The sequence below is a fragment of the Toxorhynchites rutilus genome, chromosome 3 (genome assembly GCF_029784135.1).
Source record: "Toxorhynchites rutilus septentrionalis strain SRP chromosome 3, ASM2978413v1, whole genome shotgun sequence".
Classification (NCBI taxonomy): domain Eukaryota; kingdom Metazoa; phylum Arthropoda; class Insecta; order Diptera; family Culicidae; genus Toxorhynchites; species Toxorhynchites rutilus.
In genome coordinates this window covers 192515664-192641873 of record NC_073746.1, presented here as the reverse complement: position 1 = coordinate 192641873, position 126210 = coordinate 192515664, and the positions used below count along the sequence as shown (strand labels likewise).

The window sequence follows — 126210 nt, the reverse complement described above, 5'->3', positions numbered from 1 at the left end:
ACTTGCACTGTGGTCACGCGTATTCTAGAGCTTGCCCCTCGGAATACATTCAAGGCGTGTTATTTGGCTTAGGAAATCTCAACTAAGTATTAATAAATGACGCTTGTTAATGCATACGTTGCGACGTCATTCAAGAAGAAGAAGATATTTGATCAGTTCACTTTGATCAAATTTGTTTTGTCAAAATGTGTCAGATAATTGGCTACGGTCAAGCAGTATGTGAGAATCCTTGTTCACTGAGGTTTTCTTTTGTCAAACTATTTCCTTTAAACTTACATTGGCAAGGAGAAATAGAAAAGAAAAACTATATTTGGAATAAATATTGCTTATTTTTTAGTCACTTTTAAAAATATATTGTTGTTAGAGGATATGAAATAAATTATTTTCAATAAATCTGAACACTATGGTCCCCATACCCGTCTGGAATGTGTCGATAAAAAACCATCTGTTCAGTATCTTGATGAAATGAACAAATAGCCAGTAACGATCAGGAATATCAGGTGATTTCTTCAAATATCATCCAATATTTTCTAAACATACGGATTTTTTAAAATTGTGTGATAAATGAATGAAAGTGTTCGAGCGTTTTAAAGAACTGCAATGAATTGTATTGTAAATTATTCCTTTTCATAACCATTGTTTTATCTAATGCGTTCCGGATTACCGAAGGAAATCCGAGGGAAACTACTAAATGATACTTTGTCAAATTCTTCGGAGTATAATAAAAAGACGTGTGACTTGTTTGGGAGTCGAAGTCGGAAAAGAACTTTATTTCAACAACTACTTTGACAGCAGTATGTTTATCCCGCCGAATGCTGAATACACGAATAATTGAAGTTATCTAAAGTGTGTATACAATATACTCATTCGATAGATGTTCGAATACACTCTAAAATTCAACTAATCTAAATTGTAATTCAATATACAATAGCTCTTCCCCCTTCCCCCTAATCAATATACAATAGCTCTTCCCCGACGGCCTGGGCTGACCCGATGTTCCTTGTGTATCCCTAACGACTCTGACCTGGATTGGATGAACGGTAGTCGTCGTCTCGTTTCCAACCGTAATCTGTAATAACTTTTTAGAGAATCGTTTTGAAAATGTTGCTTTAAAACATTTTTCACGTAAATGTAGAATGTTATACTTGTCCCCACGATATACTTGTACCCCAGACATCTGCGTATCGAAAGGATCATGTTGATAATTTTTATTATTAGATTTAGAAGCATCATCGAGCGAATGTGGTACCAGCGTTTGCTTATAATTCTTCTCTGGGTTGATCAAATCGATCAACATATTTGGTGTATAACTAAATATCCTTTCAGAAGGGAAACTACCCTCTGATGCCATGTTATTATTTCTATACTTTAATAAAAAAGGATTACTCTGATTCTCTAAGCTAAAAATCAGCATACCAGGCCTTAGCAAAAACTTTTTGAGTATTGGAACGATTGCCATGCTTGCACAACCATCACAAGCAGCAACAAGATTTTCAATGTCATACAAAACTTGATCCATTTCTTGCTGGAAGATAGCACTAGAGGAAGCGCCCTGTAGCAGTCTATTATATGTAAAATGTTCTTTAATTGCGATAAACACCATAAATTTTCGTGAGTGTTCAGACATTGATAGGTGTGTGTACGTTCCCTCTAAATCCAACGCACAAAACAGGTTACTTCTAGCTAATCTAGCAAAGAGATCCTGAGCAAATTGCAATGGATAGGCATTCGGTATAATTACCTTGTTAATAGAAACTTTGTAGTTAATTACTATTTTTAAACATTGTTTTTCTTGACAACTTCAACCACAGGGTATGCCCACTCACTAGTTAGAATAGGAGTTATAACGTTATCTTTCCCTAATTTATCTAAACAATTTTAAACCTTCTCCTCTGTAAGATAGGGAACGTCATTTGCCTTCTTAAAGATAGGGATGTCCCTTTTCATAACCAAATCGGCTTCAAAATGATTTATTTGAGTAGAAAAATCCCTGAAAAAAACATCAGAAAACTTTAATTTTATTTCAGCAATAAGTGCGTTATTTTGTTTTTCTGTAATATAATTGATTGGTATTGAACCACCAAAAAAAAAAATTCTCCAGTTGGGAAAAAAATCATCCAACCAAGGTCTACCCAGCAAAGGAACGAACTGGTAATCACAGTCAATAACCAAAAGATTCAATTTCACTTTCTTACCTTTATTTTCAACAATAAGTTCAACTTTCTCAGAAAACTTTAACCTGGAACCTAATTGTTTTTAACTTTTCACCAATGGAATGTTGAATTTTGAAACACACAAATTTTCACTCATCACCGATACAAAAGAAAATCTTATAGAAGAAAAATTCATGCACTCCAAGTCAGTCAATCAGTCAAAATAAGCTGCTTGCTCGAAAATGCTCGAATGTCTGTTTTGAACTTCTCTTAGTTGTCTATAAATCAAATGATACAACTCACCAAACCAACTGCCACAAACATCCGATGCCAAAAGCGAGCATCAACTGATTTTCAGAAAATTTCCTCCACGATGTCAATGGCAAACTTCTAGTCGATAAAAACGATTGTCGCCGGGTAATTTCCCGATTGTTCACGAACGCTTCCAAACTCAGAAGAAAAACAAAACCCACTTTTAAAAATTTAAACAATGAAAACTTTTTCTTTAAAAGCACTGTCTAAAAGAACAAAAGGTTTTGTTGTGTTAATTGTATTCCTTTGTTAGAAATACGTCCGCTAAAAACATAGGGGGAATTGGTTTACAAAAGGGTTTGTCACCACTGAACAATGGTCGCACAATACCTTAACAAAAATTTATTTGGCTGACTGTTCTTTATAAACTTTAACCGTGTTTATTTTCCCGGATAGAACTGGTCACCAAACTGCCGCTCCTTCTTCCAAACGGTTGCTGATCGTATCTTGTTTATCCTCGTCGCCACTAATGCGTTCCGGATTACCGAAGGAAATCCGAGGGAAACTACTAAATAATACTTTGTCAAATTCTTCGGAGTATAATAAAAAGACGTGTTACTTGTTTGGGAGTCGAAGTCGGAAAAGAACATTATTTCAACAACTACTTTGACAGCAGTATGTTTATCCTGCCGAATGCTGAATACACGAATAATTGAAGTTATCTAAAGTGTCTATACAATATACTCATTCGATAGATGTTCGAATACACTCTAAAATTCAACTAATCTAAATTGTAATTAAAAAAAACAATATTATCCTTATGAAATTTTTTTTCCCTTATCATGCTTCAATCAACTACCAACCAACATCTGCAAACAGATTTTGTTCGACGTGAAATCTGGGAACGAAAATGATTCGGATGGTCGATAGTGAGACATAGAGATATCACATCGCAGTGCAATTTTGATCTTTATGAAAACTTTCTGTTCACAACTCTGGTGGAGATTCAATGAAAATATGTAACGCGTCGGATTTCATACAGAGAGTTTGTGTATGATTGCATACACAAACGCATAAGTAAAGTGACCAGATGGTCAGAGGTCTAACGCGGGACACAAAAAAACAAAACGTTATGTATATACGTTATGTGAACATAAATCATAGTTTAGCGAGTCTCATTTTTTCGTGAAACTCTTAACATGTGTCCTTGCAATTAAACCTGGGATGGCATTGCGCATTTCGAAACGAATAACTCGTTTCGAGAAAATTCGAACTCAAATCGAAATGGTTTTAGTATTATGTATATTTTTCAAGTTCATGTTTTCGGTGTACTAGATTTAGAGCCCAATTTGTCTCGTAGAGAAATGTAAAATATTTGGGTTCGTAAACAAAGCTGGTCAAAGGCATGTCAAAATGGTCGAAACGAACAAAAATCACTCGTTTCGAAATGCGCAATGTCACCCCTGATCTGTATTATTTCTTTCACGATTCAAATTCTATAATTTTCATCAAATTACCGAATGGAAAGCTCGAAAATTCCAATCCATTTTTCATAGATTTTAGTGCTAACGTATGCATTAAAAAAAAGGACTAATTTCGGATGGCGATTAAGAAAACTACAAAAGATAATTTAACCCTTTGCAGTTGTATTAAATTTGGGCATGAGTATCGTACTGGTCGGAATTATTTTTCCTTGGAAAAGCAAAGATACATGCAAGATTATGAAGCATAACTTTTTTTTGTATTATAGTAGCAATGGATGTATGGATTTTTTTTTTGAAATTTGACATGACCATTTTCGCTGCCACCCTATTGTATTAGCATAACAATGTATTTTAATGTAATGTTTTGTATAAAACATATATTTTATAATTCGTTTTCATGTGAAATCCTTCGAAACAGTCTCCAAGAGTAAATCATATGAAGTATAATCAATACATAATTATATTTTCATTATCCGTTGGATATGAAACACTTTTGCCATGATTGCAATAAATAAGTAATTAATGCCAGCTATGTGTATCCGAAACGATCAACACTTTTCACTTCTAACAAACAAAGATTGTTTTACATGAGATTACTCTGATGACATAAGATACTTATGCAAACAATTATTCTACTTTAAAAAAAACTACTTCAGCATAATTTAAACCAGTAATTAATGATTAATAATGATTTCTGCATCCGTAATTGTCAGAACTTTTCACTTTAGATGAGCAAAGATTTTATCGCTTGAGACACTTAGCGATTATTAAAATATCATGACAAATTTATGCAAACAGTAGTTCTGATACTTATGAACAATCTTTTCCATCACACCAAAGTGTTACAATAGCTAGATTCTGCTGTTATGATTTTTGTCCCATAATCCTATGCATTCAACGCACTGTGCGTTGTCTTGTGTGGGTGACTACTTTATTTGATACTGAGTACTGTTATCTATTACTCATAGGAGCACCGTATTAATTCGTGAACAGGTTCACTAGCCATCAAGCTTCGTTTAGGAATATCATAAACTGATACTTGGTTGAGTAAAATATAAGATTAGCATGGTTTCTTGCTATGGCGACTGAGAGCAAACAAAACGACCACAAAGAGTTAATGCAACAAATTTTCCTTGAATCTTACGTTTATTAAGCCTACAACAAAAATGATTCAAAGCTGTTGATTCGCTGCCTTGCACTGTCTAGCAACTTGATGATTTTTTCTTACTGCCAGCTCCACCCCACAGCGAAGGAGTTGAATTCTGAGGCACTTTGTGTCCGCCAGATATAGTCGATCTGGTATTTACAACATCCTCTCCCTGCCGCTCCTTAAACCGGGAGATCGAAGCAACTGGCCAAACGGTGAAGGAGAATCTGGCCAAAATTGACATTTTCATGTGGAAAGGTCAGACGAGACCGGCCGTATCTGAGCAGCAGGCAATCACCCAGGAGGAGTAGCTTGAGGTGCTGGTAAAAAACTTCTTTCCGGCGAAAGAAGTGAAAAACAGCCAATGGCGAGGACCGGGTACTTTATGTTCCCCAGGAAAACGAAGACGTCGAATATATCATCCACATCAAGTTCTCGAAGAAGGTCCATCTCTGACAAATGAGAAATCCACCAAACCCACAAAAAGGTAAAAGAACACGCCGACGTTTAGTTTTTCATCAGCCATGGTTTAGGTTCCAGCCAACTTCCGTAAGGCCGCCCAGTGCTTCATTTACGATACTTCATCAAACAATCCTGCCTCTTCCTGTCCAGTATACACTAGTTCTGCCGGCTTATTTAACACGGTAAGCTCTGACCGAGCTAGGGGACCAAAGATGACTCACGTTGGTCCCTGCGGATCAATAGGAGACTTTTATAAAAATCATTTTTGAGGTTCATCCATTTAAGACAATCAACATGATCAAATCGTAATATTGAAATATATTGATATCGCGGGACATTTTCGCTTCTTTTGCCAAATGCGGGACGTTTCGCGGGACGCAATCTTACGCGAGACATTTTGTTGAAATGCGGGACTGTCCCGCGTAACGCGGGACGTCTGGTCAGTTTACGCATAAGGATTGTTGATTTTATACGTTATCAAAAGTCAAAGGTGCGTTTTCAATGGCGCTGGTGGAACAAATAAAGAACAAGAAGATGCAAATTGAGTACCAGGTGCATTCGCAATAAGAGCCCAAATATTGACGTATGACCATCTTGTATATTGTTCTCGCGAGAATAATAATGAACGTTCAACAGCTCTGCAGAGAGGTTGTTCCGCAAAGTATTCCGGTCATGTATCATATCATCACATGTAGACTGACGAGACACCCTCCGTGTAGACTCACATGTAGACTGACGAGACACCCTCCGTGTCAGATGTAATGAAATGTGAAGATGGTGGTATCTGTGTGACATCTATTACAGAGGAATCACCCAACACACTCTGAGAAGCCAAATCACTCTTTCGTTACTGTTGGTATGTCAATGGGGTGATGCTTACTGCCGTACCACTGGATGTGGGTAACGTGTGTGTGTGTGTGTGTGTGTGTTTTTTTATAGAGGTGAGGAACCCACAAAAACCAAGCTCTCTACTCGTAGCCTCATTCCCCCCGGGACCACATCTAGGCGACTACTTCAGGGGGCGGCTGTGCTCATGCACTTCACGAGTTTTCAACGCTAACAAGCGTTGATCCTTCCCTTTTTCTCTATACATCTCATTTACGATTCCGTTGTACTCCGCCACGCACATCCGCTGCACAGGCTTTCTTTTACCCGTCGAGACGTGTACCGATTAGGAATTGCCCTCCAACTTGACGCACAACCCGTCACAGTCACCCTCGCGGGGTTTCTCACCTGTCGAGACGTGAACCGATTAGGAAGCACCCTCCAACTTCACGCGCGCCCCGTCACAGCCACCCTCGCAGAATTTCTCTTCCCAACGGAGCGCCGATTAGGCAGTGCCCTCCAACTCTCGTGGGGTACCCACCGATTTGATGATGCTCTCCTAGGCTCTCGTTCCGCCGAAACGGCCCTCGCAATGTTCCTCTCTCAATCCACCAACAGGCATTGCCAGCATTTTCTTGCTCCTGCTCTCCAGATTCCGCTTACCCGTCGAGACGTGTACCGATTAGGAATTGCCCTCCAGCTTGACGCGCAACCCGTCACAGTCACCCTCGCGGGGTTTCTCACCTGTCGAGACGTGAACCGATTAGGAAGCGCCCTCCAACTTGACGCGCGCCCCGTCACAGCCACCCTCGCAGGATTTCTCTTCCCAACGGAGCGCCGATTAGGCAGTGCCCTCCAACATAACGCGCACTCCGTCACAACGACTCTCGTGGGGTACTACACTTTGCAACAGCCCTCGCATTTGTTCCTCTTCTATGATCAGGGGTTATTACTACGCTGGTCGGCCCTCCACTTCCGCTGTAGCTCGGACATGATGTGTATGATTACACTGTTCACAGCGTTCCAGGTGCCCTCGTCGCGACACATTTTCTCCACTATGTTCCCGGCATGAAGTGCAGGCAGCCCCTCGCGTCTTGCGGTGAACCTGGGACACACAAATACCACGTGTTCTGGTGTTTCCTCCACATTTTCACACTCCGGACAGAGTGGCGACGTTGCGTGCCCAAACCGGTGCAAATATTGCCTGAAGCAGCCATGTCCAGACAGGAACTGTGTCAGATGAAAATTCACCTCCCCGTGCTTCCTGTTCAGCCAGGTCGATAGTACCGGAATGAGCCCATACGTCCACCTGCCTTTCTCCGCCGTGTCCCATTCCTGCTGCCACTTCAAGAGTGATTCTACTCTCGCTGTTTTCCGGATACCCCTGATTTCCTTTCGTCTGTAGCACTCTCTGTCTTCCGCCAGAGTGATGCCAATAGGGATCATGCCGGCGATAACGCAGACTGCCTCCAACGAGATCGTCCTATACGCGCTCGCAACTCGCATCGCCATGAGCCGAAACGTACGGTCCAGTTTTCTACGATTCCGGTGGGCTTCGAGAGCCGCAGACTAGGCTGGTGCTCCGTACCGCAGTATGGACGAGGATACAGCAGCCAGGAGACGCCTTTTGCTACTGCAAGGTCCTGCGTTATTTGGCATTATTCTCGCTATCGCGCTAATGGACTTCTCTGCTTTCTCGCAGACGTAGTCGACGTGGTTGTTGAAATTCAGCCGGTCGTCGATCATAACTCCCAAGTATTTCAACCTACGCTTAGAAGTTATCACGTGTTCCCCGACTGTGATTTCCGCTCGCTGCACGGCTTCGCAGTTACTCACCAACAATACTTCCGTTTTATTATGAGCAATCTGCAGTTTCGCTGCTTGCATCCAGTTCCCTACTGAGACGATGGACTCGGTTGCAAGCATCTTCACCTCTTCGAGTGTCTCGCCTGCCACTGTGAGAGCGATATCATCCGCGAAGCCCACGATCTCCACGCCTTTGGGAAGCTTCAGATTCAGTACTCCGTTATACATTACGTTCCAGAGCGTTGGGCCCAGGATAGAGCCTTGTGGTACTCCGGCCGTTATATTCAACGTTGTCTGCCCCGTGCTCGTCTCGTAGACTAGGACGCGGTTCTGGAAGTAGCTTCCTAGAATTCTGCACAGGTACCCAGGAACCTTCATACGGTGTAGGGACTCAGCAATGGCTTACCAGCTAGCGCTGTTGAAAGCATTCCTCACGTCGATCGTTACTATAGCACAATGTCGGTCGCCCCTCCGCTTTTGCTGTGATGCCTTCTCTGCTTTTTCAACCACTGTCCGGATAGCATCAACGGTGGACCTACCTTTCCGGAATCCAAACTGCATCTTTGACAGACCATGGTCACTCTCCGTACATTTCGTCAGTCTGTTGAGGATAATCCTTTCCAAGAGTTTCCCAAAAGTATCCAGCAGGCATATAGGCCTATAGGATGTTGGTACCCCCGGGGGCTTTCCTGGTTTTGGCAGCAACACTAACTTTTGGATCTTCCATTTCTTAGGAAAGTGACCATCATCCAGGCATTTCTGTAGCACTATCCTGAAAATGTCCGGGAACGCCTGAATCGCCGTTTTCAAGGCCGCGTTGGGGATTCCGTCGGGGCCGGGTGCTTTGTTTACCTGCAGTCTCTTCGCCACTGCTACCAGTTCTTCACTGGAAACTTGAGAACGTTCGGTAGCTATTTCGGCGTACGGTATCGGTGGCCATATCGTAGGATCATGCATCGGAAATAAACCCTCCACAATGACCTTCAGCTTCTCGGGACACGATTCGACGGGCGTCACAGGTCCTCTGATCTTCGCCATCACGACTCGATACGCGTTGCCCCATGGGTTGGCATCTGCATCTCGGCACAGCTCCTTGAAACAGTTCGCTTTGCTCAGTGTAATTCCCCGTTTCAAGGCGGCTCTAGCTGCTCGGTACACCGTATTACGTTCCTCTCTATCAGCGCTATTTCGTGCTCTCTGAACGCGTCTTCTGGCTTGAAGACAGCTAGCGGGAAGGTTGCGAAGAGAGTCGTTCCACCAGTAAGCTGGGCGTCTTCCATTTTTTGGTACAACTTTCCTCGGCATGGTAGTGTCGCATGCTCTCACCAGTAGATCTGTCAACGTTTTCTCCAATCTGAAGCTCCGCTAGCTAGACGAAGTGCTTCGACGAAAAGGTCCTTGTCAAAAGCATTCGTCTTCCACTTCCGCTCACCGCTTGTTGTCCTCCGAACTAGCACGTGGTTTCGTTGACCGATTCTGTACCGGATCGCCTGGTGATCACTGTGCGTATACGACTCGCACACTTTCCACTCCGTACTCGCCAACAGCGACGGACTGCAAAAAGTAACGTCGATGATGGATTCGCGCCCATCTTTCCGGAAAGTGCTAGTGGTACCTTCGTTCAGTAACGTTACTTCCAGCTTTGCTAGAGCTTCCAGTAGACTGTACCCTCTGATGTTGGTGCATCTACTTCCCCACTCCACCGCCCAGGCGTTAAAGTCGCCTCCAATGACGATCGGTGTTCTACCGATTAGTTCCTCGGTCATTGCGTCTAGCATCTGGTGGAATTGCTCAGTTGTCCATCTCGGGGGTGCGTAGCAACTACACATGAAGATTCCATTAATTTTGGCGATTACGAAACCTTCATGTGAACCTCCAACCACTTCCTGGATAGGATATCTGCCCATCACCTGTATTGCAGCAATCCCTAAGCTATCCGTCGCCCAGCTGCCATTATCACGGGGTACTCGGTACGACTCCGCTATGATTGCAACGTCGCATTTTGTCTCTGTTGTCGACTGCCACAACAGTTGCTGAGCTGTGTTGCAATGGTTCAGATTGATCTGAATTATCTCCGTTACTGCGATTCTGCTAACGCCTTCTTATACGAGGGACACTTGAAGCTTCCTGTCGCATGGTCGCTACCGTTCTCTGGTTTGCAGAGCAGGCATTTTGGTTGCTTCGTGCAGTTTCTCGCAACATGCCCTTTCTCACCGCATCTCCTGCACAGTTCAGACCTGTCGGGGCCTGTGCAGCTTCTTGCCTGATGTCCAAAGCCCATGCACTGGAAGCATCTCTCCATCCGCTTGGCCACCCGGGGCACCATCTTCAGCGAGCAAACCAACCAGCCAACTTTTATTTTGGTCGTTTCTACCATCTTATTGACTGCGACTGTTGAGAGCCGTATCGACGCCGTCTGCGTGCCACCATACGCCTTCTTCATACGGATCGTCATTGGTGTATTGTCCAGCTTACACTGTTCTATTAACTCGCGCCTTAACTCCTCGTCTGTCGTGATTTCATCGAGATTTCTGCATTCGACCACTGATTCCTGGGATAGAGCCCTCACCTTCGCCTCCTCACCGAGCGACTTCGCAACCAGTTCCTTGAAGGCTGAACTTTTGACCGCCGGATCCCTCTTGAGCTCGAAGAGCATCTCTCCTTTCTGGGTGCGCCTGGTTTTCACCACATTCTCTCCCAGTTCTTTCAACTCCGGATCGTCTCTCACTTTCCGCAGGAGTGATGCGTAAGTCACTCCTTCCTTCACCTCGACGATCAGAGCATCTCCCTTACTTCGCTCGCGTCTGGGCCTGGTTTTTTTTTGTCTCCTGCACAACTTTCTTCTTTTCTTCTTTCTTCTTCCGTTTCTCCGTCTGTTTTTCGACAGTTCGCCATCCACTGCCTTCACCTTCCTTTTTGTTTCCCAGGTTGTCATTTTTAACCTTCTTCAGGTCTTCTTCATCCCCTGGGGTATCCTTTTGTCCGATCGTGGGTTTCGTGGCGTCTTAGGCGTCTCCTGTATCTCGACGGACATCTTCTCCCTTGCTTCAGCGAGTGCTTTTTCAACAACCTCTGCTCGCGTGATCATCTCCTTCTGTTCGCGGTCAGCAGCCGTAACGGCCGATTTGATGCTTGTGTATCAGGCTAGTCTCTCCTTGTTGTGGATGCTGTTGGTGTCCTATAGGATTCGCAATAGTTGTCTGGTTGCGAATTGGTGATCTCTGGAGCTTACCGCTCCTTGCGAACACGCTCGCCTCTCCCGTTGGTGTGTCTTCATTACCGTCGTTTCATCTGTTAAATTGTTCGATGGTATTCATGTCTGTTGGGTCCCAACTTCGGGCCGCTATCTCCGCTCGTTGTACATAGTCGCTATCAGTGATCTCATGGTTGTCTATGCAAGCAGTGAGGCCATGCAGGGGTTGACACGGTCTTTCATAGGGACCGTGTTCAGAGCCAGATCAGCGCAAGTCAGGAATGTGACATCTGATGCCTAGTACCTAGTGCCTGAGCCTAGACGAGCACCGAACGTACCCAAAGACTTGCCAAGTTATTACCGGGACGGGGGCAATCGCACTATTAGCTTACACGTCGTTTCCGGAAGGTGTCACCCTTCCTTGCTCAGGGAACAGGATAGTACGACTGTCAGCCTTTAACGTCGTGTTGAAATCGTTTCCGTATCGTGTCGTAATCAGGATCTTACTGGCGTCAATCCTGATGTGCTTGGCACTCCTTTCGTGGCTCCTGTACACGGTATTTCCCCCGTGCAATCTCCAATAGGGTTTACCGCGCCCTTACTCGCATTGTCACCAGATTAATCGCCTCATACGACAGGGACAGGGACCAAGACCCGAAGTGCTATTCTAGGCCGGCAACTCCACGGCCATGTGTTTTTTTTTTATAGAGGTGAGGAACGCTCTACCAGTCTTACCTGGGAAGGGTTAACCCAGACGTCGAGTGGGGATCGCACCCACAAAAACCAAGCCCTTTACTCGTTGCCTTAGTCCCCCTGGGACCACATCTAGGCGACTACTTCAGGGGGCGGCTGTGCTCATGCACTTCTCGAGTTTTCAACGCTGACTAGCGTTGTCCTTCCCTTTTTCTCAATATTTTTTCTCTCTATTCGTTATTAGTTCCACTGCGCTGATGTACTCTTCGCAGGCATCCATTTACCCGTCGAGACGTGAACCGATTAGGAATTGTCCTCCAACTTGTCGCGCAACCCGTCACAGCCACCCTCGCGAGGTTTCTCACCTGTCGAGACGCGAACCGATTAGGAAACGCCCTCCAACTTGACGTGCGCCCCGTCACAGTCACCCTCGCAGGATTTCTCTTCCCAACGGAGCGCCGATTAGGCAGTGCCCTCCAACCTGACGCACACTCCGTCACAGCAACTCTCGTGGGGTACACACCGATTTGATGACGCCCTCCTAGGCGCTCGCTCCATCGAAACGTTCGCAGTGATCCTCCATCCAGGCCACGTTAGGCGTTGCCAGGCAGGCCTTTTGCTGTTCTCCGCGGCAGTATCCGTTAACCTGTCGAGACGTGCACCGATTAGGAAGCGCCCTCCAACTTGACGCGCGCCCCGTCACAGTCACCCTCGCAGGATTTCTCTTCCCACCGGAGCGCCGATTAGGTAGTGCCCTCCAACATGACGCGCACTCCGTCACAGCAGCTCTCGTGGGGTATACACCAGTTTGAAGACGCCCTCCTTGACACTCACTCCGTCGCAGTTATTAAATCGGCATCCGTTTACCTGTCGAGACGTGCACCGATTAGGAAGCGCCCTCCAACTTGACGCGCCCCCCGTCACAGTCACCCTCGCAGGATTTCTCTTCCCAGCGGAGAGCCGATTAGGTGGTGCCCTCCAACATAACGCGCACCCCGTCACAGCTACTCTCGTGAGGTACCATCTCTTGCAACAGCCGTCGCCGTTGTTCACCTTTCACCGTCGGGCGTTGTCAGCACTTTGGTTAGCCCTCCACCTTCGCTGCAGCTCCGACATGATTTGTGTGATTGCACTGCTCACGGCATTCCAGATCATCTCGTCGCGACACATCTCCTCCACAATATTCCCGACATGAAGTGCAGACAGCCCCTCGCGCCTTTCGGTGAACCTGGGACAGACAAAAACGACGTGCTCCGGTACTTCCTCCATATCTCCACACTCCTGACAGAGGGGTGAAACTGCGTGCCCGAACCGATGTAGATATTGCCTGAAACAGCCATGTCCAGACAGAAACTGCGTCAAGTAGAAGTTAACCTCACCGTGCTTCCTGTTCAACCAGGTCGATAGTACCGGTATCAGCCTGTACGTCCATCTACCGTTTTCTGCCGTATCCCATTCCTGCTGCCATTTGTCCAACGACTCCGCTCTCATCAATTTCCGGATACCTCTGGTTTCCCGCCGCTTGTAGCACTCGCTGTCTTCTGGCAGGGTGATGCAGATGGGAATCATACCGGCGATGACACACACAGCTTCTGTCGAAATGGTCCTGTGCTATTGGTGCTATTGAGTTTCCTCCTATTTCGGTGGGTATTCAGAGCCGCCAACCAAGCAGGACCACCATACCTCAGAATCGACGAAGATACACTTGCCAAGAGACGCCTCTTGCTGCTGCTTGGGCCAAAGCTATTTGGCATGTGAACCGACCGTCTTCGGCACTGGCTTGATACCAAATCATGGACCTTTCGGAAGAAAAATTGAACGCGCCCGGCGCGGTAGAAATTCTGAGTACTAATTCCCCGAGCTTGACTGCCTCGAATGCTTTTATTATTCGTCATGTTTACAATTCTTGTTTTCTTTTTTACTAATACAAAATTTGGCGCGCGCTTACTTGTGCTGACTCTGCACGCGATTGTGTAAAGAGCAACACAATTAAACTAGGGCAAATTTAGCATACGCGGAAACAAAAATTAACAACAGGGCCGTACATCTCTAAGGTGGATGTACTTTTGTAAATTGACAACAACGCGCGTGTTAAAATGAAATATGGAAAAATGGAGCGAAGCATTCTCCAAGCGTCTCTATAATGATGTCTGAAGCGATTAGGGCCGCTTCATGGATACTTCATGGCTTCATGGCCGCTACTTGTACAGCTTGAAATAATCTTGAAGAGATTATTGCAAGCATATGTGATTAGTAATAGACTTTTTTTTCATTTTTATACCTTATATTTCTTTTATATAACTTCGATCCATACTATTAATTCATACATTTACGTATATAGAGGAGATCTCTCTTCTTTTTATAATGTTTTTCTCTGTACTGCATTTATTGTTATATACTCTTGAATGGGGGGGGGGGGGGGTTTATATTTGATACATTTATATACTTCCTTTTTTCTTTCTCTCTTTAACCTTTGAGTCTTCCATCTTAATGCAGAAAAACATTGTTTCATTATTTATTTATTTTTTTGTTCATCTCTTTGTATTTCAATACTATCCTTAATTTTCTTTTCATTATAATTTTTTTGTTCCCTTGAAAAAAAAATGTTTCATTTGTTTTTTAATGTTTTATCATCAAACATTTTGATACTTCATTTTTTTCTTTTATTTTGGATTACACATTTCTAGTTGCTATGAACTAGTATGCAACCATTGAATTTAAGTGTTGTTAGAATCCCACATTTATAAATTCTTGTTATTTTTCATTTGTCATTTATCTTCTTCTGTATAAGCTCGACTTGTCACAAAAAAAAAACGAAAATTTAGGTTAATTTTCTTTTGTACAAAATATCGTCAAAAATGTGGTTTCAGTTACTGTTCTTTATTTCCGGTTGTAATTAAAAATTAAATTCCTTGAACTCTGTAATCCCCCAATTCTAAATGGGAACAAAAAAAGGTCATATCTCCTTAAAGCTTCTCCAAAAGTCTTATCGATCATTATTGATGAGCTTTCACAGCTTCATTAAAATTTTTCTTGGTGCAATATGTTTATTTTTATCATTCTTGCTCAATATATCTCCCTCCCATCATCTTCATCATCATCATCATCATCTTCATATTCTTTTAATCTTTAATCTGTCATCTTCTTCAATATTTAGTTTTCTTTATTTATATCTTTATTGTTGGAGGTAAATTCATCTCCCATGATTCTTCTTCGCTTTCGTAGCGCTACTTCGTTTTATTTTTCTTTATCATTCGTCAATATCATCTTCATTTTGTTTTATTTAATTAATTGCTATCATCGGTATATCCCACATTTCTAGTTTCTCGTGAACTTTTATGTAAATATCGATTCATACATGCCCTTACAGGAATTCATTCCTGGCCTTCCAGCCCTTCGGTACATTCAAAAGCTATTTTAGCGATTGATGGACTCAAAAAGTATTTTTTTTTGGTTTACAGTAGTCTAACATTTATAATAAAATTTCTTTTTATGTATCCATGTTTTTTTCCCTCAATTTCACCCAACGATTTGCAAAGTTTTGTTTATCGTGTTTCCACATATGGTTAGTTCTAACATTTTTTTCCGCTCTCTCACTTAATCAATCTTTCATTATAAAATATGTGCTTCATAAATGCAAAAAGGAATTCCAGAAACGGAGTTCACTTCTATAACATCCCTCAAGATGTCTGATGCCACATTCGATTCCACGTAAATGAACCTCTCGGAGCCACAGTCCAGCAAAAACATCGATCGTGAATCAAACTTCTCAGCAGACAACGATGGCTCAACCACTCCGTGCGGGAATCATTTTTCTTCAACATGTTTTCCACTTTGCTGCATATGCTCGACAGCATATCCTTATTGTTCGATCGATCCGAAACAAGCGATTCATCACCGGAATTTTCTTCTTTGGAGATCACTACTACAGGGGGATGGTTTTACTTGGCTCAACTGTACTAATAATTTCCCAGATTTTTTTTCACTACGATATGTTCATTTTCGAACGTCACTTCTTGTACCGCATTATGCTGATTCATATTTTTTCGATTTTCTTCTTCTTTCACTACAATCTCTGTCCACGCACATTTTCTCAACTAGGGATTCTGTTCGATTCCCAGATTACCGCATTATGCTGATTCATATTTTTTCGATTTTCTTCTTCTTTCACTACAATCTCTGTCCATGCACATTTTCTCAACTAGGGATTCTGTTCGATTCCCAGATTACCTTCAAGGAAATCAACACTTTGTAAACACCACGATGGGTGGGCTGCTGTCCCCACTTGGACAGCATCCCACCGCTGTCACCACTTGGACAGCATCCCACCGCTGTCACCACTTTGACAGCATCCCACCGCTATACTTTTTTTTTTTGTTCTCGAGTCTGCAAACCAAACATCGAAATCAAAGCGTACCGAAATCGTTGACCTTTGCAGCTGACACGGATGTAAAACTCAGCCTGTTTCGATTAGGGCCGCTTCACATGATCCTCCCCACCACGTTGATAGCCTTTGAAGCCTTCCCACATGCATAGTCGACGTGCTGGTTGAAATTTAGACGGTCGTCGATCATGACTCCGAGGTATTTCACTGCCCGCTTCGAAGCGATGGTATGTCCTCCGACCGATACCTCTGCCCGCAGCACTGCCGTACGATTGCTCACTAACAGCACCTCGGTTTTGTGATGTGCCATCTGGAGCTTTACGCTGTCCATCCAACTACCGATCATGTCTACAGCCTCAGTCGCCAACATTTCCACCTCCTGGAGCGTCTCGCCGAGTACAGTTATTACGATGTCGTCCGCGAATCCCACGATCTCCACACCTCTGGGTAGTTTCAGCGTTAGTACACCGTCGTACATCGTGTTCCAAAGCGTAGAAGGGATGGAACCTTGCGGAACTCCCGCCGAGATGTTCATCTGTCCCCTGTCTATGTTGTGAACTAGGATCCTATTCTGGAAATAGCTCCCCAGTATCCTGAACAGGTAGCCAGGGACCTTCAGTCTGTATAGCGCCTTGGCGATGGCCTCCCAGCTGGCACTATTGAAGGCATTCTTCACGTCCACCACCGCGCAGTAACGATCGCCTCTTCGTTTTTGTTCAAGCGAGACCTGAACTTTCTCGATAACTGTCCGAATAGCGTCCACTATCGACTTTCCTTTCCGGAACCCGAACTGCATTTTCGACAGTCCGTGATCACCCTCCGTGCATTTCACCAGTCTGTTGAGAATAACCCTCTCCAAGAGCTTTCCCAAAGTATCCAACAAACAAATAGGCCTATACGATGCTGGATCTCCAGGTGGCTTTCCTGGTTTCGGGAGCAGCACCAACTTTTGGATCTTCCATTTCGCAGGGAAGAGACCGTCATCCAGGCATTTCTGCAGCACCACCCTAAACATGTCGGGGAAAGCAAGGATCGCCGATTTCCACATTGGGGATTCCGTCGGGGCCGGGTGCTTTTTTCAACTTTAGACCTTTTGCCACCGCGATGAGTTCTTCGTTGGTGACTTGTGCGTTCTCTGCTTCGTCCTCACCGTACAGTGTGGGTGGCCACGTCGGTGGGTCGTGCTGCGGAAAGAGTCCATTGACAATGACCTCGAGTTTTTCCGGACATAATTCCATGGGAGTCGTTGAACTACGGAATTTCGCCATCACAATTCGATATGCTTCACCCCAAGGATTTGCGTCGACGTCTCGACACAGCTCCCTATAGCAGTTCGATTTGCTCCTACGTATCTCTCGTTTCAAGGCGGCTCTGGTCGCTCGGAAAGACGCGCGGTGCTCCTCTCTTTCTACATCGGTTCGTGCCCTGTGGACTCTTCTTCTGGCTCGTAGACAGTTAGCGCGGAGGATGCTGAGTATCTCGTTCCACCAGTAGGCTGGACGTCGTTCATTCGTCGGGTTCAGTCTTCTCGGCATCGCTGTATCGCATGCCCTCACCAATGTTCCTGTCAGCCGGTCGGCGCTCAGATTAGGAATTCTGCTGTCTATGCGTAGTGCTTCGACGAAAAGCTCCTTGTTAAAAACCTTTGTCCTCCACTTCCGCTCAAAGGTTCTTGTATTCCGTACCACTGCGGGATTCCGTTGGCCGACACTATACAGGATTGCCTGGTGGTCGCTGTGTGTGTATCCCTCCGACACTCTCCACTTCGTGTTTGCCGCCAGTGATGGACTGCAGAAAGTTACATCGATGATGGATTCGCGGCCGTCCCTTCGAAAGGTGCTGCTAGTGCCTTCGTTCAGAAGTGTGACGTCTAGTTTTGCGAAGGCTTCTAGTAGGCTGTACCCCCTGGCGTTCGTACATCTGCTTCCCCACTCCTCAGCCCAGGCGTTGAAGTCTCCTCCGATGATGACTGGTTTGCGGCCGCTGACCTTATCCGTGAGCACGTCCAACATCTCGTGAAACTGCTCCGCTGACCATCTTGGGGGTGCATAGCAACTACACATGAAGATTCCGTTGATTTTGACGATCACGAAACCTTCCTGTGAGCTTTCCACCACTTCTTGGATGGGGTACCTTCCCATCACTAGTATTGCAGCCATCCCTGCTTTATCCACCACCCAGTTTCCGTTATCGCGAGGAACTCGGTACGGTTCTGCGATCATTGCAACGTCGCATTTAGTTGACTGCCACAACAATTGCTGTGCTATGTCGCAATGATTGAGGTTGAGCTGGGTAACCTCCATTACTGCGAACCCGCAATCGCCTTTTTGTACGCCGGACATTTGAAGCTACCTGTGACGTGGTCGTTTCCGTCCTCCTCATTGCACAACATGCACCTCGGTTGCTTTGTGCAGTCTCTAGCAACGTGACCTTCCATCCCGCACTTCCTGCACAATTTCGATCTGTCAGGACCACCGCAGTTTTTCGCCTGGTGACCGAAGCCCTCTCCATTTGCTTGGCCATACGAGGGGTAGCCTTCATCGGGCACACGGACCACCCCACTTTTATTTTACCCTTCTCCACCAGTTTATTCGCAGCTTGTTTCGAGAGCCGTATCGAGGCAGTTTGCGTCCCACCGTACGCCTTTCTCAGCCGGATTGTCATCGGCACATCGCCAAGGTCACATTGTGACTGTAACGCAGTTCTCAATTCCTCAACAGTCGTGATCTCGTCCAGATACCGGCACTCGATGGTTGATTCCTGGGAGAGAGCTCTCACCTTCGCCTCCTCCCCTAATGACTTCTCAATGAGTTGTTTGAAAGCAGAGCTCTTAACACCTGGATCTTTTTTAAGCTCGAAGAGCATCTCGCCTTTCTGCGTGCGCCTAGTTTTCACGACGTTCTCGCCCAGTGTCTGCAACTCCGGATCGTCTCTCACTTTCCGAAGGATAGCTGCGTACGATACTCCTGCTGACACTTCAACGATCAGAGCATCGCCCTTGATTCGCTCCACTCGAGGTCCGAGTTTCTTCTTTTCCTGCTCAACTTTTTTCTTCTTCTCCTTCTGTTTTTTACGTTTTTCTGCCTGGTTATCGACAGTACGCCATTCACTGCTTTCACCTCCTTTCGCGTTACTCAGATCATTCTTGGCCTTTTTCAGCTCTTCTTCTTCTCCTGGGGTGTTCATCCTTCTCTTGTCCGATCGTGTGTTCAGAGGACCCTTCGGCGTCTCAAGTATCTCGACGAGTTTCTCCTTCGCCTCGAGCAGAGCCTTTTCAGCACCCTCTGCTCTCATCTGCAGCTCCTTATGCTCACGTTCAGCAACCATGACGGCTGATCTGATGCTCGTCACCAGATGTTTTATTTTTAAGTTGACATTGTTTTTGTCCTTCACGTTCGTTGACCTTTTTCCTAACGTCCGTGATGCTGAGCCTCCCAAGTTGCCCTTCTTGGGATGCGCTTGAGGTCAGCGTAAACAACTGGCTCTGTACGGAGCCAAGAACTCCTTGGAATGCTTGAGCAGCAAACACTTCTTGTGGTTTTGTATTGCTTGTACTCGTTGTGGCTACTCGAGTGACAGGTGACCTCAGCATTCGTCCGCTTCTCGCGAACACATTCTCCTTTCCATCGTTTGTTGGTGTGTTATTGCTACTATTCATATTTTTCTGGGTCCCAACTTCGAGCCTCTATCTCCGATCGTTGTACATAGTCGCTACCAGTGATCCCATGGTTATCTATGCAAGCAGTGAGGCCATGCAGGGGTTGACACGGTCCTTCATGTGGACCGTGTTCAGAGCCAGATCAGCGCCAGTCAGGAATGTGACATCTGACGCCTAGTACCTAGTGCCTGGGCCTAGACGAGCATCGAACGTACCCGAAGACTTGCCAAGTTATTACCGGGACGGGGGCAACCGCACTATTAGCCCAAACGCCATTTCAGGACGGTGTCACCCTTCCTTACTCAGGGAACAGGATAATACGACTGTCAGCTTTTTCCTTCGAATGTAAATCATTTCCTGATCATGTCCGTTTTCCGTATCGTACCAGTATGTAGTAATCAGGATCTTACTGGCGTCGATCCTGATGTGCCGGGCACTCCCTTCGTTGCTCCTGTACACGGTATTTCCCCCGTGCCATCTCCCTAGGCTTTACCGCGCCCTTATTCGCGTTATCACCCTATTAGTCGCCTTCTACGACAGGGACAGGGACCAAGACCCGAAGTGCTATTCTAGGCCGGCAACTCCACGGATCTCCACGGCCATGTGTGTGTGTGTGTGTGAGTTTTTTTTTTATAGAGGTGAGGAACGCTCTACCAGCCTTACCTGGGAAGGGTTAACCCAGACGTCGAGTGGGGATCGCACCCACAAAACCAAGCCCTCTACTCGTTGCCTTATTCCCCCTGGGACCACATCTAGGCGACTACTTCAGGGGGCGGCTGTGCTCATGCACTTCTCGAGTTTTCAACGCTGACTAGCGTTGTCCTTCCCTTTTTCTCAATATTTTTTCTCTCTATTCGTTATTAGTTCCACTGCGCTGATGTCCTCTTCGAAGGCATCCATTTACCCGTCGAGACGTGAACCGATTAGGAATTGCCCTCCAACTTGACGCGCAACCCGTCACAGCCACCCTCGCGGGGTTTCTCACCTGTCGAGACGTGAACCGATTAGGAAGCGCCCTCCAACTTGACGCGCGCCCCGTCACAGTCACCCTCGCAGGATTCCTCTTCCCAACGGAGCGCCGATTAGCCAGTGCCCTCCAACCTGACGCGCACTCCGTCACAGCAACTCTCGTGGGGTACACACCGATTTGATGACGCCCTCCTAGGCGCTCGCTCCTTCGAAACGTTCGCAGTGATCCTCCATCCAGGCCACGTCAGGCGTTGCCAGGCAGGCCTTTTGCTGTTCTCCGCGGCAGTATCCGTTTACCTGTCGAGACGTGCACCGATTAGGAAGCGCCCTCCAACTTGACGCGCGCCCCGTCACAGTCACCCTCGAAGGATTTCTCTTCCCATCGGAGCGCCGATTAGGTAGTGCCCTCCAACATGACGCGCACTCCGTCACAGCAGCTCTCGTGGGGTATACACCAGTTTGAAGACGCATTCCTTGACACTCACTCCGTCGCAGTTATTAAATCGGCATCCGTTTACCTGTCGAGACGTGCACCGATTAGGAAGCGCCCTCCAACTTGACGCGCGCCCCGTCACAGTCACCCTCGCAGGATTTCTCTTCCCAGCGGAGAGCCGATTAGGTGGTGCCCTCCAACATAACGCGCACCCCGTCACAGCTACTCTCGTGAGGTACCATCTCTTGCAACAGCCGTCGCCGTTGTTCACCTTTCACCGTCGGGCGTTGTCAGCACTTTGGTTAGCCCTCCACCTTCGCTGCAGCTCCGACATGATTTGTGTGATTGCACTGCTCACGGCATTCCAGATCATCTCGTCGCGACACATCTCCTCCACAATATTCCCGACATGAAGTGCAGGCAGCCCCTCGCGCCTTTCGGTGAATCTGGGACAGACAAAAACGACGTGCTCCGGTGTTTCCTCCATATCTCCACACTCCGGACAGAGGGGTGAAACTGCGTGCCCGAACCGATGTTGATATTGCCTGAAATAGCAATGTCCAGACAGAAACTGCGTCAAGTAGAAGTTAACCTCAACGTGCTTCCTGTTCAACCAGGTCGATAGTACCGGTATCAGCCTGTACGTCCATCTACCGTTTTCTGCCGTATCCCATTCATGCTTCCATTTGTCCAACGACTCCGCTCTCATCAATTTCCGGATACCTCTGGTTTCCCGCCGCTTGTAGCACTCGCTGTCTTCTGGCAGGGTGATGCAGATGGGAATCAAACCGGCGATGACACACACAGCTTCTGTCGAAATGGTCCTGTGCTATTGGTGCTATTGAGTTTCCTCCTATTTCGGTGGGTATTCAGAGCCGCCAACCAAGCAGGACCACCATACCTCAGAATCGACGAAAATACACTTGCTAAGAGTCGCCTCTTGCTGCTGCTTGGGCCAAAGCTATTTGGCATGATCCTCCCCACCACGTTGATGGCCTTTGAAGCCTTCCCACATGCATAGTCGTCGTGCTGGTTGAAATTTAGACGGTCGTCGATCATGACTCCGAGGTATTTCACTGCCCGCTTCGAAGCGATGGTATGTCCTCCGACCGATACCTCTGCCCGCAGCACTGCCTTACGATTGCTCACTAACAGCACCTCGGTTTTGTGATGTGCCATCTGGAGCTTTACGCTGTCCATCCAACTACCGATCATGTCTACAGCCTCAGTCGCCAACATTTCCACCTCCTGGAGCGTCTCGCCGAGTACAGTTATTACGATGTCGTCCGCGAATCCCACGATCTCCACACCTATGGGTAGTTTCAGAGTTAGTACACCGTCGTACATCGTGTTCCAAAGCGTAGGACCTAGGAAGGAACCTTGCGGAACTCCCGCCGAGATGTTCTTCTGTATCTGTCAGCGACTAAATGACAGCGACTATTTTTGTTTATAAACAAACCAGGTCCAATTTTTATGCTACAGAGCATTTCCACACCTCACCGACCTTAACTGTTCAACCGAACTAGCTGTAGTGTTCCACAACCTGCACGATTAGTTTAATCTACAGCTGAAGCAGCAGTCGCCGGGAAACAACACGCCTGGATATCCACGGGTGAACAGCGTACCGCCGAGCTCACTCAATCTTAACGGGTCGCTAACGACTAATGTGACCAAAGCGAATGGAACTTATGGCGGGTTTACATTAGGGAGATCTAAAGCTATAGATGGATTTATTCACGTGAAAATAGGTGTAAACGGGTGAGAATAAATATGATAGACTTATTCGAGAAAACACTAAAGTTGGATGCAGTTCTACTTCAGGTGAATAAATTCACCGAAAATATGAATATATTCATTATAGAAGTTCACGCTAGTGTAAACGGTTGATACGATTTCTATAAATCTCGTCATATTTCTTCACATGAATATATCGCTAGTCTAAACCCACCCTAAGGGCGATTACACATTATCCGGTTTCCGCCGGACCGGTTAGAATCCCAAATGGCAAATTTCGACCGTACCAACCTCTTCACGGCGCCGTGATGCAGCCGTCCACTGCGACTGCAATGTCCGGTGACCGGACAAGCATTATACGCGATGACAGTAGTATTGTGTCGACGTCTGGTACAGACACCGGTTTGGGAAAGTAAATCATTCTCTTTGAGAATATCAGACCTTAAGACAGTTAAATTGTTCAAACTTTTAATGAAAATTTTTACTTTATATTATGTGATCACTTAAAACTCGTAATACTGATTCTTACTTAACCATTTTTGTATAATTTTCTTGATATTGTCACTAAAACTCATCATTGTAATATGAAATTATTATGAAACACAATTCTTGTTCAGGGGGTTTTCATCACTTGCAAAAGAACGTGCAATTGCATTGCATTAAGCATTAAGAACATATTTTATAAGAAAATGTTAATTTTCATTCATAATTTTTATTTTTAAATATGTGTTAACTGCACCCGAAAATCAATTATCACTATCAATTCCCAAAAGCGGAGCACGAACCTCCACGCGAATTGACAGTTGTTTTCATGTCTGTTAGTATTAGTACAATTCAGGCAATTTTTCGCCCCATATATTAGTATGTGTGTGCCATTTGACGTTTGTTTGTTGATTTTGAAATCAAACAGAATTTGCAAGAGGTATGGACACTGAATTTTTTATTTCGCTTCTTTATTCAGCTGCAGTGAAAAATTTCAGTGATGAAAGTTTCTGCTCAAAGCGAAGCAATGATCACAGGCACACGAGGTCGTCATGGAGTGTTTTGCCATGGATTGTGTTCAACGGTGTGTAGTGTCTTCTGACAAATTAATCGAGCTATTAAATTAACTTCTGTTTATGTTTAGCTCACAGCAACTACGAGTTCTTAAATTATCTTCTGTTTTTGTATTGTTCACAGATTCTCTACTGAACAAGTTCGATGATGTCAAACAAATCTCCAACTGGTTCTTCAAAGGGCATATTTTGAGCGACTTTATCGAGATTTTATGAGGAGGTCAGTCTTTGTTTATTTGAGCACATCAAAAATAGGTCTCCTAATATTCTTATTGGGTATTTCAGACAGTTTGACCTGATTTGGGTCGCGATCGACGACGAGGTGGTCGAGGCTCGGCTTGAGGAACTCTAGCCCAAAATGTCCGATCTGTGATCGGTGATCGAGATGCCCGACACCGAAGCATCGGTTCTGTCATAACAAAATCACCCAAATCTCAAATTAAAATATCTGAGTCAGGCATTCTTTGCCCAAGATCCACGTATAAATAGCTGTGCGTTGATTTGCTATGCGCTCGAGAAGCTACCGCTGCCCCAGGAGTAGGTGCTCGACGAATTGCGGCATATGCTGAGCCCGTTTCTGGACGAGGATCTTCGGATGCAGCAATGGGATAGCATTTGAATGAATCATTATGTTATTTTTAGGAAGGAATTATGATGTTATTTTAATCGTACAGATTTCTACTGTAATGGTGAAATAAAAAACACTCTAGAATGAATGGAAGGGCATATATTATCTCGTAGACAAATTCCAAGACAATCACAGGAAAAGAACACATTACACATATAAATAAATAGTGCCGCTAGCTTCTTACGGAATGTTATTATTTTTTCGGTCTTAAAATTGTACACTTGTTTCTGAGACTGTTGAACCAATATGTGGCAACAGAACGTGTGAAAAAATCATGCTATTTGTGTATGTTTAGAAACAAAATAACTGAGCGTATGAATGACTACACCGCAACTGGACTAAATTTAGTTATTCTAATGTGGGGCGGAAGTATTTACGATAGGTGCTGCAAGAACACCGTTATGATCCAGGATGCGCTAATGCCGTGAGGGCTGCTCTTACTTTGACCATGCTCCTGATGTGCCACACAATATGAAAACGCTCGTGGTTGCCGCAGCAGCTGTGGTTTTAAAATTTTCGGTCTGCAAACAGCTGCATGTAGCCGGAATATTTACAGCAATGTGTACCTGTCAATCCACTATATAAATAAATGCATGCATGTCTATGTGAGAGATGTACAGTTTTGTGTAGTGTATTTGTATGTGAGAGATGTACGGTTTTGTGTAGCGCGAGGTCTCTTTCACATTGTTATCCGGTTTTCCGTCCAAACCCAGCGGCGTTTTTTGAAACCGGTCCGGCAGAAACCGGATAATGTGTAATCGGCCTAAGGGCGATTACACATTATCCGGTTTCCGCCGGACCGGTTAGAATCCCAAATGGCAAATTTCGATCGTACCAACCTCTTCACGGCGCCGTGATACAGCCGTCCACTGCGACTGCAATGTCCGGTGACCGGATAAGCATTATACGCGATGACAGTAGTATTGTGTTGATGTCTGGTACAGACACCGGTTTGGGAAAGTAAATCATTCTCTATGAGAATATCAGACCTTAAGACAGTTAAATTGTTCAAATTTTTAATGAAAATTTTTACTTTATATTATGTGATCAGTTAAAACTCGTAATACTGATTCTTACTTAACCATTTTTGTATAATTTTCTTGATATTGTCATTAAAACTCATCATTGTAATATAAAATTATTAACAAACACAATTCTTGTTCAGGGGGTTTTCATCACTTACAAAAGAACGTGTAACGTGTAACTCATTAAGAACATATTTCATAAGAAAATGTTAATTTTCATTCATAATTTTAATTTTTAAATATGTGTTAACTGCACCCGAAAATCAATTATCACTATCATTTCCCAAAAGCGGAGCACGAAGCTCCACGCGAATTGACAGTTGTTTTTCATGTCTGTTAGTATTAGTACAATTCAGGCAATTTTTCGCCCCATATATTAGTATGTGTGTGCCGTTTGACGTTTGTTTGTTGATTTTGAAATCAAGCAGAATTTGCAATTGGTATGGACACTGAAATTTTTATTTCGCTTCTTTATTTAGTTGCAGTGGAAAATTTCAGTGATAAAAGTTTCTGCTCAAAGCGAAGCAATGATCACAGGCGCACGAGGTCGTCATGGAGTGTTTTGCCATGGATTGTGTTCAACGGTGTATAGTGTCTTCTGACAATTTAATCGAGCTCTTAAATTAACTTCTGTTTTTGTTTAGCTCACAGCAACTTTCCTCATTTGAAATCGCTACCGAAAGAGTTCGAGGATGTGAAACAAATGTTCAACTGGTTCATCAAGGGATAGATTTTGAGTGACTTCATCCAGCTGAATGTGAAGGTGAGTTTTTGTTAATTTGAACACACCAGAATAGTTCTCTCATCTAGTGTTCCCATTTGGTATACCATACAGTTCGACCTGACCCGGAACACGATCGACGATAAGGTGGCCGCGACTCGGCTCGAAAAACTTAAACCCGAACTGTCCGATCTGTGCTCGGTGATCAAGATGTTCCCCTGCCCGACGCTGAAGCATCGGCTCTGTCAGAACGAAATCACCCAGCTGTTGGCATATCTGATTCGGTCATTCTTCGTCCAGGATCCGCGTATTAATAGCCGTGCATTGATGCTCGATGAATTGCGGCTGAGTGTGTTCTGAACAAGGATCTGCGGAAGCAGCAATGAGATATTATTTGAAGGAAAAGTATGATGTAATTTGAATCGCAAAGATAATTACTGCAATGGTGAAATAAAAAAAACACTCTAGAATGATTTTTTGCAAATTTCAAGATAATTACAGGAAGAAAACACATAATACATATAAATAAGTAGTTCCCCTAGCTTGTTACGGTATGTTATTATTATTGGTTCATAAGATTGTACACTTTTATCTAACCGTGTTCTCGAGGCTGTTGAAAAAATATGTGGCAACAGAGCGTGTGGAATAAATCATACACAGTAACTGGACAAAAGTTAGTTTTTGTAATACTGTTGATGACGGCCAATTTTTTTGTCCAATAAGTTTTTCATGTTCATTGCAAATTTACATTGCCGTTGTTGTGGAAACCGTTGTAGAACCATATGCGCCTAAGATGAAAATTTGTGCTCTGCGAATTACGGAAAAGGTTTGCGAACGTATTCTGAATTGGGTCGTATGCAGGGTTGCCAACTATTATTTTGAAAAATCAGGGAGAATGAAAATAAAAATCAGGAGAAATCAGGATAGCTCATATTGTGTTGTCCGAAAAGTTCGAACCGATTTTTGGAAACACAATCGCACCATTTTTATAGGCAGACTACATTTATTCAAGTTTGTGAGCGCAGTTTTGTTCCACGATCTTTCGAAATCTTTTACACAGCCTAAAAATATTATCCATATTCTGGTTTACATTCTCGTCGAAAACTCTTTTATATATAAATGAAAGATATTTTCTATGCTTCTCGACACTATGTTCGTGTACTAGAGATAATTTCACATGGACCCTAACCTGTGATAATCTGAAGGTGCAATATCGGGTTAGTTTAGCTGGTGGGATAGCATATTCCAGTCAAACTCAAAATTAAATTGCCGTGTTGTCAAAAAAAAACGAAGTTTGGCGTTGCTCTGATGGAGCACGACGGCTATCACATTGATTAATTCTGGAAGTTCCTCCAGTTTGTTGCAAGCAGTAGTTGTGGTTATTTATCGACTGTTTGATTAGTGGAAGCTCATAATGGAGCTTTGAGAATGCTAATGTATGTTAATGATGATGAGTGCTTGTGGAATATCAGGAAATGTATAGACAAAGTTGTAAAATAAGAATTAGGAATAAGGTATACAAAAAACTACAATTTTTTTCAATTATTCATCATTCATAATATAACGATTTGAAACTGCCTTTGGGAGTGCTAATCTGTATCTTTCTAACGCTAACTTCAAGCTTTAATAAATGTCGACAGGGTATCTTGAATAAAGCGAATCGCTTCGGAATATATAGATAATAAACATAAAATGATAAAACATTATACAAGTGCGGACTGTAGAGCTTTTTTATGTAGGCTATTATGATAATAATGATTTACAACCAGGAAAACATCGTATATTTATTACGAATAATTTTCATTCTAATGAAGTAAAGAGTACCTTCTAAACACGAGTTCAACACGCGCAATCGGTTTTCCACCTTACTAAGCATAGAGCTAAGAAAATTATTTATATATAGTTTTAAAAATATATTTAAGAATTCGGCTCCTTCAAACTCATGTAACTGAGCCTGTTTAAATAAACAAATTTAATAAAAAAAAAGTAAAAAGAACAAAATCAGGAAAAATCTGGATCATTCCAGAAAAATCTGGGAAAATTCAGTGTTTGTCAGGATATCAGGGAACGTGTCAAAAAGTCTTGGAAATCCTGAAAAATCAGGAAGGTTGGCATCTCTGGTCGTATGTACTCTCCAAGGGTCGCAAATTTGAGCAGGCTCGTAGTTGCCGCAGCAGCTGTGGTTCCAAGATATTCCATATGCAATCTTGTTCATGACCCATCCCAAAATCACCCTCAAAAGGCACATCATGAGAGGGTGAATGCCCTAATCAGCTGCTCATAAACAATAGTAGGAATTCAATAAACACGGGCTCGACCAACTCGGTGTAGTTATACCACAGGCAACAAGAACAATTGGGCTGTCAAACCACTGTATAAACAAATGCATGTATGTGTATGTGAAAGATGTACGGTTTTGTGTAGCGCGAGGTCTCTTTCACATTATTATCCGGTTATCCGTCCAAACCCAGCGGCGCTTTTTGAAACCGGTCCGGCTGAAACCGGATAATGTGCCGGACCGCCGGACCGGTTTGAAACCCAAATGGCAAATTTCGACCGTACCAACCTCTTTACGGCGCCGTGATGCAGCCGTCCACTGCGACTGCAATGTCCGGTGACCGGACAAGCATTATAAGCGATGACAGTAGTATTGTGTCGTCGTCTGGTGGAGACATCGGTTTGGGAAGGCAAATCATTCTCTATAAGATTATTACACCTCAAGACAGTTTTAAGTTGTTTAAAATTTCAATGAAAATTTTTACTTCATGTTATTTGATTGCTTAAAACCCGCGGTACTGATTCTTCCTTAACCATTGTTGTATGATTTCCTTGATATTTTCACTAAAACTCATCATTGTAATATACAATCATATTCAAACACAATTATTGTTCAGGAGGCTTCCCCACTTGCAAAAGAACGTATTGCTCTATTTCATAAAGAACACCTTTTTTGTAAGAAGAAGTTAATTTTTATTCATAATTTTTATTTTAAGATATGTGTTCAATGCACCTGAAAATCCATTCTCACCATCATTTCCCAAAAGAGGAGCACGAAGCTTCATGCCATAAAAGCGAGTTGACAGTTTTTGTCATGTCTGTTAGTATTAGTACAATTCAGGCAATTTTCACCCCATGTATTAATATGTGTGTGCTATTGACGTTTGTTTGTTGATTTTGGAATCAATCAGAATTTGCAAGTGATATGGATACCGAAATTTTTATTTCGCTTCTTCATTCACCTGCTGTGGAACAGGTTCAGTGATAAAAGTTTCTGCAAAGGCGCACGAGGACATCATGGAGCATATTGCCGTGGACTGTGGGTGAACGGTGGGTGGTGTTTTTCGACAAATTGACCGAGTTTTATAATTAACTTCTGTTTTTGTTTTGTTCATAGATAAGATCCCTTATTTGAAATTGCTACTAAATGAGTTCGAAGATGTCAAACAAATCTCCAACTGGTTCATCAAGGGATAAATTTTGAGCGACTTTGTCGAGCTGAATGTCAAGGTCAGTTTTTGTTAATTTGAACACATTAGTTAATTTGAACACAAAAGAAAAATTCCTCCTAATGTTCTTATTCGATATTCCACACAGTTCAACCTGACCCGGAACGCGATCGACGAAGAGGTGTTCACGACCAAACTGTTCGATCTGTACTCGGTGGTCAAGATGTTCCGCTGCCGAACGCCGAAGCTTCGGCTCTGTCAGAGCGGAATCAACCAACTGTTGGCATATCTGATTCGGTCATTCTTCGCCCAGGATTCGTGTATTAACACGTGTGCGTTGATGCAAAATGCCCTCGAGAAGCCGTGTCTGCCCAAGATGTACGTGCTCGAGGAATTGCGGCATATGCTGAGCGCGTTTCTGGACGAGAATCTGCGGAAGCAGCAGTGAGATAGTGTTTGAAGGAAAATTATGTTATTTTAATTGTGAAGATTATTATTGCAATGGTGGAATAAAAAGACTAGAATAGATAGATGGGCACACATTCTCTCGTAGGAAAATTCTAAGATAATCACAGGAAGAGAACACATACCATATATAATTAATTAGTGCCACTAGGTTATTACGAAATGTTATTATTATTGGTTTTTCAAATTCTTCACATTTATATAACCGTGTTTTTGCGACTATTAAAAAAATATGAGGCTACAGAGCATGTGAAATGGATCATGCTATTTGTGTATGTTTGAGAATAAACAATTTAGCGTATGGATAAGTACACCGCAACTGGATTAAAGTTAGTTTTGGTAATACTGTTGACGACAACCATATTTTTGTCCAGTAAGTGTTTTAAGTTTATTCATCATGCAAGTTTACTTTGCCGTCGTTATGGGAAACGTTATAGATTCACATGAGCCTAAGACGAACGTGTGTGCTCTGCGAATTACGGAAAAGTTTCGCGATTGTATTCTGAAATAGGGCGGGAAAATTAACACTTTTGACCCCTCTGATCGCACCTATCGGTAAGAGCATCGTCCTGATGCAGGGTACACGTCATGTCCGCGATATCTGCTCTCACTTTGGCCGTGCTCTCAGTGCTCCAAGAAACGCAAATTTGAAAAGGTTCGTGGTTGCCGCACCAGCTGGGATTTTGCGTAGGCACATAGCTGCATGTAGTAGGAGGATTCGCGTTGACGGCATTGAGCTTTGTTTACCAGTTTAGGGGAGCATAAAAAATAATTGGTTTTCAGGCGGAATGGACACGTTTTTAATATTAAAATTATGAATGAAAATTAACTTTTGCGCATCAAATTATATATTCTATTCAAATGAAAAACACTTTTTTTTTGCAAGTGATGGAAAAATCTCATGCGAAAATTGTTTTTGAAGACAACTTTATATTATAATGAAAAGTTTCAGTGAAAATGTATAAACAAATGGTTAAATAAAAGTCAGGAATACGGGCTTCAAATAATTAAGTAACATGCAGTATATATTACTGGAATGTCACATACGGATCACTATATTTATATATTGCTATCGTCTGCTATGCATCCATATGTCAATCCTGTAATTTTGGCATGAATTGATCAATGGATAATATTCATGTATATTTTCACGTAACTTTGACATGATTATTTTTTTGATTGTATAAGTGTCATTAACTTCCTTGAATAGTGATATAAGTCAATTAATATATTTATGTATATTTTAAAATTTAAACATGTGTCAAACAAACTGCAAAACTAGAACATTTTATATTGTGCTTTTATTTTTGAGCTCAACATTCAAAGACCCTTCAATAAAAATGGCATCGAAACAACAGAGTAAAACTGACATACAATTATGAAGGATGATTGCTTTTTGATTAGCGTGTGCTCCACTCAAACTAGCGAACTGCCAAATAAATAGCACTCCAACTAAAAAATGCCAATAAGCGAATCTGTACTGTATGTATATTTATATTTTTTCAAATTTTTTTTTTTCAGATATCACTATCGTAAGCGTGATATCTTTTATATATAATTAAATTTTATCATATATTATTTTTTATCATTACATATCCTACAATTGACGACACATTTTGTCGTTTTAAGTTAGGTTTTTTGAATTACTACCAGTCATGTTTGCGGATTCATAGGTAAGATTCCATTTCATATGTCGATCGTTGAAATAAGCTCAATGGTTTGAAAGTTAAGAACACATAAAATTCATGATTTCTTACAAAAATTCTAAACTTTTCAACCATTGAGCCGATTTCAAAAATCGACATATCAAATGAAACCTTATTCTTCTATGAATCCACTTCAATCTACCATTCTAAAAATATAACTCAGAAATTTAGAACTACAGAAAAACATTAATTACAAAGCTAACAAAATTTGTCACTGCATTTCCCACAATTCATTCTTTAAAAACTATTTCAAAAATTTTTATCTTGTCGCATTTTTTCGTAATTTTAACCTCTCAAATTGTACTGTCAAAATGATGCCCCAAATGACAAATAATGGGGGGTAAATGATAAAGAAAAGGTAATCATGGATTTTTAATAACCGTATCAGAAAAATTATTGAAAAAACACATTACTTTTTTAATTTCTCTTCCAAATTTTGATAAAATTGCTCTTAATAGCTAATATAAGAGCAATATTAATATTTGAATAAACTAATGTAATTATGAACATGTTTATATAAACCTTCCCATCTTATCATTCTTCATTAAAGACCTTGCATCAAGACAGCTAGAAATCGATACACTCTCAAATCAAGTATGCCTGAAAAAAATTTATTCTTCAAGTAAACAAGGATTGAAAATCTTTTTAGTTAGTGAATTATAATGAGTTCCACTACTGTGTTATCATGGTAACCGCAGAGCAGATTTGACGTATTCAGAAGTGTTAAGTTTCAATTTTTAACCTTCAGATTTTTATAATATGAATAAAAGGTAAAATAATATAGATAAATGTTATGATGAATACGAGAAGTAAATCACGTAAATCCTATCCTCAGATTTCTTCAATATGAATAAAATGTAATAAATATGAATAATTGTAATATTCCTCAAAATGTTTCATAAAAATGTTTTATACCAATCGTCGATGTTTCGGAACATCGACATCGACATAGCATCCCTACTTTAGGTGGAAACAGAATGCCGCGTTGTGCGTTGCTTCTCATCAGCTGTCATTGCTTGCGTTTTGTACTAAAACATTCGCCCGACGCAGTCTGTTGATTTGCAGTCACAATCTAGCATTCGCGTCACCACTTTTCATGTACAAAAACAAAATAAAATTCGTATGAAAATCTTGTTCTTATTGTATCCGAGGATCAGTTTTTAAAAACAATTCATTGACATACCCGCGCTGGCGGCATTGAGCTTCGTTTTCTAGTTTAGGGGAGCGTGAAAGAGCTGATTTTCAGTCGTAATGAACACGTTTTTAAAATTAAAATTATGAATTAAAATTAGCTTTTCCATATCAAACTAGTATTCTATTTAAATGAAGAAAATTTTTGTTTGCAGGTTGTGAAAAAGTCTCATACGAAAATGGTTTGTGAAGACAACTTCATATTATGATGAAAAAAAATTGCAACAATGTTGGAATTGTTCAGCCATATGGTTGAATGAAAGTCAGAAACACGTGTTTCAAGTAATCAAATAACATGATGTGAAAATTTTCATTCAAATTTTAGAACTTAAAAACCGGCTTCGTGTCTTCTAATCTTATAGAGATTACACTAACGAGTTTGGGACCCAAATTATGGCCCTAATTTGAAGTTGCCACCAGACGTCGACACCATGCCACTGTCATCGCAAATTCGACGCAAGCAGTTTAGAACAAATGTTAGCGTTTAGTACAATGATGCTAATGACGCAACGCATTATTGTGTTCGACTTAATGGAAACACACATATTTAAAATGAAGTGTCAAAGCACAATTGTCGCAACGCGACGCATAGCGCGGCATTCTGGTCCCACCTTTTCTCCTATAAACACCTTGATTTAGATCACGATAGATACAAAAAAAAAATTTTGTTGGTGTAATCAAGACGGGTCCACGATAGATACAATACGGTAGCGCGACTTATGAGAAAGGCCATCTTGGATTTTGTATGTAAACAATCTGCAATATTTTGCAAATCTTTTTTCTGCTCTTTGTGTGTGGTATTGTTTTGGTGGGAATAAGAGCATTGGAAAATTGAAAGGTAAGTTTTTTACGGTTAAAGTTAGCTTAGTAATATGCTCTATCTTATATGTTTCAGCTCAAGAGAATAAATCGACTCTCAGTGTCGGTTGGTGATGGAGATATTTTACCCGCGTTTTGCAGCTAGATACGTCGGTTAATCGTTCGATTAATTCAAATAATCGAATATCTGTAACAGTAATTTTATACCAAATAATGAAAAATCAAGGTATGAATACATCGAATAATTATCAAAGTAATCGCGATTAATGAAAAAGGAACCATTTTTTTCAGAAAATACAGTGCAAAATTTGTTTAACCGTCATGGTGTTTCGTCGAAATTCATAGAATATGCTAAATCATTTACGGTAGAAGTTTGATTCCTAGGTGGTGGAGGAGACTGGGAAGAAGAATTCAGGGTCTACAGGAGTAAAATGCGGACTAGAAGAAGGTGGTCTCTGCTCCCGTTCTAAAATAGTTGTATTCAAATTCAGAGCGCCGAGGAAAAAATACCATACTAGTGATCAATGATTCTATGACCAAGCAGAGATATTCAAACAAATCAGCTATTTAAACAAACAACATTCGAAGACCAGATAATTTTGAACAGCCAAAATTTTGGTTGGTGCAAAAAAAATGCATGTCGGACTCGACTAATATGTGATTCGATTATATACAATTTTGAACTCGATTATATACAGTTTGGAAAAATATATTTTTTTAATATTTTAAGTATGACTTATTTCAAGAAGGAAGGTAACCTTTTAACGATAAGGTGAAATTTAAGTGGCTATTACATGTACAGTGGGGTGAAAATCGTCATTTTTGAAGATTTTGCTTGAGTTTTCACCAGTTATATCGTTATATAGTTATTGCAGCCAAATTAAAAAAGCAAAAGTTGGGTGTCAAAATACAAATTTTAGAGTGGTTAGAGAGCTTTAATTTAATTGATAGAAATGATCTAGTTCAATATAAATTTTCAGGATAAAATTAATAATAACACATTAAATATTATTAACTTTCAAGTTTTCCACTTCCAAAATGTTAAAATCCACTAATTTAGATGTTCCACTACTATCCTTCCTTCTCCTTGAATGGCGTTAACGTTCCCTGTGGAACTTTTGATATGACATGATAATGATAATGTGAGACGCTAACCACTCGGCCACGGATGTTCCACTACTATATCCTGTACAAAATTTCTCATATTTCAAATGAAAGCAACAGTAGTTTTTAAAGTAGAGCCAGTTTGAGGCAACAAGTCCGAAACAAAAAAAAATAGTTCTATAACTATTTCATTGTTGAAATTCGAACATATGCGTAGAAGGATTTTTATTCATCAAATATGCTCGTCTATTACCTCCTGAAAGAATCTGGATAAATTTATTTTTTTTTCATGCGAGAAAGGTATTTTCTGACTTTGAGGGGGTGAATCAAAAATCAAAACCTTTTTTATATTCAAGAAATGATAAAAACATACAAAAAACGATTAAAAACTTTTTTCTGACTCGATTATATACAGTGAAAAGGAATCAGAAACAATATATAATAGAGTCCGCCCTGTATTGTGTATCATTTTCATGGTGTCCTCTTTTTTCAATCATCCTCAAAAAATCATGAACTTCAAAATTATGACATATTTTTTTTATCATAAATGTCTGTTTGTTTTGATTACAAGAAATAAATATTCGCTCGATTAATCGAATACTGAAAGACAATTATTCGAATCAATATCACCCCACGATTAATCGACAATCGAATGAACGAAAAATTTAGACATCTCTATTTGCAGTCAAATCCCTTCCCACAATCCTCTGTATATTTATACCGTTTCCCCTCGCGCACTTATTGACCACACGGTCACACCTTTATTCTACACATCTTGGACGGGTCTATGGTACTAGCACGGCAGTGGAACTTCATAAGCGGACCTTACACGGTCAACTTTATTGACAATATGATGACATTTGAGAGCATAATGACAGCTGAACATGGCCGACGACGCAGAAATCCGGATTTTCTGATTTTCGAGCATCAATATCGTGACATTTCATATAGATGCATGATGTTGACGTTTTACCTCACGGACTTCCAGACTGAGTTGCCAGATATGCAAGCGCACATTTAATTTTTGTTAGTCTTTTTTGCGATTGCAATTAAAATTTATAAACTACTGAAATTGTAGGAATCATAAATGGAAGCTTTTGGTTTGGAAAACCGATACTTTGAATAGCAAAATACGGTACTTTTCACGATACAAATCAAAACTTCAAAGTAAACTGACAATGTGAGGGTGAGAGAGTGGATGAAACTTAACAATGTTTAGGAATTTTTTAACGTTGAACTCGGTCATTCTTTGCGCTAGTGAGCGGGTTGTGTGTTTCTTCACACTCCGCTATAAAATTTGGAGAATGAGAAGATCTGGGGAAATCACAGATGAAAAAACATCATGTGTTAATTCAAGCTACAGTAGAATCCCGATTATCCGCGGAATAGTCGGGCAAACTCACCGCGATTAACGAATATCGCGATGACCCATTAAAGGACAAAAAAATGCAAACACGAAAAGAGATGTTTCAACATAAAAACTATGTTCTATCAATACAAAAATCAATCAACTATCCATCTATAAGGTCGTGTACACCAGTGGCTAAATAATGTAAAAGCCATGACCACAACAAAAGAGCATGGGCCTACCACTCACTAACAAATTCCGGAAAGGCCTATTGATTTACTATGGAACTCGCAGTCACGAATAATCCGCAGGGCGGATCACCCGCTCGCGGATAATCGGGGTTCTACTGTCATAGTCTCATTTATGGAATAAAAACATTTGCTTGCAGATAAAATAACTTGCATATATTTTGGCAAACTAAAATAATCTGGCATCTCTGAAACTGAAAGGAACAGTCTGTATTTGTGAAACGAGTATTATGATGTATTTTTGAGAAGAAAAACCGAATTCTAAAGTGTAAATTATGAATGAAAATTAACTTTTACGAATCAAATTAGTATTCTATGTGAATGCAAATCACTTTTTTTTTCTGCAAGTGGTGAGAAAATCCCATACAAAAATTATGTCTGAAATTGACGTTATATTATAATAATACTGTTTAGTAGGAATATCTGAAAATTCAGAGGAAGTAGGTTAAGTTAAGGTTAGGACTACGCGCTTCAACTTATTAAATAATACCAAGTAGATATTTTCATTCAAATTTTACCAATTGAAAATTGCCTTTTAGCCTTCTAATCTGATAGAGAATAGTTTGGATCCCAAACTCGAATGTCGCCACTAGCCATCGCGGATATTTTCGTTGTCTCGGGTTGAGGGCGATATTGACCGTGTAAGGTGGAAAAATATTGATTGAGGTTAGATCAGATGTTGAAAGCCTAGCTGTCACGATATTGAAGACACTTATTGTTAATCCGGTTGATCGTGTAAGGTGCCCAATACAAATCACTCGTCGAAAAGTGTCTCCTTTTTCACTGCTTGTTTACATCGACGAATATATTTTTTTCCACTATGTTTCGTAGGAGAGTGTATGCATACCGACAGATTTCCACTACGAGGTGTTTAATGAAGGATGAAAGGTGGGAATGTTTATGTTTATATATGATTTATAAAAGTTGTCAACAAAACTGGAGTAAAGCACATTTTCAAATTTGAACGAATATTGATAAGAGATTCCCAGCAATTCTTGATGTTTATTGCGTGATTTGGTAACTGTATAAGTTGTTTGAAATGAAGGTTTAGTGTAATTATTTTATTTTGAGGATTATATTCACAAACATACAAGTATGATTATATATATTGCATGTATATGATGCGCCTAGCCAGCCCATACATGCAATCGTGGAGACGATATACATACATCCTAGAAAATAATAAATCGTATAATCATCGTTTATATTACATCATATACCCCATATACATGTATTTGGCCTCCAATTTCATATGCATATGCCAGTTATATACATCATACAAGTAATGTGTCTTAGATGTATGTATATCGCCTCCAATTTTAGATTTTTAACGTAGGACTACGTCTTACATTAAGGGTGCCAAATCAGAAAACAGGTCACGTTTTTATGAAATAAAGCTAATGTTAACAACTATTTTTGCTACGAACTGATTTAAACGTTTTGTATACCAGAAGATTTTTTTTGTTTGATATGCTATACATTACAATCCCATAGTCTGTATATTCCCATTCCCATTTTTCCATACATTTGTTCTGTCCATTTGTGTGCTTTCCCGAACAGAGCTGTCAATAACGGGTAACTTATGCAGCCGCTAGAACAGAAACAACGAAGGGGGATCGAAAAGAAAAAAATTGCGAAGTAAACTCCACCCTTGCATAGTATGTAAGCTGTCGTAAGCGTATAAGTATTGCATCTCTTCTGAGGAAAATTCTCAGAATATTTCTGTGCCCGAAACAACAAAGGTCGCTTATTCTGCTCGTTTTGTGTTTAATGTATCCCTTCGAGCTGTGAAGGTTAGTGAATATTTCACTTGAAGTGCATCTGGCATTGCAATTAACACAACCATCCGAGGCATGGCAAAGCAGGCGAAAAAAGAGAAGAGTACAAATGATTTTAGGTCGCTTCTAAACATCACTGTTTGGTTTTTTTGTGTGTAGCTTGTTTTCATTGCGCAAAACATAGAACTTAGAAACTTTGTTGACGGTATCGACCGAGAGTCGAGAAACGATTTTTCATAAACGGTCATTCTTACGATGTTTCATTTTTAGCACTGCAACTGTATGCATCTGTTAGACCCGTTTTTGATGCTTGTTGAATGGCGATGCACTTCTTCTTCTTCTTCTTTTGAATTATAGACACTTGAAACTCAGAGAATTCATTCGTCTTCGATGGCGATGCACGGAAGATGCCACTCGTTAATATTCAGTGCAATGTATGCATTGATATAAAGAAACGAATTGTGACATATGACTAAAGCGTATTGTTCTCGCAAGGGCAAAAAATTTTTTACTAAAGAGTTATTTATGAAATTTCGACGTATTCGCAAATAATATTCGAAATGATAAACCATCAAATTTCAAAAGAAAAAAGATTGCGTAGCCCTACGTTTTAAGCGGTCGTGTCTCTGATACAACCCCTCGAATTTTTTTTACGATTTAATGTTTGCTGGGCAGGCCCGAAGGTAGTTTTAAATTGTTAAAATATGAATGAAATTTTTTACTTCATGTTATTTGATTACTTGAAACATGTAGTACTGAATTTTATTTATCCATTTCTATATAAATTTTGCGATACTTCCACTAAAGCACAATAAACAATCAGGAATGAAGTAGCCGAGTGCAACTCTTTCGTATCATATGTAAGAACTTTAATTGCCCTAGAATCATATTTCAGGTAGCCGTACGAGATAGCTGCGGCTTGATAATCCAAACAACCGGAGTTCAAATCCCATCGGAGCAATTTTATAAGCGTGGCCCAACTCATATCAAATATTTATATATCTGAAAGTCAATTGATTGATTCCTATTTGTACAAACATAATGTTTATAAAGGTTCTATATACATACAAAAATGGTGATTCCCCGGGCCGAACATTTTACTTTAATATTTTCCGCCATTTTTTATGGCAGTGATGAATCGTATATTCGTATGACAACAGACTTATTATGTTATTAGGTATTGCCTAATAACCTTGCATGTACAGTAAATTACCTCTAATTCGACATTTAGTTAATTGGACAGACTTGTAATGGGATACAAATAATAGGACTTTTCCATCTCTAATTGGATATTTTGTAAACATCGAGTTTGGTATCCGAAGTATGGCCCCAGATTGGAAGTCGCCACAAGACGTCGACATTGTACCACTATCATTGTGAATGTCCAATTACAGGCCAATCACCTCTAATGCGACACTGAGTAGTGCCTCGGTATGTCGAGGATTAGAGGTAACTTACTGTATATGCTATTTAGGCGCATCATATACCACCCAAAATATCAGATATTCGATGCTCTATATACGATAGTTATACGATTGAATGTTAGCTGGGATGGCATACATGGCAGCTTGGTTTGTCAAGTTCATAATCTCATGTCTACAGTTTTGAGTTAAGTGCAATTGAATGACGAAGTTGAACTAATTTATTTTGTCACTATGTTTATCAGAACTCAAAAGACCGGCAAACAGATAATCTTTCGTTCTTAAAAGTTAAAAATAAAAAAAAGCAACTTTAACGTTCACTTTTCTTAAAACCGGAAATATTCTGACTTAAAAACATTTTTTTAAGGTAATATTCCAAACATACATGTATTTACAAGAATATATATTAATTATCATAATTATTAAGAACGTTTTCCGCCATTCGTTTTTGGGTTGTCTGTAGTAAATCGTATATACGCATGACAATAGTTGTACTAGATGCATGTAGGAGTCGTATATTCATCCATCCAATCATCGTGAATACTGTTGCAAGTGGAAAATAAATGTGTGTTCATTGCTTATGACATTATGCATTATGACATATGCATTATGACATAAATAACAACATAATACAGTAATTTAAATTTAATACGACATGCCGAGGCACCACTCAGTGTCGCTTTGGAGGCGATTTTGGCCTGTAATTGAACATTGGCGATGTGAGTGGTACAGTGTCGACGTCTGGTGGCAACTTTAATGTGGCGCCATAATTTGGTCCCCGAACTCGATGTTTACACAAATGTCCAATTAAACGTGTCACATTACAGGTCTGTTCAATAATCTAAACGTCGCATTAAATGTAACTTACTGTATATAAACAATATTTATTCCCAGCTGTTTTGAGGCATCTCGCACAAATTGATAATATCATTCAATTGTCAGTGCAAGTCGGTTCGATTTTTAGAGTGTAAAAAAAGTTCACTGTTTACATAAAAGCAATCTCGAATCGGTCCCACTTTTTTGCTTGAAGTTACTATCCCCTGGTACTAGGTGAGGCCGTTTCGTCACTAAGTTGGTTAGGGGAGCGGTATATCAAACCAGTACGGAAGAAAGCAGAAGGGGAATTATTTGCTTGTAGCGTGAAAGAGACAGACTGATCACGAGCGAGCTTCGCCACTAGCGTATTGTGTATTGTTTACAAACAAAACACAGTAGACTTCCAAGATGGCTGAAGAGCCGTTTTAGCAAGTTGGCCCACCTTAGGATATACTTCTAGGCGCCTTGGGTGTAATAAAAATACTGTGCATCATTCTCATGGTGTGCTCTTCATTCAATTGTCCTCAAAAAATCATGAAATGGCAAATTTATCAATATACTGAAATACCATTTCATTCAAAAACCATTATTCTGCACCATGTTTATTACAAAATTATGTTTAATGTAACTTTTAAAATTATGACATATTTTTTTATCATGAATGTCTGTTCTTTTTGATTACAAGAAATAAATATTCGCTCGATTAATCGAATACTGAAAGACAATTATTCGAATGAATCGAATGAATATTCAAAAATGACCCCACGATTAATCGACAATCGAATAAACGAAAAATTTAGACATCTCTATTTGCAGTCAAATCCCTTCCCACAATCCTCTGTATATTTATACCGTTTCCCCTCGCGCACTTATTGACCACACGGTCACACCTTTATTCTACACATCTTGGACGGGTCTATGGTACTAGCACGGCAGTGGAACTTCATAAGCGGACCTTACACGGTCAACTTTATTGACAATATGATGACATTTGAGAGCATAATGACAGCTGAACATGGCCGACGACGCAGAAATCCGGATTTTCTGATTTTCGAGCATCAATATCGTGACATTTCATATAGATGCATGATGTTGACGTTTTACCTCACGGACTTCCAGACTGAGTTGCCAGATATGCAAGCGCACATTTAATTTTTGTTAGTCTTTTTTGCGATTGCAATTAAAATTTATAAACTACTGAAATTGTAGGAATCATAAATGGAAGCTTTTGGTTTGGAAAACCGATACTTTGAATAGCAAAATACGGTACTTTTCACGATACAAATCAAAACTTCAAAGTAAACTGACAATGTGAGGGTGAGAGAGTGGATGAAACTTAACAACGTTTTAGGAATTTTTTAACGTTGAACTCGGTCATTCTTTGCGCTAGTGAGCGGGTTGTGTGTTTCTTCACACTCCGCTATAAAATTTGGAGAATGAGAAGATCTGGGGAAATCACAGATGAAAAAACATCATGTGTTAATTCAAGCTACAGTAGAATCCCGATTATCCGCGGAATAGTCGGGCAAACTCACCGCGATTAACGAATATCGCGATGACCCATTAAAGGACAAAAAAATGCAAACACGAAAAGAGATGTTTCAACATAAAAACTATGTTCTATCAATACAAAAATCAATCAACTATCCATCTATAAGGTCGTGTACACCAGTGGCTAAATAATGTAAAAGCCATGACCACAACAAAAGAGCATGGGCCTACCACTCACTAACAAATTCCGGAAAGGCCTATTGATTTACTATGGAACTCGCAGTCACGAATAATCCGCAGGGCGGATCACCCGCTCGCGGATAATCGGGGTTCTACTGTCATAGTCTCATTTATGGAATAAAAACATTTGCTTGCAGATAAAATAACTTGCATATATTTTGGCAAACTAAAATAATCTGGCATCTCTGAAACTGAAAGGAACAGTCTGTATTTGTGAAACGAGTATTATGATGTATTTTTGAGAAGAAAAACCGAATTCTAAAGTGTAAATTATGAATGAAAATTAACTTTTACGAATCAAATTAGTATTCTATGTGAATGCAAATCACTTTTTTTTCTGCAAGTGGTGAGAAAATCCCATACAAAAATTATGTCTGAAATTGACGTTATATTATAATAATACTGTTTAGTAGGAATATCTGAAAATTCAGAGGAAGTAGGTTAAGTTAAGGTTAGGACTACGCGCTTCAACTTATTAAATAATACCAAGTAGATATTTTCATTCAAATTTTACCAATTGAAAATTGCCTTTTAGCCTTCTAATCTGATAGAGAATAGTTTGGATCCCAAACTCGAATGTCGCCACTAGCCATCGCGGATATTTTCGTTGTCTCGGGTTGAGGGCGATATTGACCGTGTAAGGTGGAAAAATATTGATTGAGGTTAGATCAGATGTTGAAAGCCTAGCTGTCACGATATTGAAGACACTTATTGTTAATCCGGTTGATCGTGTAAGGTGCCCAATACAAATCACTCGTCGAAAAGTGTCTCCTTTTTCACTGCTTGTTTACATCGACGAATATATTTTTTTCCACTATGTTTCGTAGGAGAGTGTATGCATACTGACAGATTTCCACTACGAGGTGTTTAATGAAGGATGAAAGGTGGGAATGTTTATGTTTATATATGATTTATAAAAGTTGTCAACAAAACTGGAGTAAAGCACATTTTCAAATTTGAACGAATATTGATAAGAGATTCCCAGCAATTCTTGATGTTTATTGCGTGATTTGGTAACTGTATAAGTTGTTTGAAATGAAGGTTTAGTGTAATTATTTTATTTTGAGGATTATATTCACAAACATACAAGTATGATTAATATATATTGCATGTATATGATGCGCCTAGCCAGCCCATACATGCAATCGTGGAGACGATATACATACATCCTAGAAAATAATAAATCGTATAATCATCGTTTATATTACATCATATACCCCATATACATGTATTTGGCCTCCAATTTCATATGCATATGCCAGTTATATACATCATACAAGTAATGTGTCTTAGATGTATGTATATCGCCTCCAATTTTAGATTTTTAACGTAGGACTACGTCTTACATTAAGGGTGCCAAATCAGAAAACAGGTCACGTTTTTATGAAATAAAGCTAATGTTAACAACTATTTTTGCTACGAACGGATTTAAACGTTTTGTATACCAGAAGATTTTTTTTGTTTGATATGCTATACATTACAATCCCATAGTCTGTATATTCCCATTCCCATTTTTCCATACATTTGTTCTGTCCATTTGTGTGCTTTCCCGAACAGAGCTGTCAATAACGGGTAACTTATGCAGCCGCTAGAACAGAAACAACGAAGGGGGATCGAAAAGAAAAAAATTGCGAAGTAAACTCCACCCTTGCATAGTATGTAAGCTGTCGTAAGCGTATAAGTATTGCATCTCTTCTGAGGAAAATTCTCAGAATATTTCTGTGCCCGAAACAACAAAGGTCGCTTATTCTGCTCGTTTTGTGTTTAATGTATCCCTTCGAGCTGTGAAGGTTAGTGAATATTTCACTTGAAGTGCATCTGGCATTGCAATTAACACAACCATCCGAGGCATGGCAAAGCAGGCGAAAAAAGAGAAGAGTACAAATGATTTTAGGTCGCTTCTAAACATCACTGTTTGGTTTTTTTGTGTGTAGCTTGTTTTCATTGCGCAAAACATAGAACTTAGAAACTTTGTTGACGGTATCGACCGAGAGTCGAGAAACGATTTTTTATAAACGGTCATTCTTACGATGTTTCATTTTTAGCACTGCAACTGTATGCATCTGTTAGACCCGTTTTTGATGCTTGTTGAATGGCGATGCACTTCTTCTTCTTCTTCTTTTGAATTATAGACACTTGAAACTCAGAGAATTCATTCGTCTTCGATGGCGATGCACGGAAGATGCCACTCGTTAATATTCAGTGCAATGTGTGCATTGATATAAAGAAACGAATTGTGACATATGACTAAAGCGTATTGTTCTCGCAAGGGCAAAAAATTTTTTACTAAAGAGTTATTTATGAAATTTCGACGTATTCGCAAATAATATTCGAAATGATAAACCATCAAATTTCAAAAGAAAAAAGATTGCGTAGCCCTACGTTTTAAGCGGTCGTGTCTCTGATACAACCCCTCGAATTTTTTTTACGATTTAATGTTTGCTGGGCAGGCCCGAAGGTAGTTTTAAATTGTTAAAATATGAATGAAATTTTTTACTTCATGTTATTTGATTACTTGAAACATGTAGTACTGAATTTTATTTATCCATTTCTATATAAATTTTGCGATACTTCCACTAAAGCACAATAAACAATCAGGAATGAAGTAGCCGAGTGCAACTCTTTCGTATCATATGTAAGAACTTTAATTGCCCTAGAATCATATTTCAGGTAGCCGTACGAGATAGCTGCGGCTTGATAATCCAAACAACCGGAGTTCAAATCCCATCGGAGCAATTTTATAAGCGTGGCCCAACTCATATCAAATATTTATATATCTGAAAGTCAATTGATTGATTCCTATTTGTACAAACATAATGTTTATAAAGGTTCTATATACATACAAAAATGGTGATTCCCCGTCCCGAACATTTTACTTTAATATTTTCCGCCATTTTTTATGGCAGTGATGAATCGTATATTCGTATGACAACAGACTTATTATGTTATTAGGTATTGCCTAATAACCTTGCATGTACAGTAAATTACCTCTAATTCGACATTTAGTTAATTGGACAGACTTGTAATGGGATACAAATAATAGGACTTTTCCATCTCTAATTGGATATTTTGTAAACATCGAGTTTGGTATCCGAAGTATGGCCCCAGATTGGAAGTCGCCACAAGACGTCGACATTGTACCACTATCATTGTGAATGTCCAATTACAGGCCAATCACCTCTAATGCGACACTGAGTAGTGCCTCGGTATGTCGAGGATTAGAGGTAACTTACTGTATATGCTATTTAGGCGCATCATATACCACCCAAAATATCAGATATTCGATGCTCTATATACGATAGTTATACGATTGAATGTTAGCTGGGATGGCATACATGGCAGCTTGGTTTGTCAAGTTCATAATCTCATGTCTACAGTTTTGAGTTAAGTGCAATTGAATGACGAAGTTGAACTAATTTATTTTGTCACTATGTTTATCAGAACTCAAAAGACCGGCAAACAGATAATCTTTCGTTCTTAAAAGTTAAAAATAAAAAAAAGCAACTTTAACGTTCACTTTTCTTAAAACCGGAAATATTCTGACTTAAAAACATTTTTTTAAGGTAATATTCCAAACATACATGTATTTACAAGAATATATATTAATTATCATAATTATTAAGAACGTTTTCCGCCATTCGTTTTTGGGTTGTCTGTAGTAAATCGTATATACGCATGACAATAGTTGTACTAGATGCATGTAGGAGTCGTATATTCATCCATCCAATCATCGTGAATACTGTTGCAAGTGGAAAATAAATGTGTGTTCATTGCTTATGACATTATGCATTATGACATATGCATTATGACATAAATAACAACATAATACAGTAATTTAAATTTAATACGACATGCCGAGGCACCACTCAGTGTCGCTTTGGAGGCGATTTTGGCCTGTAATTGAACATTGGCGATGTGAGTGGTACAGTGTCGACGTCTGGTGGCAACTTTAATGTGGCGCCATAATTTGGTCCCCGAACTCGATGTTTACACAAATGTCCAATTAAACGTGTCACATTACAGGTCTGTTCAATAATCTAAACGTCGCATTAAATGTAACTTACTGTATATAAACAATATTTATTCCCAGCTGTTTTGAGGCATCTCGCACAAATTGATAATATCATTCAGTTGTCAGTGCAAGTCGGTTCGATTTTTAGAGTGTAAAAAAAGTTCACTGTTTACATAAAAGCAATCTCGAATCGGTCCCACTTTTTTGCTTGAAGTTACTATCCCCTGGTACTAGGTGAGGCCGTTTCGTCACTAAGTTGGTTAGGGGAGCGGTATATCAAACCAGTACGGAAGAAAGCAGAAGGGGAATTATTTGCTTGTAGCGTGAAAGAGACAGACTGATCACGAGCGAGCTTCGCCACTAGCGTATTGTGTATTGTTTACAAACAAAACACAGTAGACTTCCAAGATGGCTGAAGAGCCGTTTTAGCAAGTTGGCCCACCTTAGGATATACTTCTAGGCGCCTTGGGTGTAATAAAAATACTGTGCATCATTCTCATGGTGTGCTCTTCATTCAATTGTCCTCAAAAAATCATGAAATGGCAAATTTATCAATATACTGAAATACCATTTCATTCAAAAACCATTATTCTGCACCATGTTTATTACAAAATTATGTTTAATGTAACTTTTAAAATTATGACATATTTTTTTATCATGAATGTCTGTTCTTTTTGATTACAAGAAATAAATATTCGCTCGATTAATCGAATACTGAAAGACAATTATTCGAATGAATCGAATGAATATTCAAAAATGACCCCACGATTAATCGACAATCGAATAAACGAAAAATTTAGACATCTCTTTTTGCAGTCAAATCCCTTTCCACAGTCCTCTGTATATTTACAGTAATTTACATTTAATGCGACATTTTTTTAATTGGACATACCTGTAATGCGACACGTTTAATTGGACATGTTTACATCTAATTGGACAGAGGTGAATCCGCACTGACAGTGGTTAGTGTCGACGTCTGGTGGCGACTTTCAATTTGGGACAAAACTCGTTAGTGTAATCTATATCAGATTAGAAGGCACGAAGCCAGTTTTGAAATAATAAAATTTGAATGAAAATTTGTACACCATGTTAATTAATTACTTGAAACACGTATTTTTGATTCTTATTTAATCGATTGTCTATACACTTCTAATATTTTGACTGAAGCCTTTCATTATATATAATATAAAATTGTTCTCAAACACGATTTTCGTATGAGGTTTTTTTACCCCATGTAAAAAAAGTGTATTTCATTTAAATAGAATACTAATTTGATACGAATAAGTTAATTTTTATTCATAATTTTAATTTTGAAAACGTGTTCATTCCGCCTGAAAATTAATTACTATCTTGGACGCTCCCAAAATCATGAAACGTGTGAAATGAGGCACAGTCGCAATACTAATCCGAGAGCAGCCCGATTATCAGGAACAGTTCGATAAACTAAAAGTGAAGAATCAATGCCGTCAACACGAATATACCATTGTGCGAGTTTTTACAACACGATAAATTTTTAGGAGTATTTTCAACCATTTTTCCAATCAAAACAATTTATGGTGTTACAATCAATCATTTTGTATTTTTGTTATCATGCCATATACTTAATTAAAATTCACTATTGTTATTCGTCAAGAAGGCGAATAATTTCATTTTCATATTCGTTTTTTCATTTTTCGGCTTCCACTAATTTACGGTCATCACCAAAAGCAATAAGAACATTTTTGAGTACATCCATGATGCTGATAGCCTACTTATAATCATTGCGTTTTTCGGATTGACTGCTCCAAGAGTACATATAACCGAAGTACTAAGATCACCCTCAGCACTTTCGTTAGCATCGCAATCTTGCTCTTCATGGTCGGCCTCGAAAAAGTCACCACCAGAGGCTTGGCCAATTGCTCGTCGGTATATATTTGCGCTACATCTATGTTGTCTGAGTTGCTTAGCCACTCTTGAACTTCTTCTTCGGTCAGTTCGTAGTTTGGATCAACGAGTTGCACTAATTTAGAAAGCAACACGCGGGGGTCACTTGTTGGTGAAGAAATTGTGAAATCCTTGAACGAGTTATAGTTTTGATCTTGACTTAAGAGATTGCGCCAACAGTTAGCAATCGTTTCTGGAGTTACAGTGGCCCACGCATCAGTCGCTAGTTGAATAGCATCATAAAGGCTAAATGATTTGATAACTTCTGTACCTGGGCGATCGCTGTCAGTTTCTAACAGAACACGGCGCAGAAAATTCGATTTATAGATAACTAAAAAATAAAAATAATATTCACTAACTTGGACTCGAAAATGTAATGACATTATTACCCTTAAAAGCATTGATGATTCCTTGAACCATAGGCTGAAGAAAGCTTGTCACATTTGGAGGAAGGAAGATCACCTGAATTTCTGCGTCATCCACTTGAAACTTATCTTTACTGCAATGTGCGGTGCAATTATCTAGAATTAGAAGCGCATTAGTCGGTCTATTCTGTGCAGCTGCCTTCCGTTTGATCTCAGGAACGAAAAAATAGTGTATCCCATCAGGCACGCCTTGCGTTTTAAAGCACCTAGGATTTGATGCGCGGCCAAGCACTTGTAATGGTAATTTGTGGCTACCACTTGCATTGCTGCAAGGTGTAATTGTCAGTCTCTCCTTCAACGACTTGCGTCCGGGTGCAGTTTTTTCGCTAGAACTAACCAATGACTTTGTAGGCAAGGCTTTCACAGACTATGTTCTTATCTTTGATGGTGAGGACATTATACTTTCGTCTCTTGTATTTCACTGGACGGTCATTTTGATCAGGCTTGCTGTTAGCTTCGCTGACGGTGATTTGTTCTAAAGCGATAGAACAGCTCGAATGAATGTTGGCCGGTAGTAGATCTTCTAAATGTTCATCTAAATATTCTCTTTGCATGTATCCTTCACCAATGTCTACGAAAATTGAGTCCATTTTGCTGTTTTTCTTTTCTGGTTCTAACTTGTTTTTCACATTCTGTTTTTCGTTTGTGCTGTGTTTGTTGATATTCGCGTTGACGGCACTGAGCTTTGTTCCACGATTTCAGGAGCGTCGAAGATAGTAAATAATTTTCAGGCGGAATGAACACGTATTCAAAATTACAATTATGAATAAAAGTTAACCTATCCGTATCGAATTAGCATTCTATTTAAATAAAATACACTTTTTTTTACAGGTGGTGAAAATATCTCATACGAAAATTGTGTTTGAAGACAATTTCTATTTTAATGAAAAGTTTCAGTCAAAATATCAGAAATGTATGGACAAACGGTTAAATAAGAGTAAAAAATACGTGTTTCAAGTAATTAAATAACATAATGTAGAAATTTTCATTCAAATTTTAACATTTTAAAACTGCATTCGTGCCTTCTAATCTAATAGAGATTATACTATCTAGTTCGGAGTCCGAATTGAAAGTCGCCACCAGACGTCGACACTGACCACTGTCAGCGTGAATGTCCAATTACAGGTCACAATCTCCTCTAATGCGACACTGAGTGGTGCCTCGACATGTCGCATTAAATGTAAATTACTGTATACCGTTTCCCCTCGCGCACTTATTGACGACACGGTCACACCTTTATTCCACACATCTTGATTTAGATATTACATGAAAGCTTCGGACTAGAAAACCTAACAAATTTTGTTCAAGTGTACTTATCTTAATCGAATCGAACCGACGTATCAATTTGAAGCCATTTTAATTGAGCGTAGCAATATCTTGGAATTTTAATATTGGGTATGCTTTGTATTCAAGCTCCCTCTTCGGACGAGCATGATGTTATATTGAACATAAAAGTGATGTTGAAAACTGAAATTTAAAATGGTCTATGTGACCCAAACTGAGTGTATGGGCGAATCGAAGAAGGTGGGAGCAGTTATAGTGAATGTGTAAATGAATTTCATCCAGTTTGTTAATTTACATTTTAGTAATCAAAACAACAGACAGATTTGGTCGCTGACGACGGTGTTCCATGCAAAAATAAACCTGAAAGAATGAAGAATTCGGATTCTAGTTGAAGGTTCAGAATATTCCAAGGAATCATTTACGAATAAAAGCTTTGAGTTATTACACTACTGGGAGGTAAAAGGAAAACGATTCTGAATTTGTTGTGATATATTTTCGTGTTTTTCTTTGAAAATTTTGAGCTACTCAAAATCTTATAATTAAATTTTGCATAATTTTACAATACAATAGATTTAGGTTGTAATAATTCAGATAATCCATTAATTTGTAATATGCGACATAAATTGTCTGGCTCTATCGACGACAACACAATGGTTTTTTTCTTCCGAAAGTGTATAAAAATTTCAATGTTGAGAAACGAGACATCATTAGATATTGTCTATGAAGTTTCAACTATAGAAAATTACGTTAACAGAATCATAATTGTATTTGTTTGTTTAATTTCAGATATACTGGATTGTATTGAAAGAATATGTCACAAGCAGTTGCAGAAATGGACAACGGAAGTTGTAAGAACATGGTGTCGAATCTTCCTTTGCTTTTTGCTGGAGGCTACCCGACCTCTTTAGAAAAAATAACTGAAGCGCAGTTAGAAAAATTCATTCCATTCATGGTACAATGTTCACTGGGGTACATCCAAATTCCGACATTGGAAGAATATAGTGAACCAGAATGGTGGCCAGGGGATCTCGAATTTATGATACCTTTTAGTCGACCAAAAATGTTTGTTGGGGTAAGTTATATTCTAATAAAATGTCGCAATATGATTGAATACCTGAAATTTAAACTTCTGTCGTTTTCAAGTGATTGCATTACATGTATACAATAGAACCTCGATGTTTGATGAATTTTGATTCTGAATATGTTGGAAAAATTCCATTATTAAACTCTGATAATAATTTGGCAGCCCTGAAATGGGCCGTTTAGTTTCGTTGTTGCTATGATTTCACGGTCCGACTTCCTTCACCTTTTCGATTTTTCTTGTCGTGTAAACCTTCCTTGGGCGGAAACGAACACAACTAATAGATAGCTCCAACCGGACGATCCGTTCACGTCAGGAAGTCCTATCCGTTGTGACATGAAATTGTAACATCTTCGCTGCTGCTAATACAATTTGTATGGTTGTTATTTTGCTTTTTATTTGGGCTCCTTTGGTAGGTAGCGTAAACTGTTTCACGGTTGAAAAAATACTGAATGACCTTTGGACTTTAACCCAAAGGTCATTCGTCCCTGTTAGAAAATTTAAATCTTGGTGAACAGGCCGGTGAATCGGATCACTTTATTCTCGAAGGGTGGGGAGAGTACTATCTCCAGGTTGTGGTTTAAATTGTTGGCTGAACGTTCATGATCGTAGGCTTTGCACTCTATTAGTATGTGGGGGATGGATAGGGCTACATCGCAGGTTTGGTGATTAGGAAACTATGGGTTAGGTTAGTGTGACCAATGTGGAGGCGGGAAAGGATTCGACGATGTTATGGAACGGGATTATCAGGCCAACTAGATGTAACTGGTTCGATTTCTCCGCAAGGCAGTGTTATGCCTGCTAAACTAATCCGAGTCCCTGGATTCTCTTATGGCATTTTTGGTCCAACGAACAGCATCCCTAGAAGGCACAGCAACCGCCTCAATCTTACAGTTCCGACTGTCGGTTTCCATTACCGAGAATTCCAGAGTACCTGGAATGCAGCAAAAAGAGATATTTCTCTCTAATGCAAATGTCTCAGTAGAAAGAAGCTAAGGGTGTTTGGTAGAAGCGGATTTCAGCTGTTGTAGACAACTTGCTGAATCGCTGAAAATAATCACTGGTTTTCCAGACTGGGGAGGGTTAAGAGCGGAGGCTTTCAAAAGAGCGTTCTCAGCACTGAAGATCGAACAGGATGAAGGTAAGGAGGAACTTATATTTGTACATTCGCTGGTAATTCCGTAGCCAATCTTGCCAACCACAATTTGAGGAAATGTTGTTGGATTTTGTATGGAGGATCGACTTAAACTTGGTTCAGTAGGGAAAGATCTATTTTAGGAGGGGATTGATTCCAGGGTCTACTTTTGGTTCTAGATAAGGTAGCTATGGAAGGAAGGTTGAAGTTGGTCAAGGAGTGTAGTAGTTGATTAGCTCTCAGTACCAGGGGTACATCTTCGCGACCTTTGAGACTAAGCCATCGCACAGCCTTAGTAACCACACAGACCATCAAATAATGCTTGAACGGCAGCTGACCACATTCTGCCATCACTGCAGAGGTAGGACTTGTTATGAACACTCCAGAGGTAGTTCTGAAAACTTTGTTGTACAACGGACATAGCTTCTCATCAACATTATTACCTCTGCTGTTTTCAGCCTTTTGGCCATCGCTATAGAACATTTTGGATAGAAGTCAGCAGTTGACGATTTGCATGATAGATGTCCTATGAACATGGGGAACTCTAGATGCAATCGTTCTGATTATTTGAAAGCGTTTAACCGAAGTACTCTTCACATAGTCTATGTCAGGGGTGGCCAAACTTTTGGACCTTACGGGCGACTAATTGTTCAAATGTAAGGCTGTGGTTTACCAACGTAGGCTGTATCAAAAAGTCATTATAAAATGAATGTAGTACCGGACGATAGAACAAAATTTAAACCGTCCTGTACTCGCGCGCAGAATCTTAACTCTTATACTCGCGCACGGTGTCACAGACTGTGCGTTTTTCTGTAATTTTGCTTACTTTTAGGCGCAATTGGCATTTATTTGAAGTAGAAACAGATATAGGGTTGGGGAAAAAGAAATGTCGTATTTCTGAAATTTGACGCTTTATTTAACATACTTAAAATTATCCAATTTAAGTCAAATATGCGCCGTTTTGTTCGCAAACTTGTTGCCATTTAGAAGGAAACTTTATTATCCCCCCCCTTATAAAACCACCCCTCCTTATTTGCAAAAAACTCAGACAGCCAGTTTTCGCAAGCATCTTTTGAGGCCAACTTAGTATCACCAAGAGCGTTTTGCATGGACCGGAAGAGATGATAAGCACTTGGAGCCAGGTCCGGACTATACGGTGGGTGCAATAGGACATTCCATCCGAGCTCCCGTAGCTTCTGGCGGGTCATCAAAGATGTGTGAGGACGAGCGTTGTCCTGGTGGAAAACAACACCATTCCTGTTGATCATTTCTGGTCGCTTCTGGTCAATCGCCTGCTCAAACGGTCAAGCTGCTCACAGTAGAGAACCGAGTTGGGGGTCTGGCCATAGTTGAGCAGCTCATAGTGGATGATCCCCTTCCAATCCCACCAAACACACAGCAAAACATTCCTGGCCATCAATCCAGGCTTGGCGATGGTTTGAGCCGGCTCATCGCGCTTCTACCACGACTTTTTTCGCTTCAGGTTGTCGTACGTGAACCACTTTTCATCACCAGTCACCAGTCACCAGTCACCGAGTTCGTTCCGTTTCAGCAGTGCATCGCGGGCGTTGATTCGATCTAAAAGATTTTTTTTTGGTCAACTCGTGTGGCCCCCCATACATCCAGCTTTTTTTGGAATCCAATCTTCTGCAGTTCCTGGCCAATCGAGCGAGTGCTCACATGACGGTCTACTTGGATGATTTCAACGATTTTATCGGTTTCCACGACGATTGGCCTACCAGTACGGGTTGTATCTTCGACAGCCACTACACCAGAAAGAAATCGATCGAACCAACGCTGTGCTGTGCGAATGGTTACAGTTTCGGCTCCATAAACTACACGATTTTTTTCGGCAGCCTTCGTTGCAGTTTTATCTCGCAGGTAGTAAAAACGTGAAATATGGCGAATTTCTTGCTTGGTGGACTCCATCTTTGACGCGCAAGAACTTGAGACTGAAAAGGACAATCACAACACTGTCAAAGCGCGGAGGCGATCTGGCGTAGTGGTAACATCCATGCCTCTCACGCTAAAGGTCACGAGTTCAATTCTCACTCCCGACATTCTTCCAAAAATGGAAGTAAAAGTGACGAACCAGCCAAATGAGTTGAAAATCACTATAATACAGATAAAAAAAAAAAAACTGTCAAAGCGACACTTGTAGCACAGATTGTCGTCTTTGAATAGTCGTATAGTATGACCCGATGCGATAAGTACAACACATGATATGTTTAAGTGTTGCCATATATTGACAATATACGACATTTCTTTTTCCCCAACTCAATATAATTAAATGAAAAAACTCCAGAAAATATTTTTTCTTCAAACTTTCTTCAGCTGTGCCCTCGAAACAAAATTATTGATTCTCGGTCTGTAAGATCGTATGCTCGATTATGGCAGGGTTAATTTAAGGAAAATCATAGGTCATACTAATAAATATTAAATGATAAATTATTCTATAAAATATAAATAATTATCGAATACTAAATAATTGATAAGTTCTACTACATTTTCTGTAAAGTTTCATCAATCAATATCGTTGATTTCTTTAAGGAAATTGTAATTTTTGAGCATACAAAGCATTTTTTTCCATAAAAATACACCCAAGATGATTATTATATTCCTCCATTACCTAGAGATATAAGAACCAGAGATGAAACAGATGTCCGGTAACTATCCGGCCAGTATTTGCTATCCGACCGGATATCGGATATTAGATAAAACCAATAATTTCTCATTAACACAAAATAAATCATATTTTTTGACGTAGGACTACGTCTAACCGGAAGATATAGGGGGTGAAATAGAAATCTAGGCACTGAACAAGTAGGAAAAAATGCAAGATTTGGAACGCTTATAACTCGAGCATTTCTCAATAGATCGCAAAGGTTTTTGCATCAATTGATAGAAAATATATCCACGCATCTATCATAACGAATAACATTTCATTTTTCTTGAGATAAATAATTGAATAATTTTGAAATATCAAGCATTGTCAAAATGCACTATGTGCCCATTTTTGATTGGTCCATTTTGTGCTTCTCAAATCGTACCGACCAAAACGGGCAATCAGAGCAGCAGCGAAATAGAATGAAGCACGATTGGAAAGGAAAAAGAAAAAAATGAACGAAACATTGGTCGCAGTCTCACACATGCGTAATTCTCGAGCCAGCCAGTCAGCTTAAAAATCCCCGCTCCGCTGCCGTAACGATCCATTCTTTGTGTGGACACCGACTGGACAACATCGTTGCTGGACGGGCTGGACGGCAAGGGATCGAGTGCCTTTCTCAAGGCAAGAGGGCGGAGGTGATAGCGCTGGAGTAGAATAGAGTAGAGTTTTCAAATGGCCTTTCTCAAGGCTAGAGACGAATGAACTGCAAAAGTTTAAAGCCTCTATAATACAATACCTTCCTTCCTTCCGTAACGATAATTCTCATTCAAACCGTACACCACATCGGTTCGCATCACAACAAATCAACAAACCAACCCAAGCAGCCATGTCTGGACATGGTAAAGGAGGAAAAGTGAAGGGAAAGGCAAAATCCCGCTCGAACCGTGTTGATCTGGAGTTCCCCGCAAGGGTAGCTAGGCCGAGCGCGTTAGTACCCGTGCACCAGTCCACCTAGCCGGCGTTATATAGTTTCGGCCGCCGAAGTGATCGAGTTAGCTGGCAAAGCTGCTCGCGACGATAAGAAAACCCGCATTCGGAACAGAACACATTCGGTTCGGTGGACATCAAGACAACAGGCAGTTGCAGCGAGTGGCGAGTGGCAAACGCAATCGCAAAACGGCATCAGGTAGCAGAAGAAAAAAGTTTGTTCTTTATACAAACTGCTTTGGTGGCAAATCCAGAACAAGGCGGCATCGAGGGCGTTTGAAATGGTTTTTTTCAAAACCACTGTCATCGCAAATGTTCAATTACAGGTTAAAATTACCTCCAATCCGATACTGAGTGGTGGTAATGCGACGTGCCGTTGAATGTAATTTACTGTAAAATATGTCACCACTGTGGCGAGTGGCAAACGCAATAGCTAAACAGAAAGGTTTAACCGAACAAGATGGGAATATCGAGTGATAACAAAAACACAACACCAAAGGTTCTTTTCAGAACCATCAACATATTCATAAAGAGTAAACAGTAAACTAATCCATTTTTCAGGTAGATAGGTAGGTATTCACGTAGGAGAAGAAAATAAAACAATATATTTAAAATATATATTTAACAAAAGCTGTCCCCTTTGTATAGTCCTACGTCACTCCGGTTATGTCCCCGACATTACCCACCCGTCTTTTTTTCAAAATTAAATTAGTATTAACTCAGCATTATTTCATTAACACTATTACTTTTATTAGAATTTTATAACCAACCTATTAAGCTTTGCTTCATACACCAGGCCAGGGAACTTCAGGGAACAGTCTTTCACTGTAAACACTACTGCAAGGAGCTGAAAGATAAACTCTAGCAAACCTTGCAAAATTGGGGGAACTGCTTAGAGTGTAACGACCACCAAACGTGATATCTGGTATTCAGTGTCCGGCAACACTGCTATCCGTTTCATCATCAACACTAGATTGCCCAAGCAAGTCATTTTGACTGCTTTTCAATTTCAATTATGAAGGCTGTTATGTATATAATGGCACAGTTTCTTAGAATGTTGTGACTTTTTACACTACATATAAAAGTGTTTATTGATAATTGTAGTTATCTCCCCCCTCCTTCATTTCCGGAGATATATATGTGTTATACCTATACAGCCCCAAAGCAGTTATTTTGTCTGCTTGAGGAATTTCAAATAATAAAATGACTTTTATTACTGAATTCAGTAAATTTCGTATATGACCAATTTCGGCATTGTATTGGAAGGCAGTTTTCATTTTTTTTTCGATTACTGTCACATGATAACATACAAGTACATGATAAATTGTCACTTTGGGCGTATTGATAAGTTGCAGTTTCTCAAAAATCTAAAGTAGTAATTGTTATTCGAATTTTAATGTAGTAATCTTGTTCAAACAAGTTGTTTATTTTATTTCTTTTGAGACCTAAATGCAGGAAGTAAATGTTGAATAAGAATGAGTTATTGGCAAAGTAAACGAATATAAGTGAAGAGTGTTTCCATGTACTGTAGAATCAGATGTAATAAATTCTGAACTATCGTTTGGAGATGAGACAGATTGTATTCAAAGTGAAACATTTGACACTGAAGATAACGATGAGGAGTCGATCACCAATGATTATGGGAGATGGTCTTATCTCGTTGATAATAGATAACAATATTATCAAGCATATAAAAAAACGCACAAATGTAGACTGCTGAATTTTGAGGAATGATTGAACAACAGTATTTCACAGTATATGCCCAATAAACTCAATAAACTTGGCATACAATTGGAATGAATAATTCGAATGGTTTTTCTTATTTGGGGAAATATCATCAATGCTTCTCTTCTTCTTCGGACTAAGCAGAAGAGTAACTGTTCTAGATTCTAAGTATATTTATGTGAAAATTTATAAAAGTAATGAAAATCACATGAAAAGATTTCCACCTTCATTTTCGAAAAACATACATAAATAGTCCAAAAATGATTTTTTGAAGTAACATAATTTATTTATTGTTCATATTCACTAAAAATTTGTTAAGTAACTGTAAATGATATAGAAAATATTGAAAATTAATTTCTTTACTCATCAAATATTCTTTCACAAAGCAGTCGTTCTGCCTGCTTTTGTTCAATACACCCAGGTTATTTTTTTTACGCGGGGGATACGTACCTCGTAAAAAAACCGCGTTAATTGGAACATCCGAGTAAAAAAACCGCGTTAATTGGAAAATTCGCGTAAAAAAACCGCGTTAATTCGAAAATCCGCGTAAAAAAACCGCATTAATTGGCGTAGTTTTTTCTTGCAATTTCGTTGGTTACTGGTAGTTATAGTTCGGGTTTTCTCACGAATGAGGTCATCTGCTGTTGCTACTTCTAGGGAATCTTCATTCCCTAGTAATTTGTATACTCTTCTGCCGATGCACGTGCAGTACTACTGTTGGACCGTCCAGAGCTAAGTAGACAGGGAAATCCATTCACGAATCCCTGCCCGTAAAAACCCCGCCCCGTTGTACAGCGTCACGTAACACCTAAAATCCACGTAAGAATCGTGATAAGGTGCAGCACTAATTTCCTTCATAAGCGCTAAGCTCCGTTACAAGCACTAATTACCGTAATATGCTCTGAGGGAACATAATAGAAAAATGTGAGCTGAGGGGGAGATGTGATGTTGCACTGGTTTTTTCTACGCGGGTACCGCGTTAATTGGAAAATCCGCGTAAAAAAACCGCGTTAATTGGAAAAACCGCGTAAAAAAAACTGGGTGTATAGGTATATACAGTCAACCCTCCTATAATGCGGTACTCTGAGAACGCGATTTCTATATAACGCGGTGATGAAATTGCGACTGCCCTCCACGACCGTTCGACCACGTCTTATCAGTTCTTTTCGTGCAACCGATGCATGATTTTAACTGTATATGTTCATATAAACATTCAAGATAATTTCTTAGCCGTTTACGACATCGGTTTCAGGCAAGCTCCGGCTTAAAGGATATGATTCGCAAGTCAAGATGTGCTGCAAAATTAGCTGTCATTGCCTAACCTATCGAACTACTTGGTGAGTTCAAGGCAGATCTATGGAAAAAAATGCGCCCGTTTGGTTATTAACACATTGCGGATTGTGGATAAAAGATTTCTCGTGTTTCGCGTTCCGTCTGTTACGGATGGATCACGAAATAACCAGTGTTTTCTACACTTGAAGGTTAAATCCTTGGTTTCCCAAGAATCTAACAAGGCCTACCGATGCCTCGCCTTCGTCTCATCCACATCGAAGGAAACGATCTCATTCGTGGAATCCGAACAAATGAAACGTTCAAGTTTGTCCCAAAACGTGCGGTCCTTAAAGTGTTAAGCTGGGTTAGAGGAGCGGTAGAGCACAGTACGGCAGGAAGCGGAAGAGGGTTTATCTGAAATGTTAAAGAGAAAGGATGATCACAAGAATTTGAATGACTTCTGCAGTCTCTCTTTATTTAAGTAGTATTCAGCTACTACTAGTATTTTATTCGAAGATAAACGATTATAACATGAACTGTTGTAGAGTTCACAAATGTGCACAAGCGTATTTTGTTTTGTGTTACAGAAATACAGATTGAGTATGCGAAGCCACTTCTTTAACTTCAGCATCATCAACATTTTTATCAGAGAAGAACACTCGAATACTGTTTTGAAATTTTAACATTTAAATGAAAATTTTTAGTTTAATTTTGACGTAGAACTACGTCTTTGATTTCCACATAGGAGGGCCACTCTACGAAAAATGTAACGTTTTTAGAGTTTTCAAATGCATATTACGCAGAATCTTTCATACGATATATGTTATAATATATACCATTTGACAGCAAATTTATCCAGCATTTTTTTCGTCAGAAACATCAACAATGGAAATAATTAAACAAGTATACAATTGACCAAAAAAAGGTTCGTTAATTGGGCTGAAAAATCAATACACTTATCGAATTTTACTCGCTATCTCGTCTGCATAACAGCAAAAGCAATACTTCGAATTGAAGATAACATCTATTGTTGATACATAACTGCTTTGCATCCCAGTTAACGTACGCCTTGTTATAGATAAGTCCAGTTGAAGATAGTGCAGTTAGGGAATGACTTCTGTATATGACGGGGTGATGGACACCATAAGCGAATGTCTTCCGGGCTGCGGCAACATGGGCAATTGTACAGCGAAAAATGATATCAATACCAGGAAGATTATCATGCGAGGACTTATTGAGATCGACATTACATCGCATCACAAAAATGAAACGAAATGAAATATTAATCTTCATGACTCATATTCATAATTCTCAGTGACTCAATTTCTTCTATAGATTGAGAAGTAGAACTAATATGACTTGATTGTGATAGTCTGCAAACGAAAATTATTCCACCGAAAAAAGCTACTTTTCAGTGCTACTATTAAGAGTTTCAAAAGAATTAAACTAACAGATTTTTAAACAATGAAAAGGGTTACATTTAAAAAAAAAACAATTGTTCTGAACAATTAAAGTCCTACGTCAAACTTCCGTCCGTGCTCCTAGGCTCAGACCCATCTAGTTTTTGTTTTATTTTTTTTGACGTAGGACTACGTCTTTCATTTCTATACCGGGGTGTAAAATCAAAGTTTCGAAATGATAAATATTTCATTCGAAAGATAAAATGTCTACGCGTTCTATACTTGTTACTTTCTGATCCAAAAAAAGACGGGTGGGTAATGTCGGGGACATAACCGGAGTGACGTAGAACTATACAAAGGGGACAGCTTTTGTTAAATATATATTTTAAATATATTGTTTTATTTTCTTCTCCTACGTGAATACCTACCTATCTACCTGAAAAATGGATTAGTTTACTGTTTACTCTTTATGAACATGTTGATGGTTCTGAAAAGAACCTTTGGTGTTGTGTTTTTGTTATCACTCGATATTCCTATCTTGTTCGGTTAAACCTTCCTGTTTAGCTATTGCGTTTGCCACTCGCCACAGCTTTCACAGTTGGAAAATTTCTTCCCATCCAGCTTGTGACATGTTGTTCAGTAAATTACATTTAATGCGACGTGCCGGAGAAACACTTTGCCACTCACTGAAACTAATTGTTGCCTTGATGAGCGCCGAACCGAAGCTGCTCTGTTCTTGATGCGGGTTTTCTGATTGTCGTGAGCAGCTTTGCAAGCCAACTCGAGCACTCCGACGGCCGAAACTCTTTAATCGCTGTTAGGTATACTGGTGCTCCGGCACCAATCCGTTCGGCCTAGTTACCCTTGCGGAGCAATCAGTGAATGCGACCAACAGGGAACTGGAGACCTGCACGGTTCGAGTGAGAATTTGCCTTTCCCTTAACTTGTCCTCCTTTGTTACGTCCACGATGCCGATGCCGTACAACCACACGGGTTTACGGTTTGAAAGAAAATAAGATATTTTTTTGGGGTCCGCGTGTTTTATACTCTAGCGGTACACACTCACAGGATAGAGACAAATCGGCAGACTCAGCCAAAGGGGCGAGTCTAACGAGACGAACGAATGAGCGTTAAAAGGCAGCGATGGCAAAAAAATACATTCATTACGATTTGTTCGCTCGTTGGATTCACATGCAGGCTAAAAAGGGTCCTTTTCAGGATCACAAAATTATCTTCAATCTAAAGAGTTTATTGTTTTGTTATCACTCGATATCCCCATCTTGTTCGGCTAAACCTTCCTGTTTAGCGATTTGTTGCCACTCGCCACAGCTTTCACAGTTGGAAATTTTCTTCCCATCCAGCTTTGTGACATGTTGTATAGTAAATTACATTCAATGGCACGTCGCATTACCACCACTCAGTGTCGGATTGGAGGTAATTTTAACCTATAATTGAACATTTGCGATGACAGTGGTACAGTGTCGACTTTCAATGTAGGGTCATAATTTGGACCCCGAACTCTATGTTTACAAAAATGTCCAACTAAATATGTCGCATTACAGGTCCGTCCAATTAGCTAAATGTCGAGCTAAATATAAATTACTGTACTTGCAATCTAGAAGCAATTTAAGAATTGGTGAAAATTTAATAATCGGGAAAGTCCCCAACCATCAATAAGCTCAGAACAACTGCCAAATTCTGCCGCCTTGTTCTGGATTTGCCACCAAAGCAGATTGTATAAAGAACAAACTTTTTTCTTCTGCTACCTGATGCCGTTTTGCGATTGCGTTTGCCACTCGCCCCTCGCTGCAACTGCCTGTTGTCTTGATGTCCACCGAACCGAATGTGTTCTGTTCCGAATGCGGGTTTTCTTATCGTCGCGAGCAGCTTTGCCAGCTAACTCGATCACTTCGGCGGCCGAAACTATATAAGGCCGACTAGGTGGACTGGTGCACAGGTACTAATGTGCTCGGCCTAGCTACCCTTGCGGGGAACTCAAGACCAACACGGTTCGAGCGGGATTTTGCCTTTCCCTTCACTTTTCCTCCTTTGCCATGTCCAGACATGGCTGCTTGGGTTGGTTTGTTGATGTCTTGTGATGCGAACCGATGTGGTGTACGGTTTGAATGAGAATTATCGTTACGGAAGGAAGGAAGGTATTGTATTATAGAGACTTTAAACTTTTGCAGTTCATTCGTCTCTAGCCTTGAGAAAGGCCCTTTGAAAACTCTACTCCACTTTACTCCAGCGCTACCACTTCCGCCCTCTTGCCTTGAGAAAGGCACTCGGTCCCTCGCCGTCCAGCCCGTCCAGCAACGATGTTGTCCAGTCGGTGTCCACACAAAGAATGATCGTTACGGCAGCGGAGTGGGGATTTTTAAGCTGACTGGCTGGCTTGAGAATTACGCATGTGTGAGACTGCGACCAATGTTTCGTTAATTTTTTTCTTTTTCCTTTCCAATCGTGCTTCATTCTATTTCGCTGCTGCTCTGGTTGCCCGTTTTGGTCGGTACGATTTGAGGAGCACAAAATGGACCAATCAAAAATGGGCACATAGTGCATTTGGACAATGCTTGATATTTCACAATTATTGAATTATTTATCTCAAGAAAAATGAAATGTTATTCATTATGATAGATGCGTAGATATATTTCCTATCAATTGATGCAAAAACCTTTGCGATCTATTGAGAAATGCTCGAGTTACAAGCGTTCCAAATCTTGCATTTTTTCCTACTTGTTCAGTGCCTAGATTTCCATTTCACCCCCTATATCTTCCGGTTAGACGTAGTCCTACGTCAAAACTTGTTTCAATAGTCTTAAAATTGTTTTCAAAACAGGCTCTTGAAATCACTAATCAATATATAAGCGAGCGCCGCTCGGAAATCCACTCAGTTCTAATTGAACAGCGATTGGAGCATGTTGTCGCTGTTGTGGTGAAGCTCTTCGTTTATCATGAAAGCGCGAATGAACTGTGTCACCAAGAGCCTGTTTGTGCACCTTAGGCCAGAAGAGAATCCATCAGTAGGAGAGTGATGCCACAAACGGTTCCCCGGGAAGATCTCGAAGCAGCCGCTAAACACACACACACATACACGCGCGGAATTCTTTCCGTTTGGATGCCATTCAGCATCGAGAAAGATCCGGAAAATAATCTGCCAGTTCCTCTGGGAATTTAAAAATACATTCATGTGAAAGAGTTTATTTGGATGTTTTCTATCCATGTAACACTGTGACCAAATATGTTTCAATCAAGTGCTATTAACGGATGGTTATCGAGTTAGCATAAACCACTGGTGGGCTTCCAGTATCGAGGAAAATGTGGAAATATCTAATCGTTACTGAAAATAATCTGCCAGTTCCTCTGGGAATTTAAAAATACATTCATGTGAAAGAGTTTATTTGGATGTTTTCTATCCATGTAATACTGTGACCAAATATGTTTCAATCAAGTGCTATTAACGGATGGTTATCGAGTTAGCATAAACCACTGGTGGGCTTCCAGTATCGAGGAAAATGTGGAAATATCTAATCGTTACTGAAAATAATCTGCCAGTTCCTCTGGGAATTTAAAATAACATTCATGTGAAAGAGTTTATTTTAATGTTTTCTATCCATGTAACACTGTGACCAAATACATTTGGTTTTGTGATTCTTCAATCAATCGCAATTAACAGAATAGCTTCTGAAGATTATTCTTCCCCATCAGTAGGACATTTCCGTATCCAATATTGTATGCGCCCGCAATCGATTATTGTTCAGTCGCCGAAAGTTCCGAGCTCAGAGAGTTCATTCCCCTCTAGTTTGCCTTCCAAATTGCCATCGTAAACCATGCCTTCTCTCGATTCAATCACGCACAAAAAGCATACTTAAGCGATATTCTGGTGGTGAGATGCATTCATTTTTCGTGAGGACATCGACAAGACAACATCGTTGCTGAGAGTGCTGGACGGCGAAGGATCGAGATCTGCCCTGAAACGCAAGCAGTTTGTTTGATCCTGTGAGGGAGCACAGAGAAGCCGATCGTTCAGGAGAAGAGAAAGTGACCATCGAAGCAGCCGCTACACACACCCATACACGCACGGAATTCTTTCCGTTTGGATGCCATTCAGCATCTAGAAAGATCCGGAAAATAATCTGCCAGTTTCTCTGGGGATTTAAAAATACATTCATGTGAAAGAGTTTATTTGAATGTTTTCTGTCCATGTAACACTGTGATCAAATACATTTGGTTTTGTGATTTTTCAATCAATCACAATTAACAGGATAGCTTCTGAAGATTATTCTTCCCCATCAGTAGGATATTTCCGTATCCAATATTGGATGCATAAAACTTTGTGCCTCCAACGTAACGCTCTCGTTTTCGAAGTCCCTCAAATATTCATTCATTCAGAATGAACTCAGATTCAACAAATGATCTGTAAATCAACGATAGTCCTACGTCACCCTTGCGGTTATACCATAGACATAACCCACTTCCTGTTTTATCATTTCCTCTTATGATCTCTCATTGGTCTCTATACTACGCGGTACGAATGATGTGATTTGTACTCATTCTGAGTTTCTTATAGCGCGGTTTCCATACAACACGGTAGATGGTTTCCGTATAACGCGCTACGGATTAGCCTGGTTTGCAAAATCCGAGTTTCTTATAGCGCGGTTTCCATATAACGCGGTACGCACTCACCGCGTTATAGGAGGGTTGACTGTACTAAGTTTCGATCTTTCTAGTGTTAATAAGAACTATCTATCAAAAATATTGGCTCCCGATCGTGTGAATTGAATCGAACGGTTAATTCGATCCGTATAACTATCACACCGAGCGAATTTGATAGAATCTTATCGAATCGAGTTCTTTCTCGAACGTCATGTGTTGCGGATTGCATATTTTGATGCGTTGTCGAAATATTTCCCAAAGCAAAATATCATGAATGCAACAAGTAAACCAAACAGCTCGAAAAAGTATGCCGACAGCTTTCAATCGACAGTATCTATAATAGCAAAAGCTAATGAGCAAAATTCTGTTCAACTAAAATTACATAATAGGGCCCAATATTTAATTTCAGAAATTTCTAATGGACTATCTGAAAGAAAATATTAAAACGGAAACTTTAATGAAGAAATGTCTTATTAAGGTTAGTTTAAACACCACGGCAAAAGGTGGAGAGATATTTAATCCTTTGTGTTGGAGGTAACACTATTCCAGACCAGCTGGCGGGCGGAATATCTACGCGGGCGACCGGTAGACCGCGTACTACCGTTTGGCCATCCCTGGTCTATATGGTGATTAAAGCTGAGCGTTCGGTCAAGATAAATCCCAAGGATCTTGAGAGATATACCTTCAACTATAGACGGATTTCGCGCCAACTCGACCAGATGTTGGTATGACCCTCTCAGAACTTAATGAAACTTTCTGGGACTGAAGACCTTACCTAATTAAGCAACTTGGCATACTTAGTTCTCCGAAAATTTATCTAGACTTACCTATGGAAAGAGCTAAATATTTTTGATCATTTTTATTATATTTTTTTTACTCGAAAATTGTAAGTCCTACAAAAAAGTGATCTATGCAAGAGTTTTAAGAAAATAATAGAATTTATTTCAATATATTCTCTACCATATGTAACAATTTTGTCGAATACAGTTTTTGTCTAAAGAATAAATATCTCCCACAAAGTTGTTTTTTATCTAAGTTGCATTAGGGTGACCATGAAAAAGTGGGTTTTTTTGCTCTAACTTTTATATTTCAAGTTCTAAATCAAAACTGTCTTCGACCGAGAGCTTATCAAGACCAACATTTTGCGATGCAGAACTTGTCAATATCTTAATCCTACTCAAAGTTATTGATGGGTTTTTACCCAAGAACATTTTTTTTAAATTTTAATTTACTCAAACACGAAAAATAACATACTTTTTAAAATCACACATCATGTAAAGTGAACTATGCTCTTTGCCCTAGAAAGAATGACAAACAATTGCACAGAGCGTATTTTTTGGGAAGAAATATCAATAACTTTGAGTGAATTGACAAGTTCTGCATCGCAAAATGTTTGTATTAGTAAGCTCTAAAAGTCTTTCGAAGACAGTTTGTATGTAAAATTTGAAATATAAAAGTTATAGTAAACAAACAGTTTTTTCCATGGTGACCCTAATGCAATTTAAAAAAAAGACGTTATATCGGTTATTTCAAGAGATTGAAAAAAACTATGTTTACCTCTATCTATGACGATAAGAAAGTTAGATTTTTTATTTCATCGACAATTTTGGTCACCCTATTTTTTATAACATAAAAATGAGCGCTCTATTATATGTAACAACTTTGTCGAAGACAGTTTTTGTCTAGAGAATAACTGTTGAACTCTAAATGCTAATTTCCATGATGCATGCCAAAACTGAGGCATTTTCTAAATATTTCCAACACTACCACACGTACTCTGCTCATTTACGTACCTTCTGCACATACCTATTGTGCCAAAACACTGCCAAACAAGATTCACAAATTCACATTGTATCATTCACATTTAGAACGGATGGGTATATCCCAGTAAACGTATTTTCTCTATTACTGTTGATGTTAATCGACGTAGTTTTTTACGGTTACACTTGATGTTGTTAATACCAGCACTGCTTTTGAAATCCTTGAAAATCCTGGAGATCACGGCTTGACTTTTGTTGCTCACACACACACACAGGATGACACACTTTTCTTTGTTGAATTCTGGATTCTGATTTTCCATCTCTTTACATTTGCTGTCGGTCACGACTGGTAATTTTCAAACAACTGAAGAGCTATTTTATTCATCCTTTAGGTATCTATACAATCCATTTATTATTATCATATCTACAGAGATTCTTAATAGATACTTGAATCTACAACTATTCGATACCTGACCGACCGATCAAGAGATTTTTTGCAGATAGCTACTGTTTGAGAGCTATCGTTGCTCTCTGAATTGAAACATATTTTATTTGTCTACAAAAAAGAAGCTGAAAACTGCACTTTAGCATCCGATTTATCGATTTATACTTATTATTGTTTTTTTATATGACTGTACACCCCAAAAAAAAACAGAAAATTTTCGAGAACAAATCTTGAAAAAGTTTTTGTTAGAAAAACTTTTTTGCCTTAAATAAGCACAAGTTGCGATGTATGGAAGAGTTGTAGGGCACATATTTATCTACCATTTATTTACCATTTCATCAAAATCTGAGAAGACCATTTTGAGAAAATCGACTTTTAGTTTTTGAAATCGATTTTTTTCAAAGTAGGATTTCAAAAAATATTTTTTCAATATTTTTTTCTAAAAATTCAATTATTTTCCTAAAACTCTTCCATAGAACACTTTTTTGTAGGACTTACCATTTTGGAGTGAAAAACAAAAATTAAAAAAATGATCAAATATATTTAGCCCTTTCCATTAGTCTAGATAAATTTTCGGAAAACTAAGTATGCCAAGTTGCATAATCAGTTAAGGTCTTCAAACCTAGAAAGTTTCATTAAGTTCTGAGAGGGTCATGTCAATCCCATAGACGAGTTGGCGCGAAATACGTCTATAGTGGTTCGATTAAGTATGAGCTTTGGTAACCTGCTGATCTTTTTTATATTGATGCTTATGTGTAGAATTTGGGATTTTTCTGGGGAAATTGTGAAGCTTGCTTCATTTGCTCATTCTGCAACGGAGTTGATAGCAGATTGAAGTTTTCTCCTGGCCATCGTTTTGAAGTGATTGAAGGAGATGAGAGTAATATCATCTGCATACACCAAAATATGAACATTAGGTGCAATATTAACGAAGAGGGATTGCATAGAGATCAAGAATAAAGTAGGGGAAATAACTGACCCTTGTGGAATACCGCTCTCCTGGATCGTAATCCCGGAACGGTAGTTGCAGATTATGAATCTAAATCTTCTATCATCAAGGAAATCTTGTAAGTAACGACACATGCGACCTTTGATTCCCCATTCCTCGAGGGATTTGAGGATTGGGAAACGCCAGACACGGTCGTATGATTTTGACAGATCAAGAGAAACAATGTCACCATGCATGCATCTTTCCAGGTAGGAATCGAGGAGGTCCTCAAGTTCGGTTAGATAATCGTCTGTACTTTTATTTGGGCGAAAGGCAAACTGGCGATCGTCGAGTAGACCACGAGACTCCATTATAGTGATGAGTCTCCTATAAACCATCTTCTCAAGAACCTTACCTATACAGTTCAGTAGAGTAATTGGACGGTAACTGTCGGTAAGATTTTATTTTTACCCGGCTGCGGGAGAGGAACCATTAGTCCTTCCTTCCAGTCCACAGGAATTTCTCCTTGGTCCCAAACTTTGTTGACGAGCAATTGAAGGATGGTTTTACTGATTAGGGGAAGATTCTTGAAAAGAGGGCAACAGACATCGTCAGGACCGGTGGATGAACCATGTACTCCGTGAAAAGCCTATTTAAGCTCCTCAAATGCAAACTCCTTATTATACTCCGTGTCAAAGTCTGTTTCAAAGGAAGGAGGGGAGGATTCTGAATTTATTTTGTGGGATGATAACTATTGGGAGTAATTAGAGGAAGATGAAGCTTGCGAAAAATGATCTGCAAGATGTTCAGTAATGGTGGATGAATTATCTGTGAGAACATTATTGATGAATATTTTGATACAGTGACGACCAGTGTTTTCGTTATTTTTGGTACATACAGATGGTACGGTACAGAGTGCAGATTTTCGTCAAAAAGAACAGATTGGTACAGATTTTTCCCGCGTGTGAAATTTCTTACATTCGAACGAAGCAACATGAGGGTTAGGGTGCCAATGAATATGGTCATCTCTCATTTCAAAACGTTACCTCATAAAAAATGTTCACCATCTCGAAAAAACACCCTATGCCAAATATCAGCTCAATCGGGCTGAAGGTCAAAGTTTGAGTTTTTGAAAATCGAAAACTCACCCAAGGTATGGAAGAAAATCGGGGTTTTCAAATAAAAAATTTTGGAGGCCAAATGTCTTAAAACTGCATGAAACGTCGAGATCTAATGTCATCTCGAAAAACATATTTGTCAAAAATCGACTCTCTGGGACTCTTTCTTTTTTCGGAATACGAGACGAAACGTATAGTTTTAAGTGCCAATAAAAATAGTTACCTCGATTTTTCATTCGGAACTTGCTGCAAAATGTTCATTTGCACGATAATATACCCTATGCAAAATACTATGACACTAATAAATGAATTCGAACTTCATTTATTAGTGTCACAGACGTTAAAATTTGAGTTTTTTGAAAAACGAAAGATCATCGAAAATCGGGGTTAAAAAAAAAAGTTGATGCTAAATGTCTTAAAATTGCATTACTCATCAAGATTTACTGTTATCTTGCAAAAGGTGTTTTTTCGAGGTGGTGAACATTTTGTATAGGGTAACTTTTTGAAATTTTAGGGTCGATTTTTTCCCATTCAATCATTGGCACCCTTATGAGGGTACATGACGACTTTTATACCGCAGTATCGAAGGACTTGCAAATGTAAATGTAGTATTTGTAGTAAATAAATGAGTATTTTTTCATGCTAAATTTCTACTACGAATATTTTCGATAGTACAGATTCTTGGTACAGATTTTTGGACGAAAAAGTACAGATGAGAAAGATTTTTAACCCCTCTGGTACAGATTAAAATGTGGCAACACTGGTGACGACTTTTGCTGCCAGTCAAACGGTAGATTTTGTCCCAGATATCCTTTGAGGTACTTTCAGGGCCGATGGCGGAGATGAATTTCTCCCAGCTGTCCTGTTTGGCTTGACGAATTATACTTCTGGCTGCATTTCTGGCAGCTTTAAACTATGAATAAGCTGTTGAGTTTATTCGATTTGTTTATGCCAATCTCTGAAGAGCTCGAAGCTTTTTGCGACGCCGTTTTATAGCTGCCCGCACTACGGGTCCCAACCAAGGAACTGTTTTTATACCAGGTGAGCCGTTAGTTCGAGGAATGTGATTTTTCCCGATATCAAAAAGTGATTCAACGAAAGCCTCAGGAGTGGAGGGCGGTGTAAAGATAAAATATTCAAAGACTTCATTCTGGTAATCATGCCAATCGGCCAAGTCATAATTCCATCTAGGACGGCAAGTGATGACTGGAGTTGCTCGGTTCAGAGAGATGATAATGGGGAAGTGATCACTACCGTAGCTATCATCAAGGACCTTCCAGGATAACTGGGAGGAGAGGTTGTGCGAGGAGATGGACAGGTAAATAACAGATGATTTACCAGAAGAAAAGCAAATCCTAGTATGATCTCCATTATTGAGTAAATTAAGCCTTTTCTCGTCGATGAATTGTTCTAGTAAAATACCACGATGGTCAGTGGAGGAATCACCCCAAAGAGTTGAATGGCAATTGAAATCATCCATAAGCAGAACAGGCGATGAAAATCTATTTAAAATCTGATTAAGGCTGGATTTTAGTGTGGGGTTGGGTTGTGAGTGAAGAATATATATGGACAGGAGTATAATTTTGATAGGGAAATCTCTCTGAAGCTATTGCAGGAGAAGAGGGAGAGGGGTTGATTCGATGGTGGGGAATATTAGATTTGATTGCTATACCTACGCCTAGTTTTTGCGGATTATCAGTATTTTCTTTAATGTAAATTAATGGAATTAAATGACTTTGAGTAGGAGGAGGGATTGAGTGGTCAGGGATGTGTTGGGAATTATGGATTATTTCTGAAATTTTCTTTGTTGGTTATGAAATTTCAGTAGATTTTTTTTATGTTTTAAGAAGAACGTTCGGTTTCGAAGAGTTCCCACTTACCTGGGCGTTGGACTCACCCATCTTCAAAGTTTCGTATTTGGGACAAGTTCGAATTGTTGAACTGTGTTTGTCGTTGCAATGTATGCAAAATGGATTTGCGCTACCATCTAAGTTGTGTTTCTCTGAACAATTGCGGCATTTGGGCAGTTCATTTTGGCAGCGCAATTTGGTGTGCCCGTATGCAAAACATTTGTAGCATTGCATGGGATTCGGAATGTGCATTCGTGTCCTTATGCGCAGTGGTCCGATTTTAATATATTCTGGTACTGATGTGCCACTGATGGTCAGGATAAAAGTAGGAGTGTTAATTTTAACTTCCTTTCCCATGCGCGTTATCCGTCTTACGGTAATCACTCCCTGTTTGTCTAGTCATATCATGAGATTGTCTTCTGTCTTATCAATAATTTCACGGCATGAAATGACACAGTGTCGTTTGTTGAGAATGGGGCGACGTTCCACTATAACCGCCGTACCGTCGAGAAGTTTTTCCATTGTGAGCAGTGTTTCTGTGTTCCGCATCACGAACACGCAGCACATACTTTAAGCCGTTCGCTTCTGTTGATATGTTTTCAATCTTCTTAACGAGATCATACATATACATACCACTATAAAAAATAAGTAAAAAAAAAGTAAAAAATAAGTAAAATAAAAGACGGGTGGGTAATGTCGGGGACATAACCGGAGTGACGTAGGACTATACAAAGGGGACAGCTTTTTTTAAATATATATTTTAAATATATTGTTTTATTTTCTTCTCCTACGTGAATACCTACCTATCTACCTTAAAAATGGATTAGTTTACTGTTTACTCTTCATGAATATGTTGATGGTTCTGAAAAGAACCTTTGGTGTTGTGTTTTTGTTATCACTCGATATTCCCATCTTGTTCGGTTAAACCTTCCTGTTTAGCTATTGCGTTTGCCACTCGCCACAGCTTTCACAGTTGGAAAATTTCTTCCCATCCAGCTTGTGACATGTTGTTCAGTAAATTACATTTGATGCGACGTGCCGGAGAAACACTTTGCCACTCACTGAAACTAATTGTTGCCTTGATGAGCGCCGAACCGAAGCTGCTCTGTTCTTGATGCGGGTTTTCTGATTGTCGTGAGCAGCTTTGCAAGCCAACTCGAGCACTCCGACGGCCGAAACTCTTTAATCGCTGTTAGGTATACTGGTGCTCCGGCACCAATCCGTTCGGCCTAGTTACCCTTGCCGAGCAATCAGTGAATGCGACCAACAGGGAACTGGAGACTTGCACGGTTCGAGTGAGACTTTGCCTTTCCCTTAAGGTGAAGGTGGAAGCTAGCCACAAATGGCTGCCACAATGGCGCTCATTTCTTTCATCTCCGTCCCTCACCCCTCGCCCGAAAATCAATAATTGCGCGAAACTATGTGAAGAAAATGATCGTTTTCGCACACTTCCCATGAAGTAATATCAACCAAAATCTAATCGATTACTCACAAGATATTAAATTTTCATCTGCTGTCGCACTGTATAGTGAAAAACGTCGGAAAACTCGAGCAAGTGCTCTGAAAGTTAAATTTTCATTTTTCAATCTTCGGCAATGGTTTTGTTTGTATTGGTGAAAGCATCGTTATTTTTTCCACACTGATGCCAGACAACATCATCGAAACAGCTATCAAAACCACTCAATAAAATGTTATTCCTGAGTCATAGCCTTTCATGTCATGAAAATCAATAGAATAAAATAGTGTTGATATCAATACAATCATTATTTTTACGTTTAATGGGTCTATAATGTAAGTTTTAGCAACTTTAATATTGGGTAAGAAAATTGTATTGCAGAGCTCGGAACACTGCCACGGCTGCCTATGCTTTCAAAAACAATAAACGGAAAAGTATTACATTCAATCAAAATGTCTCAGCCAACGAAGAGAAGGGTTAAGGTTCTCCAACGTGAATATGTGAAAACAATACGACCAACGAAGGAATATATTGAGGAATTATCAGCATCGAGTTACTATGCGGTAGAACTTGTTAATATCAAAAGAGCCCCAATTTGCACATGTTACGCTCGCGTATAAACAGAATTTTACTTCATATGCAAAAATACCCCTTCTATATATTTATATTTGCAATTGGCATGGTTCATCGGAACATATCGTTCATACATATAACTTTTTTTTTTGTTATTTTTTTTTTCAAATGTATTCAAAGACTCGTGTCAATGAAGCGCCACACAATCTGATAAGTGAATTGATCTATTTACATGTGCTTTGCTCTTCTCTCACAAACACTATTACCCCATTTTTACACGTGGTTGTACCTATACTACTACAATGGCTAGCTTCCACCTTCACCTTAACTTGTCCTCCTTTGTTACGTCCACGATGCCGATGCCGTACAACCACACGGGTTTACGGTTTGAAAGAAAATAAGATATTTTTTTGGGGTCCGCGTGTTTTATACTCTAGCGGTACACACTCACAGGATAGAGACAAATCGGCAGACTCAGCCAGAGGGGCGAGTCCAACGAGACAAACGAATGAGCGTTAAAAGGGAGCGATGGCAAAAAAATACATTCATTACGATTTGTTCACTCGTTGGATTCACATGCAGGCTAAAAAGGGTCCTTTTCAGGATCACAAAATTATCTTCAATCTAAAGAGTTTATTGTTTTGTTATCACTCGATATCCCCATCTTGTTCGGCTAAACCTTGCTGTTTAGCGATTGCATTTGCCACTCGCCACAGCTTTCACAGTTGGAAAATTTCTTCCCATCCAGCTTGTGACATATTTTACAGTAAATTACATTCAATGGCACGTCGCATTACCACCACTCAGTATCGGATTGGAGGAAATTTTAACCTGTAATTGAACATTTGCGATGACAGTGGTACAGTGTCGACCTTCAATGTGGGGTCATAATTTGGACCCCGAACTCTATGTTTACAAAAATGTCCAACTAAATATGTCGCATTACTGGTCTGACCAATTAGCTAAATGTCGATATAAGTGTAAATTACTGTACTTTCAATCTAGAAGCAATTTAAGAATTGGTGAAAATCAATAAGCTCAGAACAACTGCCAAATTCACATACTCATCATATCCTGGCAAACAAATTATGAAAAAATCAATTTGTGTTTTATTATTATTTTGGATATTGTTTTAGAAAGCATTGAACTGTATTTCCTAAACTCTTTTTTGGAAGGTTTAATGGCCCTGAAAAGCGCCTTGTTTTATGGAATGGTTCAAATTTAGAAAACTTAGTACTCGTATAAAGAACAAACTTTTTTCTTCTGCTACCTGATGCCGTTTTGCGATTGCGTTTGCCACTCGCCACTCGCTGCAACTGCCTGTTGTCTTGATGTCCACCGAACCGAATGTGTTCTGTTCCGAATGCGGGTTTTCTTATCGTCGCGAGCAGCTTTACCAGCTAACTCGATCACTTCGGCGGCTGAAACTATATAACGCCGGCTAGGTGGACTGGTGCACTGGTACTAACGCGCTCGGCCTAGCTACCCTTGCGGGGAACTCCAGATCAACACGGTTCGAGCCGGATTTTGCCTTTCCCTTCATTTTTCCTCCTTTACCATGTCCAGACATAGCTGCTTGGGTTGGTTTGTTGATGTGTTGTGATGCGAACCGATGTGGTGTACGGTTTGAATGAGAATGATTGTTACGGAAGGAAGGAAGGTATTGTATTATAGAGACTTTAAACTTTTGCATTTCATTCGTCTCTAGCCTTGAGAAAGGCCCTTTGAAAACTCTACTCTATTCTACTCCAGCGCTACCACCTCCGCCCTCTTGCCTTGAGAAAGGCACTCGATCCCTGATCGTTACGGCAGCGGAGCGGGGATTTTTAAGCTGACTGGCTGGCTCGAGAATTACGCATGTGTGAGACTGCGACCAATGTTTCATTTTTTTCTTTTTCCTTTCCAATCGTGGTTCATTCTATTTCGCTGCTACTCTGGTTGCCCGTTTTGGTTGGTTCGATTTGAGGAGCACAAAATGGACCAATCAAAAATGGGCACATAGTGCATTTTGACAATGCTTGATATTTCACAATTATTCAATTATTTATCTCAAGAAAAATGAAATGTTATTCGTTATGATAGATGCGTAGATATATTTCCTATCAATTGATGCAAAAACCTTTGCGATCTATTGAGAAATGCTCGAGTTATAAGCGTTCCAAATCTTGCATTTTTTCCTACTTGTTCAGTGCCTAGATTTCCATTTCACCCCCTATATCTTCCGGTTAGACGTAGTCCTACGTCAAAACACGATTTTATTTTAGTCTTATCAATACCCTAGACTAATGAAGGAGAGGTGCGATAACCGCTAACTGCTACTTGCTTAATTAGTTTTCTAGCTTGTAGTACATTGTTATGTTTAATCACAATTAAAACGTTTAACTTAAAACGTTTTTTATACTTATTTTATTTTCTAGTTTTTAGTACATTATCTGTTTCATTAGAATATTTCTCTACAATAAAACCATTGTATTGTATTCTATCAGTCAAATAATTTCATTTGATACCGATATTGAGTGGATTGCAGAAAATGCATAGTGTGTTCTCTAAGTCAAGTTCGTTCGTTTGATACACATATCTCAATCAACCTTTTTTTGAGATGATATGGAATCAGCTATTTTGTAGCGGCGGCCAAATTGGATTTTTCAAGATAAGTAGTTTTAAAATGACAGCAGAAAGGTGTTTTATAAATTCGGTCAGTTCCTATTGGCCAAATTTCTATTAATATGGGACAACCCTACAGACATACAAATATACATACAAACAATTCAAGCTAATTTGGATTTGTAGTCCGCCATTTTGTAGTGGCAGCCATCTTGGATTAACATTTTTCATAAATAACCGTATTCTACTAGTCAAGTCCTTTCATTTGATACCCATATAATAGATGTTTTGAGAAAATATACAGTCCGCCATTTTGTAGTGGCAGTCATCTTGGGTTTGTATTTTTCATAAATAACTGTGTTGTATTACTGAAGCCCTTTCATTTGATACTCTTATTGGTGGAGTTTGGAAAATAATATATATATATATATATATATATATATATATATATATATATATATATATATATATATATATATATATATATATATATATATATATATATATATATATATATATATATATATATATATATATATATATATATATATATATATATATATATATATATATATATATATATATATATATATATATATATATATATATATATATATATATATATATATATATATATATATATATATATATATATATATATAGCTGAATCTGCACCTCGCGCGCTTATCTGTTGGCGGCAATTATGCCGTTCGAATTTGATACCGCCATGGGTGGCGGCAATGCAGCTGCTGTTGATAATCTATTGTAGGGTTCTCTTTCACACCTGTCCGTAACTACTCCCCCCCCTTGGAGACGCAACGTCCCGATGCGTTTGATTAAATAGTTCCATATTGAGTTGTGGCTCCTGATTATTATTTGAGGATTTTTGTGTAAATATCCTGATTCTGAGATTATTGTTTTTCAATAAACAAATTGCAATTATAACGAGCATAAAACTGCATGTGGAAATCCCCACTGTTGCTATAGTCAATTTTTTTATTTTTAGTGTCTATTTTCATTTTGCAGGTCATCTATCGTTTTCGTTGTTTCGAATTTTTGTACGGAAATTTGCAATCCTTGGAGAGGTAAAACGAATGGCTGATTTTTCTCCGTAAATTCTAGGCTTGAGAACTTATTGTCGTTTATTTGAATGGAACAGTTATGATACTCGATAAGGGCCGTTACTGTTAGGTTTCTTCCAGTAATTCCGCAGGTGGATGTCACATGTGAATAATTTTCTTGTTTGATTAGTACATGATTTTCTGTTATGGATTTAATCACATTGTCCGTGCTGCATGATTCAAAAGTGCAGTTACCTGGTAATCCACGTAGAAGTTTCGAAAAGCAATTATCTTTGCTGAAGTCCAAAACGCTATTTTTAGTACAGATTTTGTTTCCTTCGACTTGTTCGCATTCCTTCGTGATGAAATATGTCTTTCCTGTGCTGATGATGGCAATTTTCGATGGTAACTTAAGTGTCTTGTGATCTCTTGGTATTGTTTCTAAAATTAAAGAACTATAAGGTTCTTTTTCAATTACTGGAATTTCTATAACAAATGTTAATTTTGACTGATTAAAATAAGCGATGATATTTAGAAAATCATAAATTTGTTCATAGTTGTTGATAGCAACTCCCTTTTCTTCTAATTTTTCTAAAGCAAATTCTAATTCTTCTGGATATAAAATGTGTTTTGATATTATTTTTTGTTTTGCTAAATGAATCGATTCTATGATGCATTCAATATGGAATTTCAAATGATCGAGGTTTACATTGATATTGAGCACTTCTTTGAGTACTTTCAAATCCCTACTGTAGCCTGTTTCGTTTCTACTCCCTACTAAATTTTTTGTTATCAATGCCTGCTGATATTTCAATTGCTTTATAATGTCGTTTATTCTATCTTGCATCCTTAAATTGATTTTTATTTGCCTGTTGTTTTCTGTGATTAATTCTTGGTTGTTGAATTTCAGTTTATTCAAATCGTTAGAGATTTCAATGAAGTCCTCGTGATCCATATTTCCTGTGATTTCCTTTATTCCTGTTCCTACAAAATTTAGTAATCCTCTTTTGGTACGTTTTCTTGGGAGAAGGCCGAAATAGAGACTTTGAATATTACTAAATTTAGTTTTTTAAATATTCGTAAGTTCTGAATAGTCTTTAAACGAGGCGAGTCCATCGATAATGACTTGCAGTTTATCGAAACTTGGCCGAAAGTCCTCTAAGTCTATCATATGATAGATTTTGTGATCGCCGTCTTTTAAAAAGCTATTTCCTGTTACCAATATGAGCAATCCGGGATTGTTGCTAAGATCCGTGATAACCATCTTGGTTGCGCATAGTGGGCTACTACAAAATACAAGATATAAAATTAGCTTGATGTCCATGATTATCGTCGCCTATAAAATAAAAAAAACATTAGAATGTTGTTCGAGGAAGTAAGTTTGATATTATAATTGTTTTTATGATAGTTTTTTTTAATGAGAAAAGGTTACTCTCGCTATTCTCTTACTCTTCGCATTTTTGCTTTGTGTAATTTTCTGTTATTTTCGTCTATGTAGGTTTGGTTCTTGTCTTCCGTTACAAGAGCAGCTTCGAACCAATTCTTGGTTTTAGCTTTAATGCCTTGTCGTCTGTTATAGACTACCTGATCAATTCCTAATGGTGGGGGATCTTCTCTGGAGGCATTATGCTGTTTGTGTTGCGTCGTCTGTGTTTTCGTAATTTGTTTTGCTGTTTCCTCATAGAATTTGTCGCGATATTCTAGAAGTCTGCCACGGTCAATGGGGCCTTTCTTCACCCTCTCTTATTCCATAAAACACTTCTCTTGTTTTCAATTCAGTGGAGCTATGGATGGTATTGTTATATAGACTACATGATATTAAAAACATTTCTTTACTAGAAACGTTTTCGTACTTGTGTTTGTTGCACCTATAAATTTCGCTTAAAGTCGAATGGAAGCGTTCAACGATTCCATTTACTTCACTGCGATCTGTTGGAGTGAAATATTGTTGAATACCTAATTTATCCAGCATATTTCTGATTTCAATTGATTTCAGGGCTGGTTCATTGTCCGAAACGATAAGTTTCGGCGACCCATACTGTGAAATGAATTTTACGATGGCTTTCCTAATGTCCATCGTTGTCCTGGATTTTATTGGAATTAGAAACCCGAATCTTGATAGTTTATCTACCAGACTCAAAAATAAATTCGGTTGCGAAATGAAAATGTCGACATGAACAATGTCGAGGGGTTGCTTGAGAATTGATGTTTCACCCAATTTCACTTTGTATGGTTTCCGTTCATATTTCATTCTATTGCAAATACTGCATAGAATGATGAATTTTCGGATTTTCGCCTTTGGAAAATAATGGTGCTTAATAATTTCGCTGTGATTTTCCTTTATACCTCGATGAGAAGTCTCATGGGTATCTTCAATAATTTGGTCTTGTTCGGCTTCATCTTGAACGTCGTGTAATAATTTTTGCGAAATTTTTACCTTAAATGTTTTGCACCTGCTGAAATAGTTTTTATAGACAGTTTGAATTATGCCGATTAATCTTTCAGGACAGTGAATACAATTCGTCTTTCGTGGATCCATACATTCCTTGAAAATTCTTAAAATTGCGGGGACTCCAAAAATTACTTTCGTTACGGTCCTTCTATGGACATTCGGAAAAACTTCTTCGTATGTCTCAGAATCTTCTCCGATTCGAAGAATAATCTGATTGTGAAAAAAATTTACTGGTAGTTCAGTACAGGCTATGAATTCGGAATCATCCGTATCAGCGCTGTGTACTGTTGCATTGTCGGAAGAGGTGTCGTTTATATTCAATTCATCCATCTCAGGTACGATTCGGGACAAAGCATCTGCCACGACATTTTGCTTTCCTGGCCTATGTCTTATCTCAAAATCAAACTCCGAGAGTTGCAATCTCCAACGTACTAATTTAGAGTTGGGGGTCTTCAAATTCATGGCATATGTCAATGGCTGATGATCTGTGTAGAGAGTAAATTTTCTCCCAAACAGATACGGCCGAAAATACTGACAGGCCCACACAATTGCCAAGAGCTCCTTTTCGATTGCCGAAAAGTTCTCTTCGGACTTTTTCAACGTGCGGGATGCATATGCAATTGGTCTGTCACTACCAATTGGGCCTTGCGATAGCACGGCGCCAAGAGCAAAGTCGCTGGCATCAGTGGTTAAAACAAACGGTTTATCGAAGTTCGGATATTGCAAAACATCGCTGTGCGTAAGCAATGATTTACAAAACTCAAAAGTTTTCAAAAACAATGGGGTGTGTTCAATTTTTTCTCCTTTACGCAATTGTGATGTTAAAGGCCTAGTAATCTTGGAAAAATCGCGAACGAATTTTCTGTAGTATCCCAAAATGCCCAAAAATCCTTTTAGCTCTTTTTGATTTCTTGGAACGGGCCAGTTTTTTATGGCTTCTATTTTGTCAGGGTTTGGTTTGATACCTTCATCTGTTACTATGTGACCCAAAAATGAAACTTCTTTCTTTAGAAATTCACTTTTGTACAACTGTTAAAAATTCAGTTTGACCATTGACCTTTCGCAAAGCTTCAAGAATTTTCTTGAGGTTTTCCAAATGTTCCTGGAGTGATGTTGAAAATAGAATTATGTCGTCCATATATACAAGACAACACTTTCCAATGAAATCCCTCAGCACGTGGTCCATGACTCTTTGAAACGTGGCTGGGGCGTTTTTAAGCCCGAATGGCATTCGAAGATACTCGTAGAGTCCGTGCTCTACTGAAAAAGCTGTTTTGGGCACATCCTGTGGGTCAACCTCTATTTGATGAAACCCAGAGGTTAAATCTAATGTCGTGAAGTATTGACATTTTCCCAATTTGTCTAGAATTTCAGTAATATTAGGCAATGGGTACTTGTCATCTACCGTTTTTTCATTTACTTTACGGTAATCAACAACAAGTCGCCATTTCTTTTTGCCTGAGGAATCTGACTTTTTGGGCTCAATCCATATTGGCGAACACCAAGGGGATGTGCTTGGTTGTATGATTCCTTGTGAAAGCATTTTAGTGATTTGTTCCTGAACCTCTTGCTTGTGGCAATGAGGATACCTGTAGTTTTTAGCATGAACAGGTATTTCATCTTTAGTCACAATCTTATGTTTAATTTCATTTGTGAATGAAAGATCAGTGCCTTCCTTATAAAATACATCTTGGTACTTCGAGATCACGTGCAAAAGTTTGGATTTTTCCTCTGCATTCAAATGGTCAATACGAAGTTCATTTAGCAAGTTCATTTTTTGGTTGACCTGTTTTTCGAACATATGGAATGTTTCAAAATTATTTATTTCAACATCAATAGGATTGGAAACGCTAATTTCTGCAAATGCTGCTGAGCGATTTGTCACTAAGAGAAATGCTTTATTTTTATCAGCATGATAAAGACCTGAGTGAATGACGATGTCAGAGGAAATATTGAGGTCATCTTCTAAGAAAAAATCTCCATCGTTCGAGATTACTGGTAGTTTAATAATTTTTGTTTCGTTAGCATTGAGTCGAACTTGTACTTTGTCAGCATGCTTTCTGAGCATCTTGATTTTTGATCCACATGGGAAATGTAGTTCATTGACATTTGTCATGATGTTAGCTTGAATTTTCTGCAGAGATTCATATCCTATCAACCCATCGAAAAAGCTATGAAACTCAAAAACATAAAAAAGTAATTTCTTAGAAGGTACTTGTGGTAATGGATTAAATTCTACAAACTGATTCACCACAAAAGTACCATTTACATTTGTAACTTGTGATGGTTGAGTGTATCTGCATTTTTCAATATTTGCATGCCGTGGGCTGATATAATTTTTATTCGCCCCGGTGTCAATCAGGAATTTCAATGGTCCCTTCGTACTTTGTATAGTTATAAATGGAATGAAATTATTTAAGTCACGGGAGGGTTCACCGCGACCATTTGAAAATTTAGGTCGTCGCACGCCGAATCCTCAGTTGGCTGCTGTCGTTCCGGGATTGGTTCATCTTTTTGTTCCGATTCAGGTTCATAATCAGACATTGATTCATAGTCATAATAATAATGATAAGGGTCATAATAATATGGTTCGTATTCATTATGTTCTGTATTTCTCAATTCCTCATTGCGGAACCTTGGTGGTCCATAACGCAATTGTGCACTTGTTCTTGGTCGGTTTATATAATTCATTTGTAGTGAACGTAAGGAGGGATCTACCTCCATTGGTTCCGGCTTTGGTTGGGGTTGAGATGTAGTATCTGGGCGGGGTGGAAGTAAATTTCTTGGAAGTGGTTGAGAGAATCGGTAAGGTTGTAATTGCCTTGGAGGCGGTTGAGATGTCGATGGCATTAGACCGGGTGGCGGAAAATTCCTTAATGGGGGTTGGTAGACGTGCTGGGGTTGTTGAAATATTCTGTTTTGTGTACCAATTGGTCTCGGGGGAACCACTGGTGTCTGTTTAAAAGGGTGCTTTACGTAGTTGTAATTCTTCTCCTCAAGACACAATCTTAGAGCCTCTTTTAAATAACTTGGGGATTGGGCCCTTATTATAGGTCCTAGAGGTTCTTTTAAACCTGCTAAAAACACTTTCAATCCCATTTCTTGGTAAAGCGCACTTTTTGCTGCTTTAACTTCTTCATTATTTGTGCTCAAGTTCAACAGATTGATTAGAAGAGAGATAATGTTGCACACTTCTCCGTAGAAGGTTTCGACAGTGGTCGTTTGGCAGAGTTTGAACAAGTCTCTGCTAAGACTCACTTCGTCCCTTCTGTCGCTATAATGCGTTATCAAGTTGTTTTTTATTTCGGGCCAGTCTAAATTTGTCCCGTAAAGTTCGAGTACATTGTCTGCTTCGCCTTGAATTTTGGCTCTTATTGCTTGTATCCAGGCCCTATACACGGGGGTATTCCTAGCGGCTTCAAGTAGAGGAATAAGATTATCAATTGCTTTAATAAAGCTATGAAGTTTAACTGGGTTGCCATCAAAGCATGGCAAATTCCTAATTATCTGTGGAGTCTGTAAGGATTTCAAAATCCTCTCCACTGGAGATAATTCTTGATTAATGTTAGGTACTGATGCTGCTGCTGCTTGACCTACGCGAGCAGCTTGCACAGCGTGAGCGGCACCTGCTGCTTCTATTTCAAGCTGCTGGATGTGGTCATCTCGGTCCTGAACCACGGCTTCTAATTCAGCTACACGTTGTTGGAGCTGGTAAGGATCCATTTTTCAAAATTGGAGTTTTGTTTATATCAGTAGTAATAATGCTTTGGAACGTTTGCGTGCGGAGAACAAAATTGATAAATTCCCACTATTCAATGCACTGGTGAGCAAACGAAAAAAAACTTCGAGGAATCCACTGAATTTCTTTTATTGAATAACAACACAAAAAACAAACAGACCGTATGTGGTTTATTTCAGAATGAATAAAACTTTTTCACCAAGGGAAATTTAATTGAATTCACTTTTTTTTAAAAAAAAAGATAATGTTTCATTCAGCAACTAAAAAAAAATTAATGCCATTCGCGAAATTCACCGGAAAATTTGAATTGATTAATTATAATTCACGAAGTTCACGAAAAAATCGTTGAATAAAATAATTACAACTATTCACTGCAAAATTTTTCTTCGAAAATTTATTAAATTCACACAATTCGGTAATAATAACTAACACTCTAAATCAATCAATCAGTAATCAATTATTTCTGCACAAAAAAAATATACAACCAATTTTCACTCGGTTGGGAGAAAACTTAACACTAGCACTTTTACATAAGCTAATCTTAATAAATTACTTACAAATTACTGCTCACCTTGGCGATATGCTGTCGTCTCGGTGGCTGATAGAGCGTAGCTCGGATGCTTCGTTGTTGTTCAGCAAATTTTCGGTAAGCCGCCGAAAATAGCTCCAACGAAATCACTGCTCACTTTGGCGATATGCTGTCGTCGCGGTGGCTGATAGAGCGTGGCTCGGGTGCCTCGTTGTTGTTCCACAAATTTTCGGTAATCCGCCGAAAATAGCTGCAACGCTGGAAACACAACTTTTAACACCAACTACCGACACGCGCCAGTTATAGTTGCTGGGCAACGTTCGGGTTTTTTAAAAAACTAACACTTGACTGCGCCAGGTCCTAACTAGAACTAACTAGATTTTATTTTCCAAAAGCTTTTATTAATCACAAAACACTTCGTCAGCATTCCATGCCGTTGTTGTTGTCCGTCCGTTGTTTATGTTTATCCGATGATGCGAACCGATGCTGTCGAGATGTTTATGTTCCCATTTCCAGTCTCCGGGATCGCTGAATCTGCACCTCGCGCGCTTATCTGTTGGCGGCAATTATGCCGTTCGAATTTGATACCGCCATGGGTGGCGACAATGCAGCTGCTGTTGATAATCTATTGTAGGGTTCTCTGACACACCTGTCCGTAACTTATATATATATATATATATATATATATATATATATATATATTTTTTTTTTTTTTTATAGAGGTGAGGAACGCTCTACCAGCCTTATCTGGGAAGGGTTAACCCAGACGTCGAGTGGGGATCGCACCCACAAAAACCAAGCCCTCTACTCGTTGCCTTATTCCCCCTGGGACCACATCTAGGCGACTACTTCAGGGGGCGGCTGTGCTCATGCACTCTTCGAGTTTTCAACGCTGACTAGCGTTGTCCTTCCCTTTTTCTCAACATTTTTTCTCTCTATTCGCTTTTCATTCCACTGCGCTTATGTCCTCTTCGCAGGCATCCATTTACCCGTCGAGACGTGTACCGATTAGGAATTGCCCTCCAACTTGACGCGCAACCCGTCACAGTCACCCTCGCGGGATTTCTCACCTGTCGAGACGTGCACCGATTAGGAAGCGCCCTCCAACTTGACGCGCGCCCCGTCACAATCACCCTCGCAGGATTTCTCTTCCCAGCGGAGTGCCGATTAGGTAGTGCCCTCCTACATGACGCGCACTCCGTCACAGCTTCTCTCGTGGAGTATACACCATTTTGATCACGGCTTCATCCTTCGCGGTGTTTCTCCATCCAGGCCACGATCAGGCGTTGCCAGGCAGGCATTTTTGCTGTTCTCCGCGGCAGTATCCGGTTACCTGTCGAGACGTGCACCGATTAGGAAGCGCCCTCCAACTTGACGCGCGCCCCGTCACAGTCACCCTCGCAGGATTTCTCTCCCAGCTACAGCCGTCTCGATTATTCATCTCTTATGGTCAGGCGTTATCCGCATGCTGGTCGGTCCTCGGACATGATATGTACGATTGTACTGTTTACTGCGTTCCAGGTGCCCTCGTCACGACACATTTCCTCCACGATGTTCCAAGCATGAAGGGTAGGCAGCCCCTCGCGCACTGTGGTGAATCTGGGACATTCGAATACGATGTGTTCCGGTGTTTCCTCCACATTTCCACACTCCGGACAAGAGGCGATCTTGCGTGTCCGAACCGGTGCAGATACTGCCTGAAGCAGCCATGACCAGACAAAAACTGCGTTAGATGGAAATTTACCTCTCCGTGTTTCCTGTTCACCCAGCCCATTAGTGTCGGTATGAGCCTGTGCGTCCACCTGCCGTTTTGCGCGGCACTCCATATATATATATATATATATATATATATATATATATATATATATATATATATATATATATATATATATATATATATATTTTGTGGTAGCGGCCATTTTGGATTTGCATTTTTCATAAAGAACTGTATTCTATTAGTCAAGCCCTTTCATTTGATACCCAAATTTCAGATCAATCGGTCAACAGAAAGGGGGTCAAATTTCTATTAATGTGGGTCAGTGCTACAGATAAACATGTTACAAACATACAAACATACAAACAGATTACAGGGCAAGCTAAATAAAACAGTTTAAAATGGGTAAAGTGCGTTACACATACAGCGTCACCGTCACCGTCCCGTCAACTATTCTCTTGGACTTTAGCATTTTCTTACCGTCAGCAGCATACAGCGAAAGAATTTGCAGCTGCCGATTCCTATGCCAACGTACCATGCCGAATTAACACTGCAATCACATCCAAACGCTTGTACAAACTTGTACAGACGTGTTCTCTTGGACTTTAGCATTTTCTTACCGTCAGCAGCATACAGCGAAAGAATTTGCAGCTGCCGATTCCTATGCCAACGTACCATGCCGAATTAACACTGCAATCACATCCAAACGCTTGTACAAACTTGTACAGACGTGTTCTCTTGGACTTTAGCATTTTCTTACCGTCAGCAGCATACAGCGAAAGAATTTGCAGCTGCCGATTCCTATGCCAACGTACCATGCCGAATTAACACTGCAATCACATCCAAACGCTTGTACAAACTTGTACAGACGTGTTTGGTCTTTACCACGCAGGGCGAATAAAATGTTTATTGCCTTGAGAAAGGCAGTTTTTTTCAAGTTATTTGCACCGAATGACACTAGCTATCGCGACGATGGTCAAAAAACCAATGTGAATGAATCATCACCGCTACACGGCCTCTTTTATATTTTTCTGGTTGGCTAATGAATCACTAAAGAGTGGGGCTTGCGATGCAGTTTTCGCTTCGATTCATGAACAGAACATCTAACGAGATACACGAACGTAGGCGAAATTCTGTCAAAAGATATAAGTATAAGAGTACACTTTGCTTTATGTGGTAATGTTTTTTCACATTTTATTTTCATATAGCATTTGAATCAGTTTGAGTCAGAAGAGTCATCTCTTATTATCATTCATACGTAGCGTGGCGAAAAAACGCGAAAGTCTGTATTATTGGCTTAAGTTACAATAAATATGTAACACTGTTTTTCTTTGTTACTCAAGCACAGCAACGTGAGTTTCAGAAGTATGCTAATACTTCAGTTAAATTCATTTTTCTTTTAATGTCGGAATAGTCTGGCAACGTTACCTCGGATAACGAAAATTACAGATAACGCAATAGAGGGCTAAAATAAAGTGTCAACGCGAAAAAAAATATCAGAATGTTTTAATTATATTGAAATCATTAAAATATCCAACTGCACGGTCATGTATACCAGAGGACAGACAATGTGAAAGACCCGACCAAAAAAAGATCAAGAGCATATCACTCACTGACAAATTTGAGAATGCTCCGCTCGCGGATAATCGGGATTTATCTGTAATAATAGTAGTCCGGTAAGTTTCTTCGTTTTTCTCAAATATTAATGCTTTATTCTGCAAAAATGGTTACAGATTTAATATTCAATGTATTGTCCATCGCTTGTCACAACTTTTTCCCATGTGAAAAAAACGGCGTTCGACGTCTCGCGGCTTCAATTCATACGGCACCAAATGTCCTATCTTTCGGATCATTCCCATTGCTTTTAAACGATAGGATATGGTTTGCTGAGCTACTCCAAGTGTATCTGCGAGTTCTTGTTGCGTTTGTTACGGATATTGATCGAGTAAAACCTCCAATTCTTCATTTTCAAACTTGTTTGACGATCCGCAACGTTCTTCGTCTTCCAAGTCAAAATTACCACTTTTAAACCGTGCAAACCACGTCTGACACGCTCGCTCAGTTGGAGCATGGTCATCATAAATTTCCACCAAAATGCGATGACTTTCCGCAGTGTAGTAGGCCTTGCTTTTCTCTGCTTCCTTAGAAGGCTATGAGTTTTATGAATTCATGAAAGTATTATTCCTTAGCCAACCACCAAGCAAAATAGACCTCGTTTAGTCCCTCCGAACTACCAGTCTATCACCGTGGTTACGGCTACAACACGCAGCTTTTTTTTCATTTTGAAGTGATGAAGTAACACTCCCCGTAAAAACACTCTTGTTGGTACGTGATTCGACATGTATGAAGTGGCAAAAAATATGTTGTTTACGCTTCAACTTTTTGACATATACTGAAAATGACGCGCAATGACAGTATCTTTCCAACGAATGTCTGGAAATTTGTTTCACTGGAATAATAATCAAGTTACGCCATTTGATGTAAAACCGAAGAAACTTACCGGTACACCTATTACGTAACGCATTTTTTTTAATATTTTAGACTCCCTCTTCTCTACATAACATGTAACAAATGGTCATGTAGACATTGCTTCGACAACTCGCAAGCAGATCGGTCGAACCTATATTTGATCCGATACAGGTGTTTTTTTACATCCGTTTCTAGTGTGTATTTTTTCATCTGGTGCGCTGCGAGCGAAGTAAAGCTCATAAAAAGTGGTGCGCTATCGAGACAATCCGGCAGCAAGACACATCATCACACACACTACACAGCGGCGGCAAGTAGAAGTTTATTTTCCTCTTTCTTCTTCCATCATTCTGTATAGCTTCTGTGCACGATTTACACCATTGTTTAAACTTTGTGTTAAATCGGTAAGCGTTGGCATTAGGGGTGTCCATTTTGATACATCACCGTTGAACTATTATTGGAACTTTTTTCATTTTCAAATTACACATAATAACAAAAATTGAAATAAATAAAAAAATTTCAACAATAACTAATATAGAAATATAATTTCTTTTACTAATTTATATTTTCCAAATTATTATATTCTGTTCATATCGAACAGTTGTCTACTTCTTCGTTTTTATTAATATGGCAGAGGGCGGGGAGGATCCCCCATCCACGCCAAAGAATATATCAGATAATGAACCTCCTCCTGAAGAGTAGGGGGATGAAACAGAAGATGAGGAGGAAAATTCTGTTTACGAGATAGAAAGCTCTGAAGATGAGGAAAAAGACGAGAAGCAGGATTTTCGTCTAAAAGAATACCCTGATGGCGCCAAAGGCCCATTTATCGTATACTTTAGACAAAAATCCAAACCTCTTAACGTCATTCGCATCTCAAAAGAGTTAACACAGAAATTTTCCGAAGTTACCGAGATTACTCGGATGGGGCCAGACAAATTACGAGTTGTCGTCTCCAGCAGGACCCAAGCGAATGCAATAACGCGCTATGATCTCTTTGCGATTGAGTATCGCGTATACGTACCCTGTTGCAACGTTGAAATAGACGGTGTAATAAACGAAAAGGGTTTGACTCGAAAAGAGATACTCGATGGTGTCGGTCGCTTCAAGAACTCTTCACTTAAAAGTGTGAAGATTCTTGCATGCGATCGACTGAAATCTGTGTCACTTAAAAATGACAAATGAGTCCTCAATCGGAAAAACTCTTTTCGTGTGACATTTGAGGGTTCCGCCCTTCCTAACTACGTTGCAATAGGTGCACTTCGTTTACCTGTTCGGTTGTTTGTACCCCGAGTAATGAAATGCAACAAATGTATGCAACTCGGTCACACGGCCGCCTATTGTTGCAACAAAAAACGTTGCGCAGATTGTGGAGAGAGCCATGATGAGAATCCTTGCCCGAAAGAGCGCAAGTGTCTTCATTGCGGCGGGACTCCTCATGACCTTACTCAATGCCCGGTGTGCATACAACGAGGGGAAAAAATCAAGCGTTCCTTAAAAGAACGTTCCAAGCGGACTTATGCAGAAATGCTTAAGAGTCCCGTTCCAACGACTCAGGACAATCCCTACTCCATTCTGCAGAACGACGAGCCTGTTGCTGACGCTCCCAATGCAGGAAGTTCCGGTACATCGCAGGGTGCCATCAGGAAAAGAAAAATTACTTCTTTTCCATCACTCCCCAGAAAGAAAACCGAAACTTCCCAAGTTGGAATGAAAACTAGAATCGAACGTGCTGAGAATAGACCGAAGCAAGTACCTCCTGGTTTAAGCGGTTCTTCTACGCACCAGGGGTCCTCAGCACTTCCCGGAGCAGCACCCAACACGTCTGCTCCTTTTTCGCGGTCGAGGCAACAGCCACAATCTGGCTTGCTTGCGCTTTCTGACCTGGTGGACAACATTTTAAATGCTTTAAATATAAACGACCCTCTTAAAAGCATAGTATTATGTTTGCTTCCGATTGTGAGAACATTTTTGAAAGAAAAATGTGGTTTTTTGGCAGCGTTCATTTCCCTCGATGCCTGATTCAGTGCAAGAGGTCAAGGATTTGACCACTGTAATACAGTGGAATTGCAGAAGCATTATTCCCAAACTAGATCAGTTTAAATTTTTAGTTCACAGCTCTAACTGTGATGTTTTTTCTCTCTGTGAAACATGGCTTTCTTCAGCCGATGAGCTGAGTTTCCACGATTTCAACATTATTCGCCTCGATCGAAATGACTCGTTTGGTGGCGTACTATTGGGGATTAAAAAATGTCACTCCTTCTATAGAGTCACTCTCCCATCGATGACAGGCATTGAAGTTGTTGCTTGCCAGACACAAATCAATGGCAAAGACCTCTGCATTGCTACGATATATATCCCTCCCAGAACTACGGTAGGCCGCCATCAGTTCTTTGATACTATCGAGGCAATGCCGGAGCCGCGGGTAATCTTAGGTGATTTTAACTCCCATGGAACAGCATGGGGTTCACTCTACGATGACAACCGTGCCACTTTGATTTATGATCTGTGCGACAACTTCAAATTGACAGTTTTGAATACTGGGGAAGCAACCAGAATAGCCAACCCTCCTGCACGGGCAAGCATGCTAGACATATCTCTATGCTCTTCTTCGTTATCCCTGGATTGCATGTGGAAGGTAATCCAAGATCCCCATGGTAGTGATCGCCTACCAATAATTTTATCGATCGCTAATGAATCAAGCTCTCGTGAGTCAGTCAATATTTCGTATGACCTCACGAAGAATATTGACTGGAGAACATTTGCGGAAATAATATCTGAAGCAATTGTTTCAATGCATGAACTTCCTCCACTCGAAGAGTATAACTTTATATCGAGTTTGATTTACGAAAGCGCACTTCAAGCTCAAAAGAAACGTGTACCGCTACCACTTTCCGACGTCGTCCTCCATCACTTTGGTGTGACAAGGAGTGTTCAAAAGTCTACCTTCAAAAATCATCCGCTTTCAAAAAATTCAGGAAAACTGGATTAGTGGAATGGTTTCTAAAGTACCAAGCTCTAGAAGCCAAACTAAAAGGTTTGATTAAAGCAAAAAAGCGTGGATATTGGCGGAAGTTCGTCAATGGTTTGTCAAGGGATACCGCTATGAGCACTCTTTGGAATACGGCTAGGAAAATGCGTGGCTGGAACCATACAAACGAAAGTGAGGAATACTCTGACCGTTGGATTTTTAACTTTGCAAGGAAGGTTTGCCCCGACACCGTTCCTGCACAAAACGTCGTACGCGACATTCCACTTCAAAACGATTATGAGAATTTTTCGATGGTGGAATTCTCAATTGCCCTTCTCTCATGTAACAATTCACCTCCGGGGTCGGACAAGATTAAATTCAACTTGTTGAAGAATCTTCCCGACTTGGCAAAACAGCGTTTGCTGAACTTGTTCAACAAGTTTCTGGAGCTGAATATTGTCCCGCATGACTGGAGACAAGTGAGAGTGATAGCCATACGGAAACCCAACAAGCCGGCTTGCGATCACAACTCGTATAGGCCGATTGCAATGTTATCCTGTATTCGTAAATTGTTAGAGAAAATGATTCTACGTTTGGACAAGTGGGTCGAAACGAACAATTTGCTGTCAAATACGCAGTTTGGCTTCCGCCGAGGTAAAGGGACAAATGATTGTCTCGCGCTGCTATCTTCTGAAATCCAAATCGCATTTGCTCGCAAAGAACAAATGGCTTCCGTTTTTCTCGATATCAAAGGGGCATTCAGTTTCCATGGAAATTCTCTCAGAGAAGCTTCATAATCGTGGACTTTCACTAATTCTTAACAATTTCCTGTACAATTTACTGTCAGAAAAGCACATGATTTTCTCTCATGGCAGCTCGAAATCTTCTCGTTACAGTTTTATGGGCCTACCACAAGGCTCCTGCCTAAGCCCCCTCTTGTACAGTTTTTACGTCAATGATATGGATGATTGTCTAACTAGAGACTGCACGCTGAGACAACTTGCAGACGATGGAGTTATTTCCATCACGGGTACTAATCCCGTCGTTCTGCAAAAGTCGTTGCAAGATACCCTGAACAATCTGTTCACGTGGGCCCTCAAGCTGGGTATCGAATTCTCTACGGAGAAAACTGAAATGGTCGTTTTTTCTACGAAGCACGAACCCGCCCAATTCCAGCTTCACCTATCCGGCAAAACGATCCAACACTCTATGTTTTTCAAATACCTGGGTGTATATTTTGATTCTAAGTGTACCTGGGGGAGACACATTGCGTATTTGAAACAGAAATGCCAGCAAAGAATCAATTTTCTCCAAACAATTACCGGAACATGGTGGGGTGCCCATCCAGGAGACCTCATTCAGTTGTACAAAACAACGATATTATCAGTGTTAGAATATGGCAGTTTTTGCTTCCGATCAGCTGCCAGGATTCATATTCTCAAGCTGGAGAGAATACAATATCGTTGCTTGCGTATAGCCATGGGGTGTTTGCATTCGACACATACGATGAGTCTCGAAGTTTTGGCAGGAGTACCCCCGCTTACTCTTCGGTTCACAGAATTATCCTACAGATTTCTCATCCGTTCTAAGTTCATGAATCCATTGGTAATTGATAACTTCGAAAATCTATTCCAACTGACTCCTCAGTCAAGTTTTATGTCTTTATACCCTTCACCAGGCATCTCCAACCAAGTTTGCTTCCCTTACTTCTGCAATTCCTCTGTCATTTTTGATCTGTCCATGCGACAAAAAATCCATGGAATCCCAGATCACCTACGCTCTGATTCTATTCCGCCGATATTTTCGGCAGAATATGGGAAAGTTGGATCTGATAAAATGTTCTTTACTGATGGTTCATTCATAAACGGGTCCACTGGCTTCGACATCTTCAATGAAAATTCCAGTGCCTCTTTCAAACTCAAAGATCCTTGTTCCGTGTATGTCGCTGAACTGGGTGCGATATATTACGCATTAGGGATCATTGAAACATTGCCCATCGACCACTATTTTATTTTTTCAGACAGTCTCAGCTCAATAGAGGCAATCCGCTCAATGAAAGTTGATAAACGCTCATCTTATTTCCTAACAAGAATAAGACAACTATTGAGTGTTTTGGTCGAAAAATTATTCAAGATTACCTTAGCATGGGTTCCCTCTCATTGCTCGATTCCGGGGAATGAGAAAGCGGACTCGCTAGCTAAGGTGGGCGCTTTAGAAGGCACACTTTTTGAAAGGCAAATTGCTTATAATGAATTTTTCCACATTCCTCGTCAGTATACGCTCGTAAGTTGGCAGCGCATGTGGAGTGGTGATGAGTTTGGTCGTTGGTTACACACGATATCTCGGCTTATGTCCAATCACTACAACCTAAACGCGCATCTCTATCGCATTGGGCTCGCAGCAAACAATCTTTGTGATTGTGGCGATGGCTACCACGACATCGAGCATGTTGACTGGTCGTGTATCCGGTTCCATGCTGCTCGCTCTCAGCTCTCTAGAGCACTGAGAGCACAAGGCAGACAATCGGATATCCCCGTCCGGGATATCTTAGGTAGCCGTGATCCTGATCTTCTGCTTCATCTATACCTGTTCCTCAGAAACGCCGATGTCAACGTTTAATGATGTTTCCTTCGTTGTGTCCCCGTTTCATATCCCTCCTATTCGATCGATAAACTTTTACTTAGTCGCGGCAATACATACACACACTCTTTACAGATGCACGGGCCGAAGGTTGTGCAGTCCACTGATTATTCAACAAGAGCCAAAGGTTGTACCGCTCATGACAACTCTACACGAGCTGATGATTGCGCCGGCTAGTGACCATTCTATCCTGGATTCCTCGAGTCGAGAAAGACGCACCACGCTAGATATGGGGTACAGACAAGGGGGGCGTTGCTGATTAATGGTCAGTTGCATCCCAATAGGATGTTTCCCGTGTCGGGCACACTTACAGATCATCGAAGACTGCGACATACCAATTATGAGAACACTTGTAATACTAACCTCGAGTCAACCGCGAGTAATCGGTTACATATTACTAACAATCGGTTACATATTACTAACATAGTCTAAGCAAACATTGTCAAAATATTGAACTCCCGGCCCCGTTAGGCTGACGCCAATAAAATATATATTTTGGATAAAAAAAAAGGTCATTTGCATAAAAATATTCAGATTTAGATGGATTTATTTCCAAACAAGTTTCCACAAGTCATTCCCTCCTCCCCTTTTTTGAGTGCGTTACGTAATATTTGAATATTTGAATGATCCCATAAACCTCATTAGTGGCTGTTTCGAGTGGCTCTACTCTGACATGAAAGCGTTCAAAATATTATGTGATGTTATTGTTTCGTATTTTAATTCCTAGTATGTTGTGTCCATTTTGTGTGTATTAGACTATTCCCCCACATCTCACATGTACCAAAACCCCATTTTTTAAATGTTTATATGTAATTCCTTCAGTTCAGTGTTTCATGAATCAGTTGTAGACAGTTCGAGAAGCAAAACCGCACATTAAACTCATGATAGTTCCTCATTTCAACTTACCCCGCTCTACTGACAAGTTGAAACGAAACGATAACGAAATATAAATTTTGGGCTTTTGCCAGGTCAGCTAGATTCAAATAGGCAATCTTTCGTATGAAGTTAAATAATAGCAATTAACACCATTAATATGTATTTTATTCCAGTTTAAACATTTATCCCTCTGAAAATACGATGTTTAAACGCTCAGAGCAAGTAGCTTAAGATAAATGTTAAATTACAGTAGTTACATAGAACAGAGAGCAACTAATCCACAGGCTAAATATTGACTGTTAAATTCATTTCTACTTTCAGAATTGGCTGGAGAAAATGAGAGAATTGGTAGTAATTTGTTACTCCTTTCATAAATGTGTTTTTTTATTGCGTTTTTGTACCGATTTAGCGTCATATGAGCCTGCCACATTAAGGTTCATTAACAATTACAACTCTACGACATCTCTCTACCAACGACGAACCAACAAATTGCTTGTAACATTCAGAAACGAAAATATGGTATGTATGAATGAGTATTCGTGGATATAAGGCTAACTTTTGGTTTCATTCCAATAGCTGTATGATCAAGCACAACAGACTACTAGTCGGAAGTGCCTCCTACCTAAACAAGCTTGTTCTCAACAACCAGAAATGCAATTAGAGCAAATGGTAGAACCAGCCTTTTTCGATATCTATCTATGCGACGATTGTGATGCAGAACTTTACTCGTACGATGCATATGTGGTAAGTATCTGGAATGTTCAGCCATTCCATGCCAAACCAATACAGGGTAACTTCGATATAACGTACATTTTACTTTCAAAATCGTACGTTGTATCGAATTGTATGTTATATCGAAGTATAATAAATAACTCAGAAACGTAGCTTATATTACTTCATTGTGCTGCTGTTTGAGTAAGGTTAATGAATAAATTCTACTAGAAGAAGAAGTCAACCTTTCTCATGATGTTTCCCTTCGTACTGTTGATTAAAGTTTGATTCATTTAGAATCCGGAATCACAAAAGTTGTTTTTCGGGATTGGTTAATGGTACAACACAAGCTTTAGTATCAAAATACAGATAATTTATTGTTCTTTCTTTTTTCTCATAACTTTTTGAACTACCGAACTGATTCAGACGACCAACATACCAAATTAAAGTCAATTATTAGGTTGGTTGGTTAGTTCCCAATTATTAGCCTCTACAATTATTAGCACTTCTTTGAAAAAAAAAATTACAATTGCAGAAAAGCCGGATTTTGTTTTTGTAATTGTTTTTTTTTCATCGTTCGTACAACGTAAACCAAGCGCCAAACAAGCGTTCGCCATAGCATGCATACAGAGCCATACATTGGTGGCTTGAAACTACTAGGAATATAAATACTTCTCATCATTTTACGCTTTTCTCAAAAGAAACGCTTCTGTTAATATTACTGGCATCGAAAAAAGTTGCATTACTTTCTCATGCTCGAGAGAAGCGCAGCTGTCACCCTTAGTGGAGGAAGTTTTGCTACTGGCAAGCGAAACCTAATCACATACAAAATTCCAGAACGTCATTCACTTTCTTGGTGACTAAACAAGTGAAATAAACTCTTTTTGTAAATAACAACCTTTTCGAGTAGTAGCAGTAGCAATGCTTCATTATGGTCAATATTAGCGCAAATGCAATCCTAGTTGAAGGCTGTTTTGCGACTGGCACGCGAACCCAAATAACTTATAACATTCCAGTAAGACATTCAAGATGCTTGGTATTCCCCAAATAATTTTTTGGTGCACCTCCTTAACGCTTGCTTCGCCATAACGTCAGTTTAATGCATTGATGCATTCTCAAAGGCACCAACGAAGTCCTTATGATGACGGAAAACAAACTATGTTAACTGCTTGGAAAAAAGACTGAATTATGCCACACAGCTTGTATTCTGCTGTAACACCCATCAATGCGAATTCGCTGATGAGTTTGTCAAGAGCGACCGCCTTCACCACCAGCGGGGGGAGCTTGATTTTGGTTGCTGCCTGGGTAACGGCGTTTTCATTTTCTGACTGACGCGCCGAAATCGCCTACTCCGCTGTTATTCGATGCGGTGTCCCACTCGCGAGGGCTCGGTTCAGTGCAAGCGCTTTTCACTGCACCAACATCGCGTGCATCATTAGATGGCGCTTGCCTCGAAATTTTATTGCCCCTGGCAATGCGTTCGTTTTTTGCAGGGCTCGAGCCTGCATTCCTCTTCTTCTTACTCATCACACACTACGCGAAGCGTCCAATTTATGACGCGGAAAAAAACACACGATACGAATAACGCGAAAAACAGAAAAACCAAACGACGATATCCAAGTTGGATTACCACTGGTGGGGTCCAATCTTAGATCGAAGCGCAGCGAAAGCAAAGTGAACTGGATTGCTCAACAATCCGATGTCGAATGAAAGTTTGTCTTAGCGAGATCCACTGTTTATACTCTAGGCAAGTATTCCCCTTCATTCTTCTACTTTTCCTTTGCTCACGGAGACTTTGAATCCTACGATTTCCCCTCCGTTGGTTGCCGATAAGTTGCTCGTTATTGACAGCTCAGTTCGGGAAAGCACACAAATGGATAGAACAAATGTATGGGAAAATGGAAACGCTTAAAGTTTTCATGAATTTTAACCATTTACAAACCAGGGGATTCTAATGTTTAGCACATTAAACAAATCTTACGGAATTTCCGATTCCTTTAGTATGTAAATCGCCAAAATCCGTTCGCGGCAAAAATAGTTATTAACGTTAACTTTATTTCATAAAAACGTGACCTGATTTCTGATTTGGCACCCTTAATGAAAGACGTAGTTCTACGTCAAAAAGTCATCAATAAATTGTTCACGATTTATCTGTCATCCAGCTTTCGACCAGACCGTTGGTAAGGCTTCCCAAATGGCCTTTCATTTGTGTGCTTTTCCAAACAGAGCTGTCAATAACGAGCAACGAAGGGGAAATCGTAAGATGTAAAGTCTCCGTGAACAAAGGAAAAGAAGAAGAACGAAGGGGAATATTTGCCTAGAGTATAAACAGTGGATCTCGCTGAGGCAAGCTTTCATTCTTCGTGAGGAAATCGACTAAACAACATCGTTGCTGGGCGGGCTGGGCGGTGAGGGATAGAATGCCTTTCTCAAGGCAATGGGGGTGGAAGAGTGATATTATGGATAAAATAAAATTTTCCAAGGGCCTTTTTGAAGGATAGAGACGAATGAACTGAAGAAGTCTCAAGCAAGGAAGAAAGGCAAACTTTCAGTATCGTTCTGTATTCAAAGCAATGAATATCGCTTCCTTCTTCCTCGCTGATGTCTCTGGCATTGCAATCATTGCATCAAACTGACGTCATTGCATTAAGGTTCTGAGCTACACAATTGTGTGGGGAATCATCAAGCTAGGGTTTAGTCTAGTTTTGGCCTTTTGGTGTGGCCAAATTGGCCTTTTTTAAGACTAAAGTCTGAGATCATCAAATCAATAAATCCGAACATGTTTCGAAATTCACAGAATCTCTCTTTCAGTAAAACATTATAAAAATCACTTTATTACGGATATTATTTTAGAATGCATCAAAATTTTGAAAATTACTCTTTAGTTAAAAGTTTTTTAGTCCTGAAAAGGGCCGACGAGTTTGCGTGATTCTGTAGAAGCAATGGGGTATTCATCATTCATTCTTGTTCTCGCGAGAACACTACATGAAAATTGTGTCTTTTTTTGCCAATGCACGTAGCACACTCAGTATCGCGAATATTCTTCTCGTGCTATGCTATTATATATTTGTTCTCCTACCCAGTGTTCGGATATCGTTCAAATGGAATGATACATGTGTCATGCAAGTAGCCTCTCACGAACATATAACCAAATATAAGTGGATCATTCAGATACTTGTATGAATGACAGTAATCACTTCTGTTACACTAAATGATTAAGGTGAAGGTGGAAGCTAGCCATTGTAGTAGTATAGGTAAAACCACGTGTAAAAATGGGGTAATAGTGTTTGTGAGAGAAGAGCAAAGCACATGTAAATAGATCAATTCACTTATCAGACTGTGTGGCGCTTCATTGACACGAGTCTTTGAATACATTTGAAAAAAAAAATAACAATTCAATACTGAAATTAAATGTATGAACGATATGTTCTGATGAACCATGCCAATTGCAAACATAAATATATAGAAGGGGTATTTTTGCATATGAAGTAAAATTCTGATTATACGCGAGCGTAACATGTGCAAATTTATAACACATGCGAATTGGGGCTCTTTTGATATTAACAAGTTCTACCGCATAGTAACTCGATGCTGATATTTTCCTTCGTTGGTCGTATTGTTTTCACATATTCACGTTGGAGAACCTTAACCCTTCTCTTCGTTGGCTGAGACATTTTGATTGAATGTAATACTTTTCCGTTTATTGTTTTTGAAAGCATAGGCAGCCGTGGCAGTGTTCCGAGCTCTGCAATACAATTTTCTTACCCAATATTAAAGTTGCAAAAACTTACATTATAGACCCATTAAACGTAAAAATAATGATTGTATTGATATCAACACTATTTTATTCTATGGATTTTCATGACATGAAAGGCTATGACTCAGGAATAACATTTTATTGAGTGGTTTTGATAGCTGTTTCGATGATGTTGTCTAGCATCAGTGTCGAAAAAATAACGATGCATTCACCAATACAAACAAAACCATTGCCGAAGATTGAAAAATGAAAATTTAACTTTCAGAGCACTTGCTCGAGTTTTCCGACGTTTTTCACTATACAGTGCGAGAGCAGATGAAAATTTAATATCTTGTGAGTAATCGATTAGATTTTGGTTGATATTACTTCATGGGAAGTGTGCGAAAACGATCATTTTCTTCACATAGTTTCGCGCAATTATTGATTTTCGGGCGAGGGGTGAGGGACGGAGATGAAAGAAATGAGCGCCATTGTGGCAGCCATTTGTGGCTAGCTTCCACCTTCACCTTAAACAAAGAGATGAACGAAGATTGTTGATTGCATATCCGAGCTGTACCAAACATTGTACACAATTTTCGAAGCCTGCATACAAGTTTGAATCGCATGTATCGTCCCGTTCTACTACACTGGTGGAAATATATATAACGTCATCCCTGTTATAGTGCTTTTTTGCAAAGTTCTCGATCAAAGATATTTTGTTATTGAATTTTTAGAATCTTAGAACGATTACCTATCATTTGGTTCCGGTTGAGCAATTGAATTAAAGGGCTATGCATAAAGTGTTGATTTATTTCGTTATTTTTAGGTGGAAATAAATATAACACCACTTTGAAAATAAGTATTTATTCACTTTATTTCCAGTCTGAAATCGAAACAAATGTAATTAGTAGTGTGTTGTTTCGCCTTTCTTCACAATAACCTCTTGCAGCCTCCTTGGCATAGACTGAATGAGGGATTTTACCGTGTTCGGAGTAATTTTAGCCCACTCGTTGATGATAGTTTTTTTCAGCTTTCTTGCCCTGTGCAAATATATTGGCTGACAAAATTCCCCAAGCATTCTCAATGGGATTTAAGTCCGGACTACACGGTGGCCAATCAAGAACAGGAATGTTATGGGCCGTTAGAAAGTTTTTGGTGTTACTTGCTGCATGACATAAAGCGTTATCTTGCTGAAAAATAGCATTTTCGTCCATAACGTCTTCTATAAAAGGAATCAAAACCTCCTCCAGCAGTTCGCAGTACTTCTCGGAATTAATTCTTGTTGGTATGAAGCAGATTGGAGTTTTCCCAGCGTCACTGATGCCTGCCCAAACCATTACGGTTCCTCCTCCGAAGTTGCGAGATTCTCTTGTTGATTTTTTCTTCCGTTTATCTTGCCAACAGTCAGTAGAACCGTCGGGACCGTCCGAATTAAACTTTTTCTCATCGCTGAAAACCACTCTAGACCACTTTTCATCCCAGAATTGGAATTTCTCGGCTAAATTCTGTCGTGCCTTCTTATGCCGAGGAAGAAGTCGCGGTACAGGTACGGATTTCCTGTACGAAAGGTTCGCGTCGGAGCTTAGAACTTGACGGATACGACGACTGGTTACTGGAATATTCATGTCATCTTTTATTTTTTTTATGAAAGTTTAGACTCAACAGCGAGGCGCTTGATATGTCGTTTGTCCCTATCTGTTAAGCGAGGACGTCGTCCGGGACGCTTCTTTGTGGCGTACTGAGCACCCAACCGGATATAGTTTGTCACGGCATCTCTGCTCCTTCCAATTCTACGCGCTATCTCGCGGAGAGAAAATCCTTCATCCTTCAAAACATCGATTTTACCACGCTCCTTCTCCGTTAAAATCGTTCCCTTCGGCATGTCCTTGAAAATTGGAAAAATATATTACTTAAATTTTGCCTATGCTTTTTTCAATTTGCTAACAACCTTTAATTGACTTGACTCCCAGTTATTTTCAAATTACACTAACGTTAAGCGTCAGTAAACGAGCTAAGCTAAGTAAACGACATGGTGGCGTTATGAATATTTCCATCTCAAAATACACAAAACAAATGCTCTTTGCTCACACACACAGTTAAAGCTCAAAAAGTGGACTACCAACGTTGACTTGATCAAAAAATAATTAGAAAAAGACGGGTGGGTAATGTCGGGGACATAACCGGAGTGACGTAGGACTATGCAAAGGGGACAGCTTTTGTTAAATATATATTTTAAATATATTGTTTTATTTTCTTCACCTACGTGAATACCTACCTATCTACCTGAAAAATGGATTGGTTTACTGTTTACTCTTTATGAATATGTTAATGGTTCTGAAAAGAACCTTTGGTGTTGTGTTTTTGTTATCACTCGATATTCCCATCTTGTTCGGCTAAACCTTCCTGTTTAGCGATTTGTTGTCACTCGCCACAGCTTTCACAGTTGGAAAATTTCTTCCCATCCAGCTTGTGACATATTTTACAGTAAATTACATTCAATGGCACGTCGCATTATCACCACTCAGTGCCGGATTGGAGGTAATTTTAACCTGTAATTGAACATTTGCGATGACAGTGGTACAGTGTCGACTTTCAATGTGGGATCATAATTTGGATCTCTATGTTTACAAAAATGTCCAACTAAATAAGTCACATTACATGTCCGTCCAATTAGCTAAATGTCGAACTAATTGTAGATTACTGTACTTTCAATCTGGAAACAATTTAGGAATTGGTGAAAATTGAATAATCAGGAAAGTCCCCAACTATCAATAAGCTCAGAACAACTGCCAAATTCACATACTCATCAAATCCTGGCAAACAAATTATGAAAACATCAATTTGTGTTTTATTATTATTTTGGATAATGTTTTAGAAAGCATTGAACTTTATTTCCTAAACTCTTTTTTGGAAGGTTTAATGGCCCTGAAAAGCGCCTTGTTTTATGGAATGATTCCAATTTAGAAAACTTAGTACTCGTGGTTTTGAAAAAAACCATTTCGAACGCCCTCGATGCCGCCTTGTTCTGGATTTGCCACCAAAGCAGTTTGTATAAAGAACAAACTTTTTTCTTCTGCTACCTGATGCCGTTTTGCGATTGCGTTTGCCACTCGCCATTCGCTGCAACTGCTTGTTGTCTTGATATCCGCCGAACCGAATGTGTTATGTTCCGAATGCAGGTTTTCTTATCGTCGCGAGCAGCTTTGCCAACCAACTCGATCACTCCGGCGGCCGAAACTATATAACGCCGGCTAGGTGGACTGGTACACAGGTACTAACGCGCTCGACCTAGCTACCTTTTCCGGTGCAATTGGCGGATACACCTACGGGAAATTGCAGACCACCACGGTTCGAGCGGGATTTTGCCTTTCCCTTCACTTTTCCTCCTTTGCCATATCCAACCATGGCTGCTTGTGTTGGTTTGTTGATGTGAGGTGATGCGAAACGATGTGGTGTACGGTTCGGATGAGAATGATCTTTACGGCAGCGGAGAGGGGATTTTTAAGCTGACTGGCTGGCTCGAGAATTACGCATGTGTGAGACTGCGACCAATGTTTCCCTCATTTTTTTCTTTTTCCTTTCCAATCGTGCTTCATTCTATTTCGCTGCTGCTCTGGTTGCCCGTTTTGGTCGGTACGATTTGAGGAGCACAAAATGGACCAATCAAAAATGGGCACATAGTGTATTTGGACAATGCTTGATATTTCACAATTATTCAATTATTTATCTCAAGAAAAATGAAATGTTATTCGTTATGATGCGTAGATATATTTCCTATCAATTGATGCAAAAACCTTTGCGATCTATTGAGAAATGCTCGAGTTATAAGCGTTCCAAATCTTGCATTTTTTCCTACTTGTTCAGTGCCTAGATTTCCATTTCACCCCCTATATCTTCCGGTTAGACGTAGTCCTACGTCAAAAAATTGCACAATATCAGTGTCGGTCCTAGCTCCCAAAGATACTTATTGCATGAATAGAAATTAGTCAGAAATTCGTATTTTGTAAATCGATAGAATCTTATCGAACATCAACGAATTTCAGATTTTGAAATATTTCCCAAAGTGAAACACCAGAAAAGCAACAAGCAAACCAAACAGCTCGAAAAATTATGCCGACAATTTCCACCCGACTATAACAGCAAAATAGAGCTAACCAGCAAAGTTCTGTTCCACTTGATTTACATAATAGGGGCCAATATTTAGTTTTAGAAATTTCTAATTTCTCATTCGTCACTATTCATGGCTATATTTCTCGAAAGAAATCTGCACAATTGATTCACATTACTTATCATAGTTTTAAAATTAAAATACTAATACTGAATTCAAACTCGCATTCGCAGTCTTCAAATTTCGCTTCCCCAAAAAATTAGTTTATATTTATTTTCAAACCTTATGCCAGCTGTTTCCAGTATTTTCAATGGTCATTTGACAAATGATATTCCTAGAGAAAAAATTGTTGAAAATGATCCTAGTGACAATTTTTTGCTTTATTACAAGTTATGGTCGAACAACTGGATATTAAATAACTAACAATCTGAAAGAAAATATTAGAACCGAAACTATTATGAAGAATCTACTCTACTCTACTGATATGTTTTATTAAGGTTAGCATAAACACCTTATAAAATATTTACGGCAAAAGGTGGGATTATATATTTAATCCATTGAGTTTGGAGGTGACGCTATCCTAGGCCAGCTGGCGGGCGACAGGTAGACCGCGGACTACCGTTTGGCCATCCCTGTACTATAGCGAAAACCATTGCACAGACAAGTGCAGAGTGAGAAGTGATACAAGAAAAATTACGTCATCATTCGGTCACCATTTGCAGAGAGCAGCGAATGGGAAAAGAGCTAAAACGAGAGAGTTTTGATTCTCATTGGAGCGGTGTTGCTTGTAAATTCAAGTCTGGACAGCGAAAGCAATCGGTCGTTTACTTCCGTGTTCCCGTAATCGTGATCGAGTGCCGTAAACTGTAATTTATTTTCCCTCGCCCTGGTGATTTTATTTATCACGCGTTTTCCGTGGACTTGTGGACATTGTGTTCATCCTCCCATACAGCGAGTGGAGAAGCCTCGACAAGGTCTGCCAAAGTGGCTGGCTTCCATTTCTCGACAATTCATCGCCATTGACATTGGAGTCGGACACGATGGTCAGTTGCACGCACACAGTGCTCGTGTGAAAAAACGCGTTTGTTGAGATTGTTGTCGACAATAGGTTCATCTCAGAATATCACACATATGTGCCCTGCCATAACGTAGACATTGATTGATTGAATGATCTCGGCTATCCGTTGGGATGAGTGTCTGAATGGGTGCACCATCGACGAGGCTGTTGCCAATTTCTATCAACGAGTGTTTGCAATAGTCCGTGATAACGTCCCAATGAAAAAACGACGCCGATGCTGTAGGAAGAGACACCCGTGGTGGAACAACACGCTGCAGCATCTACGAAATCGTCTTCGCAAAGCCAGGAAACGTTATTTTCGGTCGAGGAGCGAACTGTGCAAGGTTGAGCTACGTGACTTAGAGAGCGAATATAATTCTTTACATGCGCGATGCTTTAATAACTACATTCATCGCCCAGAAGACAGTATCAAACAAGATCCCAAATCGTTCTGGTCGTACGTGAAAAGTCGAAAGCAGGCAAATGGAATTCCTCATAATGTCTTCTACAATGGGATTTCAGCCGAGACCCCACTCGCCTCGGCAAACTTGTTTTCTTCTTTCTTCAGCAGTGTGCTGAGTAAAAACCGAACACCTTCGTCTGAAGCGTATCTAGACAGTTTGCCTCGATATGATTTGAATATGGCGTCTTTCAACTTTTCTGTCGGCGATGTGCTGGGCAAACTGCAGGAACTAGACGCTACCAATGGCGCGGGACCAGACCGACTATCTCCGCTTTTTATCAAAAATTGCGCCGACTCGCTTACCGCCCCCACTACCATCCTCTTCAATCGTTCCATTAAGGAGGGTATTTTCCCAAGTTTGTGGAAAACTGCTGCTGTCACTCCCATACATAAATCTGGCAGTATACACGACGTCGAGAACTACCGTGGCATCTCTATTTTGATTTGTTTGCCGAAAGCCTTCGGAAGTCTCATCCACGATTTGCTTCACCCGCACGTGCATCGAATCATTTCCGAGCACCAGCATGGTTTCGTACGAAAACGCTCGACCACAACAAACCTGATGGTTTATGCCTCTTCGTTGGTCGCCGCTATGGAAAAGCGTCAGCAAATTGATGCCATCTATATCGATTTCACCAAAGCGTTTGATAGAGTTCCATATTCTCTTGCGGTGGACAAATTGTGCAGAATGAGTCTACCCGCTTGGCTGACTCGCTGGATTCTTTCCTACCTCACCGAACGTCGGGCTTACGTACGCATTGATGGAGTTAACTCGGCCACTTTTGACATCACGTCCGGTGTACCTCAAGGCAGTCACCTATTCCTTCTTCTTTTTGTACTATTCGCTAACGATCTCTGCCATTCCATAAATTCTCCGAAAATAATGTACGCCGACGATCTGAAATTCTACCGTGTAGTCTCATCAGTAGTTGAGTACTGTGCCATCCAAGCTGACATTGATGCGTTACTGAACTGGTGTGAGCTAAACGGAATGGAGGTCAACACAAGAAAATGCAATATAATCTCATTCTGTCGGACAAGAAATCAAATGGTCTTTGACTACAGAATATCCACAACGAGCATCGTCAGAGTCAGCACTGTCAAGGACCTCGGTGTGCTACTCGATAGTAGGCTGAATTTTGATCAGCACATAGCAGCCACAACAGCCAAAGCATACTCGATGCTTGGCTTCGTAAAACGGAACATGCAATAGTTTAAAGATGTATATTGCCTGAAGACACTTTTGCGCGCTGGTACGCAGTGTACTGGAATATGGTGTGCTCGTGTAGGCGCTTTATCATGCTGTTCATGTGAACCGAATTGAGCGAATTCAACGAAACTTTCTTCGATATGCGCTTCGTTTGCTACCGTGGAATGAGTCTGTTCGGCTGCCACCGTACGAGCAACGTTGTGCTCTGATACACCTTCAGAGCTTGGCGAGTAGACGGATTCTATTGCAGCGGCTATTTGTTTTCGACATCTTCAACGACAACGTGGATTGCTCCATACTGTTGGGAAACATTAACATCAATATTCCGGCCAGAAAAACGCGGCGTGCAGCTTTCCTCCGTCTACCAGTGCATCGTACTATCTTTGGACAGAACAACCCGTTTGATGTATGTTGTTGCCGTTTTAACGGTGTTTAGTAATCTTGATTTTACCGTTTCCAAGAACGTATTTAAAAATAGAATAAGCTAATCTGTCTGTACGATCAATTTCGAAGACTAGTAAAATAAATAAATAAATACAGAAACGGGTTTGAATAGCGAATTTATGAAAAAGGGAAATGGCAGATTTAAAAAGCTCCCTTTCACGAAAGTTAAAATTTTGGACTGCCAACAATTAGGAAAAGTGTCTCAGGAAGAGGGAAAAACAAAATTCACGCCGTCCGACTCGTTTCGAGTAACTTTTGCTGGTTCCGCCCTCCCTGACTACTTTGTGATGGATAAATTGAGGTTACCACTGCGACTCTTCGTGTCAAAGCCCATGACTTGCAACAAATGCAAGTCAGTTGGTCACACAGCAGATTATTGCACCAACAAGAAGCGCTTTGTCACTTGCGGAGAGCAACATGTGGGGAAATCCAGCAGTGCGACTGAGCATAAGTGTCCATTTTGCGGAGCATCCCCACACGTGCTCTCGGCTTGTGAAACTTAAAAAGTCGCTGGGAGAAACAGAAGCGCTCTTTAAAGAAACGCTTGAAACGCACTCTTGCGGAAATTTTAAAGGGCGCTTCTCCACTGGCCCAACAACAACAACAACCAATATCAACACACAATACCTTTTCCACGTTGCCAGTTGACGAAATGGAAACGGAATAGCTAGCGGGGGCACACCGTTTATTTTCGAAGGGAATCCTCGGCGAAAAATGTGACTACTCCCAAAGTTCAAGAACAAGTCCCCACAGCGGACAAGCAAAATCAGGCTCCTCCTGGCTTCCGTGGGAATAGCTCACATTCGAACGAACTAGCACTCGAAGGTGCATCAAAAATCCAAACTATCCCAATTGTTCCGTCCAGCTCAACTTCCCAATCGGGAATTATAAAGTTGACTAACCTTGTGGCTCAAATCTTCACATATTTCAATGTTTCCGACTCCATCAGAACCATTGTCATCTCAATGCTTCCAGTATTAAAGACAATTTTGCAACAATTGATGCAAACATGGCCCCTCCTTGCAATGATTATCTCTCTTGATGTCTAATTCAAATAGAGAGGTCAGAGATGTCACTGTTTTACAGTGGAATTGTCGTAGATTTCTTATCCCTAAATTCGATACATTCAAATTTTTAATTCATAAGTTCAATTGTGATGTTTTTGCTCTGTCCGAAACTTGGCTTTCTTCGCGAGATGATCTCTAAAGAGTGGAAAGCCACGATTTTAATATTATACACTTGGACCGAGATGACAGATACGGAGGGGTGCTATTGGGGATCAATAAGTACCACTCATTTTTTCGAATTGACCTTCCACCTATTGGAGGGATCGAAGCTATTGCTTGTCATGCAAACATCAGAGGCAAAGACCTCTGTATTTTCAGCTTGTATTGGCCTCCGAGAGCTGCTGTTAGCCGTTAACAACTTGATGACATGTGTTCACTCCTTTCTGAGCCACGATTGATCTTGGGAGACTTCAACTCTCACGGAACTGCCTGGGGGGAACAGTACGACGACAATTGTTCATTGTTGATATATGACCTTTGTAACAGCTTCAATATGACCGTTTTGAATGGGGAAACAACTCGTGTATCTAAACCTCCTGCTAACCCAAGTGCACTTGACTTCTCGCTTCGCTCGAATTCACTATCGTTAGATCGCAAGTGGAATCTAATCCAGGACCCCAACGGTAGTGATCACTTGCCAATAAAAATCACCATTGGGTCGAATTCTTCTGAATCTATAAACATGGCATATGACCTCACAAGACACATTGGCTGGAAAAAATATGCGGACGCGATTGCTCTAGCCATCAATCCAAGAGATGGTTTACCTCCATTGGATAAGTATAACTTCATTTCTCGTTTAATCTATGACAGCGCGGTTCGCGCTCAAACGAAACCCATCCCAGGTTCCACTATTCGTCGAAGGCCTCCCAATGCATGGTGGGATAGTCAATGTTCCAAGCTTCATCAGGATAAATCGAATGCATTTAAAGTTTTTCTGAAACGTGGAACCATTGAGAATTTTCAAACTATTAAGCCCTTGAAAATCAGTTCAAAAACTTGATCAAAGAGAAAAACGTGCTTGTTGGCGAAATTTCGTGGGAGGTTTGTCATGAGAAACGTCAATGAAAAAATTATAGGAGGTTGTGTTCAAGACACGATCGCATTGTTGACGTAGAACTACGCTGTAGTTTAATTCAAGTCGTTTTTTTATAACTGCGGATATTATTTTATAATGTTACGAAAATTTTGAAATAACCATTCTACCAGTTTGGTTGCCTTGAAATGTTTTTTTTATTGTAGTATCATTTGACGATAATTGTTTGATGATTCATGCTTGTGCTCGCAGAACAATACATGCTCGAGATAAGCGTAGCTGTCATCCTTAGTGAAGAACATTTTGCTAATGGCAAGCAAAACCAAATCACATACGACATTTCAGAACGATATTTACTTTCTTGGTGACTAAGTAAACGAAATAAACTCTATCTGTTAATCTCAACAATCTCTTCTTCTTCTTCTTTTGGCTTTAAGAGGGTTTAAACTTTTCAGTACATTCGCCTCTATCAACAACATCGAAAAGAGTAGCACTGCTTCATTATGATCAAGATTAGCACCAATACAATCCTAGTTGAAAGCAGTTTTGCGACTGGCATTCGTCTGTAACCTTCAAACAGGTCCTTGGAAAACTTTACTTTATCCATAATATTACTCATCCACCTCCATTGCCTTGAGAAAGGCATTCGATCCCTCACCGTCCAGCTCGCCCAGCAATGATGTTGTTCAGTCGATTTCCTAACGAAGAATGAACGTTTGCCTCTTTTTTTTTTCACTTAAATTCTTTTTATTTCTTAATTTGGTTTACATTATAACATAATACTACATTTCAAGTGATCAACCTATGGTTCTACATCTTTAAATTATGAAAGTTTGCCTCAGCGAGATCCACTGTTTATACTCTAGGCAAATATTCTCCTTCGTTCTTCTTCTTTTCCTTTGTTCACGGAGACTTTACATCTTACGATTTCCCCTTCGTTGCTAGTCGATAAGTTGCTCGTTATATACAGCTCTGTTCGGAAAAGTACACAAATGGACAGAACAAATGTATGCGGAAATGGGAATGCTTCCAATTTTCATCAATTTAAACCGTATACAGACTATGAGATTATAATGCATAGCATATCAAACAAATCTTAGGGAATTTCCGATTCGTTTAGTATGTGAATCGCCAAAATTCGTTCGCGGTAAAAATAGTTATTAACGTTAACTTTATTTCATAAAAACGTGACCCGTTTTCTGATTTGGCACCCTTAATGGAAGACGTAGTTCTACGACAAAAATAATGGAAATTTCACAAAATAGGTGCGATCTTGATTCCGAGTTTTCGATGGTAGAATTTGCTCTTGCTCTCCTTTCATGTAACAATTCTGCTCCGGGATCGGATAGAATTAAGTTCAACTTGCTAAAAAAAACCTCCCTGATGTGACAAAACATCGCTTGTTGAATACGTTCAATCGGTTTCTGGAGCATAATATTGTTTCAGATGATTGGGGACAAGTACGAGTTATAGCTATTCAAAAACCCGGAAAGCCCGCGTCCGATTTCAACTCGTACCGCCCAATAGCAATGCTGTTTTGTATACGGAAATTGTTGGAGAAAATGATCTTGTTTCGCTTTGATCGACGGGTTGAAACGCCTGACCTACTCTCAGATACACAATATGGGTTCCACAGGGGAAACGGGACAAATGATTGTCTTGCGTTACTTTCTTCAGAAATTCAAATGGCTTACACCAAAAAAAAACAAATGGCTTCAGTATTCTTGGACATAAAGCTGTTTCTGTGTTTGTTTGTTGATTCTGTTTCAATAGAGGTTTTGTCAGACAAATTACACTCTCGGGGTCTGCCGCCTCTTTTGAATAATATGTTATACAACTTGCTTTGTGAGAAACATTTGAACTTTTCTCACGGAGATTTGGCAGTAAGTCGGTTCTCTCACATGGGCCTCCCTCAGGGCTCATGTTTAAGCCCCCTTTTGTACAACTTCTATTAAACGACATCGACAATTGTCTTACACAAAATTGCAGCATAAGACAACTTGCAGATGATGGAGTGGTGTCTGTCGTAGGATCAAACGAATCCGACTTGCAAGAACCCTTACAAGAACCAGACCCCAAGAACCCTTGGGGTCTGGTTCGACTCCAAATGTACTTGGGGGCCCATATTAGGTATCTGAGTAAAAATTGTCAGCGAAGAATAAACTTGCTCCGTACAATTACCGGCACCTGGTGGGGAACCCATCCCGAAGATCTTATAGTGTTGTATCTAACAACTATTCCCTCAGTGTGAAGTATGGCAGTTTCTGTTTTCAATCTGCTGTCAAAACACACCTCATTAAACTCGAACAAATTAGTATCTTTGTCTCCGTATTGCGTTGGGATGTATGCCCTCGACGCATACCATGAGTCTCGAGGTTTTGGCAGGCGTACTCCCACTAAAAGATCGCTTCAATTTCTTATCTCTTCGGTTCCTCATCCGGTGTAAGGTTATGAACCCATTGGTGATAGGAAATTTTGAGCAGCTGATCGAGCTAAATTTTAATTCTGGATTCATGAGTACATACTAGTACTAGCGTCATTTATAAATAATTAGTTGACATTTCTTAAGCCAAATAACACGCCTTCAATGTATTCCGAGGGGCAAGCTCTAGAATACGCGTGACCACAGCGCAAGTCGAAGGAAATTTCTTTGACGAAAAATCCCCGTCCAGAACGGGAATCGAACCCGAACACCCGGCATGATAATGTGAGACTAGCCACTAACCACTAACCAGTCGGTCACGGGTGCACCTGTTGAATGAAGATAATAATTGTCGGTTTACTTGCTGTTCCTATAGAAAAAAAAGATAGTGTCTGGAATCACTGATGTCTCATCGACGTTAAATTGCCTTACTGGTGGAATGTTGTATTTCTGTTTTACGTCCTCCAGTAAATCGTAGAATTTCTTGACTGCAACGCAATTGAATCATTGTGTCCTGGCGGCGGAGGTTTCTTCTGGAGGTGAAAGTTATGGGTGGCACTTTCAAAAACCAGCAAACAAATATATTTCGGCTAATTGTTTTTGGCTATGGAAAGGGTACAAAATCATACGTCAGCTCCCAGATTTCTTTCGTCGTAACACTCTATTATTGTTGTTCTATATAGATAATAATAACTACAAGCGGGTGGCATTTCGCATTTCGAAACGAGTGATTTTTGTTCGTTTCGACCACTTTTGCCATTATGAATCTCGAAGCGAGCTCGAAACGAGCAAAATGAATAAGGTAGTAAAAGAGTTTCGAGCAAAGTTTAACATTACGTAACATTGTGTTCGAGCATTTTTCAATTTGAAACGAGAACAAATGTCTCGACAAGAAATGGTTGATCGTCGTATGGGAAAATGCTAGTGAAACGATAACTTTAATGCTAAACCTTACATCAGAGAAAATTTCAATTGCAATTCCTTTGGTTTTGACGTCTATTTGTACAAGTATGTCAGTATTAATACAATACATTTATTTCAGCACTATGGAATCACAAAGAAATACAATAAGCATCACATTTGTAGTACATTTGTTCTTTTTCCGTAGGCCTTAGAATGGGTATATTTTTTGACGTAGGACTACGTCTAACCGGAAGATATAGGGGGTGAAATGGAAATCTAGGCACTGAACAAGTAGGAAAAAATGCAAGATTTGGAACGCTTATAACTCGAGCATTTCTCAATAGATCGCAAAGGTTTTTGCATCAATTGATAGGAAATATATCTACGCATCTATCATAACAAATAACATTTCATTTTTCTTGAGATAAATAATTGAATAATTGTGAAATATCAAGCATTGTCAAAGTGCTCTATGTGCCCATTTTTGATTGGTCCATTTTGTGCTCCACAAATCGTACCGATCAAAACGTGCAACCAGATCAGCAGCGAAATAGAATGAAGCACGATTGGAAAGGAAAAAGAAGATGCGTAATTCTCGAGCCAGCCAGTCAGCTTAAAAATCCCCGCTCCGCTGCCGTAACGATCATTCTCATTCAAACCGTACACCACATCGGTTCGCATCACAACACATCAACTAACCAACCCAAGCAGCCATGTCTGGACATGGTAAAGGAGGAAAAGTGAAGGGAAAGGCAAAATCCCGCTCGAACCGTGTTGATCTGGAGTTCCCCGCTAGGCCGAGCGCGTTAGTACCAGTGCACTAGTCCACCTAGCCGGCGTTATATAGTTTCGGCCGCCGAAGTGATCGAGTTGGCTGGTAAAGCTGCTCGCGACGATAAGAAAACCCGCATTCAGAACAGAACACATTCGGTTCGGTGGACATCAAGACAACAGGCAGTTGCAGCGAGTGGCGAGTGGCAAACGCAATCGCAAAACGGCATCAGGTAGCAGTAGAAAAAAGTTTGTTCTTTATACAAACTGCTTTGGTGGCAAATCCAGAACAAGGCGGCATCGACGGCGTTCGAAATGGTTTTTTTTCAAAACCACGAGTACTAAGTTTTCTAAATTGGAACCATTCCATAACACAAGGCGCTTTTTAGGGCCATTAAACCTTCCAAAAAAGAGTTTAGGAAATACAGTTCAATGCTTTCTAAAACATTATCCAAAATAATAATAAAACACAAATTGATTTTTTCATAATTTGTTTGCCAGGTTCTGATGAGTATGTGAATTTGGCAGTTGTTCTGAACTTATTGATAGTTGGGGACTTTCCTGATTATTCAATTTTCACCAATTCTTAAATTGTTTCCAGATTGAAAGTTGAAAGTCGACACTGTACCACTGTCATCGCAAATGTTCAACTACAGGTTAAAATCGCCTCCAATGCGACACTGTGTGGTGCTTCGGCACGTCGCATTGAATGTAATTTACTGTACAACATGTCACAAAGCTGGATGGGACATCTTGTTGGGATTTTCCAACTGTGAAAGCTGTGGCGAGTGGCAACAAATCGCTAAACAGGAAGGTATAGCCGAACAAGATGGGGATATCGAGTGATAACAAAACAATAAACTCTTTTGATTGAAGATAATTTTGTGATCCTGAAAAGGACCCTTTTTAGCCTGCATGTGAATCTAACGAGCGAACAAATCGTAATGAATGTATTTTTTTGCCATCGCTCCCTTTTAACGCTCATTCGTTCGTCTCGTTGGACTCGCCCCTCTGGCTGAGTCTGCCGATTTGTCTCTATCCTGTGAGTGTGTACCGCTAGAGTATAAAACACGCGGACCCCAAAAAAATATCTTATTTTCTTTCAAACCGTAAACCCGTGTGGTTGTACGGCATCGGCATCGTGGACGTAACAAAGGAGGACAAGTTAAGGGAAAGGCAAAGTCTCACTCGAACCGTGCAGGTCTCCAGTTCACTGTTGGTCGCATTCACTGATTGCTCCGCAAGGGTAACTAGGCCGAACGGATTGGTGCCGGAGCACCAGTATACCTAACAGCGGTTATAGAGTTTCGACCGTCGGAGTGCTCGAGTTGGCTTGCAAAGCTGCTCACGACAATCAGAAAACCCGCATCAAGAACAGAGCAGCTTCGGTTCGGCGCTCATCAAGGCAACAATTAGTTTCAGTGAATGGTAAAGTGTTTCTCCGGCACGTCGCATTAAATGTAATTTACTGAACAACATGTCACAAGCTGGATGGGAAGAAATTTTCCAACTGTGAAAGCTGTGGCAAGTGGCAAACGCAATAGCTAAACAGTAAGGTTTAACCGAACAAGATGGGAATATCGAGTGATAACAAAAACACAACACCAAAGGTTCTTTTCAGAACCACAACATGTTCATAAAGAGTAAACAGTAAACTAATCCATTTTTCAGGTAGATAGGTAGGAGAAAAAATAAAACAATATATTTAAAATATATATTTAACAAAAGCTGTCCCCTTTGTATAGTCCTACGTCACTCCGGTTATGTCCCCGACATTACCCACCCGTCTTTTTTTTTTTCCAAAATATATATTTTTATCAAGGCTCATATGGCGTTAGCCTAACGGGGCCGGAGTTCAATATTTTGACAGTTTTTCTTATTATCTATGTTAGTAATATGTAACCGATTACTCGCGGCCGGCTCGAGGTTAGTATTACAAGTGTTCTCGTAATTGGGATGTTGCTGTCTCCAATGCTCTGTACGTGTGCCCGACACGGGATACTTCCTATTGGGATGCAGCTGACCATTAATCAGCGACGCCCCCCTTGTATGTACCCCATATATAGCGTGGTGCGTCCTCTCGACTCGAGGAATCCAGGATAGAATGGTCACTAGCCGGCGCAATAATCAGCTCGTGTAGAGTTGTCATGAGCGGTACAACCGTTGGTTCTTGTTGAATTATCAGTGGACTGCACAACCTTTGGCCCGTGTATCTGTAAAGAGTGTGTGTATGTATTGCCGCGACTAAGTAAAAGTTTATAGATCGGATAGGAGGGATATGAAACAGGGACACAGTAGTAGGAAACATCATTAAACGTTGACATCGACGTTTCTGAGGAACAGGTATAGATGAAGCAGAAGATTAGGATCACGGCTACCTAAGATATCCCGGACGGGGATATCCGATTGTCTGCCTTGTGCTCTCAGTGCTCTAGAGAGCTGAGAGCGAGCAGCATGGAACCGGATACACGACCAGACAACATGCTCGATGTCGTGGTAGCCATCGCCACACTCACAAAGATTGTTTGCTGCGAGCGCAATGCGATAGAGATGCGCGTTTAGGTTGTAGTGATTGGACATGAGCCGAGATATCACGCGAATGAAATCACGACCTACATTCAATCCCTTAAACCAAGCACTGGTCGAAACCTTAGGGATAATCGTGTGTAACCAACGACCGAACTCATCTTCACTCCACATGCGCTGCCAACTAACGAGTGTGTCCTGACGAGGAATGTGAAAAAATTCATTATAGGCAATTTGCCTCTCAAAAAGTGTGCCTTCTGAAGCGCCCACCTTAGCTAGCGAGTCCGCTTTCTCATTCCCCGGAATCGAGCAATGAGAGGGAACCCATGCTAAGGTAATCTTGAATAATTTTTCGACCAAAACACTCAATAGATGTCTTATTCTTGTTAGGAAATAAGATGAGCGTTTATCAACTTTCATGGAGCGGATTGCCTCTATTGAGCTGAGACTGTCTGAAAAATAAAATAATGGTCGATGGGCAGTGTTTCAATGATCCCTAGAGCATAGTATATCGCACCCATTTCTGCGACATACACGGAACAAGGATCTTTGAGTTTGAAAGAGGCACTGGAATTTTCATTGAAGATGCCGAAGCCAGTGGACCCGTTTATGTATGAACCGTCAGTAAAGAACATTTTATCAGATCCAACTTTCCCATATTTTTCCGAAAATATCATATATGTATATGTATAGGAGTACCATCAATACACTGGGTATCCTAATTTGTCGAAGAAATATTGCTTCGTTTCATTAAACGATATTGTATCCAATTCGATCCATTTTCGCATAAGCTTCTTTCCAGAAGTGGCATCATTTCATTGAACACTGATGACACTGGTGGTTGAGCCATAACAAGTCAAAAGTTTTCTCCTTCATTACATTAATTTGGTACGGCCAGAAGCCAAAAGATTCAAAACGGCCGCTAATTTGTGCTTCTGAAAGTTGTTTGGAACACGGTTGTATCTGAAATATTTTGAAATGCTTCTCGACTAAGTCTGATATACTACCGAAACCTTGAAACTAAAGAATAGTTTTATTCATTTATATTGGAAACGTATATAAGACGAACTTACCCATTTTCACTTAGCGAAAGAGAGTCACTTTCATCCCTCAACTCTCACCTCTGTAGAATAAGCGTACTCTCTTCTTCACTATTTGTTTTTTTTTGTTTATTTGTTTAGACATAACATCCATCTGACAACATCGTTTTAATGAATAAAAAACATGTAAAATAGTCGAACAAAAACACGGAAACATAACATTAAACACATCGGGATTCTCAATTCGGTTTCTGAGGCGTAGTGATGATTCTCCAAAGTCATAAAACTGCTCTACGGATGAAAATGTTCTGATCATTTCCGGGACCGGCTCATGTTGACCATATGATGAACGATGTGCAAGCGGTTGCAGAAAGTTCATCTTCTCGAGCAAGTCAGGCGCATCGATTCCACCACAAAGAAGTTTGGCAACGAAGATGGCTTGTTGAATACGCCTACGACGCTCAAGAGTATTCAAGTTCAGCAAGCGACATCTAGCTGTATATGACGGCAGGTTCCGCGGTTCACGCCAAGGCAGATTCCTAAGCGCTCTACGGATGAACCATTTTTGAATCCGTTCAATCCTGACGATCCACATGTGTTGGTAAGGGCTCCATACTACAGATGTTTCAAGAACAAGCGAGCAGAAGAGAGATTTCAGGCAGTAGGGATCGGTAAAGTCCCTAGAGATTCTCGAAATAAACCCAAGCTGACGATTGGCCTTGGATATCAATGTAGATCGGTGTGTGTCGTAAGCTTAGGGTCGAGAGTCACATCAAAGTCGTTGACTCGACTGACTCACTCCAAGATGATATCATCGATCGTGTAGTCGAATATAGTTGGCTGTCTTTTTCGATGGAAACTCATGATGACACACTTATGCTGAAGGTTAGTTTGTTCAGGCGACACCAACTCACGAATTGGTCAAGCAGACTCTGTAACCGACGGCAATCCTCGAGAGTTTCGATGGCTAGATAGATTTTCAAGTCGTCTGGATATATCGACACACAGTCAGATGCTAGAATAAGCGACACATCGTTATAGAAGATCGCGAACAGCAGTGGTCCAGGATTGCTGCCTTGCGGAACACCCGAAGAAACAGCAAACGGAGATGAAGTGTGAGACTGGAGCTTGACACGGAGCGTTCTTCCAGACAGGTATGATCTCAGCCAGTTGATGAATCCGTCGGAAGCACCAAGACGGGATAGTTTGCTCAGTAGGATGCGATGGTCAATTCGATCGAAAGCGGCTGTATTTCGGTGTAGATAGCATCAATTTGAGCGCGTTCCTCTAGACGGCTGATACAAAACGACAAGAACGCGAGAAGATTGGTGCTAACCGAGCGTCCTGGCATAAAGCCATGTTGTACCGGTGAGATATAACTCTTAACTTCGAAAAAGACAGCATCGTTCACGATCAGACTATCGCTATTGTCAAAAAACATTAGGCGATCTTTTCTTTTTAATCACAATTCTAATATAATATCAAATTGAATTGATTTTTCGGCATTGATATTTGCAATAGCCATGAAGTTTGCTTTGTTGACAAACCCAAAAATTTGACATTTCTCTCCGAGAAAAATTTTACTCGAAATCTAGTACACTGAAAATAATAACTCGAAAAAGATACATAATACTAAAATCGATTGCGGAGGCGATCTGGCGTAGTGGTAACATCCATGCCTCTCACGCTAAAGGTCACGAGTTCAATTCTCACTCCCAACACTCTTCCAAAAATGGAAGTAAAAAGTGACGAACCAGCCAAATGAGTTGAAAATCACTATAATACAGATAAAAAAAATAAAAAAAAAACTAAACTCGATTCGGTTCGAGTTTGAATTATCTCGAAACGAGTTACTCGTTTCGAAATGCTCAATGTCACCCCTGGTCTGTGATCACTTTTTACGATCGGATGTTCTGGTACAATTCCGCACTATGATACCACATCTAGCTATTTCAAACTATGTTTACAAATTCTGACAGCTGTATTTACAGGTTATGTTGAAAAAAATACCTGATCGTACTGCCTCAAGCAGGTATGTCCGTTCTGCCCCACATACACGCTCAATATAAATGAACTGATATTTTACATGAAACGGAAAAGCAGCGCAATAAATCCGTGGAAATGTACAGAAGTAATACTAGTACGAATTTATAGAAAGAGCAGAGTCATAAATTTCAGTATACTGCTATTCCATGCCAAACCGATATAGTGGTACTCAGATTTTCGTGGAAAGTGGTCGTTTTGTTCTTTATCGCAAAACATTAGACCCGTATTTTTTATTTTTTCAGTAGGGTGACCATTTCCATTTTAGGGTTGTCCGTAAAATCAACTTTTTCCTCTTTTTTTCCAAAAATGACTTTTTCAAAATTCATAACTTTTGAACTACTAGACCGATTTAGATGATCGACATATCAAATTAAAGCCAATCTTTTTTGAAAAAATACTATATCTACAGAAAATTCGAATTTTGTTCTCGTTATTATTGGTTGTATTCGTTTTTTTATTGTTTTCATAGTCTCGGGAACAAGGGCGCTATATTTTTTTTATTTTTTCTGAAAAGCTGAGGATGTTTCACATAACATATGTCGAAACCAGAGAGGTTTATTTTTTCGTTTTTAAGTTTTTGATTTTTCAAAGTTAACCAATGGTCCAAAAAATCATTTTTCACTTTTTTCCCAAAAACGACTTTGTTCAAAAATGTATTACTTAGAAATATTGAACGAAGACTGGAAACATGTTAATCACCTCAGTTGTAGAAAATCCTCAGCTGTCAAGGAAAAATATGAAAAAGGGCCCTTGGTCCCGAGACCATAGTAAACTATTAGGTGTATCGGTAAGTTTATTTGGTTTTACAACAGATGGCGCAACTAGATTATTATTCCGGTGAATCAAATTCCCAGACATTCGTTGGAAAGCTACTGTCATTGCGCGTATTTTTCAGTATATGTCTGAAAGTTGAAGCGTGAAAACAACATAGCTGCTTCGAATATGTCGAATTTCGTACCAACGAGTGTGAATATGAAGAAAAAAGCTGTGGAAAGTCATCGCATTTTGGTGGAAGTGTATAGTGACCATGCCCCAACTGAGCGAATTGAGCGAAAGTGGTAATTTTGACTTGGAAGACGAAGAACGTTCCGGATCACCAAAAAAGTTTGAAGATGAAGAATTGGAGGCTTTACTTGAGTAAGAACTTGCAGATACACTTGGAGTAGCTTAGCAATCCGATCGTTTAAAAGCAATGGGAATGATCCGAAAGATCGTTTTTTGCATCGAATCGTTACTGGTAATAAACAGTGGGTCCATTACGACAATCCTAAACGTCGGGCAACGTATGGATACCCCGGCCATGCATCAACATCGACGGCCGCGCGGAGTATTCGCGGCCAGAAGGTTATGCTGTCTATTTGGTGGGACCAGCTGGTTCTGATGTACTATGAGCTGCTAAAACCGAATGAAACCATTACGGGGGACCTCTACCGACGACAATGGATGTGTTTGAGCCGTGCACTGAAGGAGAAACGGCCACAATACGAGCAAAGACAAGATAAAGTTATTTTGCAGCACGACAATGCTCGGCCGCATATCGTGAACCCGGTCAAAACATACTTGGAAACGCTGAAATGGGAGGTCCTATCCCACCCGCCGTATTCTCCAGACATTGTTCCGTCCGATTACTACCTTTTTCGATCGATACAACATGGCCTGGTTGACCAGCACTTCTTCAATTTTGATGAAGTCAAAAATTGGATCGATTCGTGGTTAGCCGACAAACCGGCCGATCATTTCCGTAAAGGTATCCGTGAATTTCCAGAAAGATGAGAGAAAGTTGTGACTAGCGATGGACAATACTTTGAATATAACCTTTGTAACCATGTTTGCAGAATAAAGCTTTAATTTTTGAAAAAACGAAGAAACTCACCGGTACTCCTATTATAAAAAGCAAACACAATCAATAATCACGAAAACAATTTCCAATTTTTCGCAAGTGTAATATTTTTTTTTTAAAGAAGACTAGCTCATTTTGTTTTTCTCCGATATGTTGATCATCTTATTTGGTTCAGTAGTTCAAAAATTATGAATTTTTGAAAGAAGTCATATTTGGGAAAAAGAGGAAAAGTGGATCATTTCGTTGTGGCAAATTTTTATTGAAAATGATTAAAACAGTTATGTCCGAGGATTATCATTGAACGATTGGAACGTTTGGAAATGATTCTGTTTTGCACCACCGCTTACAAAAGAGGGTATAATTGTAGCTAATCGGTCCAAGTGGATGAGTAAAAGCAAACTAAATACGAAAATCTGAAAACCACTATATCGTTTTGGCATGGAATGGCTGTCTGTGCGCATGGTAGTATCAGAATATTTTGCGATAAGGAACATAACTACCAAAAAAATGTAAATTAAATAATGAAATAAGATTTCGCGATGCCGACTCATATATTTCTCACTGACCACTTTTTTTTTGTCATTCTAGGAACATGAGAAAATGTGCCTCGCTCCCAAAACAATTCTGGAAGAAAGTGATGATGATGTCATCTTTTGTGGCAGCGAAGTGCTACCGGCTCCAATGGAATTTGAAAACAATTATTGTATCACAAGTGGGCAGAATATGTCATCGTTTCTCTTAAATTTTAATTTGATGAGTAGGAACAGCCCATTTCCCGCGAAAGCGACCGGAAATAATGGCAATAGCAATTATTCAAATAATCCGCACATTAACATATTAGACGGTTCTTCCGAAAAGCTGAGACGTCTTCCCCGACGTACAAGAGGCGTGGTAACGTTGTCTAAATGTACATCAATACCATTGTCGTCTCCTTGTGGCCAATTTCTATTGAAAAGTATTAAATCGGTTATGTCCGAAGATTATCAAATGGAACGATTGGAACGTTTGGAAAGATTTTGTTTCGCACCACCTCTTACAAAAGATGGTATAATTGTATCAAATCGGCCCAAGTGGATGAGTAGGAGCAAACTAAATACAAATGTAATGATATCATTCAAGAGACCAACAGACGAACTAGATCATTATCATAGTTACAAGTTTCCTCGCCGTCAGTTGTCTAATTTATGCAAAAAACGTAATTTCTTATTCTACAACAAATTACTTCTTAATAGATGCAAACCATGTGCGATTAATTTAGAACGACTTACGGCACAACAAATAGTTAATCGAAACATCGACATCAGGCTAAAAAAGCTTAATATTACAAGAACGTCATTTTCGAAAGGAATCTTCAAACAAAAATCCTCGGCGAGACAATTTGTAGTGGACTGTATAGACTTATGCTCTTCTGACGAAGAAAATACAGAAACAGAATATGGCCATAACAGTGGTAAACCGAACTTAGAAAATCAAACTCACACTGATGTAGATTACGTAGATAAAACACATCAACTAGATATGAACATAGGATGTCAGAAAGAATTAACTTTTGATACAAATAGTACTACTGATTTAAGAATTGCTACTACTATGAATTCATTCTCATGTACAGTTGAGAATAAATCAGTGGATAACAATATGATTCAACAAACAGCACCGTTATTGCATCTGTTTTCCGGACTGAAAGATGCAACCGCATCAACGATTTCGCCAACATTCCTTTCACGATCCGTTAACATGAATGCCTCGTCGAACTCAATAGACATGATAGAATCGATATATGAAAGTAATCACCCTATATTGTCCAACGAGGAAAGTCTGACGGAAGTGAAGGAGAATCGTGTCAATGATTGGCTAAATAACACTGCTATCGCGACAGAAAACGTAATACATGTTCAACAATCACATTTACTTCTAACGTCAGCTGCCACTGTGGCATCCAGAGCCCTGAGTCCTAGCTCGTTACAAAATACGACAACCGATGTAACTAGCAATAATGGCGTTGCTGCTACTAAATCACTACCTTCGTTAATGAAATTGTCCAAAGGATCAAATTCAGTGGATCCAGTTATTAGGCATCGGGTGGTAACTACAATTGACATCAAATGAGCACACATACTTGTTATCCATTAGCTATACACGATTATGTTATTTATGTTAGCAGTTATGCGTGCCAGTGATAGATTGAGGGAAAGCAAATAAAAGGTCGTATCTTCTATACGGTTAAACTTGGAATGGATTTTATTAGATCATTATTTGACAGCTTGACAATGTAATGACATTGTATGAAACAAGGTTGTTCGCTGCAGGTGCGTGCTGCAGTCAACAATTTAAACTTTGACAAATCTGAGTTAGGTACTGAAATATCATATCTAAAAATTATGCCGTACGGTGTAGGAAGTAGACTTATGTTTTCAATTTTTTTATTTGAATACATTGATTTTGATTGTGTAACGTCTAATCATAAGGAACGTTCTTTTATAACTTGTGAAAGAGTTGAGCTAGTTGATTTTTATCATTTATAATAAATTATAAAATTCCATTTCTCATTACAAAAAATGTTGTAACATAAGAATTGAGAATCCCACAGAGTACAAACCTTTTTGGTGTTATCCGAAAGTAGGCCAATCCGAAAATAGACAAGAGTCTATATTACTATCCAATGTTTTATGGATAATTATCGATGGTATTTAATGAATAACTAGCTGACCCGGCCAACTTCATCCCGCCCAAAATTTATTTTTCGATATAAAATTCACGTTTTCTTACTAAGTGCACGTTCATGAGTCCAATCGCAGAACTGTTCATTGATTGATCTTCTAATCTACTTTTTAAAATTACCTTTTACTATAAAATTCCTAGTACTTCTTTTCTCTAGTACTCTCCATTAGAATATCAGATTATTTTCAGACACAATTTTCGTTCAAAATTCGTCAACCACTTGCAAACAACATGTTTCTCCGTTACATGGAATAAATGTTTGATACAGAAAATATGATAGAATGAAGACAGCCCTAAATCGGACAATTCCTTTCTCGAGTTGTGCTCTTATCAACAACATTAAAATTCATTGCCACTTTCGAGCAAAGATCAATTTCATTAGCGCAAACATCAAATGGACAACAAAGCTTTTCACTATGTAATTGTTGAACATATGAGAATTCAATTTTCCAAATTTTCCAATTTTCTTCAGAGTTTTCCGAAAATTTTCAATCGTCATGTTTGGTTGAAATATGTGCAATATTTTTACGAAACCCCGCTCGATTCCAGAGGAGGGAGGGATGTCGTACCACCATCGAAACATTTCCCGTATCTAAAAACCCTCACATTTGGATCCATTTGCTTGATTAGTTTTCGAGTTATGCAGACATTTGTGTCCAATTTGTATTGCAACCACCTTGCCTATATAGAGAGGGTAGGTGTGTCGAATCACTGTAGAAACATTAATTCCTCCCTCAAACCTCCACATGCAAATTTTAGTTCAATTTATTTGATTAGTTCTCGAGCTATGCAACCAACCACCCCCTCCCGTCTAAAACCACCGCATTCCGTTTGCTTGATTTATTCTCGAGTAATGCAGTCCCCTCTGTTTACCAAAGAATCCATACCATAGAAACCATAGAATCCCCACCATAGAAACCATAGAATTTGTGTATGATTCGTATGGCAGCAAAACGACACAGAACCAACTCAGTCTCTTTTTGTCGTCGGAACTGTACGCCAGTGTGGATGTATCACAACCTAAGTGGTGCGGACTCAATCCATTTCATTTTCAAGCAAATTCATGCATGTTTTCAAGCGATTTCTTGCAATAAATTCTTAGACCACCAGAGATGCCAGATTTACAAATATGTTTGTAAATTTACAGACATGTCTGTAAAACACTTTTTGTTTTTGTTGTAGACTTTTTGGATATAACAATATTTCACAGGTTTTTGAAAAATAAAAGGGCTCTATTCATCACATCAAAAATATTCGACTCACCATATGACATTTTCCACAGTTTTAATACAGAAAAGTTATTATATTTAGTTTATATCAATACATATGACGTTAGACCAGCTATTCTCAACCTGCGGCCCGGCAGTCTTTCTGGTTGGCCCATCTGGTGTGTATGAAGTTTGGAATCCGTACTTTTGCCCTGACATCATTGCAGACGAAAGAGAGGATACGGTTATTCACAATTAATGAAAAATTTCATTCTCTGCAGGTAACGAAAAATCTTGAACGAAAATTGTCTCTGATAATAATTTTTTGTTCTAGATAAGATTGTTTTGCTGAAATGCAAGGAGATTTATTGAAAAATAGTAAGGCTAGGGTCAGGACTATGTCTTCTTAGTATTAAAACAAAATCGAATAGAAATTTTCATTCTATTCTCAACAATTTACATTCGCTTTCGGGCCTGCTTATGACGAAATATGGGTTACTGTTCGATATTGTTACCACAGACATAGTTCATGGCTAAGTGGGGATCTAAAACTTGTATAGCCTTGCATGGCGGATGGAAAATATACACTGTATTTTCTTATAAGTTTCATCAACGACAAGACCGCAAACCTTGGTGGATGTCCAATATATCAACGAAGAAATACCGATTTTTATAAAAATTAACAACGCGTATGTATGTGTATGTATGTATGTGTAGATCGTTGAAACATTTAAACACACTTACAACACATAAGTTATTAAGTGGTCCGAAAAATCAATTTTTTCCACTTTTTCCCAAAAATGACAAATGAAAATTAAAAACTTTTGAATCACTGAATCGATTTAGATGATCGACATATAAAATTGAAACTAATGACTTAGCCTTTTATTAAAAAATATTTAACTTGCGAAAAAAATAATTATATTTTAGTAATTATTGATCGTAGTCGTTTTTTATTTTTTTTTGTGACTTTGGACTAGAGGGCGCTATATTTTTATATTTTCCCTTGAAAACTGAGGATTTTTTACATAACATATCTCGATATCAGAGATACTATTTTTTTGTTTTTTTAGATATGATGTTTCAAAGTAATCCGGTGGTTCGAAAAATCATTTTTTCCCCTTTGTCCAAAAATAACTTTCTGCAAAAAATCATAACATTTGAACTACTGAACCGGTTTTGATGATCGATGTATTAAATGGAAGCCAATAAGCAAAATTTGAAAAAATATCACACTTGCGGGACGGATATTAGTAGCATAGTTCTAGTTTAGTCACATATGAATATTGATATGTTAGGTAAATAATCCTCAGCTTTCCATAAAAAATATAAAAAAAATATAGCGCTCCTATCTTTAAACGAGAAAACTATGAAAAAATAACTCAATCAATAATTACAAAAACAAGAATTAAATTTTTTCGCAAAAGTAACATTTTTCCAAAGAAAAATAGCTCGTAAGCTTCAATTTGATCATGTCGGTCCAATAGTTCAAGAGTTATGTTTTTGTAGTGGGAAAAATGGGTAAAATTTGTTTTTCAAACCATCGATTAGTTTTGAAAAATCATATTTCAAAAACGAAAAAAATAGCATCTCTGATATTGAGATATTTTATGTAAAAAATTCTCACGTTACAAGAAAAAATATAAAAAAATATAGCGCCCACTAGTCCAAAGCCATGAAAACATTAAAAAACGAGTACAATCAATAATTACGAAAATAGGATCCATGTTATCTGCAAGTTCAATATTTCTCAATTAAAGCTCATTGGCTTCAATTTGATATGCCGATTATCTAAATCGGTTAAGTGGATCGAAAGTTATAAATTTTTAAAAAAAGTCATTTTGGGAAAAAGTGGAAAAAAATGATTTTTTGGATCACCCTAAAATGGAAATGGGCACCCCAATGAAAAAATAAAAAAATACGAGTCTAATGTTTTGCGATAAAGTACAACATTACCACTTTTGACGAAGATTTGAGAACCACTATATTGGTTTGGCATGGAATGGCTGTATATATATACAAAATACAATCTTACGTGCATCACGATGTACAAAGTATTAATGAATATGTGAAAATTAACGTTAAAAGACATTTCCATAGATCTGCACACTTTTACAGACTTTTCCACATTTTTAACAGACATTCACATGTTTTTACAGACTTTTTTTAAAAATCATCTGGCATCTCTTCCTTCCACTTTTTATGGAATATTTTCAAATCGCAGGAGTAAACATTTACGTGACTCTGACTTCGTTTGTTTTTATTTCGTTCGGAAAAACGTTATGTCAAAGAGAGGGGACATTAAAAAGGCGTAGCTCAGTGAAAGGCTGAGATGCTCTTTCAGAGATGCAATGGTTAATTAAACAATTTACGGAAAAATGTAGTTCGTTCATTTTATTGTTTGAATTATTTTTGCCCCTGACAACAATACCTCTTTTATAGTGTTGATTATCATAAGAAAAATAACACTCCTGATCGTTGGATCTCTTTTGACATTTCAATTGGATCTTTTTTGA

At 39.6% G+C, this 126210-nt stretch overlaps 2 protein-coding genes and 3 long non-coding RNA genes across 6 annotated transcripts; 4 read left to right on the top strand and 1 right to left on the bottom strand.

The window, feature by feature from the left end:
- The first annotated feature begins 24120 nt into the window (after nt 1–24120).
- On the top strand, nt 24121–24964 carry LOC129778183 (uncharacterized). Its single transcript, XR_008743388.1, has 3 exons — nt 24121–24259; nt 24373–24468; nt 24534–24964. It is a non-coding gene; the product is annotated as an uncharacterized LOC129778183 (long non-coding RNA).
- Nucleotides 24965–29825: 4861 nt separating this feature from the next.
- LOC129780446 (uncharacterized) lies at nt 29826–30824 on the top strand. The gene is made up of 3 exons (XR_008743922.1): nt 29826–29949; nt 30017–30129; nt 30217–30824. It is a non-coding gene; the product is annotated as an uncharacterized LOC129780446 (long non-coding RNA).
- A 3298-nt stretch (nt 30825–34122) lies between these two features.
- LOC129779709 (uncharacterized) lies at nt 34123–34978 on the top strand. Its single transcript, XR_008743749.1, has 3 exons — nt 34123–34268; nt 34326–34475; nt 34541–34978. It is a non-coding gene; the product is annotated as an uncharacterized LOC129779709 (long non-coding RNA).
- A 13466-nt stretch (nt 34979–48444) lies between these two features.
- Nucleotides 48445–49152, bottom strand: LOC129774655 (tigger transposable element-derived protein 6-like). Its single transcript, XM_055778473.1, has 2 exons — nt 49020–49152; nt 48445–48961 (listed from the first exon to the last, which is right to left on the bottom strand). Exons 1-2 carry the CDS (start codon nt 49048–49050, stop codon nt 48465–48467), a joined length of 528 nt encoding a protein of 175 aa, XP_055634448.1. The 5' UTR covers nt 49051–49152; the 3' UTR covers nt 48445–48464.
- A 1180-nt stretch (nt 49153–50332) lies between these two features.
- LOC129777062 (uncharacterized) lies at nt 50333–122324 on the top strand. Of its 2 annotated transcripts, XM_055783118.1 has the most exons (6): nt 50334–50579; nt 50642–50795; nt 51126–51411; nt 94707–94904; nt 94962–95129; nt 120354–122324. In XM_055783118.1, exons 3-6 carry the CDS (start codon nt 51151–51153, stop codon nt 121872–121874), a joined length of 2148 nt encoding a protein of 715 aa, XP_055639093.1. In that variant the 5' UTR covers nt 50334–50579; nt 50642–50795; nt 51126–51150; the 3' UTR covers nt 121875–122324. The 2 variants fall into 2 exon arrangements, with proteins under 2 accessions (XP_055639094.1, XP_055639093.1); XM_055783119.1 differs by lacking the exon at nt 50642–50795 and having other exon boundaries at nt 50333–50579.
- The last annotated feature ends 3886 nt before the right edge of the window (nt 122325–126210 follow it).

Coding starts and splice junctions, on each gene's coding strand:
- LOC129777062 (XM_055783119.1), top strand. CDS start 51,151: ATGTCACAAGCAGTTGCAGAAATGGACAACGGAAGTTGTAAGAACATG. Junction 51,412..94,706: donor GACCAAAAATGTTTGTTGGG/GTAAGTTATATT, acceptor TTCTACTTTCAG/AATTGGCTGGAGAAAATGAG. Junction 94,905..94,961: donor CATTCAGAAACGAAAATATG/GTATGTATGAAT, acceptor TCATTCCAATAG/CTGTATGATCAAGCACAACA.
- LOC129774655 (XM_055778473.1), bottom strand. CDS start 49,050: ATGGTTCAAGGAATCATCAATGCTTTTAAGG. Junction 48,962..49,019: donor AATCATCAATGCTTTTAAGG/GTAATAATGTCA, acceptor TTTATTTTTTAG/TTATCTATAAATCGAATTTT.